The following is a 144,179-nucleotide window of genomic DNA, read 5'->3' as shown; positions in this document are numbered from 1 at the left end:
CCAAGACAAAGTTCAACAAATTGGACTTTAATGGTTGTGCCCTTACAATTAAGTGTTTGTGCCATTTGTGTGTCTGTTTGTGTTTATTTTATTGCTTTTACCTCTCTGACCATGACATTAGTATACAATTTTTCACTGCAAAGACCAATGCACACAATTAAAATTCATTAAATTACACTGATGACTCTCTTTCCTATGTATCATACATGTATATTTAAGAGTAAACTTAAAGGAATAGTACAAGATTTTAGGAAATACAAAGTTCGCTTGCCAAGAGTGAGATGAGAAGATAGATACCACTCTCACATCTGTCCTTTAAATATTAGGCTACAGCCAGCTACATCTTAGCTTAGCAAAAAGACTGGAAAAACTTAGCCAGGCTCAGTCTAAAGGTAACAAATATTTTAGCAGCACCTCTAAAATTCACTTAGACAACAGGAAGTCACAAAATACTCCAACATGTTAATTGGTGAGCTTTAGAGGTGCTAGTAGATGAATTTTGTTACCTTCAGACAGTCAGGCTAGCCGTTTCCGCCCATTTCCAATCTTTATGCTAAGCTATGCTAACCATTTGCTAGTTGTAGCGTCACCTTTACTGTACTTAACATCTGGGCAAGAAAGCTAATAAGCCTATATTGAAAATGCTGAACTACTGCTTTAAAATGCCACTGAAACTCGTGCATTTCAAGAATCCCTACGTAAGCTGAACCAAATAGAATGGGCTAACAATGTCTGGCGGTGTATAATTCCAGCCAGTGCAAGTACAGCTTTCTGTCTAATGTTATCTCAGAGTTTAAAGATGTCTTGCTAGTGGTTTAAAAATGTCCCCCAGCTCTCATCATCAGCTCAGCTCTCTTTAAATAAAATGTTCATCTGCGGATGACCCCCACCCCCCCCCCACCCCCACAGCTTGGTCTTATTCCTAGCTGTGGCACTTTTTGTACTATGATCCCTCTTTGTCTGTAACCCTCTCAGCTTTCCTCTTCCTCAGTCACAAGAAAGTACACAGTGCTCACCCTATCTGTTGCCCATGTCAGGCCAAAAGGATGGAAAGGAGAGCCCTGCTCTAACCTCGCTCTAACACAATGTGGGTCAATTTGATAGGAAAAGTAAAATACTATTGGGTGTCTTGAATTTACTGTTTTTTCAGTTTTTATTGAATAACCTTGGAGTGGTGTTATATTCTGTTTATGTATCTAGCGTATAGAATGGTGCACATTATGTCTTTCTTTTCCCTGTGTTCGTTTGTATTTTACCCTAAAAATAAAGTCTACCGCAAATGCCCTTCCATGGGTGGATCAATGACTGCGGCTAATGTACTTGAGTATTGATCATTCTTTTTAGCCATTAATAGCCTATCAAAACAACCATTTAGTTTAGTTTGATGAGCAACATGAGACTTAGTTCATATTCCAAAATTTCAACCTAACCCATCAAGCCATTGGAGCCAAGCCATCAACAAACCTAATGACATACTAATATGTACTGTATTCAAAGATCTTGGCAACTTGTGATTCAAGCTGACTTTTCAGGTAGAAAGATACATAACCTTCGGTCTTTAAGCTTGACATCCAATCAAAATGACAAATGTCAGCCTGTGACCATGACTATTGTACTTTTTTATTTGGTAGATTTGGGGCATCCTCAAATGCACGACTCAGAGACACCAATAAAAGTTCAAAACAGTTCACCTTTATTTAGTCTTGGCAGACAGAACCAGGCAAGGTTAAACAGGAGGCGAAGTCAGGGAGCGGGCAGTGGTGGGCAAAAGGCAGGCAGGAAAACCTGGCAAAAAACGGCAAAGGAACAGGCAAAAGGCAAAGAACAAAAACAAGCAGGTGTCCCTTGTTTCCAATCTTTATGCTAAGCTATGCTAACCATTTGCTAGTTGTAGCGTCACCTTTACTGTACTTAACATCTGGGCAAGAAAGCTAATAAGCCTATATTGAAAATGCTGAACTACTGCTTTAAAATGCCACTGAAACTCGTGCATTTCAAGAATCCCTACGTAAGCTGAACCAAATAGAATGGGCTAACAATGTCTGGCGGTGTATAATTCCAGCCAGTGCAAGTACAGCTTTCTGTCTAATGTTATCTCAGAGTTTAAAGATGTCTTGCTAGTGGTTTAAAAATGTCCCCCAGCTCTCATCATCAGCTCAGCTCTCTTTAAATAAAATGTTCATCTGCGGATGACCCCCACCCCCCCCCACCCCCACAGCTTGGTCTTATTCCTAGCTGTGGCACTTTTTGTACTATGATCCCTCTTTGTCTGTAACCCTCTCAGCTTTCCCTCTTCCTCAGTCACAAGAAAGTACACAGTGCTCACCCTATCTGTTGCTCATGTCAGGCCAAAAAAGGATGGAAAGGAGAGCCCTGCTCTAACCTCGCTCTAACACAATGTGGGTCAATTTGATAGGAAAAAGTAAAATACTATTGGGTGTCTTGAATTTACTGTTTTTTCAGTTTTTTATTGAATAACCTTGGAGTGGTGTTATATTCTGTTTGCGTATCTAGCGTATAGAATGGTGCACATTATGTCTTTCTTTTCCCTGTGTTCGTTTGTATTTTACCCTAAAAATAAAGTCTACCGCAAATGCCCTTCCATGGGTGGATCAATGACTGCGGCTAATGTACTTGAGTATTGATCATTCTTTTTAGCCATTAATAGCCTATCAAAACAACCATTTAGTTTAGTTTGATGAGCAACATGAGACTTAGTTCATATTCCAAAATTTCAACCTAACCCATCAAGCCATTGAGCCAAGCCATCAACAAACCTAATGACATACTAATATGTACTGTATTCAAAGATCTTGGCAACTTGTGATTCAAGCTGACTTTTCAGGTAGAAAGATACATAACCTTCGGTCTTTAAGCTTGACATCCAATCAAAATGACAAATGTCAGCCTGTGACCATGACTATTGTACTTTTTTATTTGGTAGATTTGGGGCATCCTCAAATGCACGACTCAGAGACACCAATAAAAAGTTCAAAACAGTTCACCTTTATTTAGTCTTGGCAGACAGAACCAGGCAAGGTTAAACAGGAGGCGAAGTCAGGGAGCGGGCAGTGGTGGGCAAAAGGCAGGCAGGAAAACCTGGCAAAAAACGGCAAAGGAACAGGCAAAAGGCAAAGAACAAAAACAAGCAGGTGTCCCTGTTTCCAATCTTTATGCTAAGCAATGCGAACCAATTGCAAGCTGTAGCTTCATTTTTACTGTACTGATGTAACAATGATATCAGTCTTCTCATCTATGCAAGAAAGCTAATAAGCCTATGTTGAAAATACTGAACTGCTGTTTTAAAATGCCACTGAAACTTGTGCATTTTTCAACAGTCCCTACACATGCTGAAACCAGACCAGGTTTCTGACCGGACCAGGTTTGTTTGTCTATCCTGCCTCTGGGCCATCCTCTAAAGAGGCTTTGCCTATCTGTCTGGCCGCTGGGTTGTCTGCCGGAGTGACTTACGTTCCTTAAGGGGAGGTTGTTGTCACGATTTGTCTTTGGGCTGTCTTTTTCTCTCCTCTGGGCCTACTATCCCTACTGTTACTATTCCTGTCCTCTTTATTTTGGCCTCCTGCCGCTCTCCATCCACCCAACGGATGTCCTCAGACTTCCCTCCCTATCCCAGGCACCTGACTGTTAGATCAGCCTGCTCACTTCAGTGATAGCAGGTGAACACACCTGTACAGTGCTGCTGTTAGTCTGGCATTTTGTTAATGCTGAGATTAAAGAGTGTCTGTCCAAATCCTGTCCGGACATTTCTGCTACGAAAGATTCACATTGACATCCTTTCTCTTGGTGCAGGCCCCAAGTGTACCTTGAAAGTTGTGTAATTAAGGAAAAAAATAGAATTAAAATAATTATTATTTTATAAAATGTGGTCAGGAAAGCCATGAGTGAAAGTCTCATCTTAATAACAGCCTCTCCTGACTGTCTGCAACGTAGATGCTACAAAGACACAGATGAACAATAACCTAAAAATGTTAGAATCATTAAGAGATAAAAATAATTAGGTTATGATGAATTCAGGTCTGAAGAGTTGTGAGAGGGAACTGTCCAAAGTGTCTGCAGAACCAACTGGAGCTGTATGGACCACTCATGACTTGAAGTATAAAAAGACACACATCAGTACACTAAGGGTTAATCATAACTCAGACCCAGTGCCAAAAAAATCCATATTTTATTTGGGTTATGCAGTACAGAGAAATTTCTTGTGTTGAAAACATCATTGCATGTTCTGCATCAACCAATTTCCAACAGTTCCCAGTCAAATCTTCCAATATAGATGAACAGATAATTTCCAATTACAATTTTTAAAATTACAAATTTGGACACTGTGTAGTGCTGAATGCTCCCTTTATTTTGCAAATATTGTATCATGAGTCCTGTTAAAATGACTGGGTAACATCATGACTGAAACACCTTTGTTGTTGTAGATACATACCCAGAGGAATGAGTTTGATCGTCATCAAAATATGTTTTACCTGTGGAATTATCACGTTTTAATGGCTGGATAATCAATATTACAAAAATCCACAAGGTAACAAAAAATGTCTAATCTAAAAAGTAACTAGTAACTGTGGCTAGCTATCATATAAAATTAAAAAAGGAATACAATTCATTTAAATTTATTGGAGTGAAAAAAAGACTGGCTTTGTTTGTGCCATTCTTTGCGAGTGGTCTGAGTCACATTTAAAGACCTATGAGGACCTTTAAGAAGTCATACTGTTTTCATTACTTTTTCTTTCAATCATGTGGGGACTGTCGCCGCAACCAGCAGCCAAAGGAGACTTTACACTGGCAGCTAAGCCCCAAAACTACAGTAAATCACCTTGTTTTACTGTGTTTCTTTTATGTCTGTCAACTCATAATAATGTCTTTTAGCCTTTTCTTTTTAGCTATTAGCTTTAAGCCTTTACATCATCCCACAATCATTTTATTATATTATACACTTTTATTTAAACGTTCTACTTTCTGTAAATTAGTATTTGTATTTTGTTTATTTATTGATTGATAAGATTAAAGGCATATACTTCATTCCGGAACCCGGAATCGGTGACATCAAAAAGTTCTACATGCACTGTGACATCACTTGGGTTTACATAGTGCCTGGTTCCGTTTCAGGATTCACTTGCTTACCAAGCACCGACGTGGACACCGCTCCCATCTGTTAGATTCACACAAAGAACAAACATAAAGATCATGACCGGAGAAGTGAAGAAAAGCATGAAGTTAACCTTCATGCCAGTTCCTCTGACAGCAGGAGAGAAAAGACGCATCTATAGGAGGCTCAGCGAAAGGGAGCCAGTTGTTTTTGTGGAACCTTCAGCCTCCTCAACGAAGAAAAGAGAGGAAAGTTCATCTAACCTGAGGGGCAAAAAGAGGGGACTCACTCAAACTGAGCCTGTTGTTTTCCTGGATTCCACCTTCTCCAAAGAGCAACCACCGAAAGTTAACGTTGCTTTTGGATTTTCTTCCAGTCAGAGGAAGAAGACAAACAAAAGAGCACCTGGACGTCCCACCAACAGAAGGAAGATGAAGAAGGAGCTCGAACAGGGGAAGTGCAAAGATAAAGCTCCCCCTGAGGAACTTGAAGAGGACAAGCAGGTCAAGCCCAAAGAGCTCATTAGCTGTGTTAAAAGCATTGTCAACAGGCTAACTCCTGAAACATTTCAGGATTCAATGAAACAGCTGAAGGAGCTGACAGTGGAGACAGAGGAGAGTTTGAAAGCAGTTATCAACCTCATCTTTGAGAGAGCCATGCTGAGACCAAACTCATCTGCGCTCTACGGCAAGATCTGCCACTGTCTCTCAAAGGTAAGCCATGCATCCATGACTGAGTGCTACTTGTATTCTTTTTCTTGTGACATAACTTGCTTTTTCCCCAACTGTTTGCCGCTTTTATTTTTAACTTTCTGACAAGACTCAGGAAAGAAAGCAGCACTCACACGATCACTGTTAGCTGCACTTTGTGTTTGTTCTAAAAAGCATTTCTTTCCATTTAATATCACTATGTTTTCCAAAGAATGTGAGTTGAAGTTGTCTTAATAAGGCTTCCTTATGGTTTTCTCCTCTACAGGTCCAAGTCCCAACCACAGCTGACCCGACAGCCGCTGTCAACTTCCAAACTTTGGTCATCAGACGCTGCCAGGCTGAGTTTGAACAAAACCATGGCAGAGATGATGTTTTTGAGAGGAGGCAGAGATTTCTGGAGACTGCCAATGATGTAAGAAATATGTTCTTTTTGTTGAATTAATACAAATATCAAAGATTTTCTAAATGTTTGCATGTTGTGTGTGTTTGTGTGTGTGTGTGTGTGTGTGTGTGTGTGTGTGTGTGTGTGTGTGTGTGTGTGTGTGTGTGTGTGTGTGTGTGTGTGTGTTGACCTTAACAAAGAGCACAGTTAAACTTGTTTGTTTCCCTGTCATATGTCAACAGGAAGAAAAGCTAGAGCGATTGAAGAAAGAGCTGGATGATGCCAAAGCTTCCCGTCGCTCAGTAAATAACATCAAATTTATCGGGGAGCTCTTCAAATCCAAGCTTCTTGGCGCGCCTGTCATGCACTGCTGTGTTAAGAGACTCTTAAGCAACCGAGATGAGGAGTCTCTGGAGTGCCTGTGTGAGCTCTTCAGGATTATCGGCAGGGATCTGGAGGTGGTCACAGCAAAGCAGGTTGTGGACTTGTACTTCAGCCGAATGGATGGTATCAGAAAGGAAGGGAAGGCATCATCCAGGGTTTCCCTCATGCTGAAGGACACAGTGGACTTGAGACAGAGAAACTGGTTGCCTAAGACCCATCCCACCTGGGTGAATAGTAAGATCACTGAGAGCCAACCCTCAGCCTTGCAGCCAGTTGATCCAGTAAGATCTTCAGGACAAACTGGCTGCAGAGTTCCCCAGACTGAGGATGCAGCCTCAGGCTCTGCCACCCATCCCGAGCTCACTGTGGTGATAAAGGTACAGCCGACTCTGGACAATAGTGAGGAAAGCGACAGCCAGCTACAGCTGAAGAAAGAAGAGACTGGCCCCACTCGCTCTCCTCCTGGTAAACCCTCACTCAAAGAGGAGGACATGGAGACCTTCTCTGAGGCTATAATCGATAAATATTTAAAGACAAACGACTTAAAAGAAGTCCTGCACTGCCTGGCAGAGCAAACTAGCCCCTCTGTCCTCCACGTGTTTGTCAGGTCTTCTGTGGACTTGACGTTTGAGTGCAGCAGCAACGTTCGGAGAAGGATGGGCCTGTTGCTGCTTGAAATGCACAAGTCAGGAATCCTGCCAGCAAAGCAGATCTTTAAAGGCCTGCATGAGATCCTGGAAACTGCAAGCTACATCGCTGCAGATGTGCCACACATCTGGCTCTGCCTCGCTGAGCTTATCAGCCCCATACTGCATAAGGGAGGCGTCTCCATGGCCGAGCTTTTTGGAAAAATCAGGACTCTTGTGTCTCTTCAACAGGCTAGTGTGCTGCTGGAACACATCCTCTCTCTGATGTCTGGGAATAATATATCCCCCACCTCCCCCATTCTCCCAACCTCAACTCCCTTCTAACCCCCAGCTCCCTCAATCATCTCCATCTCCTCACCTTTCCTTACAGCCCCCTCCCTACATGGCCCCTTATTAAACTTACTGTCCACTCTCACCTCACACCTTTCTGTGTGGAGCTTGCATGTTCTCCCCGTGTCTGCGTGGGTTTCCTCCCACAGTCCAAGGATATGCAATCCCCACCAACCCCCAACCCCGAACCCTCCCCCCTCCCCCCTCCCCCATCCTCCACTCCTCACCCCCCACCCCCCACCCCCACCCCCCACCCCCCTCCCCTCTATCTATCTTTCTTTCTTTTTTTCTTGACCTGCTGTATTCGACTACCTGATTTTGAGTTTAAGAAGGGGCCATGTACGGTGTAGGGATGTGCAGGGAGCCCAGTATTTGTATTTGTAACTGTGTTTGTTGAGTGTTTGTATTTGAATAAAAGCATAAATAGGTGTAACAATCCTTTTCTTTATTATACTTTTAATTTCAGGGTATTGAAGTGTTAATATAAGTGTTCTTCAATGCACTATGATAATAATTATGGAGGATTAAACTTGTTTATGGTTTTCATAAACCCAGTAATAAACATAGGGGAGTGATTTGCAGGGATAGGACATGGCCTTGTTGTTGATGTGGTGGATACCAGGGTGGGATGCTTCAAATGCAAGTGGTTGTGCATTGCAGATGTTGCAGATGTTTAACATCTTTGCCTCTGCTGAATTTACTTTTGAACACTCTACAGATCACCTTGGTTCACTGATTGTGAAATGCTGCCAGACAGCACTTGTGGGAAGTTTTTTGGCCTGGGGGAACACTACAAGTTGGCTCAGCATGCAGCTTCTCTTCTATTTCGTTTTCCAAGTTCATACTGGAAAATGGGGTACGGGTTGGGGGACAGCAAATGAGTGGTCAAAAATAAAACGAGTTACGTCCTACTTCGAATCTGGCTGATCTAGCCAATTAACCCAACCAAGCGGAACCCTAAAGTCACCTATCACTGAGATATGCATGTACATAACGAATAAGGCAACACATTCCATTGCCAAGTATGGAGACAAGAAAGTAGCCCAAAGAACATGAGGAGTTGGGTGGTTGATGGAGAAATGAATTAACTTAGCCATGTAACATGCAGTAATGAAGACATAACTTTCAGAGCTCCTAGCATAAAGATTGTCTCATTTTCCTGGCTTTGTTTTGTGACTTGTATGAATTAAAATTTGTTGCTAGCAGTCAGCTGATACTTCACCATTTCAGGGCCAGCACTTGCATATTGCAGTGAATGTGCAGGTGATTATAGCGTACTTAGTGAAGCTAGCTAATTACTGGGTGAGCAACTACTCACTGAGAAATGTGCTTTTTGGTATTGTAACTACGGAAGCGCTGGGTGCAGATAGCATAAAAAAGAAACTAACCAGAGCACCTAATGTCCAAGGATCCACCAGCTAGCTATTTAGTCATGCAGTCAGCCAGTAGACATCAATAGAGGATTATCCCACTGCGTCCCACTGCGTCTTGGGAGGTCCATCTTTTTATTAACTGTCTGTCTCTGTTTCATCCTAATGCAGTGTCAGTCCCCTGCAAAGCCATCCACTGTGTGTACCTGTGTGTTTGTGTGTATGTGTCAACAGGGACAGGTGAAGTAACTCAATCAGCCTGTCCGAAATGAGATCTGTCCTCACTTGTGCCTCAGAAAGAGGGACAAAGTGAAGAGAGATATAGGAAGAGAGTGTGCGTGAAAGAGGAAGGTAGACAGGAGGTCACCCAGAGGTAAACAAAGAAAAGTGGAGGTGCTTTGGATAATATGGGAAAACAATAAGGCAGGAAAGGGGCTGAAGGAAAGAGGAAATAAAAAAGGAGATGCATAAATGTCAGGCATTGATTGATAATGAGTCAATGGGCTACCTGTGCACTGATAGGTAAAAAAAAAAAAAAAAAAGTACCCAGGATCCACATTTGCTCTCTTTGTGGTCATTTTATGTCACGTTGTAGTCACTCTCTATTGTTATTTTCTGTCTCTGTCATTACTCTTTATCATTGTTTTCAATCTCTGAAATCATTTTGTCTCTTTTTAATTGTTTTCTGTCTCTTTGTCTTTGTGTTATGTGTCTTGGTAGTCATTGTGTGCCATTGAATTGTCTGTGCGTGGTTTGTTTACAAACTAGCATGCCTTAAATTGTACCTTAAAGGACCAATTAGGTATTTGATATTGAATTGAATTGAAATTTGCTTGTCTTCGTAGCCATTGTACTTCTCTTCTAAGTCATTTTGTGTGCCTTTATGGTAGTTTTGAGTCTCATTTTGTGTCTCTTTGTGTTCATTTTGCATCTTTGTGTGGTTGTCTGCATGTCTTTGTAGTTGTTTTGAGTCACGTTTTTCTGACTCTTTGTGGTCATTTTATGTCTCTTTGTTGTCATTTTGCGTTTATTTGTGATCGTTTTGTTTCTCTTTGTAGTCAGTTTGTGTTTCTTTGTAGTTGTTTTGCATTTCATTTTGTGTCCTTTTGTCATGTCACTTACTTAACAAGATACGTTATGAGTCACCTCAGACAGCGGCTCTGGCGCAAGGGCCCGCTGACCCATTTGAACCCTTGAATTGCACCTGGTAGGCCCATTCAGTAATCCATCCATGATGTCAGGACATGCTGGAGAGAAGGAAATGGAGAGAATGATAGAAGACAAAAAGAAAAGAAGAGTTGGATAGAGTTGCACTGAGGGGACCATGCAGAGAAACTCTCTAACTTGCTCTCGTCTGCTCCCTCTCTCCTTCTGCTAAAGTTTGGTGACACAAAGCGGATTTGTAAAATCCAGCAGACTTTTATTGCAGCTCAGTGATCTGTGCATGCATACTTATGCATGGAGGTGTAAAGCCCTTAAATTAGGATGTTTGATGAGCTACACAGTGTAACGTCTATAATTCACACATATTAGCGCATGCAGTATTTCATAATCAATGTCTTGTGCATTTTAAGTGATCTGTGCTGTGCACTTGATTTAAAAATGTATCTATGCTTGTGTAAGTGTCTGCACACAGTTTTGAATTTGTGGACTTCAGTGGATTAGCCTAGTTTTGGGCTGATGGTTTAATCACCGAGGCTCCTAAACTTGTGGAAGACTCATATTTGGTCCAGTACCGCTGATGACATCACTATATATCTCACAGTGTTTCTCCCTGGAGCTGTTTATCCAACTCTATATTTATCATCTTTTCACACTTACAGAAACACATTCTAACTTGTGTTGTCGATTACCTACATGCCATGAAGAGCCCAGGAGCACCTTTTAGTTTTCATAATGGGCTGTAAACTACTTCATAGCGTGTAAATAAATTGCATATATTGGAAAGCAAATAGCTTATGGGAGGATATTGTTCCTGATCTAATCTAAAATCTTCATGCTGAGATGGCAGTAACAAAGTCAGGGCTTCCTCTTTAGTTTGATTCTTTATTTGACCCATTCAAAGGAAAAGTCAAGCCAAGGAGGCTTATAGCAATGCCTGAGTTACTGAATCCTCTTTTTTTTTTTTTTTTTTTATGAGGAAGGAAATGTGAGAATATTTAATGGCTTATTTTATAGTTTGAAAACTAAAATATTCAAAATTAACCAAAATAATTCATTGTATCCATTCAAATGTTTATTCAGAGAGGTCCAACATTCGTAATTCAGTTGGGCAGCTCTGATTTAGTCACCAAATGCGCTTAATTAGCGATTTTTGGTCTGCATACTTTACATGCATCTATTGTCAGTGAGCAATGGGAGTTGAAGCATGCGTTGTTGTTGAGAAATGATAAAGACCACTTGTAGCCTCTGTACTGTAAGTGAACAACCAGTCTAACAAATTCAGTTACTTAACCAAGGGAATTCTCTTTTTATACCCTTAAAAGAAGAACTTACCCAGGATACTCCAAAAGATAACAGTCCAGGATGGGGTCACATCGCGTACATCAGAGATTTATTGGAACCAAAAGTGATTTCATGATCCTGATAAATCCCTGAAGTTGACAACACACTGCGCCTGTTTTCCCTTCTTTTCCCATATATAGTAAGCTTTGAAAAAAGGAGTCTTTTCTAAAAAAAACAAAATAAAAAAACACACCTCTGGTCTAACTGAATTAAACTCCTACAATATTATATATTCCAAATTAGTCAGCCTTCAGAGCTCGCTTTGTACAAAACCTAGGAACAGCAACAGAAATGTTTTCCTCACCATCATCAAAGCCTGCTGCAGTGACCTCATTATCCATTTCAAATTTCAAAGCTCTTCTGAAATGAGTTCATCACAAGATCCGTCTCCTTCAATCACAAACAATCTAAATCAAAATGAGAGTATCCCTGTTGCAGCTAGGAGAGGAAAATAGATGTTCACCACGATTAGGTTTAATTTACAGTCAGTTACGGTGCTCATAACAGTATCCATCTGAATAAGAGCTGAGAGATGGGTTTCTTACTTACCATAATAAATGTTGATCAGTCATCTTATTACATCTCAAACATGATTTTTCAGCTTTAAAAAATGTAAGATATAATTCTGATTATTTCTAAGGCTGACTATGAGACTGGATACATTTTTCAGAGCATCACCATGACATTGAACCTTCACTCAGTTGCTGTAAATGACCTGCTCTAAAATACACCTACACCTAGACATTTCAATCTGACCCCCACTGGCTGTTACCTCACACATGGGGTTGTATAAGGTTACAATGCACGAGTCAATTTCTCCGTCACTAGGACAAAAACATATCAGGTTCCATTATTCTAGCACCAGTTACTGTGGCATCAAAGCTCCTCATCAAATAAATTAAATAAATTTATAGTCTTATTGACCACTCAAAGCGCTTTACACTACATGCCACATTCACTCATTCATACACACATACTTACAGCGCTTTTCTATAAATACGCACTAACACCCGCACTTAAACTTAAAATTGGGGGTTCAGTTTCTTGCCCAAGGACACTTCAACATGTGGACTGGAGGAGCCGGTAGGATTGAACCACCAACCTTTCAGTTAGTGGGCGACCCATTCTACCTTCCGAGCCATAGCCATCCACAAATTAGCACCTAAGGCTAACTTATAGGAAGTAAAGCTGGATTCATGATCAATGCAGGGGTTTAACAGGCATCCTGCTGTAGGTAGGTTTTGATAAATAGTTCAGCATCTGATTTCTCCTGTTGATGTCACAACCAAGGGTGATGGTTGGGAAGTCAGCCTTGTTATATCAATGGAGCTGCGCAGTAGTTCAGGCAGGCATGGAACTCATTTGATAGTCGCATGTTTCATACGCCCTCCAATTATTTATGCCCATGACCTGTCACTCACAGTAGGTGTCCATATAAACATTTGCCACTCATTTAGTATGTATACAACAACACCGAACTCTGCGTCCTCAGTGCTACACTGCTGCCTGCTTTCAGAAAATCAACTGTCTCCACCTCCATTTAAGTGTATGTGTAGTGAGTATGTTTCTCTTTGTCAGCTTTGTTTAGATTTGTACCAGAGCATCACACGAGCAGAGTTGCACCACCTCCATTTAAGTGTATGTGTAGTGAGTATCTTTCTCTGAAGTGCAGTAAATGGTTAAAATCTTAATGTGAGTGCCCTGACGGAACTGAATATGGGTCTATTTTTTGCTGTATATATGTTGTTTTAATTAGAACGGGGGTGGAGGTGAACATACTATAAGGTTTGCAGTGGATATGTCTTTGCTAGATGTTCCCATGCTGGACAGGCACAGTTTTGATGGTCCCTATGTTGTACCATGTGTAGTTACACGTAGCTGCTGTAGGTACATCACTATGTCCTACTTAATTGTCTGCACTCTATGTGAGACATAATGAGCTCCCTACATTGTTCTCTATCCTTGGGAACATGTTGAGCCTCCCCCACATGTTTAGTTCATCTTGGCTAGATTGTCATTTTTGGTCTTCCAGATTTTTTATTTTTTTTTTTACATGGAGGGGGGGGGACTACAAAGAATATCTCTGCTTAGGGTAGTTTTTGCAATTAAAGGATTACACTTTGTGAAAATTAAGACAGTGTCATATATATAGCCAAATCCATCTCTCATAGTGGTCCAAAAGCAAAAGCAAATACTGAAATGTAATTTAGATCAGACCGGTCAGTAGAAATTTAAAGCATTCAAGATGACGTGAAAGAAAGACGCATCTGAGTGTTTAAGCAAACGAAGATGATTTGTCTTGGAATCTATGTTTAAAAACCTTAAAAGAAAAGTGCAAAAAAATCTGCTGGTGAAGTGGCAGAATTTCCCTGTTTCACTTCTTCTTCATAAACTGGATTACTCCTCCCGCATCAGGGTGCCACTTGAAAGAAATTACAAAAATGAAACGGAATTTGAAAAACACAATACAACAAATAAAACACTTCACAATAAGACTGTCCCTGACTTGATAAGATGTACTCAACACGTCTTTAAATACCAGCTCATGTTATCTGATCACACATACATTCTGTTAGTATTCACATTCACACACAGACACACACACAGACACACACACACTCACACCATATGAGATTTCTATATACAGGATGTGAAGGTACTTCGATGCTGTGAAAGTTTCTATGTGGTGTGTGTCTGTTTTTACTGACTATCACTTACAGGAAATTCAATGGAAAATGTCTGTGGTTAACTCATTAACGCATAAGTGCATGCAAGATACACACACACACACACACACGCACAAACAAGCAGTCTCTCACACACACTTGGTCTCTTTTTGCATCCAGTTAACCCCTCAAGCTATATCATCATTAATGACCCTGACAAGGTCATTGTAATATCTCTAATGACACTTTACACACAGACACAGTCTGACATACACACGCACACAGACACACTGTCACACACATCTACAGTTCCTCTCTCTCTAACACAGTGTGGCCTTAAATTTTACACCATTGCCGTAAAGGTTTATCTCAGCTGTAATCAATAGTGTATGACTTTCAGTATCTTTGTCATTGGTAATATAATCACATCATAGCCTGAGAGAACTGTAGCACAATCTTTTATCATCATAATCATCATCATAATTGTTATTGATGTAATTGGATGGATATTTAAAGCACGGGGAAGCACCACACTCACCTCTGGAAGATCATTTACCGGGAGGATCTGTAATAGTGTTCAAATTACTTCGGTGAAGAATCTATGGCAATGTTCTGTCTTATGTGATTTCTTTGTTAAACATTGCTGAGCCACATGAAGAGAAGAAACTGCCATGAGAAAATTAGATTAATTACTGCCTTTGCAGCGTTTATTTTAAATGAAGGCTTAACAAATTGTTGGACCTATCCATTTTGCAAGGCCATTCATTTCAGTGTAGAAGACCTACCAAGCTAATCATAGTTACATTGGAACTCAGTTTTTCATTAAATTACAATCATTACAATCACAATAGAAAGTTCTTTGTTTTCACATTAGATAAGTGGATAATGGATTATATGGATTTAAGTCTAACTACATGTTGCGCTAGTTGATTGTGGAGTAATACTGTAGCTCATATGTTCCATTGTAGAAGTAGTGGTAGAATAAGTATGTAGGTGTTTTATTCGGAGGGGAACTCCATCAATTTTAGACATCAAAGTCTGTTCAAAAGTCACGGGGAGTAGTGCTGCATATGTGAATAAAGTTGTATAGTCTGATAAAATTGACTCAAGTGATGTCTCTCAAGCTTGAGTCAGCATCGGTTGGGTCTGAAGATGACAAGTTTGAAAAAGAAAAAAAAAAACTGGGGGTGTGGAGTAAGAAGGAAGTGAGCTTACCAGACCTCTCCCGCTCGAGGATGACAGCTTGAGGCTACGTTAGCTGCCACTACCATAACACAACCGTTGGCATTTCAGTTGCAATACGGGTAATATAGACACCAGGATTTGACAAGGAAGAAGAATGTAGGGAATAAAAAAGACGATATCTGGTTCTGCTGCATTGATTTTGCTCCCTTTTTTGTTAATTGTCCAACCGCCATTCTGACAGTGTTATAAGAGTTCAACGCTAAACTGGTGGAGTACTTTTTTACGTAAAATTAGCAGGAGCAGCAGTTATAGGTAAAAGTCCTACTTTCAAAATATTACTTAAAGCTACCATATGCAAATTCTGGAACTCAAGCTAGAGCTAGCATGTGACTCGAAAGCAAACCACTCTGCTCCTCCAACTCCACTCCTCTCCCTGCTCTGGTATGCTCCGCCCAGCCTTTCACCTACATCTTCATTCTGTATGGAATAATGCAGGAATTAGGAGCTTTAAGTAAAAGTGTTATCAGCAAATGTACTTTTTATGCAGAATGATCTCTGTCAGAAAGCTTGTTGATATGTAGTTTATTTATACTTTTACATACTTTTATATAATTTTTGGTAGTTTAATCAGTATTAGCTCATTATATGTTATGAAGAGATCATAAGTTTTCTATGTAAAACAAGTACCTCAAAACAGAACTCAAATACTCTAGTTAAGTATAGCACTTGAGTAAGTGTACTTTGTTACTGTTGTGTCCAGAAGTCTCACAAGAGTCTGTGCGATCAAATGCCATTATAAGTTGGAATGATAACATTTACCAACATAAAAAAACAACAAACAAACACACACAAAAAACGCTTTGCTGAAAAAAAGTGGAATTTTCCTTTAAAAAGAACGTTTACTGCCCCTTAGCAAAAGATATATTTGATAAGGTTGCTGGCTTATTATTCAAATTGTTCATAACACCTGCAGTTAGCACACATCAGAGCAGGAAAACACTCAAAAACAATGACCTGTCTTCTTTATGAAATAGGTTATAGGATAATTTGCTAAATAAAAAAACACTTGTCCCTGTGAATTGTTTGGCCAGAGATGACAGTTAACCATGGGTTAATGTCTGTGTGTCAAACACCCTCAGCCAGACGTTAACCCAGGGTTAAGATAACCCCAGGCTACAGTATGTGTGTACTGCGTGAAAAGCTCTGTGGCGGCTCATTATATATCAATAACTCATAACTGGTTATAATGAAAACCGTGTCGCTGTGTATTACTTCTTCTAAATTCAATTCTGTGGAAAACTCTCGTTTGAAAAGCTGTTCATTCACTCGTGAGTTCATTTGAGTTCACATGAGATTGAACTGTCATGCACTGTCATGCACATTAGTTCCCGTATGGATGTGTGGGATGCAGGACCTTGGTCAAATTGCCATGTAATATATTTCCATGACAGAGTTATTGTGGAGGGGTCCAAGCGAGGACAGAATCACACAGCATCCCCATACATCTGCCTTCCGACTCCTCAGTCAGCATATGGCACGATCACAAATCAGCAGCCGTGCTTCAAGGTTCTTGTGCAAGGTTCCTTTTCTCAGCGGATATTTCTGTCTTTCTTTCTTTCTTTCTTTCAAACCCCACAGTTCAGCCACAGTGCAGCGCTTCTGATGCATTTCAAGGCAAGATACCCAGTTATGATGCCCGACAAAATAATTACAGGCATGAAAGTAAAGCACATTATGGTTTGTCATGAAAGTCATGAGTCATCGGAGGACAGCTGTGTTTTTTAAGGGTGGAGATTAGCATTACTTTTCATCATTAAGGCAAAATAAAAAAGTATTGCATATATATATAAACATATAATTGTGGGAGCAATTTGCCACAAACATATTGATTGTCTGTGTGGGAGACATGGGGTGAATCTTTTTCACTGATTTGATTTAGAGAGTGATTATATTTGACATCCTGCTAACAATCCCCCTGCTGGTGAAACCATTTAAAGGTACAAATAGCAAGATGTTTCACTTGTAGCTGGGGGCATATAACATAATAATAGCATCAGCTGTCAGCCATGAAGACACTGCAAGCATTCGGCTTGTTGGATGAGCTGTTGAATCAAGGGGGTGAAAAACGCAAAGATGGAGAAAATGTAAAGAGGAGAGGAGCTGAGGGACTAAGAGGACTGGTTGAAAAGAAGATGCCTTTCAGTTTAATTAGCGGTGGCAAATTAATTAGCAGCAGGATGTGAATTAATTAGTGTTCCGAAGGCAATTTAAAGGTACTTCCATAAGGAGCCACTGTAGAGGTCCCATAAGGCTTTACAGTTTGTTGCGGCCCAAACATTAACCTATTAATTAGCAATTAGATGCTTCTTGAATTCCCCATTCTATCAATCTCTCTCTCTCTGTTTTTCTTCTTTTATATCTATTCTTTTTGACTCTGTTTTGTCTCTACCACACCTTCAAGAGACAGAAGTGCAACCCCCCTGCTTATTTATTTATTTATTTTTCGTCTTTGGACTTCTGTATTATGCATTTGTGTGCGACTCACAAATTTTATTCTATGTTGATTGCTCTTTTCTGTTTATCCACGCAGCGTTGAAAGCTGTTACCCTAAGGCTCTTTTTTTCTACCAATAAAAAGCTTGCTACAGTTTTAGGAGATTCAAGGGTTTCTCAGTGTTTCTTTGGATTGGAGTGCAGACGGGGAAGATATTGAGCACTATTTGATATTCTCGTTGATTTTTATAAGCCCTCTCATTTCCCATGCTCTCACTTCCAGTACTTTGTCCTGGCTGCTTTACAGCCAACAGAACCAGGTTGGCGTGAGTGAATGGGTCAGTGCACAGGGCATTGGCTGGTTCAGAAAGTGGTTTTTGCTTTAGTTTTCACACACACACACACACACACACACACACACACACACACACACACACACACACACACACACACACACACACACACACAAACAAAAAGATTAAGCACCCCACTGTGTAAGGTATTGATGTTATAGACTCAGTGCAATTACTTAAATTTATGTGGTTGAAAACAGTGCGCTGAATGAGCATCATGGGACTTCTTCACGCTGATGGTTATGCCCCTTACAGAAACTGTTGTAAAAATTTGTGGCTTCTTTATCACGTTTCCTCTTCTCTCTCCTCCTGGCAGTACATTGTGCAAAATGAAACAATGTGGATTTGACTGGACAAAAAATTCCAATGCAAATTTCATTAAGGAGACTTCAAATGGACATGTATAACCATATTTATTTAATCCTATCAATGTAAAGCCTCTTCATATAAACAGAAGATATGAAAAGATCCTAATTAGCACAAAAAAGATAGTACAGCTGAGGCTGAAGGGAATGCCATTAGTTTTGTGGGTATGTGTGGTGTTACGAGATGGTGTTGGATGTCTAAAATCAAACAAAGATGTGTGAGAGAGAAGAGCTCCTCTCCAACTGACAAAAATTAGTCAAAGATCATTATTTACTGTACTTTCACCAAAACTTCATTTGAAATATCCCATATATCCCAATTTAAAGTTTGGGATATTGTCAGGTACCACCAAATTTTCTTTGTGCTGAACTTGTTTTGAAAAAGATTTCCTCACTGAGCATTAAACTAAAAGGAATTTAATTCATTCTATATAATTTACTGTATTATCTCAAAAAATGTCCATCTGCAGAAAGTGGAGTGATAATACAATATGTGGCTTGTATTTCAAAAATGATTGAATCGGTGCTTTAATTCCTTTGAAGGGAACTGAGAGAAGGTTTTTTCATCAGACGACCTCAGTGGCAAAGATGTCTTACACTTCTGTGTTTATTTCTCCAGAAAGTCCACAATAGAAATATCAAGTTTCATACTCTGTGGGTGGAGATTGATTTTCTGTCATCAGTCAGCAAGTCTTGCTGGAGGAAGTGGATGCAAGAGAAACATACTCTGTATGAAACACTGATTTGCTCTCCAGCACAGTTATGATCAGTTTTAATATTTGTTACAGTATGTACATTATTTTGTGTTCCAGCATTTGTAGGTCATTTCAAGGTCAACTAGCTGTACAGTTCATTTCCCTTCGCCCTTTTGCCTTTAGCTCTTCAAACTGTCTCAGCCATACTAAGTTTTTTTTGTACCTTTCTTAATAATTATTCTCTTTGGCCCCCCTCTGACCTTCATGCTGGTACGGAACTGGTGGCCCTCAAGTGACAGTACAGTCATCTCCTTGGAAACCAAGACAATATGGGGACGAGGATGATGTACCCAGCTTTCAGAGAGTAAACAATTACAACCATGAAACTATTGAATTCTTCTCTTTTTTTTTAAATTTCCCTTGAATGTTTTCTCTTCTTTTATTTTTTTGATTTATGTATGTATAAATCATACTAAATATCTAGATAAAACAGATAGACAGAAATAAGTGAGAAAATGAAAAAACATTAAAGTTAGTTTGCAAGAGAAAAAACAGCTGTTCAAAGTGTTTTTGGCTGGACTGCCACAGCAGGGCCAGTCGAATAAACGCAAATGAATGTCTGTTGCTGACTGACTGACTGACTGATGAAGTATCACCATTGGTCAATGTCCCATTGGCTGTTGCTCTTTCAAATTAATTGGCACAAAAATTTTCACATGCATCATGAGGGGCTGCCATCTTAGTATCTTTGTCTCTACATTTACCAACTGTTTTTTCACAAAAACAGGTAGCGACAAATCTAGCGACTTTTAGGACAAACTTTAGCTACTTACCGGAGAAGAGAGGCACCAGTATTGCTCTGCGAGTGCGAGGTCAGGCTTTCCTTACGCAGGCACACCTCTTCATTCAATTGGCATGGCAGCTGCATAGATGTGAATGAGCTTCTCTTCTTTCTCTCTGAGTGATAATTTTACAAGTAAATATAGCTGAAATCACAGCCCAGCCATTGTCATTAATTTTGTGTATTGTTTTGTCAGACGATGATGGTCTTTAAAATCATGATTGATTGAACAGTGCAGCGCAGCAGCTTGGAAATGGCTTTGAAGTGAGTGCTGGTTAACATGTAGTCTTAATGGGCTGTGTTTCAGTTGTTATTTCATACTTGTTCCGTTTTCTGACAACAGAAACAGAGAAACATATAGCAGAACAGAGAAAAGCTTTATTGGGAATTCAGCTGTATTGAAATGCTCATATATAAATATGAGCACAGAGAGGAGGAGAGAAGCAAACAGATGAAGAGCTGAGACTGGCTGACACTAGGCAGAATGCAAATACGACACGATAACGTCAAGAATATGCAGGCTTTAGCTGCTCTCCAGCAGTTCTACAGCAGTTTTCAAAATACATCCTCAATTTCACACATTGACCATACGTGGTCCAGCCATATACTAGGTTTTGACCTAGTCTTGTTTTATTTTAAATTCACCAACAGCTTCTCTGCATGGAGCTTACCTAAAGCCCGAGGCTGGTGTGTCGGGTCATGAACTAACCGAACTGAGTGTCAGGACTAAGAAAACACTTCCTGCCTCAAGGTATTAAATTGCATTATTGTAGCTTTTAATTCTTAGCCTGGCAACTCTCTGCTGAGGAAAGTGAAATGTAGGCAGTTTTTATGTAGTTTTACTCTCTGGATCGCGGTCAGTTTGTAAAAATTTCCTCCCATACATTCGTCTAGCTTGTCAGCAAAGCAGTTTAATGGCTCACAGTGCTCACTCTCTCTCCTTATATGTGAAATTTCTAAGAGGAAATACAAATATTGCAGCATTAATGGGCTTCGGTTGACATTCCCTCAACAGCCAAATCAGGAGTGCTACTTTAACACAGGATGCAGATAAAGTAAAAAACCTTCTGTGGCACCACTGAGGACTTCCTTCGAGTCATCCCCCTCTCCTGTGATGTGTAACATCATGCTGGGGCTAACCATCAATTTCCCTCCAGCTGACTGTGTGGAGTCATGCATGGTGCTCATCCTCACATGGTTGCCACACAGCCATCGACTACAGCAGCCTCTGATCAATGCTAATGAAATTACATGTGCAACATCGCTACAACTTTCCTACAACTCCTACGTTTTGCTCATTTAGCACTAACACCCGTCAGGGGAAAACTCCAGGGAATCGATCTTAGATGTTTCCTGATCAAGGGATGCTGTTACACTGTGCAAAGTTACAGTACTTTTAATCCTGAGACAGCACACAGACTAATGTTGTTAAATACTAAATGTCAGGATGGACTACATTCAGTAGCAAACTGCTGCACTATTAGTCAATACAGTAAAAGTGCAAGTAGTCCAACAAAAACAACACTTACCTCACTTTTAGAATATGTTTTGAGATAAACATTATATTTTAAACAACAAAAAGAGGAAATGATCATTGACAAAGTATTTCTCTTGTGGCCCTCGCTGCCAAAAGCCCTTGTTTTCTCCTGGCTTTGGCTTTAATACATCACCAGACATAGAGCCAGCAACTGAAATGGGAGCATAACAACCTTAAACTAAAAACTCTCTCACTCTAGTACTGTGTGACAGTTAGTTTAGTGTTAACTTTGCCAAGATTCAACCAAAACCACACATTTTTGCCACATAGTCACACAAAGCTAATCGCATGCAGGATGCAGTACCCAAACCCCGTGCTTCACTTTGTATGCTCGGCATATGCCATGACTACCTATAGATAATGTCCTCCAGAGGAAAAATGACATCAAATACAACATAAATTGATATTCAAGTGACAAAACCTTTCAGTGGGCCTCAGGAGTTATGATGCACGTCTGTCAGGAGCAATGTGCCTTTGTTGACTGATAAAGTCCATAGAGAGAGGAGGTCGGTGTGGTTGGGCTTTGACACAAAAGGTCGCCATTTTTTTTCTGTCTCTACTTCGTATCAGCTCTGGTTTCTATGACCACAAATGTTCCCGAATTTCAACCAAGGAGTTACTTCAACCCAAACCATGATTTTTTCCTAACCCTCGCAAGTAGTTTTTGAACCAAAGCTTTTGTAACGGTTCTGAAGACACTGACGAATGATGTCGTCCTGCCAAGATAGGTGTGTGTGGCATAAGCATGCAATATGTGAATGTTTACGTGCCATAAACACGCACACACTTTCTCCAATATTCTTCTATAATGTTGTTTATATGCAGTCTCAGAATCCTCATTAAATAAGACTGAAGAGATACGGAGGTGCCAGGCCACCAGATCTGCGAGATTGGAGTGGATGATAATAATACTGTACTGGAGTCAGCAATAAATCACAGACTGATAAGGTCAGCTCCTGAATAATGATCACAATAATGTGACGAATCCCAGCCACGAGACAGAGACAGAGACAGAGACAGAGGACATTTCTTGGCCCTAAATTGGTTGGAGGGAAGCTCACACACACATACTTTGGAACACTTATACTGTATATATACTGGTGAGTCTGGTGCATCTGTATGTGGATTTGCATGGCTGAGCATCTGTGCATTTTGGATAGGTTTACTGAGATAGCTCCGTCTGGCAAGCCACCCTGCCCCCCTCTCCACCCCCAGCCAGAAAACAATACCTCCTCTGCTAATTATAGACCATCCGCACCTCAGCCTTGTTTCTCACTCTGCTCCACCTCTCTCTGTAAAATATTACACAATTGTTCCTCACTCTCCCTGTTTTTCCTCGAAGTCTCGCATCTTTTTAGCCACGCTAGAGGCATAGCTCAAGGGACAGTTAGTATGTGAATCAAACACTTTGATCCATAGCCTTTGGGTTGCCACAACAGGATCAATCCTAATAACTTTGACGATTCACTGACATATCTTCTCATGTATCCATCGCTTTAGTTCATGAAAAGATACCTCAAAAACTACTACTTAGCAAACATAAATGTCAGACGTAATGCTGAATATTAATCAATACCAAGTATTTATGATCAATAATCTTTTAAGTCATTTTTGGTTCCAAATTCTCAAATGTGAGGGTGCATTTCCCTTTTTTGTATCAGTTTTAAATTGAATACCTTTGAGTTCTGGATTGTTAGTGAAAGAAACCATACAATTTATTTCTTTTTTATGTCATCTAATAGATAACTGATAAATTATCTCAAACTCATGTACTCATGGACTGTATATTAGCTGGATGAGCTACTTGACTGTCATGCGTGGACCATGACAAGTATGCTGCAGCCATGCTAACATAATGATGTTATTAGCGTGTCAACATGTTTTGTGCTCTGGTTGTAATCACACGCTCCTGTTTCTTCCCGCCCCTCTCCGTGCTGTTGCAGAGCTGTGATCATTGCAAGCTCAGCTTGTCGTCATAGCAGCCAATGGGGTCACACTGATGCTAATAGCTTTGATGAGTGTTTTCTCGTAGCTCTATGCTCAGCCCCACTACCCCAACACCAAGCTTCCCTCCCACCACACACTGTGTCAGCATTTTTGTCAGCCTGTATGCCGCATTGGCATATGTAGGAGAAATGCAGCGGGCGTGTGTCTGTGCAGGCTTGGGTGGGAATGTGTGCTCGGTTTTACTGCTTGTCGATGTGCAGTGATTCAGCCGCATGCCGTTTGCATTTTGCTTTGTGTCTGTTGAATCGCTGTCTGTTGTGTGGAAGTTTTAGACTCAGTGCTGGCTACTGGACACACAAAAATTAAGGGCAACCAATTAAAAATTGTTTTAAATAGGGCAGTGTCTCTTATCAGTGGTAAGAGCTGATGAAGAATGTACTGATGGGATGGATCTCCATTTTCAGTTTTTTTTTTTTTTCCTGACATTTTCTAACAATGTTCTCTTTTTCCAGTTGAAGGTTAGACAATAAGATAATATAACTACAAGCCATTCCAGGGAGCAACCCATTTAGTGTCCCTATCCTTCAGACCCCAGACTATTAGCTCAAATAGATTAGGTTTTTTGTAACTTTTATAGCTTCTCTAAAATCTGTATCACAGAAATAAATATTCATGACGCTTTTCAAAACTGCTCTTTATGCAATGATTAAGTATCTCCTCTAAAAAAGATCAGAGGCGGGTTGAACCTGGGCCACAGATTAAAAGAAGAGGTGCACACTTGTTAAATGAGTAAAAATATGTTAAGAATCAAATTTAAGGCCCTAGTTCTGGCCTTTTATATAGTCAGTGTAATATATGAATAAATAAACAAATTTTAAATATTCTAATAAGAAATAATATAAATATCTGCTATTTGTAACTCCAAACAGCCTACAGCCACGGATGGATTGTGAGACAATGGGCCACTTGACACAGACGTGAAAAGCTCCCCAGCTCCTACATAGGAGCAAGGCACCCAGAGTCAATGCAACAGTACTGTTTTCAGCCGTTTTATGTCTCTTTGTGGTTGATTTGTTTCTCTTTATGGTCATTTATTGTCTCGTTGTAGATGTTTTGTGTCTTTTTGTGGTCGTTCAAATCTATTTGTGGTTTGTTTTGAGTCTCTCTGTGGTTGTTTTGAGTCTCTTTGTGCTTGTTTTGTTTCTTTTTCGGGTCATTTACTGTCTTTTTGTGGCCATTTTTTCTCTCTTTGTGGTTGACCAATTACATACTCATCCCTAATCTGTGTATACTTTGAAAAGGTTTCAGTGAATTTTTTTTTAAAGATTTGGCCTATAATACTGTGATAAAAATGAACGTGGCTATAGAAATTAGTTTTGATCTGCCAGTAACTCATCTGTCTCGCTACTTCTTCTACTACCTGCACGATCATTGCCTCAGTCGGGTTCCTTTGTGCAACTATGGACTGAGTATGAGTAGTTCATGGTTGCTAACAAATAATTGCAAAGGTATCAACCTAACTATTAGACAAGCAGCACTCTTCACTTACTAGTGAAACATTACTGCTGAAGACGGGTGAACTTGTAGTAGTGTCCTTTAAAGTTAAACCCTAAATTATAGCTCTGCATTAAGGAGTCACTGCTAAACTACATTACCCAGAGCTCTTCTAGTGAGCGGAAGAAGATTATAACAGAAGAGAGGATGGTTTGTGAGAATGCTGACAAGACCGCATCACTGATCACAGATTCAAGATCTTGTTTTGTCCTCAACAAAATAACATTAGAGGTTGCCACACAATTCCCTGGTGTTTGAAGCCCACAGCATTGTTATTTATTTGTAGAGTTTTACAATTATGATAGTATTGCTGATAGATGTAATGGTTTGATTTTTTTTCTGCTGTAGGGGGCATAAAGATGCCAGCTGTCTAGCCTAAACTATTTTATAGGTTGCTGCTGACAGAACTGACTTGATGCCCCCATATTGTTAATACTTTTACAGGAGAATGGATGTCATCATCCCATCACCGCTATATCTACTTAGCATAGATTCTTCTAGAGTAACAGCATCCCTATCTGTAATGCCATTACCACACGTCAGTAAACAGCCTTAACAATGTAGTTTTCTATTAACATGAACAAAGAACCATTACGGAGGAGTGTGTAATATGAAATGAGGAAAGATTACATTCTATTTGACAGGCTCCATTAAAATGCGATATTTTGTTAGGAAACAACACAATGGTATGAAAGATGGTCTTTCACTTTTCTGTCAAGAGGGTTTAAATGCGATTGATGCCATCAACAGAGCAGAAAGTGAGGATATGTTTAAATGGCAGCTAACATAAAAAAGGATCAACATAGAGACAGTTTTTTTTATCATGCATTTGTGGCAATCTGTCGTGTATTTTCAGATAGATGAGGAAGGGGTAAAACCATCACTGGGATGCCGATGGATCGTGTTTATTCATCCCGTTTCATCCTTTTCCTTGTAGACATAAACCTCCCTAATTCATAACATGACAGCAGTTTTCAGGTCAGTATTTGCAATATTTGGATGCTGTGGAGGTAATCAGGGTAACAAGCGGGAGGAGAAAGCAGAGGAAAGAAAGAGTGAGGAAGAGAGTGAGGAAAATGCTTTTGAGCCCAACAGCAAGGCACCATGGAAGAGGGAAATAGCTTCCTAGAAAGTATTTGTTTTACTGCAACAATGAGTGCTGTGACAACTGATGCCAATCCAAGGTGGTGATTGGACAATAACCCACAAATAAATATTTGTTATCATTCATAATGATTCCCTAAATTAGTTTAAACCCTCTGAAACATACTGTATGCAGCCACATGAGACACCACATTTCTCCACAGAAATCAAAACACTGTTGTGTGCTAATTTTGCAGCATCATTGCCAGCTCTGTTTGCATGTGCTCTTACTGTATGTATCTGTGGTGGACCTGACACAGTGCTCGCCAGTTAAACAGCATGGTGCCTGGCACAGATCCCCAGCTCCACTGATGCATGTATTGGAAATCAATTCTGGGCAGGCAAACTACACAGACAGCATTGCAGTGGGGCTTTCCAGTGTCCCTATTATGCCTTTTGTGCTGAAGAGGTAAACACTGCTACAATACTGGACAGTCCATTTGTCAGAATTATTACTGCTATTATAATTATCCGTATTAATCAATAGAACAAAACAGTTTATTATATTTCAGGAAATAAAAGGTAAGTGAGCACATTGCCTTGTGGAGGGTGTTACTTTCTCTCCACATCGCAAACTGATGTGCATTAAATCCCACTCGCTATCTGAATGTGGCTTTTCAGTAATGAAGCTATCAAGATGATGCCCAGAATGGTGAAAAAAACTCAGAACTGTTTCTTTAATTTGCTTGAGCCAACATTGGGGCTAAAGCATATGGATACTGCACTAAAGATAAGAATAGAGCTCTGTACAGTTCTGCAGCCACAGTGCATTTTGTCTTAAAGGATAAGGTGATAAGTGGATATTCCACAGATATACAGTATGACCAACAAATCCGACGAAAAGCCCAAACCCAACCATGTGTTAGTCTGTTTGTCAATGTTTTCTGAGTTATCTAGCCAGTCTGTGACACTCAGCGCCAAGCCCATTGCCCACAAATACATTATTATTTTTTACAAAAAAGCAATTTTTCAATTATTTTCCCGCCAGGGTTATGGTACCCTAGTGAGTATATATATAGCAGCAAGATTGTGTGTGTGTGGGATTGACTCAAACTAAACAACAGCGCTCATTTTCATCATAATAAGGAAACATTTCACTGAGTGCAATGCTGTGGCTCACTATTGTTGGACGGTCAATCCACCCCTTTGGGTCAGACTTAAAAACTGAAGCTTTGAAACCATGCAATGTTGTATAGACATCCATGGTCCCCTCAGGATGAATCGTACTGACTTTGATGTTCCTATGACTTTTCTTCTAGCGCCACCGTACTCCACTTTGAACCGCTACAACAGTAAAATGCTGCTTGAAGTTGACATTTGTGGTTTTCGGGGGAAATCTCTCAATTACCGTCAGTATCAGTTCATTATTGGTTTTGGTTTTCATGGGATTAATGGATAGGAAAAAATACAGAACAAAACCCACTTCATTCTTTCATGGCAAAATCTGCTGCCTCCTGTATTAACCTTTGTTATGAGGTTTATGCGACAAAAGCACTTTGGTTAAGGTTTGGGAAAGATCATGGTTTTGGTTAAATGTTAATAAATACTTCGTGCCTCAGGCTTCAAGTCACTGCAGACTTTTTCTATAATAAACCAAACCACAATCTTTCCCTAATCCTAACCAAGTGCAGCCAGTGCCTAAATATAACCATAAAACAGTCGCTACCAGTGGATTTGTACTGCAAGACCGGATATTTTGGTGGAACACAAATGGAATATGTTGTCTGTGAACATTTCACTGATACGTTCAATGTCAAGGAATTTGTGACTTGTCAGATATGGTAATCAGCAACAGAAAACATAATCCAGTCGTCATCACATTTCCTTCAAAATGCATTTCCTGTTCCAAATAAGCTGTAAATAAACATCAATTTCTAGGGCACAGGGTTGGAACAGAAGTGCCATTTTCTGCGAACAAAGCATTGCAGCATCCCATTATGCATTTGGACTTAATCACAAGTTCTGTTCATGTTAGTGAGCCACTGCCACTGAATGTAATAGGTAGGAGAAATTTTAATAAATTGAAACTTGTTGACAATGAGAATAGGGAATCTGTTGTTCAGGCTTGTGACCAAAGCATCAGTACACATTGAGCCTTATCACAGTTTTTTATTCTCCATGTCCCAGAGTGACATGCCAATGATACATGCAGCACACACCACTAACCTGACATGCATCTTACCAAAGAAGAGCTGACAAAGCACAAAAGGTCAATTACTGTCTGTGTGTGTACAAGAGGCCTCTGTATGTAGAGAATAACCTCAAATTCTCCCAGTCTCTAATTAGATGACTCTCAGTCAGTTCACCGTCTCAACAATAAGTGATTTCATCATGTTCCCTCCGACATGAACCAGTGCCATGACGCTGACTCTGTTTTTTTTTTCACTAGTGCTCTCTCCCTCCTCAAACCAACTGTTCTTTCCCAGCGCTTACAGTATTCCATCTTATCTCCAACAAAAGGATTTAAATAAGCTACACTGAAGAGGGCTTTTGATGGTTCCTTATCTGTTAACATCACATGTGACAATATACAATGATGCTTAAAAAAAGGAGCTGCAGAAAAGAGAAGAATAATTTGTAGTGTCAACAAAATATTAAGTATCCTCTCATACAAAAACCACCGGCGGTTTGTGCAAGGGAACACTTTCTTCTGCGTATCCGTGTGCATATTTCTTCACCATTTCCTGCAGCAAATTAACAGATGTAGCCACTGCAATGTCATTTTCTCTCCTTTCCCTCTTTTTCTCATCGCTCTCATTGCTGCAACTTCTACCCCATCTCCTAACATCATACCACCTCCTTATATAATCCCCTCAGTTTGATATGTGGAAGTATTGGAACCTGCAGGTGTTAGGTGTGTGTAAAGAGTGTTTTTACGAAGAAAAAAAGAATTGGATGCTGGGTATTGAGAGAGTGAAAGAGGGGAAATGAGGCAATGGAGGTTGTGATAAGGAACACAGGAGGGAGACGGAGAGAACATACCTGTATAGATAAGGATTTCATATTATGAAACAAGGAAATTATAATTGGCAGATGTGAAGAAAACATTAAAATGATTGAAAAAGAAGAAATTTTAAGTACTGATTGGGTCCATGCTCTATTCACGTAATGGTCCAGTTTGATTTGTGTCTTCTTGTAGCCAGATGATGACAAAGCTGTTTCTGTTGAGACAGAAACATTCAACTGGCTCAGGCAGTGCTCAAACAAATAATCCATCAGTACAAAGAGATGAATTATGACAGAGACATAACAAAGGTGAATGAACCAGACATGCAGGTTAATATGGTCTTCTGCTGTATGCGTACTGCAGTTTCTTCAGATGAACATATTGTACTTTTAACTCCACATTTATTTGACAGCTTTATACACAAAACATGTGGTGATGTTATAAAACGTGACGGATCTTTGTAAATTAAACCACCAAAAAGCGTAGTAAATAGTTCAAATTAGCTCGATTTTGACCTGCTACAACAATAAAATGCTGCTTCCATGTTAATGCGTCAGGAATAATTCTATAATATAACACTCACAGGGGGGCATATTTCTGAATTACGGGTACTGTATTGTGCTTTAGTGTGTTGACTTTATATTAATCGTCGTGTGTGCACAATTAACTAGCTATTAGTGTTTTAACAATACTTATCCATTTCACATCACAGAAGAGGACATACTTTTGTTCTAATGACAGCACTTCTCCCCAGGCTTGGTGCTGTTTTAGAGCGGTACTTACGGTATGTTTCCTGGCAGGAGGCTATATCTTAAGCCTTGATCATACTCCAGGACAGACAGGGACGCGCCTCTATTCTATATATGCTGCAACTGGGAGTATTTGTATGTGGACATATTCTACACATGCTCACTAGAAAACATAACGAAACCTCCTGACAGCAAGAAGAGCTCTTTTGTTTGTTGTATTTGGCTGCACGAAATGGTTGCCGAGCTTCCACTTTTGGGCTGCGTGTGGAAATCTGCATAGAAATGCAGATGATGACAATTTACGTAATGCAGACCCTTGTAGCCAGGCGGAGGAAGACACCATTAATCGCCTATCAAATTACAGCTCAACCGATTATACACATCAAAGTCTGTTTACAGGTTTTAGGGAACACTCCGGCATATCTGAATAAAGTTGTATAAAGTCTTTTGTGGCTTCAGAAGGAGCTGTGCAAAGTCTGATAAATTGCCCTAAGTGATGTCACTTGAGTCAGTGTCGGTTAGGCCTGAGGCTCCAAGTTTGACAAACAAAAAAATCTGTGGGTGTGGAGTTCGAAAGACGTGAGCTGACCAGATCTCTGTAGCTGCTCCTCATCTCGACGGGAGGCTATTGGCTCTTGGCTACACACCAGTATCTCTGGTTGAGGTGCATTGTGGGTAATGTAGTGCAAGGTTTTATCTCTTGTTGTGCTGTATCAGTCTTTTCCCTTTTTTTTCAAAATCTCTCCATCGTAAGTCTGACAATGTTACAGGAGTGCAATGTTAAATCTGTGCTGGAACAAAACTATCAACACAGATTACATGAAAGACTGTAACACTGCAGCCTCCCTCTGCAGGATGGACAGTGGTACAAATCTCTGGTTATTTTTAGGTAGGTGGGCCTATAATCATCCATTTCATTGTTAAGCTGCTTTTGCACACAACTACGAATGCCATTTTCAAGTAGTTTATAGTTGAATGAGAAAGTCTGCAAAACAGATCAGATCAGATCAAATACATCAGACAGACGGTGTCATACTTTGTTTTAACTTCACAACAATGGAAGTAAGAGAAGAGTTAGTATGAAAATTAAAGCAGAGGAGCAAGCAGCGGCACGGAGCGCATTGCGTGGTTGCGATTGTTTCAGTCACAGCCTCCATTCTTTTAGCAGCCCCTCCAGTAAGAGAAGCCACTTTGTCCTTGGTGTGAAAACAGGTTTAAATCTGGAGTGAGGATGAGGCAGAGTGAGAGAGGCAGAGGAAACGTAGGAAGGATAAGAGTAAAGAGGAGAGAATAAGAGGAAGAGTGAGGGACGAGTCGGAGGGATGTAACAGAAGACAGATACAAAGAGTAGGTTTGACCCCAGATGTTGAATTCAGTAACATAGCAAAATGTGTCAGTGTCAGCTAAAAACAATCATAGTAGTTGTTCAGATAGCGTTACTGTCGGTAGGACATAAAACTTGAGCCTGGAGGAGAAATCAGAGAGAATAGTGAGATTTGAACTCTACCTAATATCTGTTGTCATGGGAAATGAGAGGTTGCTGTACAGGAGGAGGATAAGCTCTCTGCCTTCATCTTCACTCTTTGGGAAAATCACAAATGCCTCCTAATGTGCTTGACTGAGAATACAGGGGTAAGTAAATGACTCATTGATCATGCCGGAGGGTTTTCAAACCCTCCGGAATGATCTGTGGGCAGACTGGTCTGGCTTCTGTGATAAATTAAGATGGTGCACTCTGGGGAAACAGTGAAGGTGTGTAGGAGGAAGGAAGGATGTTGTCAGCAGGATATTAAGATACCAACTTAAGGCTTAGGGCAAGGGTTAGGATTTTCCCTAAACAAAATAGGCAGCATTTAACACTTTCGGCTCAAGAAACAAAAACCAACAATAAATGTATAGTGATGACAGATTTGTGTGTGTAGCCACTATGAACTTATGAGGCATGTTATTGCACCTGACATATTTTTAATCTTGGAGAAACAGTAAATTGACTATCACCAATGCTAATACTCAGTTTGTCAAGTCAAGTGACTCTAATATGCCATTGAAAAGTGGCCTGTTTCATTTTAGGTAACACAGTAGTGTGAAAGTATGCACCACACTGCCCAATGTCGTAATTTGATTGTACTTTCCACTATTTTCTTCCTCTGTCCTCCTGCTTCTTGGAATTTTCGGGGCCATGCGTTCCTCTCAACAGTGGGCGGGTCATGTAATACCTGCATCAGGGATTTTTTTTTTAAATGTTAACTTTAAAGCTGCTCTAGGCAGGATGTCTGTATAGAAATGCACTTGTTTATTAAAAAAAACATAAATCACAAAGTGGGGCTCCAATAAAGAAGAACATCCAACCTCACAAATGGTTGCACTGTAGATCTGTTGGTTGTGTGTCCAGTGTTTGACTCAGGCGTGCTCACTGGTCAAGACTAAAAACTAATGAATCTAAATTTGCACATGCTCTTAAACCAGCCACTAACAGGTTCACATCATATGTAACTATAGCTTTACAGTTGTTAAATTCTGACCGTCTGTGGACATCATGGAACAGCTTACCTTGTATGGAGAGAAATTAGTCCCAGTACTGGTCACAACTGATGATCTACAAATAAAAAGAAAGATATACGCATTTGTCACCACTATACACACTAATGTCTCTCCATTAATTTGCATCAGTTGTGCAGTATGCCTTATTGCATTAACTTGATCATCCTGTTGCTCAAATATGCAATTTGTTGTTTACTTACTACAAGACACTATACTTAAAGGATCAAGCATCCCTGGTTTTGCTTACTCTATTGTGTAATGATTTAACATACAGGAGGTGGCTCGTAAGTGACTGTGAAGTAATGATAAAAATTTGGCAGAAAAAATATCAATATGACTATTTTAATGTTCACCACTGACCCCTTTGATATTAACAATAAATTAATAAATCAATAAAAATGTAATTCCTTTTTAGAGATTAAATTGGTGGCTTCCAAACCTTCTGGCTTTTGACCCTTTACAAAAAAGCAGTGTCCATTTGCTCGCTTTTCAGATGTCTGCGAGTTGTTGGCAGTTCCACTGAAGAGTGATTCACCTTCTGAACTTCTCAGATGATTTCTTTTTAAAATTGCTCAAGGCACAAAAACCTGGGTCTCACTGGTTCCCTGGGCTGGGAACCACCGGACTAAAGTAGCTAACTGCATATAAACTAGTTAAAACTACAGTATCTTCAGCACCAGCTACAACAGCTTATGCAATGATGCACTGGCATTCACAATTAAATAATGTGATATACAGTACATTCGTGTATCAGTCATTACTTTAGGGAAATTTTGCTGATAATATTTCTGTACCTAAGGAAGATTTTGAATGCAGGATTTTTACTTGGAGTACACAGATGGGAACTCTGGATGCAGAACTGCCTGTCTCTGAATCCCCCCCCACCCCACCCCAAACCCCCATCTGGCAAGGGTTCAGCAGTTTTGTAGAGCAGAGGGAGAGAAAGTATGGAAACTGTCAGGTGCCATATGATGCTGCCTCTGCAGTTTACATGCAGAGACAGAAAGGGAGGTTGGTGGCAAGGACATGTAGACATAAAGAGTTCTCCCAGAGGACAATGAATGGAACATGGAGGGTTGAAGGTAGAGCACAAACCCAGGTGACACTCACATTGACTTATTTTTAACCTCCATGTGTTTCTTCTTCATACTTGTAGCCTTTGTCAGGTATTGCTTGTTGTGTGTGCAGTAAAGGTCAGTACTGTCTCCAACACTTGGTTGACCTAGACTCAAAAGGCCCTTTTTATTTTTCTGTGATAGTGTGCACATTTGTGTGTGTGTTTGTGTGGGTGGGTCGGTGGGTGGGTTGCCACTGTCTCTATATAATCCTCCTGGTAGCATTTGGTTTCAAGCATAAGTCAGAGAACATGCAGGGACTCAGTTTGCAAGACGCCTGACCTACATTGGCTGCTAAGATGACACATGAAGTCACACTTACTGTATCATCCTGCAAAATATCTGCTTCCAAGGGTGTGTGTGTGGTGTGTGTGTGGTGTGTGTGTGTGTATGTGTGTGTCTGTGTGTTTAGTCTGCTTAAACACACCCACCGAGGCTCAACAGTTTAGTAATGATGGTAGTTTCACGGAAAATGCTGCTGTCACATTAAGGCAAGGATTAGATTCTCCTTAAGCTTCTCTCACCAGGCTGCCTCTCTCCAGGTGGTTAACAGGAGAGGTATAATCCCCACTCATATACACACACACAAACACACAGACAAACACACACACACACACACACACACACACACACACACACACACACACACACACACACACACACACACACACACACACACACACACACACACACACAGAGTGACACTAACACAAAAGAATTACAGGCACCGAAACATAGGGACTTGAAGTGCAGAAACAGTCTTGTAAAGGCACAAAATGGGGGGAAAAACCCTCCTTTACATGAATATATACTATATACAAATGCATCTACACAAGGACAGACACATGCACACACACACTTCTCTCATTGTGTGCTATTTGCAGCGATGTGGCAGCAGTAATTAGAGGTGCGACAGGGGCGCAGCTATTTCTGTTCTCTACTCCCTCACTCTTCACCTCCCTGTCTTCTTCCTCTCTCTCCCTCCTGCTCACATATTTTCTCATTGTCAAACAACCCAGCTCTGGTCCAGGTGGAGCTGAAACACACACATAAACACACTTACACATACACACTCCAACACGTATGCCTCTCTCTCCTCACACACACCCTCGCCTCTCCTCCCTTGTTCCCCTTTCACCTCCTCCTGAATGCTCTCACAACTTATTTCTCACCGTTTCACTGTTCTCAACTGGTTTTTCTTTCTTCCTTTTTTGTGTTGAATTGATGTTGTTACATTTTTCAGCGTGTTCCTCCAAGTTGCAGAGGAGGGAAGGTAGACACTAGTTAAAAACATGAATTGCCTGTTCGGGGTTTGTGGGAGAGGTTATACTCCAGGATTGGAGTATTGGGCAGGTAATATATGTGTAATGGGCTTTTTAGAACTTTTTCACTACACTGAAACTGAAGAGAGTGGTGAGAGTGAACCAGAACCATAAAGTTGCGGACCGTAAAACGAGAGAATTCGTTTTAAAGATGCTAAAATCCTCTATAGAGCTGAGAGAAACAGCGTTGTCGGGATATAACCCTCTGTGGATTTGTCACTATGAGTGACCATTTTCACATTACACATAGTCATTTGATCAATTGTAATATAAAAATATTATTTATTAAATATGTGTCACTTAAGCCTAATGAAGCCTGCAGTTGGATGTGTTTTAGCTAATTGGCTAATTAAGCTAATTAGAAAGAAACAATCAGGCCGAATTGTAATGGATGCACTGGAACTCATACTGATATGAATGAGAGGTGGCAACACATTACTATCCACTCATTACACTTATGATTTAGTTTTTACTTCTTCTTTGTTTACCTCTGCAGGGCACTAAATCCACATGTGGCCATTTGAGTTAGCTGAGTTTTTATTTGGCTAGGGCAGTATAGTCATCACATTCATGTGATTCCCTTACAGTGAATCAGCCATTATTGTTTATGACCCCAGTGAATGGCTTCTGCCCTTGAACATGGTGAGCAGTGCTAAATGGCAATGTCACCTCAAGACACTGACTGTTGCGTTATAAGCCTTACTCTTATTCTATACCAATAGTCTTGTGTGTCTTGTAGTTTGTCTGTATGTGTGTGTGTCTGTGTACTTGCAGGCATGTTTTTCCTCATTCACATGTGCATCTGACAGCCACTGTCAGCATTTTTGTGCATACCTGCAGCTGGAGCTGAAGTCTGCCATTCCAGTGTGTGTGTGTGTATTTTTGTCTGTATGTGTGTGTGTGTGTGTGTGTGTGTGTGTGTGTGTGTGTGTGTGTGTGTGTGTGTGTGTGTGTGTGTGTGTGTGTGTGTGGATATGAACTTTTCATCACAGCAGGTTTCCATTAGAACAGTCCAAATTTAGCATATTATCTGTCATCTGGAGTGAGACTGCTTTGACCTTGAGGATCTTACTAAGAATACATGTTGTACATTATTCTACATTTCGCTGTCAATCACCTTTTCTTCTTCCTTTATGTGTTTCTTCTTTCAGCTTGACAAAATACTGCTTCAGAATGCAAATATTCCCAGCCCCTTGCGTAACACAAATTAATTTCACCCTCCCGTCCACCATGGAGATGTCATGATGTTCAGACTGAAATAACCCGAGCTTTCAAAGGACTGTCACATCTAGTCAAGAGCAAGAGCAGCTCGACACCCGGTCTCACACACCGGGTGCTTTGTGACTGTGGTTGCTTTCACATCAGTGGTTTGGTTGGCTTCGTCAACACCAAAGATGGAAAGTGTAGTTGTAGTGTGTTTTAAGGTGGACTCGGTTGTCGGCACCAGAGTCTGAAGGACAGCTTTCACATCAGCCTAAATGAAACAGACCAGTTAGCTGATTTCGTTTAAATTGCACCAAACAGGTAATGTGCAAAATTCCCGCTAGAGTATGTGTATTTAATGTGAATTATGTTGCTGTAAATGTCAGCTTTAGATATGTGTTTTTCTCTTTTAGGAGTTATAAATACATATATGTGTTTTTTTGCGACCCCATGTTTAAGAAAAAAAATCCCTGTTTACTTTCATGTGTCTTTGTGTTTCTCTGTGTGTGTTTGCAAATGTTGACATGCCTCCGCACCACAGGCAGAACCCCCACTGTGGTGCTCAGATGCATCAAAGTATCTGCCGAATTACTTCAGGCTGCCTGATAACCAAACTCTCTTTAAGCACAGTTGGACATTAGAGCACTGGATTTATTTTATGCTTGTGTGTATGTGTATGTGTGTGTGTGTATGTGTGTGTGTGTGTTTGTGTGTGTGTGTGTGTGTGTGTGTGTGTGTGTGTGTGTGTGTGTGTGTGTGTGTGTGTGTGTGTGTGTGTGTGTGTTTTTGTGTGTGTTTTTGTGTGTGTAGGTTAATGAATACATTGTGTGTGTTTTTGCATGCACCTCTGTGTAGCCCTAATCTTACACTTCTGGTTTGTTTTTCTCACCTGTTAGGAAAACACAAGCTGCTAAATTACACTGACGCCACTCAAAATAGAGGAAACCTTGAACCAAGATTTAAAACCGCTTTGCCTGAAGTGCATTTCAGAACAGTTTATTAAGCCGTAGAAGCTTCTAAGCGTTCAAGTTACAGTAAATGAGATGTCATTGACTTGTGTGAGAAGCAAAACAAGTACATAAGAGCACCTAAAATACCTTGTGATAATCTGAAACATTACTTTAAAGCCAAAGTCCCACCATACTTCAGTGTAGGGCTGAAGATGGATGAAATGAAATGAAGGAAGATGGAATGAAAGATGATGAAATGAAGGTGGGGAAAATCAGGAGCAATGGAGGTGGAGAACAGCCAGCAACATACATGTCTGCTATCCGTGTGAAATCAAGATGTTTAGGGCTTTTCAATTCATACAAAAATATCTTACATCAGTGGTCATGGCTGTGCAAAACTCTCTCTCTCTCTCTCTCCCTCTTTTGTTTTAAGCATCAGTTGGAAGGCCGGGGATGCCCACTGTGTAATGGATGGTAGCCTGTATGTTGTGTGTCTGTGTATGTGTACGTTCCCTCTCCGCAGAGCTTTAACCATGCAGTGATCTAGTTTTCCGCCCTACTGTGACTCACTTTTTGACAACACTATAATTCTGTCATCCTCCTGCTCAAACCACATTTTACCCACTCAAGTGTTTGTGTGTGTTTGTGTGTTTGTGTGTGTGTGTGTGTGTGTGTGTGTGTGTGTGTGTGTGTGTGTGTGTGTGTGTGTGTGTGTGTGTGTGTGTGTTTGTGTATGTGTGTGTACTTAGTTGTTTGGGACATGATTCGGTTTACACAGTCACATTGTGGGGAATGGACTTCCTTTTGGGGACCAGAAAGCAGGTCCCCATAGCGTAAATCATTACATTTTAAGGTGAAGGCTTGGTTTAAGGTTAGCGCAAGGTTGGGTTTAGATTAGGGTTAGGTTTAGGGCAAGTCTCCAGGAAATGAATGTAAGTCAGTGTCCTCTGAATTGATAGAAACAAGACTGTGTGTGGGACAATGTTGCCTTACTTGCCCTCATGGTGGCTTATAGAGGTGTAAGCCGGCTTGTCTCTATGTCTGTGATTTTTATGGATCTTGAGAGATAAGAAGCAGGTTGTGGGTATGAAGATAAACATAACTATGCACTGCATGCAATTATGTTCAACTTTGTAGTTCAGTGTCCTTAGGTTTTCTTTACCACAGAATGCAAACAAAGGCCTCAGGGAGAAATTATTTTGTTCTGGTTTTCTTATATCAAAGCTTCATGCTTAATTGTCAGTTCCAAGATGTTATTGACATGTGATCATTCAACAAGTAGAACTGCATCTGCAAAACAGCCATCTAGAACAGTTAATGTTCACAAAATGTAACCAGTTACATCTAACAGTAAATGTCTGGTCCAAATACGAAAATAGCCAAAAACATGTCTTCTCACATTAGATCAAAAAACATGTATTGTTATTACATGTGATCATTACATGGCAAAAACTCACTATTTAATTGGTACCACTTGCTAAAAGGGCACCATTTATAAAGGCTTTATTAGCTCTAATTATTGGTTAATACATCATTTAGTAATGCTTTACAGATTAGTTATAAGACATTAGAGAGACCCCTCCAAGACATCAAGTCTGCAGTGATGAATGTTAGTAAGTCATTAATAAAGGGTAATGGGTTTCTCAGTTTGTAATAAGCTGTCAGCAAAAGTCAGTAAGTCACCTATAAATGTTAATGAATCAATAATAAAGGGTTCAACAATAATCCATCCAGTCTGTAGCTATAAATGTTAATGAGTAGTTTATATTTGGATTTTGGTCCAGACATCCTGCAGCCCTTTTCCAGGAGGTGAGTGGTGAAACAGTGCATTGGAGGGGTCTCCCTAATGAATTATATAGTTCACTTAAAGCTGGAGAACAGTTGCTTTTATTAATTGCTTATAACTGATCTATAAAGCATTAGTAAATGATTTATTAAACGGTAATAGTCCTTAATTACAGCTCATAAAGACTTTATAAATGGTGCCTTATTAGAAAGTGATACCATTTATCCCTCTGATATCTACTGTTTGTCTGTACAGACATGCTTATTCCTCTGCAGGAAGTTACCTTGCAAGTCTTTTTCTTATGCATCTAAGAAAAGGAAAACCACACATAATTGATGACAAATAGTGTTTCCACTTTGTAGTTAAGGCTAAGGCTGGATGACACTTTGACATTTGGTTTCAATTAAATGTGAAGTTAAAAACGGGCCATAATGACCATTATCCACACTGAAACTGATACTTAGCAGCACATGTACCATCCATATCTATCTCTCTACTGTAATAATCAAAACGTATGACATCACACCACACTCTTGTATTTTCTTTTATTTATAATTCCCCTTTTGTTTTTTTAAGAAAAGAAATACTTAAAGTACAGAAAAGGCTCAAGCAGTTTGCCCAAAACTTCCCATGACTTTACACAGTCTCATACAGCAAAAAATAAAACACTAGCTTCTTATTTGAAAGGCCTTTTCAGTTTGACAGACCTGAAGGGGGTTTGATACATCCTGCCAGCCACATCAATAAAAACCCACGAGAGGTGAGTGAACCCGGCACATGTGATTGTAACTATTCAAAATAACTGAATTTGCAGTATTTAGCCAAGGTTTGTCACACAATACCTTACTATATACTCCCTTAAAACGTTATTTTTACTCTTAAAATCAAATCAGGAAAGCAGTTTCAGTTTGCATTTTTACAGTGTAACTGCCAAGAGTTTTGTTGCACAGTAGTAACAACTCATCCCTTAAAGCAGCCTGAGTGTATGAGCAAAGTCCGAAAATCAAGTATGTTGCACTGTACAAACGATAAAACCTAAAGTAAACACTATTCCGCATAGTAAACCACAGAAACCATTAGAGAGAACAATGTTTGGACTTTCAGTTGCACCATTTTGCATCCCCGTCACATCTCGAGATTACCAGTAAAACCTGCAAATGGCTGGCGAAATATGGCTACCACTTAAACCAATTTCAATCTTAATAGCAAACTCAAATGAAATTTATTTTTGAACAGATTGAAAAAACATGTAAAATGATAAATTCAAAAGATGGTGTGAATCAAAAATTAACTTGTGTGTTTTGGATTCACAATACAGACTTTTGTCAAAAATATATCATTAGTCACAGTACATACAAACCTGTACTACCGCAGTGTTACACAGCCAAAAATGGAAAAGCTATACAAAATGTATGTTATAATACATTTTCAGTGTCTAGACTGATACATTACAGCACTTTAAAATCACAACGATGGAAATAAAATGTCTTTTCCCCACTGGCGAAAGTACTGATACAGTACAGGACAGCCTATTATCACCATTAAAATGAACAAGAACATTATTACAAAAATCCTTATTCTGAAGGCATTTCATCCAACTAAGTCATGTTTCAAGACTCTATAAAGCTGCAGCAGTTTCCCTTCCCTTTTATATTATGTGTGCATTTATCCATTAAGCGCAAACAGAAAGGTAGTGAAACTACAGTATGGTAGTCTTCAAGAGTAAAGCGCCCGAAATGACCACAAAAACCTGTTATATGTAAACATTAAGTACAGATGTAGAGTTTACATGGCGCTGTGTAATGCAAATAAGGTGCAGTAATGCATAAATGTTACTCCCACATGTTTACATTCAGAGGGCTTCATACCAAAGACATTCACACATTCAATTTAAATACAAATTGTTTATACATTCTTATAATGTACAAACTATAAAGAAGCAATGTGTCTAAAAAAATTGTGTCTAAAAAATTTAGACACTGGGCTTCACTGGGCAATTCCGTGCAGTTCTTCCACTGTTACTATAGCACGTATGCTTCCTTTCTGAAGAAAGACTGCGAGATGTTTCTTTGGGAATTTCTTAAATATGGGAAAACTATAACCTTCCTCTAAGCTAAAGCCTGAATACTGAGGAGGGTTTGTGCAACGGACCCTGAGGTTTTTATACATCACTTACATTTTACATCTATTTTATGTCACTGCACTGCAAAACTGGAATTGTACACATAACACAGCAAGTCAAGATTGTGAATGAGTCTCACATAATTTTCAGTAACAGTCTTAATTTTCAATTAGCAGGTAAAAATGTTGATTTTTCCTAAAGCAATTTCACACATTTTTGTATTTTGTTGGCAAGTTCCAAAGCAGTAGTTGGGGCATGCTGTATGTATTTGATGTCAGTTTCTTCATTACTAAATACAGTGGGATACCATATGTGGTAACACTCACAATGCCTGCACAAGTAGCAAAATTGCATATACAACATGGGGACTTACATTGTAACTGTCACAATGTTCCAAAAGCTGATACGAAAAACACAAAATTAGTAAAGCGTCACTTCAAATTACAATATATTTCAAAATTATGGCCATGTAGCATTGGAAGGCAGCTTGTCCACAAACAACATCTCTAATCCACCCTATTCTGTTGCTAGAAAATCACAGTTTTTCACATAAACTTTGGTTATTGATTACCTATATCTTTTCCTGTAGTGGTAAAATAGAGATTAGCTTTACTACAAAAGGCAGCTAAGAAGGAGTTCACATTCTAATTAGACGAAGGTCAAATAAACTGATATGCTTTTCCACGGTAACATGGTGTCTGTGACGAAGGAAAGATCAATTTATATGTAAGCAATAGGTACATTGGCCAGTTAAAATAGCCTCAGAACCTATTGAATCCAAATTCACAAAAGTCCCTCTCATGTGTCAACAAAACTGTTATTAAAGAAGCAAGAACAGATATAGGACCTGCCTAATAAGTGTCTGCACAAAAATCAGTACTTCAGTGTGTACATAAAGGTCAAAGTGCTTCAAGATTCAATATAACAGAGTGTGAGAAGATACAGAGAGAGTGCTCTAATCAAATACTGAAGCCTCAGCAATCAATTACATGTTTTCGTGTATGTGTGTAAACATTGCAGGCTATAGGCAGGAGTCCCACTGTATCTGAAGGTCACAACTGTCCAGGAAGTCTGTGGAAAAGACACTAGGAGGTGTTTGGGGGCCCAGTGGGACAATTGTGGGAGTTTCCTCTCCCCTCTCTCCTCCCATGGTGAGGTCCAACCAATCCATACTGTCCAGCCCTTGCTCCCCCCCAGTTGCCATGTTGAAGGTGTCCATGGGAGAGGTGGGATGGTCCAGAATGCTGGGGGTGCACAGCATTTGGTTGTGGAGGTCATCAATCAAAGTCAACAGGCCTCCAGGCTCCACCCCCAGGAGAGGCTTTCCAGTGGTGCTTTCGAGAAAGTCCTCCAGGCGTCCATTTCCAGTGTTACTGAGGTGCTGTTTCTCTTCTGTGGTCTCGACCAAAGTCTGAAGCTCAGACTGCACTGAGGGAGCAGGCTGTCGGGTGTCACAGCTGGCTGGGATGGGGGGAGTTAGCAGCAGCTGGAGTGGGGAGGGAGGAGGGGAAGAGGCAGAGGAGTTTGGATTGAGACTATCCAATGACGGGTCCGGTGCTGGTGTGAAGTTGGTCGACATTTCTGTAAGGAAAAACACACATCATCGTAAAAGCACTGAATCTTGAGGGCTCGCTTCCATTGTAATAAATCATTATGAGCACAAACAGACCAGACAGTCTTATTGCATCTTACCTCCTGTCTGCAAAATTATGTCAATAAAATCATCTTCATGCTCTGTATCCTGAGGACACACATGCACGCGCACACACACACACACACACACACACACACACACACACACATACACGCACACACACACACACGCACACACACAGAACAGTAACACATTACCCTTCGTCTGTACGTAAATTCAGATAACATATACTGTAACTACATGGCACGTGACATCATATGATGCAATGCTTAATACAAAGGGTACTAAAGCCAAAAAAATCATACATTTTGGATAATGAACAGTCGATTATTTTCACAGCCTGGTGTGTAAAGGTCTAAATGAAATAGCTTGTTTGAGCAGTGACACAATCAGACATGCAGTGCATCGTACTTTGTAATCAGGCGGTGAGGCAGCCGTCTCAATAGAAGCTGGAGACAGAGGGCTAAACAGGACATCCAGACTAGAGCAGAGCTCCTAGAGGAAATGAAGTGAGAGAAACAAAACAACAAATAAAAAGTTTTCATTCACTTTCCAGAACCAGATACGAGTCACCTTGAATGGTCATCCATGTCATCTGCAGATTACTTACAGTTGGAGAGGAAGGTGATAAGGTGTTTTTCCCTGAGGGAGCAATCTCCTGGTCCTTGAAGAAAGGCTGCAGACTGGGTGGTGCAGAAAAACACTGAGCAGCTCCCTGCTGTAGCTGGTCTACAGATACCTGAAGTCCCCGATTCTGTGCCTATTTTGAGTGATTAAAAAGAGTGGAGCAATAAGTACCCCTTACAGGGGAACCGCATTCAAAGGCAGAATTACTAGTTTTAAAAAAATCTCTTATTACTAATAAAACTAAATTTCCACCATGGACGCTCTTTGCGGAATGCACATTTTTGTTTTTATTAATGTCCCACAACAGTGGATGAAATCAAGTACCCCTGCATTAAACGCCACTATTACCTATTTTTTGTAGCTAACGTTTTCAATGATTTGTTTATCCATTCAATTTTGCTATCTATTAACCATTTATAAATTGGAATTTCTATTTTTGTATTTTCAAATTTATTTGAGCTACTCCACAATCTCTCCATGTAACCTAAAGCGACTGGAGTTGTACCCCCTGAGATACGAGTACCCTGATTGGGAGTCAGGCCCTACAACACACATCTACATTTTCTCTCCCACCAAGAATTTGTAAAACTTGTTCTAAACTTTAGCGTACAGCCAGCCCAGTATTTAAAATGCCATAGGAGGGGTAAAGAGATGAGGAAAGACTGCTGACAACAGCCATATGTGCAATCAGCACACACTGTTCTGCCAAATCTGGATATTTTTCGAGGCGGGCTTTGCCCTCAAGACCGAGAGCACCGGCGCACCTCCACTCCATGAGAGATACTGTACATCTCAATTAGCTAAGATGCGATGGAGTCTTTGTTCCTCCTCTGTTAACAACATAAATCATATTGATGGAGGATGTCGTTAGAGTAATTAGCAAAGCAATAACAATCAGCATCAGGCTAGCGTGAGACACACTTAGCCTGATGCTCAAGGACTGCTGTCATTATCAAGGACTGCTGTCATTATTTCAAACAGCATACATCATTAATTTCCACTGACTCACTGGAGCAGTTCTCTTTCACTCTCATGTTTCTGTCTCTCTCTTTATGAAGCATTAACAGACTGCTCTGTTATTGCACTTGTAATGGAAAAAGAGGCTCTGGGGTTTGGTTGAGAATTAAGTGTATGATGGGCATCCATGCAATGTCCCTATTTAAAATTTTTTTTCCTCCCAGTACTTTTCTGTTGTATAATGCTACTCAGGCTAGTTTTAATCTGGTTGCAAAGTCGGACCAGCAATATCTTGATGTAAACCTCGCCTTTGTGTTTTGTGGTTTTTGAAATCCGCTGTGCACGCTCTGTTTGGACTGATCGTCAGCTTCGAGCAACTGGACATGGTTATGGCCTGGGAGCTTGGCTGGAGCAGACTGTAGTCGCTATAATATAATAAAAACAATAATAATAAAAGATAAAATAATAAAGACAGCTCATCAGAAAACTGCTTTTTATGAATCAGCCTTGGCATTCACACACTACTGTACATGAGGTCCAGGTTGAAATTATTGGCACCCCTGAATTTTAAGTAAATAATTCAGAATTTCTTCAGAAATAAATACAAACTAACAAATTTTACATAATCAAAATACTTTAATGAAATGTCCACGGTTACTGAACAAAAGAAAATAAAAAAATGAAAAGTGAATAGCATAATAGTGAAATAATACAGGCACAAAATGTACCCCAGACACAATTATTGTCACGATTCACTAATATTTGATTGCAGAACCTTTGGAAACAATGGCAGCCTCTAATCGTTTATTGTAGCCATCTAGAAGCTTCTTGCACCTGTCTGTTGGTAGTTTCTGTCACTCTTCAACTGCTGTGTGTTCATGCTCTTTTAAGTTTACAGGAGTCCTTCTTGCAATGGCATTTTTTTTTTTTTTTTTTTTTTAAATGGGATTTGGGTCAGGACTCATTGCAGGCCAGTTTTAAACAGTCCATCTTTTCCTTTCAACCATTCTTTTGTGCTCTGCTGTGTGTTTTCTTGCTGAAAGACCCAAAACCTTCGCCTCAAACCTGAGGTTTCTGACACTGGGTAACGCATTTCTATTCAAAATGCCTCACTAATCTTATGATTTCATCATTCCTTTGATACATTCAAAGCCTTCAGTACCAGAGGCAGCAAAGCAGCCCCACAGCATGATAGAACCTCCACTATGTTTGACTGTAGGTAGGGTCTTCTTTTCCTTATAGGCTTCATTTTGTCGCCTATAAAGAAAAATGATGCACTGCATTCCCAAAGAGCTCTACTTTGGTTTCATCTTTCCATAGAACATTATCCCGGAAAGACTGTGGCTTATTTATGAAAGTTTTTGTAAACACTAGTCTTTCCTATTTGTGCCTTTCTGTCAATGGTGGTGTCCTCCTTGGCCTTCGCCCATGGAGACCTACTGGGTTTAGTGTGCGGTGTATGGTACAGGCTGAAACCACCACACCAGATTGCTCTAAGTCAGTCTGGAGCTCTTTAGATGTCTTGTGTGGTGTTTTTTCCGTTATCTGCATCAACCTTTGCGGACTTCTCACATTGAGTTTCTTCTTAGCACCATGTCCTGGAAGCGACTTAACAGTTTAATGACTGTGAAACTTCTTGATAACAATTACGAACTGTTGAAACAGGGATTTCAAGATCTTTGGCGATCGCCTTGCAGCCTCTGGAATTGTTATTTTTTTGATAATAGCATTTCTGATGCTCTCAGACAGCTCTCTTGTCTTCGCTACTGTGAAAAAGAAACTGAAAACAATCAGTCCATTTTTATGCAGTAAAACCCTCATTCATTGGTTAATTCAAGTCATGTGAACACTGAAACTAAAGCACGTTAGTTTGATTTGTTTTTTATTTAGTTTGAGGAACTATTTTAAAAATTTATCAAAAGGGTACCAATAATTGTGTCAAGCATACATTTTATGTTTGTATTTTTTATTTCACTGTATGAAAGCATTTTGTTGTTGTTGTTGTTCGGTAACTTTGGATATTTATTAAATATTTTGATTATACAAAATTGGTTAATTGCATTTATTTCTAAAGATATTCTAAATTCTGTGTTTAAAATTCTGGGGTGCCAATAATTACAACCAGTCCTTCAACCAGGACTGTACTTATACAATAAACTGTAAAATTAAACTTCCTATCCATAATTCTAGCATGGTTGATATTAATGCTGGCGATTGTGTACCTCTAATGTGATTATTCTTACTCTACTATCAAGCATAGAAAGAAGTGCATAAGCACTGACATACAAGAAAATATTCTAAAATCTGACTTAATACAAGAAAAAACAAACAATTCGACTGCTGAAAGAGACTTTATGTACCTGAAGAGTGATGTGATTGGTTGCTTTTCCTTCAGATGCGTCAGTTCTTTGGTTCTTAGTGATGTGATTGGTCAGTGCAATCAGGAAGTGTTTACCGTTGCTGTCTGTGACCAGGGCTGGTGTGGAGTCACTCTTAAGGAGATCAAGTGGGAAAGAAGGCACTGAGCCTGACTGCTGGTTGATGTAATCTTGAGAGACCTGCACAAAACTGACCTTAGAGGAAGAATCTTGATTTGTGCACATTTTACTTATTTATATGTCCTTACCAGCATGCCAAAATGGTACATGCAAATTCAATACAATGAATGTCAACTGTCATTAAAACAACATGCAACATTATCTTTTTCACTTTTATAACATATTTCATACAAGAGATCTTTGCATTGTTGAAAAGAATATTCTCTCTGACAAGTTCAGGAGGTTCTGAAAGTCGACTAATGAGGAAATCTGACGCCCAAGTCTAGGTGCTGTGGATACTGTAGAACTTCTTACCTGTGGTGACTGCTGCTGCACCTGTTGTTTCTGTTGTATTAACACCTGTTGTTGCTTCAAATGTATCTTGGTCTGTATCTGGATTTGTTGTGGTTTTTTAGTCTGCTGCTGCCGCTTAATTTGCTGCTGTAACAGTGACTTTTGTTGTTTCGTTAGAATCTGTTGCTTCAGCTGCACCTGCTGTTGATGTTGTTTTGACTGCTGATGCTGTTGTTGTGACGGTAACAGTTGCTCCTGCTGCTGCTGTTTGAGCTGCTGTTTGTGAGATTTCTTCTTTCTCTGCTGAGAAAGCTTCTGCAGGTTCTGCTGACTCTCCAGCTTCTGATTGCGGTTTTGACTGGTCTGCTGCTGGTTCTGAATTTTTTGCTGTTTCTGAAGAAAGAGTTTCTGTATGGCCTGCTGCTGGGTAAGCTGCAGAGTGGTCTGCTGGAGGCAAACATGTTGTTCTTGTTTTGTCTGTGGCTTGACGTGCAGCTGTGTCTGCTCCTGTGCCTCCTGAGTTTGGGAGTAAGACTGTGGTAATCCATGAGAGTCCAGTGATCGTATAGTTGTCTTACTCACAACTTCCTCTGTCTCAATGGCCTCCTGTTTGATGGTTACTTTGGTGACATCCATGTCACATGAAACAGTTGATGTTTGAACGGGGAATGGAGAATGGCCAGTTGAGAGAGGAACACTGGGCTTATCAGGAGGTTCTTGTTTTACTCTTACAAGAACCACTGGCTCTGAAACTTGTTCTCCTTTCTTCCCATGCTCCAGCTGCATCCTCAGCACCTCCACAAGCCTCTGTTTCTGTCTCAGCATCCTGGTCAACTCCTCTATCTGCTTATCTTTCTCCTGCAGCATCTTGTCTTTATCAATAGTCAGTGCTGGAGCTGTGGTAGTAGTGGTGGTGGCGGCTGATGAGACCAGGCAGTGTGTCTGCAAAACCGGTGGCTTTAAAGAGAACTGGCAAGGAGCTGGGGTGGAGCATGGGGGTTCTTCCTTAATATCTGTTGGAAGCAGAGCAGTTGAACATGACTGAAGACTCAGCTGGGTGATAGGTGAGCTCATCTAGACAGAGAGAGAGAAAATATAAATAGGTAATGATAAGAAACCCTGAAAAAAAAACAACATACAGTAAGTACAAGAGCTTGATTGAGCTTGGTAATGCATCCAATAGTTGTTGAGATATTTCAGTCTGGACAAACGTGGTGAACTGACCTAAAGGCTGACATTGCCAACCCTAGCCATGGCACTACTATGGCTAAAATTGGGATGTTTTTTTTGTACTCTAAAGTGTGATATGATTTCTGTACTTAAATGTCAACATAATAGTTTTGTACTTAGTGTACAGTGGCATGAAAAAGATTGGGCGCCCCTGGTAAAAATTTCTGTTACTGTAAATAGCTAAGCGAGTAAAAGATTAACTGATTTCCAAAAGGCAAAAACGTAAACATGACAAATTTTTTAAATATTTTAAGCAAAATTAATTACTTTTTTAAAATTTCCATCTTTTATAGTTTCAAAATAAAAAATAAAAAGGAAAAGGGCCTGAAACAAAGTTTTGGGCATCCTGCATGGTCAGTACTTTGTAAGACCCCCTTTGGCAACTATCATAGCTTGCAAATGCCTTTTGTAGCAGCTAAAGAGTCTTTCACTTTTTGTTCCAGGGTTTTTTTTTAAAAATGCATCAGGTTTGTTTAGATGTTCCTTTGCAAACTTCTGACGCTGCATGTTGTGGTGAGGACACAGAGGAGATTTTCTTCTGATGACTCTTCCACAAATTCATATTTGTGCAGGTTTCACTGCACAGTAGGACAGTGCACCACCACTCCAGAGTCAGCTAAATCTTCCTGAAGGTCTTTTGCAGTCAGACGGGAGTTTTTGAACATTACAAACTGTGGAAATGGCTACCTGAAAACACTTTGCTATCTACTTATAGCCTCCTCCTGCTTTGTGGGCATCAATTGTTCTAATTCCTCTAGGCAGCTGCTTAGATAGCTTCATCTTTAACTTTATGCCTTTTGGAGATCAGTTCATCTTCTACTCGCTTAGCTAGTCACAGTAACAGAAATTTTGCCGAAACTTTTTCATGCCACTGTATTATTGCACTACAATTCAGGACAATTACATATACCCTTTATTTGGGCTTTAGGTTATGGTTTTGGTGGATCTTGATAGAACATGCAAGTTCTTTGTGTCGTAACCTGGTGTTTCAATAGCCATACTCAAATATGTAAGATACGTGAGGAATTTCTATATGCTTCCGGTTATATAAGATTAATTCAACATATCACAATGAAAAAAAAAAAATTCCCACCATTTCCTCCAAAGTGTCGCTGTTAAACCTGGTATCTTCTGGACTCATGGCGGCCAACGGATGGTCAGAGAGGGTGAATGAGACGGGTGGTGATGAGACGGTGCCACTACATGTCATGAGCAGCTGAGGAGTGGCTATAGATTGAGTGGCACTGCTACCTATATCAGTAATACAGAGATCAAGAATGGATGATATGACATTAGGGAGACAACACAAATGTCATACATTGTCTGTTATGTTTCCTACATTTAATTATTTTTTAAGAATTGATTTATCGGTGGAAAATCAAATGAACAAGCACGTTTTTCATTAGAAATTCACACTAAAGTGGGGCTCTTGTATCAGCAATAACTGCTGCAGAGGGACTCTCCTTGACTAAAACATAATTCTGTGATTGCATTTAATTCCAAACAAAAAACCTGCATGTACTATCTATAAGAGGGGCTCAGTGGAAATCATCAATAATCGGCAATCACCTGACTGTCTTGTCAGAGAGGATGTCTGGTGGCCCTGAAACTGAAACTGTTGCTGCTGTTGTGATGTGTTGTTGTTGGTGGTAGCTGCAGAAGTTCCGGAGGATCTTCCTGCTCCTTCAGCCCCTGGCCCTGTGGTACCCCCTGCTGTTGGACAGGAGGTAGTGTCACTGCCTCCACTCAGTTCCTGGTAGGTCCTCAGCCTCTCAATGAGGTCGTTTTTGGTGCCGGAGACTGGCAAGCTACGCAGCTTCAACTGGGTTTTCAGTTCTACGACCTGACAGAAGACGGAGTAAAAGAGTAATTGAGATTGAAGGACAAGAGCGAGGAGAAGCAAAGAGATGAGGATAAATATGAGAGCAAAATTTGGAAGGATCAAAGGAAAAACACAGAGTAATCCATCACTGTCTCTCTCTTTGTCAGCTCTGAGTTGACAAGCCAATTCACAATGAAAAAATGTCTCTAACTGAGGATCTTTAACATACATCAAGTTCTATCCACCAGTTACTCAACAGCTTGTAGACAGCAGAGAGAGCTGTTGACTCAAATTGTACTGATTCTAGACTGAAAATGCAACATCGTATGGTTGATGTACAGTGTCCAACGATCACCAATGCTGCTCACATCATGAGAATGAGACATAAGGGGTAATGAGGGATGATCTAACCTTCATCTCATCCAGGTTTGGAGGTAGAGATACTGGTTTGGTCCCACCTAAAGGAGCAGAACTTTGATGGCTTTTACTGCTGTGGATAGTGGGGGCAGTTGAGGGGGCAGCAAGAACTCTAGGTGGGGAGGAGGTGGTCATGGAATTCGAGGAGGAAGAGGAAGATGGCTGCTGATTTTTCTCAAGTCTGTCGGGATATAAGACAGGGGGAGGAAGAGGATATAGTGATGTCTAAAGTCTTTAAACAGTTACAGCAAATGCAATTAAAACCTTTACACAAGATATCAGCTCCTTGGTCTTGAGCACCAACTTGAATTTTGAGCTGTCAAATAAACTGCTCCTACAACTCCTACAACCTCAAAGGACAGTAAGGAGTGGCTATTTATTTGGTAGCCTCACATGCAGGGTACATGCTTCCAAACAAACTCCCCACTCACTTGGGTGGCGCAGGCAGGATGGCATGGTAGTTATAGTGCTGTTGCTGCTGACTGAGGATTTGGAGCTGCAGGAAAAGCTGCTGCTGCTGGAGGATTCTGGCATAAGATGAGTCCAGATGGGGAAGAGGCTCTTTATCTCCCTTCTGGTCAGGAGGGATGTACTGATGGTACTTTAACTTCTTTATCTAGCATGCAACACATTAACAATATAACAAATCATTATTTTAGAACTACATTGCTGCTTCTATGGTTAATTTTTGTTTCCTCTTAGTTTTAGATGTCCTGGTTCATCAAATTACTGTTAGTATTTACTACCACTTCTAGTATTGGCAACAGTATTGTTTACAAGTCTAAACATAGAAAGTAAAATCTACCTTTGGCTTGTTGTCCTTAGGTTTCTTGTGTCTCTGTGCAGAGCGGTCAGAGTTTGGTTTAGGCTGGGACTAAAAAAAGAGGAGAAAAGTTGATAATTGTATACCGTAAACAGTTATTCAACTGTACCTTGAATTTTTAATATGATGTCAGAATAACAAAGAACTTTTAAGCTGCATGAATTATTGTTATGACACCTACATATTATAACCTATAAAAATTGATACGGTGAATGTGTTGGAAAACAGTTGCCTTTTTACACTTCCAGCAGACACAGAGCAACATTTGGAGTCATATTTGTGACCACCTGACGAATGTCCATACTCCATATTTGCTCTACTATTAGTTGTTTTTTTTCTTGCCGTCACTAACGCCTGAGAAAAAATTCTGTTTCTTTAGCTGATAAATGTTACACTATGTTGACCAGCTAATCACTAACTATGTCTGTCTGTTGTTTGATGCTATGTAAGTAGTTTAAAATGGGTTTATCAACGCTGACTGCTGCAGCTGAAAAGAGGGTTGACAATAAAACCAAAACAATGGGCTGAAGAATGTAAAATGGTGTATAGAGCTCAAGTGAGCGGCAGCTGTTCATGTTCTGTAGTCAGTGCAAATGTTTCACGTGTTTTTACATGTTTCAGGTTCTGTTCATCTAATTTGTTCGATCATTAATATAAAAACACTGAGTAGAGCAGCTTTAAATCTGAGCACCGACAGAGCACCAACTGTTAAAAAAGTGGTGAACCCAAGCACAGTTCAAACAGAATTTATTCCCCAGATTATACAGTAAGACAATTTTAAACCTTTATTGTTTGATTGCCCTTGAGAGACATCACTTACCTTGATCTGACAGGAAACACCCATCCTCTGGGCATGTGGTGTTGCCGTCCCATTGGTCAGCATCAATGAGGGGGAGGATCCAGAGAGCGGTGGGAGAGGTGGCGCTGGAGGAGGGACCTGATTGATAAGATTAAAACATACTCTGACTGAGGGTTACTGACCAATTACAGCTGTGGCACAGTACCGTTCTACAATTATAAGATGAGAATTAAACTTAATAGACCCTAGCAGAATGATGACAGACTGAATTCCCTTTGGACTCTCTTCTCTCCAGAATTCACCTACCTGTGTAGGAGACGGGATGCTGCTCCCAGCCAGTGTCTCTGCTGGAGAGGGCAGGGGTCCCAGGCCCAGAGGTGACTGCTGGCCTACTGGCTGTTCTGAAGACAGACTGTCATTACTGTCCTCATCGCATGATGAGTTACCACCTGAACCCTTTGGAAACTGTGTCTCTGAGAGGGGGGAGGGATTGTGAAGAGAGGGAGAAAGGAAAGAACTGATAATAGGCAAAGTACTGACTGTGTGAAATACTACAAAAAGCACAAACAACAAACTTCTTCTCCAGTGTCTGCTCCAGAACTGTCAACCAGTGCGTTTATCCCTACAGAGAGTGTGATTGCAGCTGCAGAACAACCTAAAAACTTGTCTGCATGCACATCATGCCCATGAAGGCCACTTTTATAGGATAAGATGATATCTTCTCAGTTTGTTCATGGTGTGGCCAGGATGAGCCAAGCTTTATCCAACTGATAGCTTGCATTCATCTAAATTCACTCTGAGTACAGCCAAATAAATCCAGGCACCTCATTCATACCAGTTCTTATGGGAGAGATGGCATCTCTCTAAGGAATGACGTTATGCTGAGAATTCTGGAAAATCAGTTATGTAATTCATGTTATGAAAGCATTAACTGTTTATTATGTTATGGTTCTTTGTGCTTATGCCGGTCTCCTGCGCTACTAATGATATTCTCCTAACAAAATGTTTTCAGTGACAGAAAAATGTATATCAGGAAAAGCATGTAAATAACAATTCAAATAACTAAATACGCATAGCAAAGAATCAACGCTGTGGTCTTCCTGCAAATTTTTCCCTCTGGGACATCATATAATCATTTAATTATCATGCAGACTTATAAGTCTTTATAGGGATTTAAGGAAGAGGTACCTGCTCTGATCCCCTGGACTATATTCGAGACTTGTCTTTTGCTGATAGATGTGTGTTATTTAATCACAGGAGCTGATATCGGCTGCAGCAGACAGCTATTTAAAACACACTGCTGGCCATTAATTTACCATCAGCAGGTGATGATGAAAAAACTAGGGGGTGATTTAACACCTTCTGATCCAATAATTTGATGTCTTCCCTACTGCTGTGCTGTGCCAGTGTGTGTCTGTGTGTCATGCTTTGTATGTTTGTATCTTTGCATGTCAAGTCTGTGTAACTCATGTGATCCCAGAGCTCCTACAGTAAGTGGCAGTAATACAGCTTTGTTTATTGTGAGCCGGTGACAGAGATGGATAATTCACTGACACTGTTATACTCTTATTTAATCTCAGCAATCTCCCCTCCACACATCAATCAAGCAGCTGGACCCAGTGTCTCTTATCTCATCCTCTAATGTCTGACAATACTGGCACTGGACTATGGATACACCATTAAAGTTGGATAGCACTGCTCCTTTGTTTCTTTTATTATTGATGTTATAATGGAAAAGGATGAAATTGGGGTCATTATATCTGTCACAATACCCAAATTACAACAGAATTAAATCACATTAATTCATTTAGAAGTCCCAACTCTTCAATTAGTATGTAATTTTCCTAATATAAGATAATGGGTTTTATTAACAGACTCAGTGGTTATTTAAAGCAGACAGCAGAGAAGGAAGAGATATCTTTACTTCACCTCTGTCAAGCAGGGATGAGAAGGCATGCATGATTTACTTTATCCTAGTTTAACCTTTCTAAACCCACAGCAGACGCTGTTTGAAGCATGAATACTCAGGTGTTTGACGTGCTTCTGTGTACATATTGGATGTTAATGTGTGACTTTGTTTTAACTCTGTGTAGCAAGGCATCCGTGTGGGTGTCTGTAAGTATATCTGGCCAGCACAGCTGAGGCATCTGGGAGGGAAAATTAGTATGTTGATAATAGCTTGAGGAGGGGGCCAGGAGGGTCATCCTGTCAGAAGCTAAAAAGTGTCGGTGTGTTGTGATATATTACACGTTTGAATTTATATTACGTCTCCCTCCTCTATATACTGTATATACAGGGGATATTTTATTTAAAGGTGCATTGAGAATTTCTTAGCCACCAAGGGGCAGAAAAACAACAACAACAAAAAAGCTGACATTATTGGCCACAATAAAAGGTTCAGAAAGTTGATCTAGCCAACATATTAGGAAACTATTGTCTGTGTATATACCCTGGCAATATGGAACGACATTAGCCTTTATTTGTTTTTCAGTGACCTAATGAAAGTGAGTCCAACATTCACTCTTCTTCCAGCTCAGCTTCACCTCATTTAATTCAACTTCAAAACTATAGATTAATGATGGCTTCAAGGTCTAATTTTTTAATATGACAAGTTAGCATTAATAAGGAAAACTATATCAACATAACAGATGGAGCCTTAAGTTAGCTATCATATTATCTGTACACTTACAGCTTTTATGCTGTGGCTTTTTTCTGCCACCTTGCTGGTATTGTTGGTTTTCACGATGAAGAGGCCTGTGGTTAGTGTATTGTAATGAGTCTAATAATTCAACACTTATGTTAAGCTTATAATTGCCTCTACCAGTCAGAAGTCATTGTGAGAGGAGTTAAGCGCAGTCCAGCTGAAGGTCGCAACAGTCAAAGAAACAGTTCATTTGGTTAAAAAAAAAATGTAGAAACATTGGATTAACTTCAAACAGGGTTTTAACACAGGTGTGTGCAGCAAAAAACATGCATATGAGTAAAGCAAAAGGCTGAGAGAAAATTATTTAAAAAAAAAATAGGACTGTTGCTACAATTAAGGTATAGCTAATCTCAAGATTGGACCTTCTGTAGATTAGGGGACAAGGTGAATCCCATGACTCAAGACCTGAGAAGCCAGGATACTCAACAGAAGCTTCAAATACCAGCTCAGGTGTTTTTTCCCTGGGACCTCATTCATAAGCCTGGCAAACTGCCATAAGCCTGGCAGCACTTACCTATGATGGCCTGTTTAATACTGGACTGAAAAGGTAGGATGTTTTTGTGGATCAGCTCCATGGGCCCAGGTCGGTGGGAGATCTTATCGTTCAAATCATCAGCAAGGCGAGATCTCTTCAGCTGCAGCTGCTTGGCCTGCAGAGACGGCTCTGCTGACGTCTCTGGAAGCACGAAAAGCCAAATGATGGAAAATGTTATCACTCTGGATCCTTATGTTAGTTGTCAAACTGGCTTTAGCTTTACACAAGCAGGAGGCGCTATGTAGCATTTACCCTCCAGGATGTGCATCCTGATGAGTTCGGATCGCTCCGGTCGACTCCTGATCTTCCTCTTGAGATAGTCCTCAGTCTGGAAAAAGAAACAGGAAGAAAGATTATACCACAATTTTCTGTCATTTTTCCATGATTTGTTTTCTCAGTAACATTTCATTTGCCTATGACCTCTTTTAAATTCATACCTTGATTCCCTCTTTTGCAGTCATCATCATCCGTGCTATACCATATACAATTTAGTACAGTGGTTCCCAGCCTTTTTTTGGCAGGTGTATCTCAAGATGAACTCAAGTATTTCTACATCGAAAATGCTATTTATTTCAATTTTTCCATTACTTTTAGCTACCTATTTTGACTATTTATCCAGTACCTGCTAGTCATTTCAACTTTCCATTTTTTACTTAACCATTACTTTCAGCTATCTATTTTAACCATTTAGCAATTACTTATAGTTAACTACTCATCCATTAAATTTACATATTTTGTATTGTATTCATTTATCCATTTTAGCTACCTACCTCAACTTTTCATCCATTACTTTAAGCTAATATTTATCTATTATGTTTAGCTATCCCATTTATTCATCCTTTCTTATTGGATAACTATTTCAACTATTTGTCTATCAATGCAGTTATATCTCCTGAAGTACAAGTAACCCTGGTTGGGAATCTCTGATTTAGTGGATACTTTTATACATTGCACATTACAGTCCAATAAGGCTAATCATTTTCTGTGCACATGGCCTTATCTCAGCTCTTATTTTTCTTCTCCAGACTTTTTCTATTACATGATTAGTCAATGTAATGGTGAGACATGTTACAAAGCGTAGACAGAGAATTATAGGCTGTTTCACTTGTTATCGTCCAGTGGTTGATTTGGGGGTGAAATACCAACCCGTGCTCGTTCCAAATTCCGTCTCTGTTCATGGAAGGCAGCTGAACTTTTCAGTGCTTGAGGAAGAAAGAGACAGAGAGCAGAGCAAGTGGAGAAAAAGAGAGAGAGACAGAGAGAGAGGAGAGAGACAGAGAGAGAGAGACAGAGACAGAGACAGAGAGAGACAGAGAGAGAGAGAGAGAGAGAGAGAAAGACAGAGAGAGAGGGCATTAATATGGCAGTGTGTACATTCATGGAGAGGGAAATGGAGAGCAAAATGGCTTTGAATGGCTCTTTGCTTCTTCATTTCAGTTTCAGGTCAGTTTGAATAGGTTTACCGATGGTCAGGATTATTGCTCTTATATTGCCAAAGCCTTTCCTTTCTCACATTTGAGTGCCATGTCAGTGTAGTAAATATCAGTGTATGGGCTCAAATACTTATAAGCCACTGAATAAAATGCATAATAGCCTGGGCAGTGGCCCCATTAATAGGCACTGTGAAAAGCCAAAAATCACAACGTCAAGGAAGAAATATAGTGAGATGGACTCAACTACAATGAGCCTCTCTAAAGCAGTGGAATTTATGGAATCTGTTCAGCATTCACAAATGACTCAAGCAAGACTTCCTGTAGGCCTATGATTATGCAAAAACCTAGGGATTAGTGGTACTGGAAACCTAAAAGCTAAACCTAAAGGGTTGTGATGACACCAACATACTGAGTTAAATTCAGCATATCAGTACAGGCATTATGGTTTTGCTTCAAAGACATTATGGCAGAAAACAAAAGAAAAATCTCAAACTATTAAATAATGTTATATAACATGTAAGAATACATATTAAGCTGTAAGCAGCTGTGAGAAGCAGAAATCTTCATTGTTCAGTTTCAGAGTCTCACACGTAGAAGTAAAATTTTAAATATAATTTTAATGAAGGAATTACACCCCTAAAACCTGCATTTCGTAAACACTATTTAATATTTAATCTGATCAGTGACACTTTACAGATACAGTGAACTAGATAGGCAAATGGCTGCAAATGTTTACTGCCTTTTGGGCATAGATCAAGCCTCCAATACATAATCTAGACATTTCAAGGTGGTAACAAATGCCTCAAGTTGCCTTGTTTTTGTTGCTACTGCTTTAAATGCCATCCATGCCTGTGACATTTCTGCCCATTCTTCATTGCAAAGGGAAAACACTAGTGCAAAAATATACCAAATAATCAAAGTAAGAAGCACTTTTATGGAGACTGCTACACCATGGATGTAGCTAAAATAATAGAATGTTGAAAGCATTCTTGTTGGTTAGGATGTATATTAAAAAGTCATAAAGTGTGGGTCCAGCCCTTTTTGCATGTTATATTGGTGGATGCTTATGCATACAGATAAAATGATGTGTTAGACAACTAAAGCAAGCTTACTATTTCAAGTTCACTATTTTTGGATCTTTACCAGCACAATGGAATTGAAATGAACCATTGACTAGCAGGCTGATGTGGTTGTCCTCTAGGCTTGGGTGTATCACGGTATTAAGGTATACCATGGTATTTAGAAATCCTGAAAGTATGGTTTCTGGCTCCTTTTTCTGTTAAAACTGACTCAGAGATGCTCTGTTAAAATGATGTATTGTAGTGTGCACTGTTCGCTACATGTGGAATATTAATGTCCAGGGTGGCCCACACACAATACCCCAGCATGTCTGCTTCAAGTGCATCTGAACAAATATTCAACACATCAGCGGTCTGGTTAGTTGGCACTCCTAACTTTATTCACAGTGCCACAACATATTGTTGTAACTGGTATACGACTGCACTGTAGGCTACTACAGATTTTTGGTTCTTAAATATATATATTGCATTGCATTGTCATATATTGCATACCCCAGTGAAATGTTGGGAAGGGTATTAAGGTATGAAAACATCCACATCCATATTGGGTGAGCAGTGTTTGATTCATAGCCGTTTGTACCACAACCTTAGACTTTATAAACATCTTAAACATACAGATAAGGCAGCCAAGAAGTTTTTTGATATTTGTGACTGCCCAAGTCATTCATCGAATGTCGACCAAACTGAGCGCATGTTTTGACTGCTGAAGACCAGATTACTTACAAACAAACAAGATAAGACGGTTGCAGTGAAAGCCTGACCAGTGAAGATACCGCTTGTATGGAAGTAAACACCCTCAAATTAAAGTTGGGATTCAGCACTTTAATTCCATAGTCACGGTTTCATTTTAGATCCAATATGCCGGAGCTCAAGCAACTGAAAATGTGACGCTGTCTAATTACTTTCTGACTGCACTTTAAATACACACAGAGACAAACACATAGGTTGCACATACACACTAGTGTTGTGACTGGATTAGCAACCATGAGGCAAGATTGCTAGTACCTACTCAAGCTTCAGTTCACGTTGCTGAGCACTGTTACACTGCTGGTACACACTCACTCTTGCACACCCTGGGGACATCAACCCTCTTAGACCTCCCACTCATCCACAAAGGGGTATGTGGCCTCTTTGAGGGTTTATGAACCTGCCTGTCAGTCAGTTACATGGGGAAATGAGCAGTGGGATGCAGGGAAGGATGGATGGATGACCATAGAGTAAGGTTTGGGAAAAAGGGAAAACATAAAAAGGGATAGAAATAGATAGGAAGAAGATGGAGAATCAGAAAACGACTGACGGAAAATGGGGACAGTAGATAAATGGAGAGAGGCAGCTGGAAGAAAAATGGAAAAACAGACTGAAGGGCAAATGAAGAGGAGGAAATAGAGAGTGGTGGGATGAGGTCAGAGAGAAAAAAACAAATTATGTGGATGAGTGGCGCCATCATGGCTTCTTGCTACGCTGCTAAAGCTAACTAGCATTCCTGGTCTTTAAACTTTGAGAACAGCATCACCTCCTCTAGCGATGGTTCTCTTTTTAGGTTTAGTCCTGTGCTGACTAGTGCTTTTTCATTGTATGTTAACTGACTTGCTTGTGTATCAGACACCCTCCTCTGTACTTTACTTTCATCTCCTACAGGTCAGCTCTTTAAACTGGCTGACTTATTTGTCTACCTCACAAAATCCGCCCCTTAAGCCACTCAGTAACTAAAATATCATTACTATCTAAAACAAACATGTTAAGTGTTTGTTGTCATCAATACATAAAGACAACACATGTAGCCATTTCAAACTTTGCGAGAGCTCTTCAACTTCTACCAGTAGGTGTAAAGTTGGCATTTACAAATATGCAGAGCCTTTGTACATTAGAATATAATTTGCAAAGCCAAAAACCGTCGGTCCACTTGTCAGAGTAACTGGAGAAGGTTTACCAATCATCATCCAAGTACAGCACTGTTTCTCATAAACACACTCTACCATACACCACTGTTTCAAGAAACTAAACATGCAGCTACTGACACACATCCACAAATGTTGGGTGACAGGCGACAGTGAGTGGAAACAGCCAATTTTTGTTATGAATGATTATCATGAAAAGAAACAACATCTACAAAGCAGGTGAAGGAAATGAACAAATGCCAATAAAACAGTGTTGTCTGACAAAAAGTATCATTGGGCTCATAGTGCCCTGAAATGCCTGTGTTTGCAAGCATGCTACAAGCTAATAAAAGTACAATGAAGAAGAAATTTGAAAGATAGTGGGACAGAGAATAGAGAAAGGATATAAAAAAGTCAATCAGTGATTAAGAGACACACAGCACAGTCAGATGAACAGAGGTTGAAGGCAGACAGAGAGGGAGCCAGCACCATTGCAAGGCAAGGTCATGTGGCTGTTTGTGAAATTATTGCTGCAGAACTAGTGAAGGGAGCTTCCTTCGAGGTCTAGTCTGCTGTTTTATGAAAGAGACAAAGAGGATGTGGTGTTATGAGAAGTAATCTGATGACTAAATGGGAGATGTAAATGCACAATGAAGTGGAGATGGACGAAAGTTTAAAAGACAGCCAGAGGAACGAACTGAAGGAATGAGTAAATCGTTGAGGTAGTATTTTGTCAACAAAAGTCAGCAGAAAATGGGGCAAATGGGAGGAAAATGAGGGAGTAAAGAGAGTCTCATATAGAAAGAGAGGGTAAGATGTTATCATGTGGACTGTCAATTAGAGAAAGAATATGAAAAGGGGTGGAAAGGAGACTGAAATGGGAGGATGAGATGAGTCAGTGGGGAAGAGCAGTGATAAAGAGATGAAAGTTGTAGAGATGTTGTGCTCCAGTGGTGATCACTGCCTTTCTACGGTTTGTTGTCACTCCTCCAACTGCCTCCTTTCTCCACGAGAGACTGAATGGACAACTATCATAAGGGTCAGGTGAAGCTAGCTGTAATGTCAGTGGCTAATTGTTCTGCCATGTCCTTACTCTGACCTTAACCAAATTACAGTAATATTTCAAATTTACGGGGAACTTACACATCAAAGTCTGTTTACAGGTCTTGGCGAGTACTACTGCGTATGTGTAAAAAGTTGAATAAAGCCTGAAAGAAACTCAACAGTACAGTTTGTCCCCTCATTGTTAACAATGCTAAATTTTATTTAGCAACTTTTTGCCTTAAAGTAGCTTTCCAACCAGATGAGGTCTGAGCCATGCTCATTACCAATGCTGTCTGTGTAGATAATAACTGGTTATTGTATTGTAACAGCTATATATAGGCAAGGGGAAAGAGTGTGTGTATGTATGAGTGATGTAGAACAGTATATACCCCTGCAACAGCAAGGTGAACATGTAAAATGGTCCACATAAATAGTTTTCAGGCAGCTTATTAAAGAATTTAGCACAGGAAAAAGATATTAGGAAATACTTGCTGATAAGATGCACAGCACAGCACAGCGCACTTCCTGTGTGACAACGTATGAAAAAATGAAAATCAATACAATGTGATACTCTTGCGAGATCAACTATGAACCTCAGTATTTGTGAAAATAAACTGTACTGGGGTACTTTTGTGAGCTGCCCCAAGCTTAAGACAACATGGGATTACTATCACTGATTTTGTAGGTCCTTTATTCTCAGCTACAATCTTATACAGAAAATTATGTTCCTTGTGTTCCTAGTTTGCTCCATATTTCAATGAATGAATGAATAAATAATTTTAACAGTACCCAAGTGCAGTACGATGTTCTATTGAATGGATCAAACAGAAGTTAAGTCATGTTGGGCCAAAGGAATATAAACAGAACAAACAAGCTGTAATTGAAAGCATCTAAACAGTTTGAGTTTGATGGTACAAGGGGAAAACCTTTTCATCAGATAAAAAGCAGTTAACGGATGTTCATGATGGCAGTTGAAGTATGACCTTGCTTCACCTTACTTTGAGGACTGAAACTGCTGTCTGTCAGGAGACGATGGCATCATCTTAACCACAATCCAAATCACTTCAGAAACTGTTTATGTTGCACATAATGAGGCTAAATACTAAAGAAAACAGACAGATCTTCACAGGTAGTGATTGTGCTGACTGAACAAAAAACCTCACCATGAAACAAAATCATAAGAAGGACAGACTACACTCAGCTGCTCACTCAGTTTAGGTACACCTGGCTAAAACTGATGCAGTTTACTACCACAGCCCTGAATAACTCCTCCCTTCATGAAGGTCAAATGTTCAGTTTTTGCTGAAACTGTTTATGGAGGTGTTGATTTATCTTAATTGTCAATTTGGGGAATGTTGAATTGTCTTGCATTATACTGAAAGGTGCTTCTAATATTTAGTCTGCCCTCTTTTGCCACCTAGCTAATGTTGCTAAAAGTGGAAACAGTTCATCTCAAAAAACAAATCTTGCTCTGCAATATAATTGTGCAATGTTTTAATATTTTATCTGTATTTTTTTTTTCTTGTGAACTGTATTGTACTCTGTATTTATGTGTTTTATATGTTTTACATTGAATGTCCTTTTGCTGCTTTTATGTTTTGGTGAGGTAATGTCAATTTTCCAATCAGGTGCACGATAAAGTTGTATTGTAGAAAATCTGCAACTACTTCCATAATCAATGTTTAAGTCATTTTGGCAGAAAGGCAAAATGGCAGACATTCTCGCTTTCAGAATTCTCAGATGTGAAGATTTGATGGTTTGCTTTGTCATAGTAAACTGCATATACTTGGGAATTGGACCATTGGTTGAGTAAAACAAGCTATTTCAATAAATCACCTTGGGCTGTGTGAAATTAAAGGCATATTTTACTATTTAGGGACATTTTATAGACAAAACCGTTCATCAATTAATCCAAAAAAATAAAAATTGGCAGATTAGTTGACAATGAACATACTTGCTACAACTGAGACTTTATCTAGTGAGAGCAAAATTTACCTTTTTTAAAATATAATTTACAATTAATGTGCTGAACAAGTGAAATGTACACACAACGTTGAACCTAGACCCTGCATTACCTAATTAATATATATTTTTTTAAATGGAGTAAACAAGTTCAACCATAAACTACATATCCTGTCTGAGTTACATTTAAAGAGTAATATAGAGTAATATTTACTGACAGGCTTATACCATATGTTCTATTATTTATCTATTTTCACTTCATTATCAAACTGTCTTTAAATTTAGAACATTTTACATGACCCATGAATGAATGGTTAGGGTACACTAAAAAGTGATTTTAAATGTTAGCATCAGCCATGTTTTACATAGCAACATTTTTCTCTAAAATATCTTACTGTCTACTTACGTGGCATGATTCCCTGGTTGACCAGCTCTTCTCTGGTCCTTCTCTGTTGTAGCTTCAGCTGGAGAACTGAACACCGAGACAGACAAAAAGAAAAAGAAGAAACAAAAGTTGGTCAACGTAGAATGAAGGGAGAGCATCATCAAGTCGATAACAGATCATCTCTCCATGAGTTTCCAGCCACAGAAAGCCACAAAAGTAGTGAAAAAGCTCATAACTTTGGTGCAAGTTAAAAAAAACGTAGGTGCTCTAAAGAGAGGTTTTTTTTCTACCCTGTTAGCTGGTGGCGATCAAATCTGTGGTCCTCTGTGAGAAGACTAATGAAAGTTTTGTGACACACTACAAAGGGAAGGGAAAATACACACGCAGAAACAGAGGCACCAACAGTTTCCTGTCAAGTATTTGATTAAGTAGCAGCATACACACTTTACTGCTACATTCATCACATCTCATCACTACTGAGATATAAAAAGTGTGACAAAGAGATATAAAGGAAAGAGATATAAATGTATATTTGAATATAAATTTAATTAACCTGCTTTTTATTAATTTTAATTATTCATGCCACAAGTATGATTCCATCTTTCTATTTCCAAGAAAGCTACCACCAAGGTACCACCAAGGTTCAGGACAAAACCATCATTAAACTCCTTAAGGTAAACGGTATTTGCATTTTGAGGTTGTGAGTCTGGTCAGAAAAGCTATCAAACTTGTTCTGATTCACCATATTCTCAGCTTACCTCACATTTTGTCAGAAAAAAACATCACTGCAAAAAGTCTGAGGACTGAACTTCCAGGATGAAAATATGAATTGGCCGGAAATTATCTATCTGGGTCAAGCATCAGCATTAAAGTGTGACAAAATACAGCATCTGGAAACATTTTGGGTAGACGGCTCTTTTTCACACACCCGGACCATGTGCAGTTACTGCAGTATATTAGCTCACATCGTAGCACTGCAGAGCTGTGGCTGAGTTGTTGCAGAGTGTAAACTATATGCTTCATACACAGGGTTAGTGTTTTTACATGGTAAAATTCAATTACATAACAGTTCCTAATTTTCTGTAAATGCACAGTTGAGTGCATTTCCTCTGATGTAAGAAACATACTGTTCTTAATTCTTAGATAGTGTGAACAAAATCAAACAATAGGAGAGAAGCAAACAAATAAGAGGCAGTCCAACAACCAATGGGGAAACTCCAATAGTCAGCTGGCTGACAAGTGGTATAACTTCATCACTCACTCAGTCGGTCATTTGCGGTCATTCCAGGGTTTGCCCTGCTTTTGCAGCTCACCCTCCCCTCATTGGCGGGTCATTATGTCTGATCAGAGCTGATGTGAAGGGACAAATCCATTAAGTAAGAATTTACTGCTGTACTTTCTGGGCTGAAGTCTATAACCCCAATGACATTCAAACTGCAGCTCATCTTTCTTTAAAACAGCATTCCTACACCATGGGCTGAGACACTGCATGTCACTTGATCAGCACTCAGGTTAAGTTCATAAAGCCAACAAACTCTTATTTCATATGATTTGTACAGGAACTGCACCCAAAAGGAACGTCAGATAAGTGACTCATTACCTATGGCAAATAATTTATATTATAATAAAAAGAACATGACACACACACAACTTTCAGGAAATATATATTTTTTTCAGTTTGTAAATAAATTTAGATAATGATACACTATAACATTAATTAGTAAGTGAAAAATTGATCTAAAACTACATTTTTATAAGAAAACAACACAAAACACATACACAGCACCCATGAAAGTCTTTTTAAGGCATGCTTCTATGAAGTCTAACATGCTTTACTAACCCTTTTTGGCTACTTGGGAGAAACAAGCTACACACCATAACACTGACATATTATCACCTTATTGAGTTGATATAGCTAGCATAATAGCAAAGAGTTGCTTACTTATGCTTCCAGCAGATAGAGCAACGTTAGCATTCATTTGGACGCATGCTTCTGGCCACCTGATGGATGTTAGTCTAATATTCACTCTCTTTTAAGCTCTGTTTTGATCTCCAATAACACCTGGCAGAAATATCTGGCTCTTTTGCTGCTAAATGCTCCACTATGTTGACCAGCGAGTCACTAACTTTATCTGTCTGCTGTTTGTTCCTGGGCAGGTAATGTAGTGTGGCTTTGTCCAGAGTTTTTTTCAGCTGAAAACAGGCGCCTTCTGTGGCCAAAAATGATACTAATACTAATGAGAGCCGTGAGAGTGAACTAAAACAGTAAAGTTGAGGGCTTAAAAACCAAAATAATGAGTTGAAGGATGCTAAAACTCTGTAGAGTTGAGGCAGAGTGCAGAGTTGGGTGACCATTTTCGTGTGTGTTTGTCACTCTGAGTCACTCCTTTCACCTTACAAAAAACATATTCATTTGATTGATAAATATCAATTGTAGCTGCTTTTAAGTCATGTTGGCAAACACTTTAGGTACTAACAGCTCAGTAATGATTCTCCCTCATCAACCAAATCATGACCGTCTTATTTTCTGTTGGCTTCAGTCTAGTGCTGTCATTAATTTCTTCCTTTGTCCTGCCCCATCAGTCTCTCTTTTTCAGACAAGAGCAGGAAGAGCTCTTATCTATCTCTTACACCTGTCCCTCTAATTCCTCTGTTTCATGAATCTCAAGTCCACATATGCTTTAAACTCTACATTCTTGATTTTTTGTTCATGTTTTTCTACACAATAGAAAATATTTGTGTTTGAGCACTGCCTATATTTTCTGTATGCTAAGTTGGTAATAATGACAGTAGGCTCTTTCGCTGTGGCCTAGTACAAGCAGAATCTGCAGACAGTCCCTCTGTGTGTCCTACAGTAGCCTGAAATTAAAACATTCATATTCCTTTGATTTCTCTGATGAAGACGTGGCTGATGCAGGATGGTACAGTTTCTTGCCTTGGCAGCAGGAAAGATTTAACTGGCTCCTGCAGGCAAACATGGGCACACTAACAAAACAAACACTAACACAGATACTCATTACAAGCATGCATAATATTTGCAAACACACACAAACATACAAAGGAGTGCACATTGAATGTGCGCAAATAAACATACACATTTTAATCACTCCACTTCCGGCTGCATAGTGTGATTATACATACACAATCATGAAACATGCCCATGCTCACTAGCAATCAAACACGTACAGGCACACAAACAAGAAACACTAGCCAAGAGATGACAAGAGATGACAGGCAAGTGATGCAATGTGCTGATATAGAATCTATTCTGGGAAAGTGTGCTCTTTGCTCAAATGCAACTACAAATCAGCAAGTGTACCTTCACTCAACAGCAGTTTAATGCAAACTACGAATGATTCTAATGGTCATACAGGAGTCTACAACATACAAGCTACATTTAAGAGGAATTTTGGATTACTAGTACAGAGGGTACACAAAACAATGCAAACCCCTTATGTAAAAGTATGTAAACTCTGAAGACCCAATTACAATCACTACCACAAAGGAGGGGGCAAATTAGGCTATGCAAGAGCAAAAGTGTAAAGAATGGATAAAACTGTGTGTATATTTGCTCTAATGTAGGCTGCAAATGTTAGCATGTCCAGCCACCACCTAGCGGACTAGCTACAGCAGTAACCCAGTGTGACTTCCAAGGCCAAGGAAAATTTCATACTACATTAGCATAGTTTTTGGGGTTAAGTTACAGGTTATGTTTAAACAAAGCCCCTTTCATGACTAGCATCCACTGTGTAGTATTTCTCCACCGTGTCGAAGTCGGGGCTGGATACTACAAGTTACAATGTAGTCTGACATAATTGGCTCTGTCTTGCTCTGTTGGATTTGAGAAAGTTTATACTTATAACCCCAGCCAAACTTGTTGCTTGAGACAGTTTTATGTTCACCAAACATAAAGCTAAAAGTGAAATATGCTGTGTGAAAATACAAACAATAAAGCATAAATCTAAATCTTAGGAAGTACAGCCATTTATTTTTACATAGTTCCTCATTTTCAGAGGCTCAAAAGCAATTGGACAATTGACTGATAATCATTTTCATGGCCAGGTGTGGCCTGTTCCTTCGTTATTTCATGACAAATTAAGAAGATAAAAGGTCTGGAGTTGATTCCAAGTGTTAAATTTGTCCAAAATTTTTTAAATGTGGTCCAAAGATGTGTTGATGCAAATGGAGGAGGCCATCATTAGGTTAAAAAAACAAAACAAATATTTCAGACAGATGGCAGAAACTTTAGGAGTGGCCAAATCAACAATTTGGTTCATTCTTAAAAAGAAGGAACACACTGGGTCACTGATGTTTCTTGATGATGTGACTGCTGCAGCCAAATGCTGCAAAACTGATAGGATGGTGCTTCATAGTACAGATGGATAATGACCCAAAAAATAATGAGAAAGCAACTCAAGAGCTTCTCAAGGCAGAGAAATGGAATATTCTGCAATGGCCAAGTCAGTCACCTAACCTCAAGCCAATTGAGCATGCTTTCACTTACTGAAGACAAAACTGAGGGCAGAAAGACCCACAAACAAGCAGCAACTGAAGGCGGCTGCACTAAAGGCCTGGCAAAGCATCTCAGGGGAGGAAACTCAGCATTTGGTGACGTCCATTGGTTCCAGACTTCAAGTCATTGACTGCAAAGGATTTTCATCCAAGTATTAAAAATAATCCTTATATTTACAATTATGCTGGTTTGTCCAATTACTTTTGAGCCTCTGAAAATTAGGGACTATGTATAAAAATGGCTGAAATCCCTTAACGGTTAATGCAATATGGTTGTTGAACCCCCTTGATTTAAAGCTGAAAGTTTACACTTCAGTCACATCTTGATGACTTTGTTTGAGATCCAATGTGGTGGTATATAGAGGCAAAATTACAAAAATTGCACCACTGTCCAAATACTGTGTAACTGTATATGTCTGGTACATGGATCATCAGCTGAGGATGCTTACTGCTTGGGAATTGTTAGCTGTAGCCCCAGTCTTTTAACACAATATCATGTATGTAGCCATCAAGTGCCTATAGTCCCCATTATGAAGTTCTTTTAAAATGAGTCAGCTGGAAACATTAAAAAGTCAGACGGAGAATTTTTCACCCAACCTATTAGGCCAACATTACCTATATCCAGTTGATAACATCTGTCAGTGATGATATTTTGGGCGCAGGCAAGTCACAAGACATGAGAAGCTGCTTTTTTCTACCTCATCTGAAATCAAGGTACCTTGTTTGAAAGCTACTAAGAATTTTAAGTGGCAAATTTGGCCATGTTATAACTGTACATAGCCTGTGTGCCATGCGAGAAAACAAAGGCTGACAGGCCTGCAGCAGCAGTAACTAAGGGGGCTGGTCTTAGTGAACAGTCAACTGTGGACTTGGTTGTAGACATTGTTTAATGTTCTTATTTTTTGTATACATGTATGTTTTAGAATTTTAACAGTAAGTATAAGTATGTGTTTTTATGAATTTTGTAATAGTGTGTTAAGCATTTTTGGTGTGACAAGTCTGTCTTTTATTGTCTTTTGCTATTGCTTCCATCCATGACAAGGAAAGTAACCTGGACAAGATGCATAAACAGGGGTCAGACAGTGTCAGTTGAAAACTAACAAACTGGGATATGACAAACATATACAGTACAGAACATATTGGGTTGACAACTTAGACAAACTGCTATGCAATGTAACATGACACACATGCTACATCAGGGATTACACTGGTAATAATATTCTGTCTACCCTCTGCATCTGTAAAGCGAAATTTCAGTTGTGGTCCATCCATTATCACAATCACTTTCTTTTCAATCTTCAAGTCGGTCCTTCTCCATTTTTCATTACTGATTTCTTCCTCTTGTATACATCTCTCAGTGGCCTATGATCTTTTTGTTTATTTACCACCACCTTCTCTTCTGGGAGAGAAATGAGGGGCTAAGACGTGATGTCAGTGTCATCTTTCAAAACACTGCTTCAAAATAGATTTTAAACACATTTCTATTGACAGGAACCTGTTAAAATTCTTCAGACCCATGTACTTTTATTGTATCTATTAGTTTTATTTTCCCAAAATGCCCTTTTAAACATCATTGTTAAGTGCTATACAAGTAAACTACTACATTATTATCATCATCATTCCTTAGTCGCCTTTTTTTGTATTGCAATATCTGCCAGTGTTTCTGTTGTAAACTCTTTTTCATACTGTAGTATAGCACTTATTGTACTTTGTGCACTCTGTTTCTGCTTCCAACCTGTGGTCCTCCTTTCTCTTCCCCTTTCTCTCCTACTCAGTTTTCTATTTGTGTCCGTGTTGTAACTGCTTGGAACCTAATCCCTCCTGACAGCCGGATGAATTAAAAGGACTATTACTGTAAATTTCTGACACACAAAGAAAAGACAGTTCACAAAGGCATGCTCACTTGGTGCACTCGGGAAGAAGAGAGAAACAATGAGACTCATTGTAGATATATAGCTTAGGGATTGATCTAACAAAACCCAGCTCATCGCATTCAAAATTTTGTCACTATGCCAAATTATCCAGTTTAGTTTCCCATTAAAGGTGGGGGACACACATTAGGATTGCTGAATATGATTTGTCCGTGACGACTGAAAAGACCAAGGTGGACCGGGTCTGTTCTGGGCAGGGTCAGTTGGTGTTGTGAATCAGCAGATAAAATCATATGCTGACAGACTGTTGCTGACAGTCCTTCTCATAAAGACTTGACTTTAAAACGTGTTTCATGACCAATGACGTCACTTGTGTATCGCCTGAGCGAAACAGCTTTACCTGAAGTCTGCTTCATTTTACAGTTAACTCACCTCCATTTCCCTCTGTATGCTCTACAGTCATACATGCCTCTTCATCCTGGACCTCAGCCTAACTCTAAGCCTTTTTTAATCACCTTTTTTGGCCTTGTCAGCACGAATGCCACTAAATATAAACAGTGCAAGCTGCTTGTTTCTGTCCATGTTTGTTTTGTTACAAGAACACGCAACAGTTGGCATTTTCACAGGATCATCTACCGGTAGAACTCCAGTCATTACTTAACTGTAGTTCAGTGTGTTCTCTAGTGCATTTAGTAAGTCAAAAGGCTTATGCTCCTTCCTGACTATCAAAGACTAAAAAAATCTGTGCAAGTTGGTGGAAATAATCCTTACATGTACTCTTTGTTGGTTTCAGCTAGTCTTCAGGTTTGTCCAAAACTTAACTGTAGTAACTTCTCTATGAAAGCATGCTTTAAAAATAAAGGCGTAATGAAAGGGCACAGAAAGTCACACTATATATACAAGTAAAAATCTAAATTATTTTTAAAATGCACCTGTTTCAATATACTGTTACCTACACATATCCAAAAAAAAAAAGAAAAAAAAAAGAAAAACCAGGGCTATAGAACAGTTTAAGATATAATTTCAGTTTTTAAGACATTATAATAAAAAATGACTCTTAATCTTAGTTTTAGGGGTTGGCTCAATCCATGTCATTACACTTTAGACTTTTCTCGAAGGCTATTGGAGTTCTGACCTGTCCTAATTCAGTCCAAACTGCTCTATGTCCAGCTACTTTGGTGCATGGCCCATGGCGCTACAGTCAACAGGTTGCTGAGTTCATCCGATCAAGAAAAAGTATGCTGTGCCAAGGCTGGCCATGCCCCAACTGTAACCCAGCCACTTGCAGAGAATTTGATCCACTTAAAACCTCAGCCCAGAAAATAAACCTGGACGACACTCTGAGAACGACCTTTATACTTAAAACAGTCACTTCAGTTAGTAATATGCGTATGGTTTTTCTGATGGACAGAAACCTACAAATATCATTTGAGTATACATTTTGGAAATTACTCCACTTTTGTTTCAAGAACAATTACCAATGTAGTCAACATCAATAAGCCACATACATTTTAAAAGCACTACATGTGTTGCAAGTGTGACTTTATAGATGTTCATATACATGTACAGGTATCCCACCTTGTCGGAGACTTTGACAGGCCTGGCGCTCTAACTCAAACCGTATGGCCCTCTCATCCATGTTGCTGCTGATTGGCTGAGGCCTGAAAGGGGCAGGGTCAATGCGGACACAAGGCACATGTTCCAGCATGGCGACTGCGATCAAACTATTATACTGAATGAGATATCCACGAAATAATTACAAGAATAAGAAGCCGGTGGTCAGCCCCAGCTGTCACAAGTCCATAAATCCACAAAACAGAGCAAGGTAATCCTCTTTGACAACAGCAAAGTTGCTGGATACAGATGTTATAAGTGTAATGAAGGAATATTCTTCAAAGCAAAGGTTCTGCAAAGTTTCTGAAATCAAAGACCCTCAAACGAGATTTCTCCTTTTCATAAAAACAGGCACTTCCACCCATTTCTTCTGAAAAACTCCTTGATTAGACTTGTTAAACATTTTTAATGTCCTCTAGAAATGTATCACAGCAGTAAAATAAAAAAGACTATGGATACCAAGCTATCAGAGCTACTGCATAGCTTTAAAAGAGCTTCTGCTGTATTTGCTGCAGCTACAGGACTGACGTGTGTGTGCGTGTTCATGTGTGTGTCAAATGTCGGTGAATCCGTGATCAAGCAGTCCGTCACAGCTGTTGCTGTACTCAGTCATTCAGTCGCTGACAGAAACAAACAGGCGCACACGAGCACACGCACATACATACACACATACTTACACACATACAGACACACACGTTCTGAGCCGAGGCCCTTCCCTCTTCACCAAATTCCTCTCACTTAGCACTACTGATCGGAGCTCAGTGTGGTGCCGATCTGCAATAGATAGTGGGCATGCTAATCTGCATGCCCTCTATAATTAAAAAAGTCATCTTTCCCCCTTTTTTTGGCTGTCTTTCTGCCCACCTGTCTAACTGTAGTGTTTTTATTTTCCTCCTAACCAGGTCTGAAGGTGTCTATTTAAACTCATGATTATAACTTGTTTAGTGTGACAGGGGAGAAAAGTACTGATACAACTTGGGCAGCACCAAAGATCCCCAAAACAGCAATAAGAAATTACTCCAAAAGGCAGAGTTTTATGGATGTACAGAGACACTATAGATGTTGACATTTAATTAGTAGTAGCTGCTCATACATGAATAGCTTAGCATAAGAATGAACTGAGTGCAGGTTGCAGTCTGAGCTGCTGCTCCTATTCACAAGTCAGTTGTGTCCTCAAAGGGTAAATGATGACTGTGACCATAGATATGGCTGAGCATAAAGGACTTAACTATTGGAATCTGATTTGTTAAGTTTGAGCTGCTAGCATGGCTGTAGATCCTTGAGTCTTGTTTCATTTTGGAAAATGAAGAACAGTTTATAGATTCTTCCAGAAGTAAACCATCGGGATGTATTCACAGCTTTAAATGTAATGTTTGTTTGTTTTTTGTGTCATATTAATCAGACTACACCTTTCAGGCGTGTTTTTAAAGCATCAAGCATTGTCTTTTAAATTCTGAAATCCCTAATAGCACCAGACTGGATTTCAACAGTAATCCTCTAATCTCGTATGCATGCTCAGCAACAAAGGAAGAGAATGTGTTATTACCTCCGCCTAGGAGGTTATGCTTTCACCCGTGTCTGTTGTTGTTTGGCTGTTTGTCAGCAGGATTACGCAAAAAGTACTGAGCCGATTCACACCAATGGATGCGGCATGGGGCAGGGAAGAACCCATTAAATTTGGGTGTAGATCCGGTTAAAGGGCAGATCCAGGAATTCGTATTATCACTTCCCTTAACATTGCAAGATAGGGCACTTTGACATTTTTTTCAATATTTGGCCTTGGTGGAGGTATGCACTCTACTGAGTTAAGTACATTCTAGTTAAGTAAGTTTTCAGCTTATTTTTTGGTTATTTCTAACCTAAAATACTGACAAAAACTACTTGATTATTTATGAATGATACTGAATTAAACCTTTTAATTTATAAATTAACCAAATTTTTTGTGCCCAATCCCATAGGTTGTCAATTAAGCAAACACGTCTCCAATATAAAGAACCCCTCTTTAAGCCTTTATATCATTTTAATAGAACAAAGATTTTCAATATCGCTACTAAACACAAAAAAAAGGAAAAATGAAATTGGATATTAAGAGCATAATTTCTTATGAAAAACTTTTTTATTGCAAATATTAGTAAACTCCAATTCCCCTTTGCACTGGCTTCACCATTTAGCCACGAGGGATACTTGGGAAAAAATAAATAATTGTAACTGCATCCACCAGCTGATCTGTTCTCTTTCTGCAGGTCAATGATGTGTACCTGCCTGCCTGCCATTAAACTGCCTTATCTCTCTCTTTCAGCTGGACTGTCTTTTCTCCCTGCCTGCATGTCAGTATAAAACACCTGTTCCCGTCCATTGTTAGTTTCATTCATCTCCATTATTAAGGCTTTGTCCCATCTGACATCAGAAAATATGACATGACATTAAAAGGTGAGACAAGGCCTTTTCAATGTGAAAAAAACCAAGCGCTCTCTTCTCATCTGTCGGTTAGCGTCACAATGATTCAGAGCCCCTTGCCATGCTCAAATAATGTCGAAAGAAATTATGTAGCGATGGCAGTGCTTCAAAAACAAAGAGTGTGCTTTTTTAAAAGTAAAGGTAAATTTCGGTTATCAGTGACTGCTTTAAAATAAGACTCTGCATATTTGTGTTAAATATGCAGGATGACGTGTCTGTGTGTGAATCCTTGTTACTGAGTGTGTTAATATGCAAGATATGGTGTCTGCAGGCAAAGAGCTCCTCAGTCTGACAAGAGAGGGGAAAACGAATCAGGACTCTGATCCGCCATTACTTCAGATAAGGCCCCAACCAAAATGCTGGCAGGGATAATCCTGTTTTGCTGCGTGCGTCCTTGCGTGTGTGCGTGTGTGTGTAGGTGTGTGCAATTGTTTCTTCTCAGAGGGAGTGTATCAGTGTGCGATAACTCTTGGCACACTCAAGTGTCTTTAAAATTTATGTAACAGTCAGCGTAAAACTGTATCTAAATGTGTGTCTGCACATTTTTGTTTGTATAAATCTGAGTCAGTCACAGTCTCTGTAGAATGGGTGCTCATATCAGTCAGAAACGTTGAGATAAAAACCAAAGAATTGCTAAGGGATCTCTCTCTTTTTCTCTCCCACCTACAGAGCCTCGCTGTATCGGTGGAGGCAGATGTTAACTGCTTTTTATTAATAAACTGAAACAGATCCCAGACCTGTGGTTTGGAGCGGTGACGTTTTCTCAACCATTAAAAGCTATGGATCAATACTGTAGTCGGAATGCTTGACTTTCACATCTCTTGTTTTCAGGTAGGGACCTCCAGACCTTTCAACCAAAACTGTCCACAGCAGCGAGCTGTGTCCGCTCAGCCATCATACAGTTGACCCCGCTGTCGCCACGTGACCCAAGTATGGATTATTTGTACACAGTGGATGGCTGTACCCCGGCAAAGGTGGGCTGCACACACTTGTGAGGACCATGGGATGTGGTTGAAAGCTTCAGAAAAAGCCAATAAGTGGACACTGATTTAAGATTTTTAAGATTTTTAAGATTAATATTGAGATTGTTTTTCAAGACTATTGTTCCCAACATCAAAATTTTAATTCCAAGCTCTCCATCATTTCTTTCATTTCATGCAAATCTGAGGTCTTGCCACCTAACTCATAACCCTTTATTTTACAGGTTTGTAATTCCCTGTTAATTTCCTAAGATGTTTCCTGATAAGAACTATGTAATTTAGTACTAATTATAGCAACATTTTGAATTTCCTTTTAAGAAAAGCTGTAATTATAATCAAGTAAATATTCATTAATTAATTACTGGAATCGTCTGAAATTCCACATTTTTTCATGTTCATCTGAACTGCTGCGTACTAACTAAAAGAATGTCAATGATATGCTAGGAATTAACTGGAAAGATATAACTAGAATTCTGCCAAATTATGTGTAAGATGACCACAAGACCCTTGATATCAAGAAAACTGCAATGACCAGACTCCTTTTGGTAAATGAACCCTGTACAAAGCAGATCCTACGAAAAAAGTATAAAATCAATAGTGTTTTCTGCTGGGATACTTTTTGACCCTTGTGTTTAAGCTCATCAACCTACAACATGTCTGGCTATGAGTTCATCAATGTTCACTGCCATCTGTGCGGAGGTAGTCCATGGATCTATTAAAGGGATTTGCTGTTATGTCACTGAGAGGAAATGACAAGACTAGAGGTCAAATTGCCAAATGAAGCTGCTGTAAACTAATGTGTTACTGTTTGTGTTTATTAAAAACCTGACTCAATACTTCAGAGAGAACCCAAACGACCCTGCTCAATAATACACGAAATTACAGCATGACTCTGAAGCTACAGTACACAGAGGATTATTTATCCTTCATTACATGGGGCTGAAGCTACTGGTGGCTGGATACAGTTATTTGTTATAATAAGGCCATGGATTTAATGTTTGGTTGTGGAAGGAAAGCTTTTTTTTTTTTTAAATTCATTAAAGTTTTTTGAAGGTTTTCATAGAAACCTGGTTCATGAAAAGTTGCATCATGGGTTATAAACTGTCACCTATGACTTTTTAAAGTGATAAAGAATTAAAATTAGCCAGAGTATATTTTAATTTTTAATGACTAAACTATGGCTATAAATTTTATTTTCATATTTCCCACTGTTATTTATTGCTAGATATCTGCCTCATCTCTAATTTCATCACCTATGCTCTTCCTAAAACAAGAGATAGCTGTAAACAAGTGTCAAATTATCTCCAACCCTAACTCCTCCACCCCCTGGTGGAGTTGTCATGCATGTACTGTTCAATAATCATATTTCTGTTCTACTTATTTTTGCATTCCACACGTACACTCTGTTCTCTGTCTAATGAAGTTCTTTGTAATCTTGTTATCTACAAGCACATAACCATTTTTATAGCCATCGGAACCATAGTATCTGTAAAGTATTTTCAATCAATTGTTTCTAAATTAGCTTTTGGCTCCAATATATCCACTTTATCTGTCTCATATCTGTATTTCTTTCCTTTCTATTTTTAAACTGGCTACTAAAAAGTAATTAACTCCAAACTGAATATGTTGTTATTAACTATTGATCCAAATGTAAGTCAAACCAAAGGCTGTATAAAAACGAAAGCCAAAATAAGTTAGATCCATCTCACTTTTGTTGACAACTATTAAAAATAATGGGACCATGATTTGGCAGCTCCAACACATGAATTGAATGTCTGTCAAATTTATGTGTGAGACGTTTTGTGGCCTTAAAATTGCACTGTGGGTCCAAAAACGTAAAGTTTACAGGAGTTTTTCCCATATTTTCTTCAAACTTGAACAGTTCGTTAGCACATTTGTAATTGTGCGCTTGGTCCACTGGCACCACCTAAGTTACTAGCATCAAAAATATCCCAAGCCTCAGCTATACCCTGCAATTTGTTCAGAGGAGTTTTTGAACTCTACCTTCGACCTTATATACTATTTTGTTCCTCTTAAATACTCCTGCCGCCAGTTTCCCCAATTTTCCTCAGCCAATATTTTATTCACTTCACTCCCCCCAAACAACCCCTCCTCTGATATTACATCTCTCTTTCCTCTTAAACTCTGTGCTCGCTCCCACTGGTTTAAATAGCAGGACCAGCTGGCCACATCGCTATATCCAGAACCTCTTCATCTGTGCGCAGTAGGTCTAGGGTTGCACAGACACACACAAATACACACAAATACACACACACAAATACACACACACACACACACACACACACACACACACACACACACACACACACACACACACACACACACACACACACACAGCCACTTACAGAAGGGTTATTCAAGGCTGATTATTGGGATGTGAAGGAGACTATAAGTGAACTTCAAGTCTATCAGATAGTATTCTGCTCAAGAACTGTTAAACTACACACCATGAATTCACATTGTATTCTGTCTTACAAAAAGTTCTGGATGTAGTACTTGTATCTGGTCAGAAGGTGGGGACATGCACCTTTAGAAAACCACTCCACAGTGTATTCCTGTCTAACTAGTACAGTAATTTCCCCACGTTATAAATTACTGTGTCACCTGTGTACTTACTGTAGCAGATATACTGATACTGCACATCTGAACTACCAAAACAAAACATAAAATTTCTATGCTGTGTCTTTCTGCGGAATGCATCTTGCATCAAAATGTCCACTGAAAGTTAGAAACGCAATGGAGTTACAGGCAGCGCTATAAAGATTTACTTTCACTAAAGAATGCAAATAAAAAAGTAAAACCGGACTATGCAGGCTTTAGGGTAGACAGAGCAGTTTGAATAATCTCCATGTGAAGCGCGCATTGATGTTATGCAAACAGAAACATACTTCTACACAAAAACAAACACACACAGACCAGCTGTGTCAGGCAAAACTTCAAACAATGGAACAGTGTGCCATTACAAATACAATTTTTAGGGGTCAATCTTAAGCTCTACTTGTGTATTTAAATATTGACAAAAGTTCCTGACAGACACATTTTGGTTTTTTTTGCTTGCACTCACATTCTATTTGTATCTCAGCTGCACATAAAATACCCAGTATTCTTTGCAATTACTAGAGTACTAGATCTATTCAAAAGGCAAAGTGCAAGGAGATCAGGTACAGAAGTGCACAGAAAGTGCACAGTAAGAGATTATGTACACTAGGTAAAAACAAGTCTTCAAGATTTTCTTGAAGATAGAGAGGGATGCCCCCTGCACTGATAACATTTGGTAGCATGTTCTACCATTGACGAACCACAAATGCAGACAGCCTGGGCTGTGACTGCCTTGTGTGCAGGGATTTCAGACGGTGTTCCTTTGAGGAATGCAGTGGCCGAGAAGGAGTATAAGCCTGTATGACTGAGTTCAAGTAGATGGGTGCAGATCCAAATGTCACACTGTAGACAAGCCTTAGTGACTTGAATTTGATATGAGTGGCCATGGGTAGTCAGTGGAGGTCAATGAGCAGCGGAGTGACATGCCCTTTTAGGCTGATAAAAAACCAGACGCTCCATTCTGGACCATCTGTAAGGGTTTCACTATGTGTGAAGAGAAGCTCGCTAGAGGGGCATTGCAGTAGTCAAGGTGAGTGATTACCATGGCCTGTACCAAGAGTTGGGTGTTGTACTGAGTCAGGTAAGTCCTTATTTTTTCTTATGTTGTACTATCGATCCTACTCAAGTTGAGAACTATCAACCGGTTTTGTTACTTCCATTCTTATCTGAGGTTGTCGAAAGGGCTTTAAGAGCGGCCGCTCCACTGCGCCACAGGTGATCATCAAAACAGTTGCCAATTAACTGCCTGTCAATCAGCTTATAGATTAATCAACCAATTGTTCCAGCTCTACTTGTATAAACAGTTGGGTAGTGTAATTTATAGCACAGCATCATATTTTATAAACTCTTCATATGTTTTGTATGCAAAAATTTTAACCCGCACAGTGACTAGTAACTTAAGGTGTCAAATAAATGTAGTTGAGTTAGACGTGCAATAATTCATCATGAATTGTAATAGAGTAGAAGTGGCATGTAGAGAAAATACTTAAGTATATTACGAGTACCTCAAATTTATAGTCAAGTTTAAGGTCAATTTTGTTATTTAACCATCATTTTAAGAAGTGCAATTTACGGAAATATGGTGCGTACAATATTTTTCTCTAAATAGAGTGGGTGCATATAGAAGACAGCACTTTTACTGTTTACGATGAGGTAATGTGAAGGGAGACCTAGTATATCCGAAATGTAAACTCTTTCAACCAGCAGCTTTAAAGCTACTTGAAAAACCTTTACACCCAAACATCTTGTCTCCCTCTAGGAACACTTGCTTGAAGCTTACTTTCCTACAGTTTCTTGAAATACAGAGAAAGAAGCCACCACTCATGCTTAACAGAAGAATTTAATCAAATAGGACAGTGTTTCATCTTAGTATCTTTATAAATGACAACCAAACATGTTCTTTCTGCTTAAGTGAAAGCATTTTTATTTGGTTCTTGTGGGGGGGAAAAAAAATGCAACTTACCACTCCTCCTCTCTCTGATTGGCAGCAGATTGAGGGCAGGCTGCAGTGACAACTCTTGCAGCTCATTGGCCACAGCTTCACTCTGAGGGCTGGGGATGGAGGCATCTGCATTTGGTCTCTCTCCAGACTTGGTCTCCATGGTTACCAGAGTGTCTCAGAGTGAGGCTCGTAGACAGACCTACACAGCGAAGAAACACGTAAACACACAAGGCTCAAGGCTAAATGTTCCATGAACACAAAAAAAAAACTGTGCTAGTTTTATCTCATAGCATATAGTATATTATCCCCCATTTAGTTCTGCCTCTGTTAATCTAAATGCTCTCTCTCTCTGTCAACTCTATCCCTCCCTACATACTCTTCTCCTCTACCCATCGCTTCTATCTTTCCGTCCAACTCACTCTCTCTCTGTCTTAATGAATCATTCCTAGTTATATATGAGCCTGGAGTTAACAGTGAAGACATAACAGAGGTAAAGGACGCCCTGGTGTTCCTACGTCAACAAAGGGTCCACCACCACTGTTGTTATTGGCAACTCATCATAAACAGGGAGAGTTGCTGGAATGGCAATGAGCTGCTCAGTAAAAAAACAACACTACTCTCTCTGTGGAAACACATTACATAATCAACCACTGGCTACACAGAGAAGAAAGGTAATCCCTGAAGGCTACACTCACACACGTAAACACACACACACACACACTAAACCTTAGACTTTTTAAGGCCTTTTTAATACCACAAAGAATGCAATTGAAAACATGCTTCACAGTCGTACCGACCAAATTATGAAAAAATATCAGTAAAAACCAGTAGGGATGATAGGGCCTAGAAATTATTTACCAAATACATGAATTTATTTACATTTATATCACATTTTTGTCAGTACTTCCATGCTGTATATAATAATTATTCCTATTAATATCATAAAATAATCATTAAAAATTACATGGAGCTGGATAAGCAGCAGAAAATGGATGGAAGGAATAATCAATTAAATAAATGGTTTATTTAAGGACCACATGTAAATTTTACATAATATCAGAGGTCTGGAACCATGGTATTGGAGATTTTCCACCCAGTAGATACCCTGTTAACATGTATTTGACAATACTACACTGAATTGAACAATAATCAAATTAAATAACAGACCTTGCTCCCTTCCACCTCACCAGATATCCAATAATTCTAGGCCAAGCTAGTTCACTTTTAATATTTTATATTAAATGTATTAATTTCACATGTTTTGTCGGAAGTGCTATACAAATGAGGTACGATCCGAGCCACAGCTGATAGAACCAACAGGTAGTGTTAGAATTAGCTAGGGCTAAACAGAAAAATTGGCCAGGACGACGTATTGGCTGATGTTATCTTATTACAGATATATAGTATCAGCATATATGTAGGCCAAACAGAAATGCCAGATATGTTTGAGATTATTTAGAATCCGTGTCTCCATTTCTCTACCCGAGAGAGCTGATGAAAAATGAAATATCAATATACTGATATTTGCCTTAAAGATCTAGTACTGGTGAGGCTCTAGACCTGGCATTGTCCCAGTATCTGAGTTCATGCATGCTTGCATCCCACTATGACTTGAGAACTGACAATGTATGAGTTGGACATCACCTAGATTATAAGACTGACCCAATTCTTTTATTAGTACCATACAAAAATGCTATATAATTAGTATACTTGCTGTCCATCATATCAAAAATCATAATTACATTCATTTTAACACCTTAACATAATATTGGTATAAATACCATTATAACATCTATGTAAAGAAAACACTATCAATGACTGGCGGGAGGGCAATAAGCTAAAAAGATGTAAGATAACAATCTCAAACCATAGTTTTATATGTTTACGTTAACGTATTGGTATTATTCTGACAGTGGTAAACTAATAATATATCATAATGGTGGTTAAAAATGCCATACAATGCACGTGTTCACCATCACTATTTATCCAGCTTGTACAATTGTTCACTCACAACTTTCCTAAACTCTGTTTATCTAGGGAAAGTAAAAGAATCTAATGTCTTTTGTCAAATTAAGTACTGCCTAACATTTACACAGTCTGTTGTACACATAGGAACTGTCCTGTCTATTATTTATGGGAACAAATGTTATGATATCCACTGTGTTTTTGTGAAAAAAGAGAAAATTCTTCTCATTTCACATTCTCAAACAGGGTGTTTGACTGTTTGTGTTACACACCTCATACGTATAACTTATACCTTGTTCATATAAGGTCAAAAAGCAAACCTGAAACTACAGATTCATCCCACACCACATCCATTGATGGTTGGATAAGCATTACACCGGTTTACTAAAGCAGTTAAAGGATCAGAGACAAGTAGCAATAGGAGTAATAAGAGTAACGGTACTGGCACTGACAACTGTAATACCAACCCTTGACAAAACATTTCCATCACAAGAACAGTTTTGACCTTTTTTGGTGTTTCAGGGAAACACTGACCTTCAGTTAATGGCTGAGAGCACTGTTACAGACTATTCAAAATAAATCTAATTCTGCCTTACTGAAGCAGCCCCAAACAAGTTTACGGTAATGTCTGTTGACATGGCAACCTATCTGAGGCCCTGACTTTTCCCCGGGGTACACTAAAGTCTGCTGGCCCTCCTTTTGCACTGCGGCTCTTTGCCCTTCTTGCTTCACAACTACATTGCTACCTGCCTGGCTTATAAATAGTGGTTCTGTTTCCGAAAAACCTTTATGGCTCACGTCAGGCTGATTGAAAAACTCTCATATAAGTGTGTTGTGCATTTCAGTGTGGCTACAGACTATCACATCTCTTCCTGATACACACTGAAAACAGAGATTTGTGGAGGTTAAAACCAATCCTTTCTGTGCTTAACAGGAGCAGTTTAGGGTTAAATGTCTAAGGACACGTGAGCCAGGGAGGAGCCAGGAGTTCGCTAAAACCGGAACCTTAGTTTCTATTGCTATTCCTGTAAAACTTCCTGTTTTCTTACAAACAAGGGTTCTCTTTTCTAGTTGACCACCGTGGATTTTGTCAGCTAAAATAATAATTGTCATTAGCAGGGTTAAGGACAATAGCCTATTAGCTAGCTAGCTAGTGTATATCTAACGTAATGATTGTAATAATAAAAGGGAGGTCTCAGTGACCAAATGACCCCAAACCACCATGCCACCACAGCAGTAAACCCTGCAGAAACCTAGGGAAAACCCTGTACATGTCCCAGTTGGCACCATCACTAGTTAATGATCCATCTAGAAGACATGGAAGTAAAGGAGCAGCATTGCCTATTGTAGGACAGAGCCATTTATGAGAGTTTTATAGGGTTATGAATAAAAATATATAAATGTTTTCATTATAACATAACCCTTGGATGGTTTGAATGCAAGGAAAAAACACACTTAGCAACATAGATTTATGCTTTAATATTCATATTTTCCAACAGTATCCCCCAATATTATACGAGAAAAGGATCTGAGGATAAGGAATAGCCAGTATGTTTGGCAAACATAACACTAACTACTACTTTGAAAGTAACACTTAGATGCTACAGTAGGTAGTAAACTAGTTAGCCGGGCATGCTAACATTTCCAGGTTAAGTTAACACAGATAAGCACAGTTTAATTCATTCCCTACACTTTTGCTCTTCTTAATACAACACCATGCATACCACACCAACTGTGGAGAAGTCCAAAGCTTAACAGCCTAGGTCCACTGTACCTACTTTCTGGTGCTAAACTATAGGTACGTTTACATGGAGCCTAATATTCCAATTAGGATCTATCTAAAAGCCCAAAAAAATCAAAAATGCTTTATATAAACCCCTCAATCAGAATAAACAGGCCCTAACTGACAGAAAGTTCAATCGGTTGCAGAGGTTTGAACCTTTTCATAAACCGATCAAAAGGAAAACTGTACCAATGTAAACGATTTAACCTGATTACTGTCTGGCTGTGTTCTTTCTGCACATGCTCTCCTTCTTGATATTAATGCGTGGGGACATAGGTTTCTCCGCCTCCCATGAGCAGACAATACATATCCATCTTCACGGAGATGATGAAACCTGTGTTGACGCTGTGTCATTGGTGACCACTTCGTTCAAAAGAATGTATCTTTAGGGTCAACGAACTTAACTAAATCACCTCCGTACACTATCCATTCTAAGTCAGTTCAGTTGATCTCTCAGTCAGTTGAAGTCAGATGGAGTCTCTAACAACCATTTCAAAATCCCGTGTTATAGACCTATCCAGGTCATGCTCTGTTTTGCATACACATACTCAATATGATTATAAATCACAATAGGTCATGTCAGTATTTTTTAAAAATGTCTTTAAAAATTAGACTGTGACAGCTATATTCCTCCCTGTACCTTAAAACAAAACCGGAGAGGAACCCCCCCCATGAATGAGTGATTAGAGAAAAGTAAAGTCAAACATCAATTGAAGAAATCACTGCAAGGCAGTAAATCACGAGATCAAATAATGGGTGAACAAATAAATTCACCTCTTCACCTATCAAATTCCACCTACATTAATCAAAGTATTGGTCAGACTGTCTGCAGAACTGAAATACTGTATGGAGTATATGGCTGTCAACTGAAATGATGATAATAATAATAATAATGTTTCTTATGCTGGTTATGAATGCTCCTTTTGCTCCTTTGTTCACCTTTGCCACGTTTAGCTTCACCTATCCTACCTGGTGCTTCTTCACATTTTTTTTTTGGGCCAGAAATTAGGCCATTGTCTCTCTGTTCCTTTCATTTTCTCTCTTTACTCTGGCTTTCCTTTTTTGAGCCCCTGATTGCTGGTGACTTAGCATCTTGACTTAGCTAGTCAGTTCACGGCACGTGTGTGTTCCGCACATCTGACCGGCCAAGTGTTTCAACCGCATCATTTTCACAATAACAGCGAGGTGTGAGGTATCAGATGACAAGCTGAAATGTATTTTCAACACATATTTATATGTAAATACATAGATTGCATTGTCAGTGAATCAAGTCAGTAAGTAAGTAAGGAAGTGTTTCAGTTCAGTGAGTGTGACTACACAGTCAGAGCTCCGGTCAAGCACTGAACAATTTGGTGAACTAATCTTTTGAACGAATCTTTTTAGTGAACTGATTCTAATGATTCCTTACACTGAAAAAAACTGCGTCGCCCATTGCTAATCTGCACTCTCTTCCTCCTCACGTGGGGACGAAAGCTCCAACATCTTTCAAAATGGCGGCACCAAATTTCTACATGACAGCTGGGAGGATTGTAGCAAAGTTAGAGATCCCCCCTCCAAAATCATGCTCATACAAATATGTGGCCCACACGGGCTTAAATGATTTACACTATCAAAAGCCTTCCAAAAATCTATAAAGCAACAAAAATTCTAGCATGAATGACTAAGCAACAAAACATTGAGAAATGACTCAATAAACATTCAAATAAACCTTATAATATATGAACCTTAAACTCAGATTTGAAGTGAGCACAGACAAGTTTTACCCCTACAGCATATGAATGTGAAAACAGTCCTTTAGTGTCAGAATCTTTATATTTATCATTCTGCATCCATTTGGTAAATCTCCCAAACTACTCAGAAAAAATAATATTGTTCACTTGGTTAGAGCCAGGCTCATAAAAACAAGGGTTGCAAAGAGTCATCACTAGGGTACAGTTGAAGTTTAGGTGAGGACTTGAAATGGGATAGCGTGCCTCAGCCCTTAGCCCAGTATTCCCTCAGGGAATACTTTGTTTGCCTACAACGTGGTGTGGCTAATGATCCAAAATTAGGAAGTCTCTCACACTTTGAGCAGCAGTAACATTAATAAAAGCTGCTGCTGTTATTTTTGGTCCACCAAAGCATTTCTGTGACACATTTCAGGTCCTTACCCATAGTAATATAAAGGTGGCCACAGCACAGCCTTGAGTCTGACTTCATAGCAGATGACCACACTAACATAGACAGGGACTCTTCACAAAGACTTGCCAATCATGCTTTAGACTACATCTACTGTACAGGATGTTAGGCAGGTGGACTGGAGGGGCAACATTGGCTTAATCTATCTCCAGAATATCCCAGCATGTTTGTGCCGGACTGTAAATAATGTATTGAGTGCTGGCTCTTCAAACAGTTGTCACTGTGTCAACTCGGAAAGGAAAGGTTGCAGCTCAGTCAAGAGCAAAGCAAATACTGATGAGCTAGAAAGCAACAACCTCGCACATTTACTGCAGCTGCTATGAAATCAGTGGAGTAAACTTGAAATCCATCATGATTTAGGCTAGTTAAGAGTCATAATTACATACCTGGTCTTTATCTGCTGTTAAACAAGCTCTCTGGAACATCCATATCACTGGATCCACTTGAACTAAAAACCAAGATTAAATAATGGGAAAGATGGCATTAGAAACAGGAATGCGTATACACACAGGTCGTATACAATGGTCAGTTGAGATTCATCCTCCTGTCGTGTTTTTGCATGAGAACAAGTCCCTGTGGAAACAGGTGGAGTATTTAACAAATGAGCTCCAGAAAAAAGAAAAAAAGTCAACAAAAAGATGTCAAAACAAAACTTCTCTCTGTATAATTGTGCTTTGCATTAACAGTTCTTAAGTGTTACTACAACCAACACTGTGTGCACAGTATTTAAGGGCAGCTGTGGAAGATAAAACAGTCCAACCGGTCTTTCCTGCGTTCGACAAGATGTGATGTTAAAGAACCATGACCAGGTAAAAAGGGAAGACAGTGAGGGACTAGCTAAGGCTACAGCCAGAGTTTGGGGCCGACAACCAAATTTAAAAAAAAAAATAGATACCCATCCTTCTTTGGTTTTTGTTAACCGACTGAATTCATGTGTGTGATACCAGTGTTTGGGAACCCCTGGGTTTGGCAGCGACGTGCAAGCGGTCCCACAGGCAGCTGTCAGGATGGGTTCGATTCTCTACACATAAGCAAACGGTCCGCACACATGAACAGCACGCCACAGCGCGCTGGTATCCCGCAGCATGCGGTGCAGTCGGCTGGAAGCGCTCTTGTAAGTACGTACCGTGGTCCTATCTTTGCTCCGGTACGGTGCCCATCGCATTGCCCATCTCAAACGAAATATGCCAAACAAAAAACAAACAAAAAAAACAACAACAAAAAAAGAAAAAAAAAAAAAACGAGCAAGACAAGTCTGTGCGACACAGTTTGTGAAGTAAACCAGGATGAGAAATATCCTGTTAATATCCTGTGAAAACTTTCAAAATACAACTCTTACTGTCGACCGTGTCAGGGGGAAACTTTTAGAAAAAGACGCACAATTGTTTTGAAAGGATATTCCGCTTCATCTCCGGTATCCCCGTGTGTGTCTCCGTGTATAACGAAGCATCTTAAAAATACTCCCTCTGTTGACACTAGTAGCCCCAGGCGGACGCTGGAGCGGCCAGACAGACGAGAAGTATCAGTCAGTTTCATTTCTGTGGGGGTGTCGCCCCCGCCCTGCTGCCCCGCTGCTCTTGGCCTGACAGTGGAAAGTTCAAGGGACTCTCAACTGTCCTGATGCGAGGATGCGCCTGCGGGCTGAATGAAATGGTTGACTACGATTGTTATTTTATACAGTTTTACTATGCAGTACTTGACTTCTTCACAGCTCATTTTATCTATAGAGCACTTCTCTCAAAAGTGCTTTACAATATAAGACAACAAAGACACACAACACAATAAAAGTAATAAATACAAATATAAAATAAGATTCTTTTTTTTTTTCTAAAAAAAGGAGCCAGAAGGACAGGTTGTGAAATGCTCGGCAAAGAATAGCAGGATGAAAAATCCCCTCTACCCAACATCCAGACATTTCACGGATGTTGCATATAACCTAACCTACACCTTCCATTCCTCCCACTATCTGTATAATGTGTGCAGTTTTTGTGCTGGAATAGTACCCCCCCCTTGCTGTGTGGTAAGTTAATTAAGTACAATATAATTTTGGAATATGAAACAAGTAAGAACACAAAACGGACATAACAGAAGGTTCAATTTCTTAAAGATACACTTTGACATTGGGAGACCCTCTTCAAGACAGGGCCTCGAGATCGGGTAATAAAGCAGGACCAACTTTCAGGTCCTTATCATGTCCGTTGAGATTGTGCTTTAGTCATGCATGTTCCCAAATAGATTTGTAATTAAACCTAATACAGATAAAATAGTTCACACACAGTCAGCCAAGAGCTTTTGGGGGCCGTGCTTTGCCTGATTGGTAAGTTGGCCTTACATATACACACACATGAATGTAGGCAGCTCAAAAACCTCATTCATAATATGCGGCTTCAAGTGCTTTACATACACAAAATATTATATTCTCACAATGTGCCATCATTAATTAATTGTTATCTAGTCTGTTAATATCTGTATTTAGTAATACTACCTGATAATGCCATAGCTTTGTTTCCATCAGTAATGTCTTAAATCTCATAAGTACCTGTAATTTCTGTGCTTTAAATTTATTTTGAGCCTTGGCTCTCATCTTTAACACCTCTATAACATGTCACTCTGCTGCTTGAGAAAGTGAGACTTTCGAACGTGCTACGTTTGAGAAAACAGCTTTGACAACACATATGGGCCACAGAGTCCATCAGACCAGCATGTTTCCTCATATTTCACATACTTAAAATAGAGGCAGTGTAGAGTTGGCTCATGTGTGATTAAGAATGGCTAGCGGTATCATAGATTACTGACACAAAATAACTAAAGGTAAGGACATCTTGTGTATTTGGAATTACAGATGTATTGGGATGTATGCTGTGTAATTACCAAATTATAAACCGCACTCTGAGTTTTTTTCTCTCTGTCTGAAAGAACAATTGATGTATTCTGTAACACACACATACGCGAGCCTATACATGTTTTTTAATAATAATTTTCCATCACTGTCTACAGTAATAAATATACCACCAGGGGGCAACAAAATCAAGCGCTTCGGCGACCAGGCGGAACTACCCTTTCGGTCACGAAGAAGGGGGTCAATAATAATAACGGACCAATATGGCGGCAAAACATTTCCCTTAAAAAGTGAAATGTTACTTTAAAATTACGTATGTACTTAAGTTGTAATTCATTACATTTTCATGCGAGAATGTCCATATTAAACCGAGAAAGTTCTTCAGTGTCTATGACAGTATATTCGGTGAAGTAACGTTAAAGATAAGATAAGCTGACAACGGAAATAAACGTTAGCTAGCTTATTGTTAGTTAACCACAGTTATTTATTTAGAGCCACTGGAAACACGTTAGCTAGCTGGTTAACACTTCTGAATATGTGGGGTGAAATTGTACCTGCCGTTAAAACACAACCGAGTCCGTGTGAGAGTGAAGGCAGGAGCAAATTACCAGAAGAACCGGTGACACGGTCCCAGAGATGTGACTTTAACAGCCCCACAGACACCGAGCAGCCGCTGCAAGACACCCCGGTGAGATCAGCAACATCAGCTCCGTTTTTACGAACGTATAATGCAAAAACCGGCCCTATACGCTCTGTTGTTGTTGTTATGACAGTCATTGTTCCGTTTTAGTGATTGTTTTTCTGCTCATCATTCAGCACGTGGGCCAGGCAGAGTCCAGTTATGTTACCGCCATGATAAACGCCATAGCCTCGAGTGGAAGCCTAGTGAAGAGCCAGCAGATAGGGGAGGCTGAACTGACCCCAGAGCAGCGCAGAGAGGAGCTACTGCATCAGTACAGGAGCAGACCACTGGTTTTCCTGGAGAGGTACCATGTACGTGTACACAATTCAGTGTGTTTATTTTGCCTATATATTTGGTTGTGTATGTTCAGATCAAACATTACATCTTGAAATACTGGGAAACACGTTATAGCCATTTTGGAGAGGTTTGGGGCTACAAAAGGACGCCATGGTACACTGCTTACTAATTGCCGTGTAAAACCTTAGTACTCTGACATATCAACCTGAAATCTGGTAGATTAGCCATGGTTTTATGATGTTTACATGAGAAGTTGGGGTCAGGCAGAAAAGGCCCAAAGCAGCTACTGTGGAAAGGGTTTAAAAGGCCTGTAGGTGCATCAAAAATATACATTTAGAGTAGATTGGTTAAATGAAAAGTCTGAAAAATCCACCTTTGGATACTTGTGTACTATTAAGTATCATCAGTCAGTGAAGTACAGTGCATCAGAGGTGTTATTTATCCTGAAGGGTATGTTTAGTTGTCCTTATCTTTTATACCACGTGCTGTCCTATCAGCTTCTATATCAGATACAGGCAGTTTCCAGACAAAAATGAAGACTAGTTGTGGACTAAAACAAAGCACAGTTGAAAAGCTTTCATATTTTAGGACAAGGCTTAACGTATCTTCTTGATGCATTCAGCTGTGGCTTAGTGTGCCAGTGGAGAGAGCTGTAGTGACATTTTCTAGGTTCACTATAACAAATTTATCCAAAGATGTTATCACATTTCAACAAGTCTTTTTGACCATTTTGTGTTTTTAAAATTTAATGATATAACTGTAACAGTCATCCTGAAATGTATCGTTTACCACATAATCTGACAAAGAAATTCAGCATACTACCAACATAACCTGAACAAAATATAGATTGTTATGTTAAACACTATCTACTCTCCGTCATCCAGGCCTGTATGAAGCCCCAGCACTTGTCAGTGTTTGCCCACGTCAGCTCAGACCCACGAGCCCAACACTACAGCAAGGTGATACAGAGACGAGCTGCGGGATGTACCAACAGGACCAGGGTCCGAAACCAGCGCTATGCTGCCCTCAGAGCTCTGCAGAAGGGTGGGAACTATACTTGCCTCTAGTGGTATCATGCAGATAGTTTAGTTTTTACTTGACAAGATTTTAGATATCCACTGCTGAAATATCTGCTGCGACCCCAACAATCTCTACAGTAAGAACTGGTTGTCTTGTAGTATATACTGTGTATCTGATAGGATACAATAACTGTGTGGTAAACTGAAACTGTGTGTTGTTTTTTCTTCCCAACTTGTCATTCCTCCATGTTCTTCTGCTCTGCCCCCTCTTCTAGAGGGTCAGTATTTCAGTGAAGAACAGATGCGAATCAGGGAGCCGCTGCTGTATGAACAGTATATTGGCCAATACCTGACTGATGAGGAGGTGAGTGTAATTTCATAACTTACAGTTCAGTTTAGGTCTAGAGAGGTTTTTCTTTAAATTTTTTGTGGTATCTTCTGGCTAATTTCATCAATGCTTTTAGGTGCTGGAGCGCTCCCAGGAGGCCATGTTGGATGATGAACAGGGGGGACCAGAGACCCCAGCGGGAGGTAAAGGAGGGCTCGCCCATCTCCTCCTCAACTCCTACCAGGAGCGTCTCATCCAGAATCGTCTGCAGGAGGAGCAGGAAAGAGAGGAGGGCGCACAGGAGGAGGACGAGGATGAGGAAGACGATGGTGGGGGGGGGTTAAGGGTGGCGCTAAAGTTACTCTCACTGCGCTAAAGTTACTCTCACTGCGCTAAAGTTACTCTCACTGCGCTAAAGTTACTCTCACTGCTCTCATCTCTGAGCTTTCTGATAGCATGTGTCTCTCTCTGTGTTCAAACTGTAGATAATATAGTCCAGGGGAAGGACAGGGAGCCTACCCCTGAAGAGAAGGCTCTGCTCAGGGAGGAGTTCATCAGTCAGATGCACCAGCGCTTCCTAGATGGAAAAGACAAAGATTTCAACTACAGGTCAGCCACATTACCACTGCATGGGCATTTATGCTTGGAAATAAAAGTATAGCTGCTGGTTAAAGGCGGCATCTACACTAAGCAGACACTGGATGGTGTACTAGCAAGCTCAGAGCTAAATTAGGTGGGTGAAACAATTGTGAATCAAGGGCCCCAGAGTACCAGTATGAATAAAACATCTACTAAATCCTGACCAGCAACGGAATGACACTTGATGAACTAAGTGAATATCCTCTCAGTGAGCAGGCTTTTTGAAAATGTCTTTGCTTTGACAATAAACATGGTTTTGTTGTTGAATTAAAAAGTTTTAAGATGTTTTAAATATATATAAATGCATGCTGTTTCATTAAGGTGCTAATAATGTTGAAATCCAGTTTTTAATGATACAAATGGAAGTTCAGTCAGGAATGGCAATTTCCAAATGTTAACACATTACAGATGCTGGCGTCAACACCAGACGCCTGCGTGATAAAAAAAATCTTATTAGATTAAATGTTAAATTGGTCCGAATATACAGTGTAGTAAAGATACAACATAAAAACTAATATGGAATTGATGATAAGATTTAGGTCGCAGTAACTCCAGAAAAGAAAGTACTTACTCGGAGACCTCGATGTGTTAAATAGAAATTATGAGAAATATCATATGCATGGCTATTAAAGTGTGCATTGTAAGTGTCTGTATTTGTGTCTATTGTAGTGAGGTGGATGAGAACCCAGACTATGACAACTTGGACATTGTCAGCAGAGACGCTGAGGATAAGTACTTTGATGAAGATGATGAGGAAGAGGATGATGAGGTGGAAAAGGAGGACGAGGAAGATGATATGACAGAATAGCAGCTGTAGTATTGTTTAAATTCTCTGATTGAACTGTAAATAAAACAAAAAACCGTACAAAATACGGAGATGTATTCTATTTTTCAATGTAACACCTGAATGCAAATGCAGCTGGTAATAAATATTGCTTGTGGACCTTTTGCAATTCGAGAAATTCATTGGCAGTAATTGGCAAAGGGGTTAAGAGTACGACTCTCCCACAACCCACCCAGTTTTCTTCTCAGCCTGGAGACAGAATGGGACATGTGGTGTCTTGCTTTGGGAATCAGGCAGTACCTGATTGTAAATACTGTGGTAAGCTGCTTTACTGTTAATTACTGCGTTGGCCAAGTACATCAGCTCCATTATTTGGAAACAAAGCATACTTAATCTTATCTGCAACTGTGCAGGGCACTTCTGTTGTAATTTACAATTATCAACGTAAACCAAACAATGAATAAGGATAGTATCACATTACAATAGGAAATAAAGTAGTATTTTTATTTTATTTCAAATATTTGTCAGTTGAAAATGTTCTCAGGTTACAATATCAGATTTTCCAAAGATAAATTTCCTTTCCAAAAACTGAAAACATTTTTACTAAGATGTGTTATACTAACATATAAAATCAACCAAGTAAAAGAGCCAGTAAATTACAAAGATACCCCAAAATATTTCATTATTGCTGCATTTCCAGACTGTTTCGTTACATCAGTGACTGTTGATACCTGTCCTTGTCATATGTGTCGCGTAACACTGTACCTCTGATCATTGTTACAGGAGCATGAGCCTGGTCTTCTCATAAATGCATGATTCAGTTAATACAATATACTTCTTTTCTCGAATTCAATGCCTACCCATTTGTCTTTTTCAAATGTTCAACTTCCTCCACTTATTTTTAGTGTTCTGCAGAATGTGAAACAAATCTGCTCAAATTTTACAGACAAATATTTATTAACTACTTATAATTAACTATTACTACTACTATATTTTTTTTCTCCCTGAGCAACCACAATATGGGCAAAGGCCATGAGTAATTCATTTTTCATAACTTGCACTATATGAAAATAAAAGGGATAAACAATAATTATTAATATTTACAGTGAGTTATGCAGCTGTGGTAAGACAAGCATTAACATTCCTCAAAACATGCTGAATATGAAGTTTAAATGCTGTAATTTATCATATGGTCCTGTTCCACTTATTTGTTTTCTTTACTCAGCTACAATTGGTTGTAGGCCTAATAGTTATATTAACACACTGACGCAAGGTGTGTGGCATAAATCGGAGATTGTGTTCAGACAAAGACGTGTACACATTTCAGAGAAGGGTGTGTTGGGGTTAACACACCTTTTGCTTTTGAGTTAACAGCAAGTTAATGCCTCTGCTTTACACTGAGGGAAAGCAGACACAGATGGAAATACTTCAGGAACGGCTTGAGGGAATTTCTTCAAATTTGGCACAGACGTTCACTTGGACTCAAAGAGGAACTGATTAGATTTTAGTGGTCAAAGGTCAAGGTCCCTATGACTTCACAAAGCCTCTTTTTGTCAAAGAATTTATACGCTTTATGAATTATGACAAATTTTCAGACAAATGTCCAATAGGATAAAATGATGAACTGATGTCATTTTATATCCAAAAGGTCAAAGGTCAACTTCACTGTGAGATGATAATGTTATGCAAAAACACTTTTCTGGCCTTTTGTTCAACGCCATAACTCAGGAACAGAAAGGGAGATTGTGACCATATTTCTAGCAACTGGGTTGGCTGAGGCATACAACTGTTGGGCTGTAATTGTAGTTGACCATAATCTTATCAACGTTTGTAGTTTAGTTTTGTTTATCTGACACAAAGAGAGGGAGGAACCCAGGTGAAGAATAATACAAAAAAGTCCAAAAGTCATTTCCATCCTGGGCCTTAATGTAAACAAAACAGCACTGATGCAGGAGTCCAGGTACCTCAGCGACAGCATACTACAATCAGACTCTTCTAAGAAATACAAGGTATATAATCAGCAATAAAATCAACAGTAAAAATCAACCAAAATATTACTCATATATAAGAATTACATACAAAGTAGCCGAAATGATGAGCTTACACTTCAAATTTCCCATAACCCACAATCTAACTTTGTTTCTAAAACTGTGTTGGTTACTTATGTTTTTATTGTGCAGAGGTGACATGTTCTAATTTCTAAAGGACCAACTACCCATGTTGGTACTGAACCTCTGCAAGCACAAGTCAGCAACACTGGCTGTAGTTTCATGGGCGTGAGTTTTCCCAACTTTACGACAGTGGTCTTCGGGATACTAAGGGGCTCTGCTGTTACAGGTATCATTAATCAGTTCAGTTGTAATTGTATGGCTCTATCCTTCAAAGGTAACCGCCCAAGTTGTTGTAAATGCTGTTTGTCAATTTGTGCCCAACACAACTCTGACTAACATGTTCTGGGAGAGCTCAAGTTTTCCTTTAAAGGTTTTTCCCAGACCTTTAAACAACTTAAAATTTTGAATTTATGCTCACCATGCAGGTTTTTACCAGTTTTTCCATACACTAATTTCAACTTTACAACTAGTCTCCACTGAAAAAAGGTCACTTTTTTAACTCCTTTATTTTCAGAGCGTAATATTCCTCTTGTAATTTTAAAACTTTCAGTTGCAATTTTATTTTCTCTCTCTTTAATTGATCAAGGTCCATTGTAACATGATTAATGCTAGTGGAAGGTCTAGAGGACAGACCCTCCTCCATGTCTGAGGAATAAGTGCTGTCTGAGGCTTGGGTTGTTTGTGGATGCCTGCAGAAGAAAAATATTTTATGGCTGTGGATATCAATTAAGCATCTTCATTAATCCAAATAATGTGATAATTAGACCTTACCTTGTCTCTTGCTTCATTTCTTTAATTTGTAATTGTGCTGCATCATGGCTGTAGGTTGAGGTGTCTGTGTGCCCCAGGTTATCATGTTTACACTGAACCAGCACACTCTGAAGTTTATTGGAAGGGCCTGCAAGGTTAGTAGAAAACATATATTGTATATGTATTTTCAATCTTGCACAAATAATAACACAAAAAAGACAACAAAACACATACCATATAACTTATAGTTTCTGAACAACTCACTCATTGCCTCTATGCTTTCATCCTTAATATTCTGCTGTGTGGTTACTGTGTTTGAGGTGACATCTCTGATATTTCCAGTTGCAAAGGGTTGAATGCTGGCTTCAGAGCTTGACATATCAAGATGCTCTTTTCTCTTCCATTTTTTCTCCTTGTTTCTAGAATGCCCTGTTTCCAACGCTCCATCTTCTTTCTCCTCCCAGTCAGCTTTGCAGGACACAAAATTTCAAATAAATGATTATTAGAACACATCCTTGAAATCGTAAATCATCTTACCACTAAAAGAACTGTTAAATCTTAATGTTATGCTAACCTTTTATGTCGCCTAACGGCACAGAGGAGGTATTGAGGTTGGCAGTGTGGTCGGTGATTGATCCGGTGTCTTCAGTTTTATTAACAATGTTAGGTTTGATGTCTGAGGTAGCTGGCACAGATAGAGGTCTTGGCGGATTTCCTGTGTCAGTTTTGATTTCTGTCTGTCCATGTTTTCTTTCATCACATTGTGTGATCCCCTCTCCGTTTTCTTCCTTAACATCTGGAACAATGGATGGGACATTAGACATCTGCGAGGGACCAGAGTGTGTGGCTGCTGGAAAGGAGGGGACATTTATTATCGAACAGTTGTGTTGTCTCTCCACTCCACTCTTTGAGTCCTCATCCAATGGCTTACCCCAACTGTCTGTTCACAAACAAAACTGAGGTTACACAACACAATTGCTCAAGTCACAAAGTAAAATAATACTGTTGAGTTAGCTTTCTGGACTTTGAGCCTCACCCTACAAATCAGACTGATTTAATCACACACATAACTCCTGTTTGCTTAAGTTGGACAATAACATTTACAAACCTTCTTCTGCATTCTCCGTGCATTTGGACTGATGATCACTCTTGGCCTGAATCAGAGCACATACAGAATCATGAGACCACTATTCTATCATCACCAACAGAGCACAGTATGAAGAGTATCTTCAGTTCCTCTGTGTAGCTGATTCTCTGTTTATCTGGAGTCAATAAAAAGCCTCCATAAGATGAGTAAATGACATGCATACCATGTTACGTCAGGTGTCACAAATGTAGGACTCTTTATTGTATTTTGTTGTGGTTATTTTTTAAAAGTCCAAAAGTCCACAGTATTTATTTTGAATGGCAGGTAAATTGCAGAAAAAAAGCAATAATTTGACAATTCCAGTAAAAAGAAACAAAGTGTGCTGGGTAAACAATGTGCAGTATAGTTTTTTTTATTACCATATGATTATTATTAAACAACTTCTGGATCAATTTGAAATGGTAGTTATTAAATGAATGTCTGTCCATGGTTGTACTTTTTTAAAATAATAATACAAGACTACAGTCATGCTAGCGACTTTATGTGTGTTGAGACCAGACTGTATGAACACAATGGAAAGACACGAGCAGACACACAGTCGCACGAATTGCTGTGACTGCCACATTCTGACTTTTCATAGCAGATGTAAGGCTGTAATTTTTTCTTCGCTTTCTGTCTGAATGCAACTTCAGACTATACTTAGACACGGCGTTGCTTTGAGTTAAAATCTAACATTAGCATGCTATCATGCCCATAATGGCAATGTTATAACAGGCATATTTACAGATAGTGTTTACCATGTTCACCATTTTAGTTTAGTGTATTAGCATGCTAACATTTGCTAAGTAGCACTTAACACAAAGTACAGCTGAGGCTCATGGGAATTTCAAAGTAGTCGCCTATTAAAGTTTTGACCTGATGGTGGTGTTAGATGAAAAGTTAAGGGAGTGCCATAGTTATTACAGGTCATCCTGAGGGGAACATTTGTGTACTGTTGTTAGCATGATGAAATGCTTTTGAGGTGTTTTGAGACAAAGAAAGCATCAACTCCACAATTTCTCTACATCTTACCTGTTGGAGCCTCTCGATGACAATTTTTACTGTCTGCAATGCATTTTTCACAGATGTTGAAATGATCAGATTTGTCTCGTTTTCTGAAAGGACAAGAGTGATATAGGCTGCATCCACATAGAAGCAGCCTAACATGCCTACATTCATTTCAATAATAGTGTTTCTACAGATGATGATTCCTGTGGGAAAAATCACCTTCAAAAACCCTGTTGTCATCTTTGTTATCGATAACAGCAGGCAAATTCTCATCTTCCATTTCTCCTTTTTCCAACTTATCTTCCTCTTCTTTACTCTTGTCATCTCCCGAGTCTACACCCTCTTCTCCATTTTCAGTCCCTACCCTTTCTTCCTCTGCCTCCTCTGTCTCCAGTGCCAGATTGTCACTGCCTGGAAGCCGATTATCTTTAACATCATCTTCCTCAGTTTCATATGCGGATTGTATTTCTGATGCTTTGACAGGGATACAACAATGTGTACACTTTAAGAAACTGTTAAGTACTACTTAGTATCAAATAAATAATAGTAACTTGGCATGCAATCTGCTTAATGTTTAAATCAATTTCTGGTTTGAGGTGCAGTTACAAGAAAGTGCAGACAAACCTTCAGAGGGGCTCTCTGATTTTAGATTTGATGACAGAATTTTCTTTGGCTGGGGGAATAAAGAAAAAAATCTTATGACATACAGTGTCAAAGTTGCATAAATTTCTTGAACAAAATCAATACCATATTCTTAAGTTAAGTTACCTTTGTAGTTTCAGTTCGTGTCCTTTTAAATCCCTTAGTGGTTAATATCCCTTTCTGTGATAATTGTGAAAGGTTAGTTTATTTAGTGTTGGTTGTCAGTTTCTTAAATAAAGAAAAGAACACTAGACAAAAAAAAAAAAAAGTCTGACTTCAAACAAAATCTGCAGAGGTTGGTCTTCATGGAAAATAGTCGCTTTCCATTTTCTACTGGAGCCTTTCCCCCCAAAGTCCTCGAAGGCAGGGGGAGCGAACCAGGAGCCCTCACACCAAATACATTCCTCACCTAAATATACGGCAAAACAAATTAGAAACAACAAGGGAAAATGATATAGGAACAGAGGGAGAAGAATAGATGTTTTTACTTCTTTATAAATTATGAGGTAAATTAAACAAATATTAGTTTCAGCTTACCCCCGTCCAGCTTTACTGCATCCAGGAAGCCCTTTTTGTCTCCACAGGTTACAGGAAGTCCTAGATTTTGCATGAATTGACATAAATGCCTATACAGGTGTTGCACACACAGTTTTGTTCATTAGCAATACTGTAGAAAATTTACAAGAATTTACTGCACCTTTCAACAGATTCTGGTGAGGGACTCTTGTTTTTTTAGTCTTCATCTTGGAATCTTTTGTCAAAAACACATTTATATTTAAAAAAAAAAAAGCAAAATGGATTCTCAGTCTCAGGCTCTAAATACTCACTATTTTCTTGTTCCCTCTGATTATGGGTTTTCAGAGTAGCTGGGCTTAGCTGCTCGTTGTCTTGCTGATCTTCCTCCTCGTCTTCTTCCTCCGTGTCTTCCTCCTCATCATCGTCCTCTGCAATATATGTGATTCTCTTTCTTTTCCTTAGGCTATTTCTTCTGTCCTTATCTTCTTTTTCTTCATCACTAATGAGTCTAATCCAACTTCTCGTCCTCTTCATTTGGTTCTCTTTATGAATAAATAAAAAAAAAACACAGCTTTTAGTGAAGTTGTTTCTTTCATAACTTTATTCTTTGCATATCTGTTGAAAGGCCTTTTTCCTAACTAGTAAGTAGTATTTGGCCACCACTGCACAGTCCTGGTTTGAGTTGCTGACAGTGGTGCTTTTTGTTTAGTCAATATTACCAGTTGGGAAGCCAGTGAGGGATCATGTTCCTGTGCTCTGTTTACACTGTGCCCTTCTAGCTACATGGCTCCAAGACCAATTTTTATTTTTTTTATTTTTATTTTTTAATCTAATTTACCTGATAATTCAGTTTTTTTGCTTTTTGTTTTATTTCAATCTTCCCCTGCAAAGTTGTTTGTGATTTCCCAATCTATCCTCCCAGTGTCACACTAGGTTGTATCCAGGGAGTTTATATGTTCTAAAACGAAGTCATTTCTTACATAATTTAGTATTATTGTTATGGTTATTATGATTATTATGAGTATAATTATTATTATTATTATTATTGATATTATTATTATTTTTATTGTTACCATTTCGGTACACAGATGTGTTTATGGCCTATTCATAAATCATCATTAGGGACACAATCTCTCTCATGGGCCATCTGTGAAACTGATTAACAGGTCACACACGCATACACACATCCTCACTCACCAATATGTTCACTGTAAATGTATGATACACTGTTCATATCTAACTTACTTAAGGTGCATATTCATACATTTTGTATGCAATATATAACTCTCCACCTCTTTTCCAAATTAATACATTTCGGTCAGGACTGTAAGTGTTCCAGACACTGGTCTCACACTCTGGGGGACAGGTTACTTCTTGTCATTTCTTTGTTTTTAAGAATTTGCGTGTAAATAAATATGCCAAATTGCACCTATCAATTTTAGGACCAATGCCAACCGCTAAAATACTGTGGTTTCTCATGGAAGTCTCGCAAATTTCTAAAATCAGCAGCAAGAAAGCGCTATTTTTAATAAGCTGCACTTCATCAGTCACTTTCTTATTACTGTAGATGGCTTACGCTTTAGTATTAAGTAACTCTCTGCTCTGCTCTGCACGCAAAAAAAAAAGCCAAAAAAGGAAGCTGAAATATCCTGCTGCCACTCTGCTTCCTGAAAGATGTCTGTGAAGCAGTGGCCTCTAAACTGGTTTTGAGGTGGTTTTCACCAATGGAGCTTGAATTTACGTCACTCATCATTTGACAATGATACACAATACAATCTGATCATAGTCTGGTCATAGTCATATTTTATTATGTTAGGTCATAATATTAAATATTTCTCCCCCCGAGTGTTATTTCTAGACCTGTGGAGAGGGCTAAAACATTTAGACCATCAGGATTATTCAACATACATGTCTATGATGCCACATACAGCATACAGCGAGATATGGTACTGTGGACATACTTTCAAATGAAATAAACTTGTCCAAGATGCCACATCTGACTGGGAAAAATAGAATAAAATCGCCTATGTGTCTTCACTGATGCACGGTTTCAACTATGACTTTATACAATAACACCTTAACCCATCACTGGCTGCTGCTGACTTGTGCAGGCATAGTTCAGCAAACACGCAGGGTGTGTTTATGTTTTGATCATCTCCATGTAGAATTGTTTCACAAAACTACAGTACATGAAACCAGAAAACAGATTTAAATTTGGTCAAAGATTACCACAGTAACAACAGATAAAATCGCAAAGAAGTGACTTACCTCTGCTGCCCCTTAAACTAGGAAATGAAACTCAAACTTTTTGTGGCAGACACACCCACAAAATTACTGAATCACCACTAGGGGGATAAGCTGAATGTTATTGAAGTTATTCTCATCAAACTGCCACCAGAGTGCTCTGTAATATGAAAATTAGCTTCTGATGGAGAAAAGAACTGGGAATTGGGATTTTATTTCATACTTGACATCAAAAATATGAACACGAAAGTGAATATGTGCAAATCATACGTCAAAACAGATTTTAAATGCATCCATTATACATCATCTGTGAGCTGAATAACTACTAAGAAAGTTAAAATCACTAATAAATCAACAACTAGTTAATCAATTATTGTTTAGAGGAATTAGCAGTCATCAATCATAAGTAGATTAAATTAGTCACAAGACAGAATTAACTATAAGAACAGTAAAAATTCCTCATATGTAACAAAAGAACAGATGTCTTCAAAACAATTTAAACTGTAATAAAAGAAACATCACAATGGCGCAATTTCAAATCAATTAGAATATAATAAGAGGAAAAGGTAAAACATCACATTGAATGTCTAGTGCTAGCATTACATTGTTCAAATCATAGTAAACAAATAAAAAGCATTCATAGATCATGAGCAAACAGAATAAGAGTGTTCATCGGCAGATTTATCAATCGTGAATAATAACTCATCTAAATAGGAAAACACCTAAATTTTAGATTATCATAAGTCAAGCGAAAGAAAAGATCTTGAACCAATATGACCTATATACAGTATTTGACCCTTAACCCCCCCATCTCATCCCCCTCTTGATTTGTCCAGCCTCTCCCCCATCCTGAAATGCAGCAGGCTTATTTCCTCTCTTTGCTGAAACTTGGGGACAAGGGATCGACTGTTAACCCGACCACAGTCACCCAGACTACACTTGTGACCTAGGGCAGTGGTTCAAAGGCGGGGTCTGAAGGTCAAGGTGGTGTTCAGAACTTGGTGGGCTCAAGTCAGACCACGACAGCGTTCACTGTGAGATCCTCTGAATATTACTACATATTACTACAAGATAATAAAAAATAAATACATTTCCACATAATTTCTGTATGTGTTGATGATAAAACATTATTATTATTATTATTATTATTATTACTATTGTTATTGTTAGTGTTATCACTATCATTAAACATTATTAAATCCACTTCAGACCCAATATATTAGCATTTTTTACAGGTTGTGGATTAAGTCTTAATCATGAAGGAGCAAGAAAGCTATAAAAATTAAAAAAAAATGTTATTTTTCTTTTAATATTTACAGACTGATGCATGTCTGTGCCATGTCTGTTTTCAAGACAATTTCTTTGGAATAAAACCTTACATTCAGCGAACATCCATCATAGACTTGAATAATAGATGGCTAATAACTACATATCTCAAAGTCGACCTATTTAGTTTTCTTAGAGAGCCATGGTATTTTTCTGGAAAATTGTGGAAACTCCTTAAAGAAAATAATTGTTACTGCCAGCAGCCCCACACATATTCTACCGGATGAGAAGCGCAACCTATCAGTAGACCCACTGCTACCGGGAACAGGGGGATTAATATCCAATCATGATAATCTGCTTCTCTGCAGTCAGTCTTGCTTCGTGCTCCTCTTTTCTCCCCAGGTTCTTCTTCATCACTCTCAGTGATGATGTCATTTAATTTTTCCCTGGCTGACGATCGCCATGGGTGAACAGCACAATGGCGTCGTCCCACACTCTTGGGCCAAACATTGTTTCGATCACCGTGTAGGTATCTCGATCTTCCTGAGTCATCCTTCCTAAAGGAACTACTAATACAAAGGCATGAGGTCCGGGTTCAAGGAATTTGACACACTTCAGAATCTCTCATAACATTTCCTCCTTGTTGCGGTCTGTCTCGAAAAGCCCTGCTGTGTCGATCACAGCAACAGGCACATTCCCAACTGCCCCAACCTCCATTTCACAGGATCGGCTGACTGTTGTCACACTCATGTCTGATTTAAACACCTGTCTCCCGAGGAGTGTGTTCCCACTTGAGCTCTTGCCTGCTCCACTCTTCCCAAGAGGCATGATCCTCTAGGGCTTGTCTGTCAATCCAAGAAATTAGAAAAAAACATTTTATTACAAAATACAATCACCTCTATGACTTTCTATCTTTCTGGTATAAGCCCAGATATCTTTATTCAAGTGTGCAAATAGTGTCACATTTATGTTGTGTCATCACAATGTTGCAAATACAAAACATTTCAGATATTCAACATTTGTTGCTGATGGAAGTGTACAGCACAGGTTGATACACTGAATGTGGTGCATGGTGCAGTATGTGGTGGTGTATATGCCATAATGGGGTGTTTAACTGTCACATTTTAACCCTTAGACAGCAGCATACAGTAGGTTTTGCAAGAATGACCTGGCTGGTCCTTTATTTTTTTTGCGTTTTTGTGACAAAAAAATTCAGCGGGTCATATTCCAGGTATTCCAGGAAAAATCTTGGATTTTTTTTACATCCCATCATTGAAAATTTATAGTTTTTGTATCATTGGCAAAAATTTCCATAGCGGGTATAAAATGACCCATATGCATTTCATATGGAGGTGCATCTTTATCAGTTATTTCTGTCAGGTGTATACAGTATTTACTGTAAACCACATCGCTACTGCCATTACCATTATCACTCAAGTGTATTACACAGCATATGATGATTTTATATTTGAAACATGTAATTGTTGTCGATATTTATTTCAGTAAATAATGTTATCACTAAAGTCTAAACTCTAAGAGAGTAAGACTAAACTTTTACTGTAATATTTGTTAGTTCAATAATTTGATGATAAGTGTACCTTTAATTAACCTATATTTGATGACACACTGTTTATAATTTTACTCCTCCTTGATGTACCATTTGAAACATTCTCTTGGTTTTGTATTTTTTTTAGTGTTGACATGTCTGATAGATACACATCTGAAATAGTGATGAGGTATCAGTGCTGGGGTTAGAATCTGACGTCTCAGATGAAGACGGTCCAGACATTCACTCCAATATTGCAGTGTTTTCTCAGCTTACTAAGGAGCATGTTGGACCACATGAGGCTGGCCCTGACTGTCAACCCAAAGCAGTGGGGAGGTGGTTGGGTTGCACCAAAACACGGTCAAGAAAAATTATGTCAGATCTGCCCAAGAAAAAGTGACTGTAAAGTAAACAACTGTGTAAAATGTAATATATCAGTGTGTAATGATCACAGACAGGAAGAGGTAGTTTGTCATAAATGCATATATTTCCTGCTTTTATCTTTAAAAATGAGTTAAAATTGACTCATGAACCTTGCAAATCTTTTTCTTGTGTGGAATTCAAATACTTATTTTGCACAAAAATATCAAGATAGCATATTAATTATTAACAAAATCTATTAACTCTAATAAAGGTCATTGTTGACCTACCTAAAGAGGAGTGTAGATCCTAATGACTTGTATCTATGGGACTGTAAAATATGTGCTTTTAAAGGTTCATCATGTAGAATTAACACTATTTACTTTGCCATATTAGGATGTTTACACTCCAAATCTCTTTGAAATTGCATATGCAAAGGAAAGCAGAGGAGTGATGACACCAAGTGTCACTATAACTGAGACCAAAGCAAGACATGAGGTGATTAGATATAAAGTACCCTGACCTTTTTTCTAACCTGCCTGCAGCTGCTGTTAGCTTCCTTCCTGATTCAAAAATAACTCCTTTCATGAGATGAACAATATGGTGAGTGGCTACAGTTGTCCCATCTGATTTTAAACCACCATATTAGCTTTAGCTTTAGCTAATGTGGTCTTTGGTAAAGGTTTCTATTTTAATAGAAACATTAACTAAAACAGTGCTTTATTTTAATGGACGAAAATAAATATAAGAAGGATTATGGGTTCATTTTCATACCTACGTTCACCCATGTCCTTTTGTTCTGGATCAGGCATGCTGTCAGTGGTCATGGCAGAAGCAGATCATGCTACTGTGTTACCACCAAAGCTGCCACAGACTGTATCATGTCAGTGTGAACAATAGTTTCAGGCTACCAGCTAACTGGTCCTCGGGGCATGTATTCTCAAATTCTGACTGGTCTTTGTGAAGTTTCTTTGTTCAAATCAGTTCTCTCCACAGCTTGCTCCTTGCCGCTGTGCCCTAGAAAACACATTATACAATGAGTAGAATTGTAGTGAAAGTAGGAGGAAATGTCATTAGGGCAGGTCACCGGCTCAGTGGTTCCACAGGTTTACAGGTTCAAGGGGCTAAAAATGTTCTCCCAGAAGATGATTACTGGCATAAGAGTATTGTGCAATAAAACTTTTACTTTTGAAATAGTAATGATTTTAAGTAGAAATACAGTGCTATGAAACCATTCTTTTGCAGTGGCTGTCAAGTGATTTAAACCAAATTAAAGCTACATACTGTAAACTCTAATTAAGTGTTCAATGATAGTCAGGGTTCAGACTATTGCTTCACTCATTGCAGTGAATTAATTCTTGCAGTGAATAAAACTTTGATTATGGATCATGGAACACGGAATCACTCTATATCACTCTGATGAAGACCCCAAAGGCGTATGAACACTTTTTGATTTTGAAGATGTCCTAATAGAGAGATCTACAGTGTTTTCAGTGTCTAGTATATAGGACCACAGACTTTGACTTAAAAATGGTATAGAAGGTATAGTATGTCAAAGTTAATTTGTACTCTACTGTAAATAAGTACAGTTGCTCAATTACTGGACTTAATTACAACTTTCAGGTATGAGTACTTTAGTATTTCAGTTTTTCCATTTCAAGCTACTTCATAGGTCTACTTCACGAGGATGTTGTACTTTTTACTCCACGACATTTACCAGTTACTTTTCAAATTAAGATTTTAAATTTAAAAAACGTAATAAGCATATAACATAGTTTTTGATATATCTGAGTTGTAAGCAATTCCACCATGAATGAATGCATCAGAATTATCTATCAAGTCCTTTGTTTTTATATGCAGATGACAGAGCTATCTTGGTCTCTCATAGAGATGAAGTGAAGATTCAGCAGGTTTTAGTCAATGAGTTTAATAGAATAAGGAACCGGCTGTTAGTTTTCAGGCTTCTTTTACACTTAGGTAAGAGACAATCTTATTTGGATCAAAGTCTTGGCTGAGTAAGGAATCTGGGTTGGATAGATAGTGATATAGCGAGAATCAGTATTCTCAAAATACTGGGTTAACTACTTGGGCTGCATCCTTGATAAAAACCTAGGTGGTGCTTCAATGGCTTTTAAATTACTAGGCAAAGTAAATGCCAGAACTAGATGTCTAGCCAGGAAGGCAAACTTGCTGGACAGAAACAGCCTAAAGGTCTTAGCATCCTGTCTAGTCCAGTGTTATTTTGACTATAGTGTGAGTTCTTGATATAGGGCCCTTACAAAAAGGCTGAAACAGAAACTCCAAGTAGAACAAACCAAACTGGTGAAAGTCTTCCTCAGACCTGAGCCAAGGAGCCATGGCTTTTAAGATAATGGACAGAAGTGCACCCCTCTCCTTTTAAATCATTTGAAGAAGGTGGGAAAAACTCATAGTCGCAATACCAGAGCTAGTGTATCAAACTGAAATCTTCATAGATTCACGACCAGGACTTAACGTTCTATCCCTGACAAAATCTGATATGCTCTATGCTGTATATTAAAATATATTGGAGTGTTGCCAATTAACGTAAACCTAAATATATCAGTCACAGGGGCCATTTTTATATAGAAAAAGTACTTTTACTTCTTCACTTGATGTACATTTAGCTTGATAAATTTTTTCTTGTAATGGAGTATTTTTACATTGTGGTATTGATACTTTTACTAAAGGATCTGAGTATTCATCTACCACTGCTCATTTTATTATGAAATGTTAGCTCTAACTTTCTCTATAGAAATACTTGGTATACATGGTAATAATTCCTAGTTAATTTTCTTAAAGGATTGCCCCAAACAAAAATCTTTACAGTGTAGCTCACCCAGTAAAAATATTATTGACTGTGCATTTGAGGAGAATGATTTTATTGGATGTCGGTGCATTGACTCTCATTGACACTAAAATGTAAAGCATGTAACAATAACACACCATTTCATTTATCCTTAATTTAGGAAAGTCAGCAATTCATATGATTTTATTAAATGTTTCCATTATGTTTGAGTGTTTTCATAAGCATGATCTCAGGGTGGAAAAATAAGGTTCAAGAGCCCCTTTCCAGCCTTTCATCTGACATCACTTCCGATCAGCCAGTCTCTGCAGTAGGGCAATGACTGTGTCCTGTTTGGAGGAGAGCAGCTCCAGGGCTGTGGCTATCCTGCCCAGGGAATCTGCCATCCTCACCTCCCTCCTCTCACGCCTCTTCTCTCTGGCCTCAACCCTCCGGCAAGCAACTCGATCAAGGTAGGCCTGCTCCTCCTGTCGCTTCAGAATCTCCTGGCGCAAGGCGGTGCTGCTTTGCTCCTCGTTTCCTTTCTGGTTCTGTCCTTCAGTTCCTGACATGGTGGCAGCAGAAGAAGTTAGACAGGAGGACATAGCGGGTAATGAGGAGGAGAGGCCATGGAGATTCTGATTGTTGCTGACTGGCGCCGCACTAAGACAAAAAGGTATGACACCTGATGAGAAGGATGGAGCTTTACGGCTTAGGTAGCGAGATGTGTTGAGGTCCGTGTTACTGGTAGAGCCAAGGGAAGGAGAAGTTGAGGCTGTTTCTGTAAAACAAGGCGAGGAGATAAAAGATGGAGATGGCACAATGGTGCCTGGGTGAATACTGGTTGTAACAATGTCACCATTGAGGACGATCAGGGGCTTGACCTCTGGAGCATTTGGTTGGCTGATGGTTGCTGTAGTCACTGATGTCATGGCGGCAGTGCTACTGATGATTTGACTGGTGGTGGCTCCCTGACCTGACTCCACACCGCCAGTCGTAGCAAAGTCACCATGAGGGCGGATAATGGTGCTGGGCTGTGGTTTTGCAGCGATTTTTGCCAAAGGACAGGGCAGTGTAGAAACAGTGCTGCCACCTTTGTTTCTTTTGTTGTTGATGATCTGACTGCCAACAGTGTCACAGAGCGTGGCATCCATCAACTAGAGTGAGAGAAGGCCGACACAAAGAGATGCAAAGAGGACATAAATAAACAATTCAAGTTATTTGTTCCACACAGATCAGCTGACCATCAGTTGATCTCTCTCAGCACCAAGAACATACCTGTTCACATCACAGAGCAGATCATTCAAACACTAGGCTTCATATATCTAATGCTACTGCTGCGTACTGCTATTATCCAGCCAGGGGCTTTGCTCTCTGTATCATCCTTAATTTGGTATTTTTCTAACTTGACCTGAAACTTATCAAAATTGTTAGTTAAGGGTCAGTTCATGCTTTTGTAAATAATGCTCAAGTACTGTAGGAAGGTTGTTAGCCCGGCCTGCTAAGATAGCTAGTCAGCCAAACAACACTTTTGCTCGACCCTTTATGGAGTTTTATTTCTATAAAGTAAGTCAGACACGACCCTCAAAACTCTTTAGATGCAGACTATGGCATACTGCTTTGGGATGTGGAGAAACCCAAAGACAGTCCTGCAGTACCAAGTAATGGTTGTTAAACCTCGACTAGACAATACCCGTTAGGGGGCCAGGTTGGCAGTCTCTAAGTTCAAATATACCAGGCGATACTAAAAGAAGTATTCACATTTCCAGAGCTGTAAACAGACTCTACATGAACATCCAAGGGGACAGGGACTCATAACGTCCAGAACAAGAAGCAGAGAGTAATAGTCTGCCAGTGAGAGGTTTGATCAAACTAATTCCACTTTCCATACAAAACGGATGAGAAAACATCTGCATACACAGCTCTCAGAACAAACATGGTTTGCTGGTGGAAGTTGGTGTCTCCGTTAGAACTCAGACCTGATCCAGTTCCATTTCTTGACCCAGCTGCAAGTCCAAATCATCCCCAAAATTATTTATAAATTGTAAGAAATGTCTGATTAAAAAATTAAAAAAAAGGAGTTTTCATATTCGATCCAGCCGTGGGGGAAATTTTCCCTGTCTGGCATCAAAACATGTTAATGAGTGCAGTAAGGCACTCAAGCTAGCACCTATCCTCAGGTTTATTTTCTTACTATTGGACTTACATCAAAGAACTCCCAGGATGTTTTCGCGTGTCCTGTCTCCCGGCTGCGGTCTTTTACCCTTTTGTATGTGACAATAAGGTTATTCCACTTTCGGCGGATCTTTTCAACAGGAAGCACATGCCCCTTAGAAGCCATCTCCTCTTGGACGCTCTGGAAGAGCTGTGAGCGTTCCCGAGTCTCATAAAGGCCCCAGCGCCGCCCAACAGCCTCGATCAGACACAAAACGGCTTTGGAGGAGAAATCTGAGCCGGAGGGAAGCATCTTCTCTGAAGGAGCAGGTGGCATCACCGAAGCTGGGGGAGGACACAATTGAATCTGATTAAAAACATTTTTTAAATCAGAGTTTCTGTTGGGTCACTTTTTGAAGGAGATATATTGAAGAACGATACATTGATTTATAATTGAAGGCCCTTAAACCTTATCCTCTCAACCAGATTCTTATTATAAGTAATGGATCTAAAAGCAGAGTCTGAAAGGGCTGAGAAACCATCTTTTAAGTGCTTGACTTTTACAAAGGACTTCAATTTCCTAAGTATTACAAGTATTTTTTGTTATAATGACATGAAATTCTCTCATTTGAGATGCTGAAATCAGAGAACATTTTGCATTGTTTCACAATTTTTGCATGAAAACTGACAAAAATGACAAATTATCAAAATAGAGTGGCAGGAAAAAGTAAGTGAAGCCATTGGAATGACCTGTTTTTTTTTTGCATTAATCAGTCACAAAATGTGACCTGATCTTCATCTAAGTTACAAGTATAGACAAACTCCTTCAGCCAATAACACACAAACAATTATTATCTTTCATGTTTTTTATTGAACGTACCCATCAAAAATTCACAGTGCTGGTGGAAACAGTAAGCGAACCCCTCGATTTAATAACTGATCGAACCTCATTTGTCAGCAAACTAGCACTTTCAGTAGCTGCGGTTCAGACCTGCAAAACGTTCAGGAGGAATTTTGGACCAATCTTCCCACAGAACTGCTTCAGCTCAGCCATATTCTTTGGATGTTTAGTGTGAACGTCTCTCTTGAGATCATTCCAGAGCATCTCTATTGGGTCTGGGCTCTGACTGGGCCACTCCAAAAGTCAGATTTTCTTTGTATGAAGTCATTTTTTAGTAGATTTAGTAGATTGGGTGGTGCAAGCTGGCGGACAGCCACCCTGACATTATTCTGAAAGGTAGCTTAATTAACCTGGGAATTCATTTTCCCCTCAATGATGGCAAACTGTCCAGGCCCAGAAGCAGCAAGGTAGACCCAAGTCATGAAGCTCCCTCAACAGTACTTTACCGCTGGGATGATGTTTACATGTTGGTATATATTGCCCTTTTTGCACCATACATAGTGCTGCCTGTTTTTCCCAAACAACCCGACCTTAGTTTCATCACTCCACAAAACATTTTCCCAGTTGCGCTGTAGAGAGTGAAGGTCTTCTCTGGCAAGCTTCAGGTGGGCAGTGGGGTTTTTATGGAGAGCAGTGACTTCCTCTGCGGTGTCCTGCCATGGACACCAGGCACCATGATTTGCCTATGGTAGACTCATGAACAGAGATGCCTTTAAACCTTCAGTTGTTACTCCGGACTTCTTTTATACCTCACTGAGCGTTCTGCGTTGTGCCAGGTCATCTTAGCTGGATGCCACCTTCTAGGAAAAGCAACCACAGTACTAAATCCTTGGCATTCATAGACAGTTTGTGTGACTGTGTACTGGTGAGTACCTAAATTCTTTGAGATGACTTTTTAATGCTTGAGCTTTATGCAAATCAACAATTGTTGATGCTAAGTCTTCTGGGATCTAGTTTTTGTGACATCAGCAGATGCTTCTTGTGAATAGCAAACTCAAAATGTTTGGGTGCTTATTATTAAATCAAAGCAGCTGTAACCCACACCTCCAATCTGGTTTAATTGACTGGAATCCAGGCTTGCTAACCCCTGACTCCAGTTAGTCTTCTGTTAATGTCATTAGCTGAGGGGTTCACATTCTTTTCCCGATATACACTGTGATTATTTAAGCGATGCATTCAATATGGAAAAGGAAAAAAAAGATGATTTTGTTTTTATTCGTTAAAATAGATTGTGTTTGTGTCTATGGTAACCTACATGAAGAGCTGACCATATTTTAAGAAAAACTTATACATAAATGCAGGCAATTCCAAAAGTTTCACTTACTTTTTCTTGTTAAAAATGGTTGCTGACTATCCACTAATTGAGTAGTCGACTAATTGTTTCAGCTCTAGCTCACACTGACAACAATCTCGATGGTAAAAATTACCTGGAGCTATCTTCAGGTATGTTTGTCCATCCCCTGATGTGGTGAAGAAACGGTCGGTACTCACGGGATCTAATGATTAGACAATATTGTTAAGTTAAAACATGTTAAATTATAACATTACTTGTATGGAAATGAACCTTCAGATATTAAATTCCGCAGTTTCTTCAGTCTCATTTTGCACTGTAGCGAAAAACCGATTAAAGCCACGTTAAACATGATAATATATCTGCTCATCTGAGCACTCACACAGCAGTACAGAAGTAGTCGTCGTGGCTGCTTGCAGCTCTGTGTCAGCCAGCTCCTCTGCAGTCTGATCCACTCCTCCTCCCCCTCCGCCTCCCCTGCATGCAGCCGGCTCCTGACTGCCCAGAACCGGCGCAGATGTGTTTTCATCCACCGCTTCAGTTTTCACATGCGTCGCTGCGAGGTCGCTGCCGCCTCCGTGCAGATTCCCCTCCATGGCTGAAACGGGAACAAAAACATAAGCCGAACGGAGGAGAGCGGGGGGGGGGGTTTGGGCAGAGAGAGAGATCGAGCGAGAGAGAGAGCTGTGTGTTTGCGCAGGCGTTGAATTGGGAGAAAAGTTTGGAGGTCGCGGATCTCAGTCGGTGATACAGAGTTCAGCCCCGGTACTTGCCGCGAAAGTCATGGCTCCCGCGCGGCAGGTAAGTTACGCGCGCGATGGACGAACGCCACCCCCCTGTACGGTTTTCACGAGGGGCAGGGAAATGGCTGCGCTGTCCACCTCCGCCGACGGATGCGCAGAGCGGCTGCGCAGCTCCCAGCACAGATTTGCTGCTGGCGACTGTGACAGTGACGTCAGCTGACCGCACATACAGCACATATTTACCAAAAGATAAAGCTTCAAAATGACATTGGTATCAGGATTTAACCGTCATCATGCTATCAGTTTCAGAAAAGAGGACCCAAGCTTTCATTTTTGGGACTGCGATCATTTGGAATATATTCACATCATTTTGGGTCTTTCTCATCCTATTACAATTCAAAGTATAGGTCTGCTGTCCTGCTGAAAACATTAGATTTTTAATTTCATAATAATTTTCTACATAGTTTCCTGGAGAAAAAAAAACGATGTAATTTGGCACTCGTTATAGGAAATTTTCACTGAAAGAAAAGCTCTATTTAAACCCAAATTATCATTCATTCTTTATTCTATGCGCTTAATTGTTTCTTGCCTATAGACAAATCTTACATTTTTGCATGTTCAGCTGAAATGCTGTACACTGACTAAAAGAAAGCTACACCAGCAGTTGATTAGAATTAATTAAATGGAAGAATACTAACTGAGCACTGTCTCTGTTATGCCTTTAATTGGTACAAACTGAAGCGTTTTCTATTGCACACCAGGTAGACAAGTGGAGTATTTTTGGTCATGGACTTCTTTGAAACCTTACATTTATAATACTTAGTTATGACTGTGTGAGAGAATTCAACACTTTCTTTCCCTGTAGTTAGTACCAAATTACATGGAACTGATTAAGAAATGATCTGGAAGGACCTGTAAAATACCAGATTTAACTGTGGATTAGTGCTAGTCCCTCTCTTAAAAATCCAATTAGTCTCAGTGGAAGTGAAAACAAGTCAATCGATGTTTGACAATCTTTGTTTTTTTGCATCGAATATAGATTTTGTCAAGGCTATGTCATTAAGGATGTGCACAAATAAATATTTATATAAAAACAGACATCCACAAGCAACACATCAGAGAGAGCACAAGTGAATACTTTAATTATTGTGTAATAACATGGGAATCCTGATATCTTGCATGATTGAAATGCTTTAGGGAACCACATTTAGGCTTTTTGAATACATATATTCATATCAGAAAAACATGACAATAAAGAACAAGGTTGAGAGCAACTCACAAACTCTTCCAAAGTATGAAAAACCACTGAAATATGAAACCTTTGGTTATTTGTTTTTCATATCACTGAAAGAGAAATAGGTTAATATGTAGTTTTGTGAGTAAATAACTTTTGTGAGTAAATGAAACAAACAATGGGAAAAATCTATTTTTACTACATTGTAGTATCATTATGTTATATTGAAATATTAATTTGTTGAGGATGATCCAAAAATTTATATGTGTACTGTTTCCCAGCAGTGACAGTATCTGAACAGTGGGTATACTGAGACTGACTTCAATCAAACAAAATGTGGCACTTTTGTAGGGTGTGTCCTCTATATATGTATGTTAACACTTTAATTTAAAAGTTAACTTTTGCAGTGCAAAAAGTTTGCAAATGAAGTTGGATGATTTTAGAATACAGACAAGTAAAATTCCTGTAAAAGGTTATTTTTAACTAAATACAAGGGACAAGGAACAAAAATCTACCAAAACAGGCATTACTGTTGCTGTCAGTAATTACATATTTCTAACCCTTTCCCCAAGGTTACTGAGTTTGAAAACTTAACACTATTTATCTGTCTGTTCACAGATGTTGAAGACTTTCTTTAATTCTCCGTTAAATAACTCCTTCAGTCGGTCGCCAGTTGCAAGGACTTCAGGATTAGCCTGCAAAAGAACATAACAGTACTTGTAAACTATAGTATTTCCATAAAAAAATTATTCTTAACATTTGATATTAGAGATTTAGAAGTTAGCAGTTTTCCATGACATTTTCTTACTTGGTTGTATGAGGCACAGTTGGTAAAAATGAGCTGGATGTCGGACACAAACTCTCCAACCATTTGGTATTCTTTCTTCTGGAGTTTTTCTGCCACATTGCCAAACCACATCGGAGTCTGGATAACAGTGGAGTAATTTTCCAACTGTGCAAAGCAGAAATGAATGAAATGCTCAACACTCTGCAACACCTTTTTTTTTTTTTTTTTTGTTTACATCATTTTCAGACCACCACACAGTAAACAAAGAGCTGCTGTCAGTGTGATTCCTAGCCAGATTATTAAGTGCACTTTATTTGATATAAATTAAGGACTTGGTTCTGTTTTTTCATTAATAGGAATGCAATGAACAGGTGCATGGAACAGTGGAGAAAGAGACTTACATGGAGGCTTGGGTTTGAAGCAAAAGTTTGTTCCTCATCAGCACTGCACAAACACAGGAGGAGATAATGACATTCCTGTTGATGTTAAAAACAAGAAGGGCTGAGTGATGGCTGTATTACAGAGAGACAGGCATGAAGATGGACAGACATAAAGACAGGGAGACACAGAACGAGAGTCGCAGAGTGTGCTCACCAGCATGTGTTGTGATATTTGGTGGGACATGGCTGCTTTCATTTCCAGCTCATCACTGTAACGCCACTCTTGATTGGTTCGTAATACACAGAATGTACACATCCAAGGGCGTTTGTCCCTGCTCACACACACATACACACACACACACACACACACACACGCACAACACATCAATATACAGTTTATATATATCAATCTAAGTAATCTAAGTATTTTTGTTTCCATTAACCCGCTTATGTTAATAAACTCTTTTTAAAGGGCTAGTTTAACGTGAATTTAGGTACAAATTGTAAAACTCCCAATATTTACATTTCCATAGTGTGATGAAGTTTTTTTTTTTTTTTTTTAAACTGTTAAAGAAAGTAAATAAAAAATTACTTATACAAGCTCAGGATTTTATAATGCGTCATTTATTACATTCATGTGTAAACCTTGCAGAAATTGAAACTGCACTGAAAAAGGCATCTTCCGATTCTTCCGCTGCCTCCATTTTTGATGAGTACAGGAAAACAAAAATCATGTAGCTAGAATAAATTAGACTTTGAACCTGGATAAACTGATTTTTTTTTTGGCCACTGGGAGGCAACACAATAAGCTGTAAACACAACATTCACATATTATTACCATATAAAATTGATATAGCTAACGTGTTAGCAAAAAGATGTCTATTTTACTCATCAAGCAGACACTGAGCAACATTTGGAGTCGTGTTTCTGGCCACCTAATGAATGTAAGTTTAATATTCACTCTCCTTTAGCTCTATTTTTGGTCTGCAATAACTCCGGAGGGAAATATCTGGCGCTTTAGCTGCTAAGTGCTCCTCTATGGTCACAAGCTAGTCAATAACTTTGTCTGTCTGTTGTTGGCAGGTGATGTACAGTGGGTTTAGGCAGTTGAAAACAGCTGCCTGATATGGCTGGAAAAAAGGCCGATGAGAGCAGTGACAGTGAACCGAAAAAGCATCGTTGTGGGCACTTAAAACCAAAACAGTGAGCTAAAAAATGCTAAATTGATCAGTAAAGCTCAAGAAAATTGCTGAGTTGGGTGATAATTTTCTGTTGGTTAGTCACTCTGAACACCACCTTTCACATTACGCAAAGTCATGTGATCCATTGTTCATATAAAAATATTGATTATTGCAGCTTTAAATGACCGAATTAAGTAATTTAAACCTGTAAGTAGGGAGCCCTGTTTTCACCAAATAAAGTAGATCAGCATGCATTACAATGTGTACAGTATTAAAGGCAGGTACTGAAGACACACACAGGTTGAAATAATAGAAAATCTCATTCACCTTTGCTAAAACAATTAACACTAAAAAACACCAAAATAATAGCACGTTAGAAAGAAACAAAGTAGCAAAACAAATGTTGTTTATGTCCTGGTTGGCTCCTATTTTGAATCAAGCTCACCCCAAAATGCATTTATCTACATGAGGCAGGTGACATTTCTGGTGGAAAGAGCGAGGGCAGTGATCACACAGCACCAGCTCTGCTTCTTCTTCACTTTTACAGATCCAACACTCATCATCGTTTTTCTGATTCTCCTGCCAAGACACACAGTACATGACAGCAATTCTGTTTACAGACAGTACAATTGTATGTTGCATCTTTCTTCACTAGTGCTGGATCACTGAAAAAAAAAAAAGTTCCTTGTTTATAAAAATCTAAGCTTGATTCTCTTTTCACACCCCAGAAGGTGCAGCATTGTACTGTAGCTCATTGTGAGAGACACAGGTTTTGTGCATTGTTCACGCAGAGCAAAAGTCAATGTAGGGTGAGGAAATTCTGATTGTCTGAAACTGACTGATCAACGAACTTACCAGGTCTTCATGATCTGGTCCGCATAGGCTGCAAGTACACAGCAGTGAGTGGATCCTCAAGATTTCTGCCTGAAATAGATAAATCAACATTGTCTTCCTCTTTGTTTCATAGTTGAGATCTTTTTAAGCCGAAATACAATCCCGAGGCTCTCCCATTACCTCCCTGCATACAGTTGCCTTATTTTTAGAGCTGAAACACAATTTCAAGAACTGGTATCATTAATGCCATAGTTGACCTATTCTGTGTCTACACATTTCTTTGCCCTCTACTCTTTCCAAATTTCTTTATGTTTGTTTCAGAATCAGATGCCAGTCCTTCCCCACTCTCTGAATCTAATAACCTCACATTTTGTTTATTTGTCACTACTTGTGCCAACCAGTTTAGACTGATTGGAGTCTAAGATGGGGTAGATTTCCTTCTGCTGTTTAGTATCATACTGTCATGTCTTTTTTTTAGATTATTTCTGCATGTATATGGCTTCTGGAGGTGATTCTGGAATGCATCTTATGGTACATTTGGTGAAAGTGTTTATGAAACTTTAGTGTGGTTTTGTAGCAACAGTAACTTCTTTAGAACAAAATCCAATTAAAGCACATTTAGTCCTAAGACTTAATGAGTTCTGCATTGACAAAAGTCACATTAAAATTATAATCCTTAAAATTTTCATGAAATCAACCCCCATTTTTTCTGCAATAGCCATTCAATGTATTTACAATCTGTAATTATTTCTCTACATAGTTTTTATTTGTAGTGGTGGAGTCCACCATTACCTTGCTGGATTCAAGATGCATGTAAACATTCTCACTACACCCCACCATATTAATTTACTGCTAATGCAAACTGAACATTTCCCACTGCTGCTGTTTGACATTAAAAGTGTTCAAACGTATGAAACGCGCAGTGGCTTTTATTATGAAGCCGCCACGGGAAATGCAATATGTTTGTTCATGTGCTTGGTGCAAACTGTTATCATTCACCAAAAATGTGTCTACACACAACGGTCATTCTCAGCATTGGGATAATTTTTAATTTTGAAAGCAGGTAATGGAACAAGAAGGAGCAGCCACAGTCAGCTGTTAGATGAAGAGCTGCAGGCTGTTGCCTGCACATCTCCCTCTCCTCAGCAAAGTAACCAACATTACTATTCCACATGCCTCCATCGTGTGCAGCGTGAAATTTGTCATGTTTATCACCTTCTTTATTAAATCGTGAATTTGTTTGGCTACGCTGTAAACGGATACACCAGTTGCCCTTCTCTTGTATTTCTGACCAAGCAGCTACTCAAGGAGTGTTTGCTTCAGTCTGAAACCATGCATGCTGTTGCCAAAGTAACCACAGGTGACACCGAATCAACCAGCACTGGAATCCTAAGGACTATAACTTTTAAGTTTAATTATCACCTCTTTCTCTCTCAGATTACATCACACAAACAGACAAAGATGCACAATTAACAATTCAATATGCTCTCAGTGGTCTGTGATGACGCCACCCTGACCATGGTTACCTTTATGAGGACATTCAGTGGTTTTCCTTCCCACTTGATGTCTTTCTTCCAGGTGGCGTCTCTCTGACTTGATACTTCCTTCACAAACTCCATGGGGCTCAACCAGCTCGTCTCAGTACGAATACTCTTCCCATTAGTCCCTGGCGGGGGAAGAAAGATTGGAGGGGACAGCTTTTGCTGAGTTTGGTTGGTTTAGTTCACAGCATTACACTTGTCACAGCTTTTTTTAGCCATGCTAGCAGCACGACTGTAGGGATGGCAATGTTCAGTAACTGTTATATGGATTACCATTAGAATTTGTACAGACACTGATGGTTCCCAAAGGATGAATTCTAATTACTTTAGGGATCACCTGGCTTTTCCGCCATCATGAGGTCGACATTTATGGTAAACATTACCTGATCCAAAACGTTTTTTGTGTAAGGTCCCAGCTACATCTCCACATGTAACTTTGAACACTGTCATGCTACTCTCACTGTCGGCTTCTGGCTGCTGCTCAGTCTGTTCCTCAGACTCTCCGAATCCTTCTGCAGTGGACATATGTTGAGCGTATGATTAACATAACCATGATTCTGGGAGAGGATACACATCTAGAGTTACTTTTTTTAATGCTGGCATAAATGTCCTTTGTGTAATCCAGGACCTGTGATATCTTCTGAATTTTTTTGGTCGCCAGAGGAAACCTGGTCCTCCTGGTTTTCCAGCTCATCCTTCTCATCCCCATTTTCATCTTCTACTTCTTCTTCGTCAGACACTAAGCAAAGGAGAGGTTAATTTTATTTCATTTTACCTTTTCATGCACACACCAATCGATTCTTCTACATTAGCAAATAAGAAGCTCCCACTGCCTGTTTTTTTCGCTCAAATATGTAAATCTGAAGCTCAAAATTTCATATATCCCAAATTGGGAAGATTTTTAGAAATTGAAGATTTTTAAAAATTGGCTGCTATGGCTGCCTGTTTGTCTCTAATGATAACTTTACATTTTAATCTTTTAATATTTTATGTGAGGTAACAGATGCTCTTATAATAGCTTGTGGGGATGCAGTGTTCACTCAGCTATCAAAAATACTCCATGTATACTCCTACAGTTTCCTAAAATCAGTGTATTGCACTAATACAACAAACCTGTGATGACTTGATCAGATGGGAACAGGGACCTCTTGGCCTAAGAGGAAGAAAAAGGAGGGGAATGGCCCAGATCAGAATGACTAAAAACAAGATGATACATTACTGAGTCAGAATTTAGTTATTTATTTATGTATTTTCACCAGCTTTGGTTCCTTTCTAGGCCCTCCCCTGTAACTTGCTGATTTCAGGTGCCCTTCCTGAAGCGAAATTTAAAAAAATGAATAAATAAATAAAATGATTCTCACAACAAACTGTGTGTGAAGTGATCCGTGTATATCCTAAAATTTAAGCTACTTTTCAACAAACCATTATAAGTTTTCCCAGGGGGATGCCCATACATTGAATGCTCAACTTCCGGTTCTTTGAGCTCCTCTTCCTTGCAAACTTCTCAAATTTATTGGGAGTAGACCACTTTTGCTGGAACAAAATGCACTTCTTCCCTGAAACAGGCAGGGGATCGGGGATGTGTTAATGTCAACCACAAATCATCTGCTGCGACGACCAATATAGGTCACCATCTTTTAACGGCCCGAAGTTTAATCTTTGCATGTATTTATATTTAAAATTCCATCCAGTAAAATACAATCAATGATCTTCAAGCCAAATAACTGATCTCAATTAACATTTTTCCTGTGTGTTTTTTTTTTTTTTTGGTCCTTTTTAGATCAGGCAATGACAACAGTATTCCTTTTTCAATCACTTTAGTGAATGAGCTTTATTTTGTCTCTCTGACCTTTAGCCAGTCTGTCTCTGCTCAGTATCCCCTCTTCATGTCCACATTTCACGGGCAGCAGGGTCTTATAAATGGGCCAGGTCCAAAAGTCACTCTTCTCTCCCTTCTTTAAGGGAGAAGCTGGGAAATTTTGAAAATATATTTAGATAAACAAACATAACAAACTAGCATGGCACTCAGTAGAGCACAGACCTCCCCAAGTCCAATGTCAAACAACATAAACCAGATTTCAGAGAAAAAAAAAAAAAAAAATCAAATTCATAGTAATTACCCTGACATTTGGACTGAATAACAAAATGCAACAGAGAAACATAATTTGCAAAGTTATAGTGCACTTTGCGGCAGTCAAACTTTCAGGTAATGTTCAGTCATGTTTACAGAAGTAAAGCATAAGCGAAAAGAGACTTACAGAAACATATTTTCTTGGACTTTTTCCTCCGACCTGCAGTCAGCTCAGATGATGGACCGGGCTGCTGCTCCTCATCGTCGTACACGCTTCTACTTTTTTGTTTCCTCTTCTTTTTCACTGAGTTAACTTGCTTCACCTCTTCCGTTTCATCTTCTGAAAGCTCTTTCCTTTTCCTTATTTGTGTCTCTTCCCTTGCCACCTTCTCGGGCAGTTGTGTGTCAAAATGCAAGGACGCTGCAATTAATTAAAGGCCAAGTATATAGTGAATATCAGGTCGTGGTCAAACAACTTTCTTTAGGTCTTGTGGTCAGTGAAAGAATGATGAAAGAACAAGGCTTATTCTAAGGGGGGTCACAACAAATTTTTATTTGATTTAGGTTTTTTACTGTTTACTGCACTTTGAAGTTAGTTGATAAATAAAAACTATTCATGGTATTATTTTTGGGAGAATTCTCACTTTACTTTTAGTGCCTAAAACTTTGGCACAGTACTGTACATACATATATGTTCTAATCCATAGTGATGGTGAGGAGAGCGTCAACATTAATTTACAGCTAATGTGCAAGTGAAGATCAGGGTTCTGCGCAGCTCCACAGTTTTGTATTGATTCAGATTTTAAAGTGGAGTTTTATTAATCTGAAGCATGTTTCAATTGGGAATACTTTAAAACTTTTGCATACTCTTCTTTCTATTAATTTGTCAGAGACCGTAAGCAGAATCGCATTCATTTACACGCTGATGGCCATAAAATAGTTAGTCTCACCGTCCACGAGGCTTTGGCGCAGCTGTCGCAGGATTGGGTAGAGGGTCATCATGGTCTCCTTGAAGACACATCTCCAGAACACATGGATGTGCTGGGATTGCTCTCTCTCAAACCAGTCCAAAATATCATAAAGGGCTATCTTCATGCTTTCCTTACTCTTCACGCGACTCACCTTCTGCACACAATCGAAAGTAAAGGGAAAATTAGGGTTGGATGATAGGACCCAAACTGTACGTCACTGATCAATTGTCACGATTAATTCAATAATGATACAGGTAATAATAAACTTTTTCAATACATCGGTGCATATTTTGTGATTTCTTCTGATTTTTGTGTAGATTAATGTAACCAGTATAACAGTGAGATCAGACTTGTGGACTGACTGGTTGAACTCTTAGTTTCATGTCAGTCATATTTGTAACTAAGAAATGTAGAGAAATTTAATGAAAACTGTGATACGAGTAAACTTGGATTGCTGAAACATTCATAATGTCAGTAATCTGATCAATTCTGCTGATTTTCCAGCGCCACTGAAAAAAGTCAGAGAGAAGTAAATCAATATTAAGTACAACAGGAAGTTGATATTCAATTTAGAGAGAATAGAATGATTAGAAAATGTATCACATTTTGCAAAAGATCCAATATTTCCTCATGATTCTCTGGGCTACATTTTCCTCTTTAAAAATAATTCTTTGCCTCTCTATAGAAGCAAGGCTGAGACTGTGTGTGATTACAAAGTTCATGTTCGCCATCTAATATGGTGAGATCATGAATTTATGTTGGTGTGAGCTATTCCTTTACACAACAGACCTGTGGTTTTTGAGGCCTGTTGGTTTTTTCTATGATTGCGATTTCAAGTTAATAAAACAAATGTATGTGAACACTTTTCTTAAGTTAAATGGTACAAACTGTATACAGTTCAATAAAAATAGATTATATGAAATTCGTAGGATATTGGCAAGGCTGGATTACCAACAGGGCACAGTAGACTCGGGCCTGAAGGCTTCAGGTTCACTGTGGTAGTTTGTGGTATTTTAATTCATTTAAAATGTTTCTCAATACTGCTTTAAACAGTAAAGCATATTATAAACTAGAATAATAAGGACCTTAAGGTTGCTCTAATCAGTATTTTAATATTAACAATGGATCAAAAGAGCAAAGTCTAATGTGGACACATTTGACATTTTAGTTCCTCTCAGCTCTACAGAGCATTTAAGCGTCTTTCAGCTCATTGTTTTGGTTTTCTGGCCCGCACTGTTACTGTTTTGGGCCTCACTATGTTGTTTTCAGCCACAGCAGGCACCTGTTTTCAGCTAAAAACATTTTTTGGGCGTACATCTAGGTGGCCAGAAACACACATCCAAATGAATGGTATTGTGGCTGTGTACCTGCTGGATGTGGCACGAAGGATTGCTAACAAGTCCGCCATATCAATTTAGGCGACAGTGAAGTATGTCAATACTGTGTTTACAGCTTGTTTTCACTGCGCCAAAGTGGCCCAAAAATCTGTTATCACAGATTTAATCTGTCCCGTATAAATCTGGCCCTTTGCAAACCTCCTCCCCCTATACCTTTTTTTTGGGGGGGGGGGCTTTGGGAAACCGAAAAATCCAACATTCACACCCTCACTGACTGGCTAGTTGTGCCGAGGTGAGAGAGAGGAGCGGGGGTTTGAGCGTCTCTCTAGCTCTCTCTTTGCATCACTTCTGTTTTAGTATCCGGCCCTTAGACAGCACCTACACCTTGACACCCCATCTTCCCGAGTTAAAATCCAATTTTGGGCCTTTATTGTTTTAGCATGGCGAATTTTGGCACTAATTACTGCTACCAAATAACTTGTGAATTGATACGCTATTTCTTATCTTTTACGACTACTACATACAAGACGCACAGAGGTGATCTTTTTGTGTCCCAGGGCCCCTTTGCGGGTCAGTCCGGCCCTGGCTATTGCTGAGTTTCACTGTTAAACTGAGGCGAAATCCCGTGACCCTCGGGACACAACTCACCCACGCTCCCTGTGTGCGAGGAGGGCAGTAACAAACGCGGAACGCTTCCACTCCTGCACCTAACCTTGTATCTGTCGTCCGGGATGAGGTCGTAATCCTTGAGCTGGCTGAGAAATGTGCGCGGCTTTTTGATGCAGGACATTTCTGTTTTGTGACAGTGGAAAAACCGCAGCAGCGCCTCAGACTCCAGACAATCAATCGGGTCCATCGGTGGCCTGTGCTACAAAACACACACACACACACACACACACACACACACACACACACACACACACACACACACACACACACACACACACACACACACACACACACACACACACAAAGAAAAAGACTGCGAATGAGCGACAAGATGTTGACGGTCTATCAGAAATCATAACATGCATAAGGTATCAGATTTACATAGAGGCGGAAGTTCCAACAAGTTTGATCAAAGCTTCTCTTGTGGCTCTGCCCACAAATGTGTTCTCGGTTCCTGCTTCCACTGACGTTTGGAAAGCGAAAGCAGTTTTTTCCCTTTCTTTTCTGTTGTTGTTGTGTTGGTAAATCGCAGTTCTGGCGGTAGGGGGCACTGCTGTACAGCTTCTTGGTGCCCTCCCTCACTTTAACTTGCCCCGAGTGTGATGTGGAGACTCGGAGACTCGAAGCCTCCGGAGAACATGCACTGAGGAGACATCTTGTGTAAAATATTCATACATCCATAGATTACTATTGAAGGAGCAGATTTAATTTAAAGAACTTCTAAACAATTAATTAAAAAAAAAAAAAGTGGGGGAGAACCCACGATCATTCACAAATTATTAACATGTCTGGAGGGGATCTTTAGGTTTAAATGGTGTCATTATCATCCTCATCCTTTCATTTCATCTAGAAAGTTAATCATCTCCACCAGTTCATTCTTTTTATGATAACAGCAGGTAATCCACATGTTTTATGGACCCATATACAGTTAGGTGCATAAGTATTTGGACAGTGACGCAATTTTCGTAGTTTTGCCGCTCTACACCACCACAATGGATTTGAAGCAAAGCCATCAAGATGTGATTGAAGTTTAGACTTTCAGCTTCAATTCAAGGGGTTTCACAAAAATATCACATGAATAGTTTAGGATTTAAAGCCATTTTTACACATAGTTCCTCATTTTCAGAGGCTCAAAAGTAATTGGAGAGTTGACTAACAATCAGTTTCATGGCCAGGTGTGGCCTGTTCCCCTATTAATTCATGACAAATTGAGCAGATAAAAGGTCTGGAGTTGATTCCAAGTGTTGAATTTACATTTGGTAGCTGTTCATGGAAACTCTCATCATGTGGTCCAAAGAAATGTAAATGCAAATGGAGGAGGCCATCATTAGGCTGAAAAAACAAAACAAACCTATTAGACAGATAGCAGAACCTTTAGGAGTGGCCAAATCAACAATTTCGTTCCTTCTTAAAAGAAGGAACACACTGGTGAGCTTATCAACAGCAAGAGGCTGAATTCTTTCCTTGGTGAAGAAAAACCCCTTCACAACATCTATCCATGTCAAGAACAGTCTTGAGGAGGTGGGCGTATCATTTTCAAAGCCCACAATCAAGAGACATCTTCATGAATGTAAATACAGAGGGTTTACCACAAGGTGCGAACCACTGGTAACACCCAAGAACAGAAAGGCCAGATTAGACTTTGCCAGAAAAAATCTAAAAAAGCCTGTCCAGTTCTGGAACAAGATTTTGTGGACAGATGAAACCAAGATTAACTTGTACCAGAATGATGAGAAGAGAAGAGTATGGAGAAGGAAAGGTATGGTGTGTACGGGGCTATGGTATCAGCTCAGATTCAGCCAAATGCTGCAAAACTGATAGGATGGTTCTTCACAGCACAGATGGATAATGACCCAAAACATACTGCGAAAGCAACCCAAGAGCTTCTCAATGCAAAGAAATGGAATATTCTTCAATGTCCAAGTCAGTCGCATGACCTCAACTCAACTGAGCATGCTTTCACTTATTGAAGACAAAACTGAGGGTAGAAAGACCAACAAACAAGCAGCAACTGAGGGCAGCTTCACTAAAGGCCTGGCAAAGCATCTCAGGGGAGGAAACTCAGCATTTTGTGACACCCATGGGTTCCAGACTTCAGGCAGTCGTTGAATGCAAAGGGTTTTCATCCAAGTATTACAAATAATCCTTATGTTTACAATTATGTTGATTTATCCAATTACGTTTGAGCTTTTGAAAATGAGGGACTGTAAAAATGGCTGTTATTCCTAAATGGTTCATGCGATATTTTTGAAACCTCTTGCATTAAAGCTGAAAGTCTACACTTCAACCACATCTTGATGGCTTTGTTTCAAATCTGTTGTGGTGGTGCACGGAGGCAAAATTACAAAAATTGTGTCATTGTCCAAATACTTACAAACCTAACTATACAACCTTGACATAGAATTGAACCACTTTATTTATGATTGTTCATAAGAAACTTAGAAGTTCCCTGACCTCATCGAAACTGCATGTAGAGGAGAAAGCAAAACACTTAAATAGACTAACAATCTTTTTAGCTGTAAAATTAAAATGCACCATTCACCATTCACCTCTTATTGTACATCAAACAAGTAATTTGACACATATGAAACATATAAATGATTTATTGTTTTTCTTTCTCCTCAGTCAAGCTGTTGATCATCTTCTTCTTCATATCCTTCCAAGTCGTTGTAGATGACATCCCTATGCTGATCCTGACAGGTCTGCACCACCCGCAGGACGCTTGCAAGGCGTCGGTCCAAAGCAGAGAGGTGTAGTTCAGACAGGAGAGGGGCCACGCCTGCCAGAGGATCCTGAGCCAGTGACTCCCGCATGAGGTCACTCAGGCGGAAGCCAGGGAGGCACAAGAGGCGCAAGCGGAGGAGGGTGGAGCGACGAATCCTACAAAGGGGGGGGTGGGCGGGCAGATCACAAAGAGATACCGAAGAGGTGATCAACGGGAAAAGTAAAGTACTTGAATGAAACGATACTTGAATTGACACCCGCAATCTCTCTGGGTCCTTTAACTGTATGTATTTTCTACTGAGTTATACAGTAATGTTTATCGACTAGTTCTCCCATCCTTCCTTTTTTTCTTTTCTTTTTTTTTTTTTTACCTGCAACACTGTTGCAAGGGAGCTAGAATAGACGGCTCATCCCGAGAGTGACGCCCAAACCTGGGAAAACATTATCAACAAGAATTTAGTCACGAGAAAGTAACTTAAATAAAATGTGGCCACAATGACTGACATGAAACAGATGTTGCTGTTGGCTGCCGCATGGAATAATCTCTTTGGTGTTTGGCTGACAGACATGACTTGTTACAATGTACTTGATAAAATGACTTTTGCTGTTGTTTCTATTGTAACCATATCTTCAACTGACTGAGCTGACATGAGTTGAAAGATTACTCACGCCCGTCCGTTATCCAGATGCAGCAGAAAAGTCTCATTGCCGAATTTCTCAAACGTCTCATAGTGATGTCTGTCCATGTTGCCTTTGAATGAAAGACATTTATGTTTCATTAGACTATGGGAAAAGCTTTTTTGTATAAATAAAAAAAAGACACACAGTTAATAATGCCATGTATTATCTCCCCTGTAAATGTCATCCCCCGTTACCATCCCCAACCCCAACTGACTACTGGGTTCAGTAGTCTCTAACGTTTAAAATGAAGACTGACCCATGAGGAAATCCAGTACAGCCATGTCTATGAGATCCACCAGTCTGGTGCCGTGGTCGTAAGGAGGTGTCTGTTTGACTGTGTCACAGTAGGCCGGGTCCTTCTCCCACCTTGGAACAACAGTGCAGTCAATGATGTTAAGTTAGAAAATGGATAAGTATATCTATTTAGGAGTTAAATGTAGTAAAGTAAGTGAGTAAACATTCATTTATAATAAATATTTTTGGTTTATCTTTGACTTTTTTGTCTATTTTGTTATTAAATTGGATTTTTTTTTTGATGCTCAGTTTTGTAGGTAGGGTTGTGTTTAACCAGTTGGCATGTTTTTTATATCTAGTGTTTGCTTATGCTAAATATCTTCCTCTCCATGGATTTTTAAAAATCTTTCTGAAGCTGGACTCAAGTTAATTTGGGAAAAAAGACTCTATTTCCCTTTGTAGACTCACTTTCTGATTTAAGTTGATTGTTGATAATGTGGCTGAGGTTTAAGTTTACAGTTAAATAAGGTGCAGATACTGGTTATATACAGCATTTAGGCAATATACACTATGTGTCAGTATCTTTTGATCCAACTGACCATCAGTTGCAAATTTTGGCAGAAATCAGGTAAAGTTGGAGACAGAGCTAAAGCCTGATTTAAGCAAACTGATGTTCAAAATAAAACTAAATGCCAGAATGATGGCCAAGCAGACAGCGTAATATAATTCCAAGTTTCTTAAACAACAGCAGTGTTTGGAACTATAAACCCATCAACTGCAATCCTGCATGTCACCTTGGACAGCTCCCTAACTCCCCCGCAACCTGAGCTGAACAGGAAAGCAGGAACACACTATAAACTATAGGCTGATTGTTTGGTAGTTTTCAGTCTTTATCACAGCTGGCAGTTCAGGAATTAGTATTGCACTTTTGCAAATTCGGGGGGGGGTTGTGAAAAACTGATTTCCAAAAGAATAGTTATAATTAAAGCAGCTAAGTCTAAGATATCCTGATTGTTAGTCATTAACCTGGGATTCTACACTTCCCATAAAACAACTCAACAACATCTTTGTTTAAACCAACCCTGCTGAATCTGAGGTAACGGGATATCACTATGACATCCTCAGAGTTCTTTTACTTCCTCCTGTAAAACTGGTGGTATGCCCCTTTAATATAACATTATTTTAACGGCCAAGTTTTCATTTCACTATTGTTCTGTTGTGATCCAGAGGCCTCCTCACAGAGAATCTAACAGGCGGAAACTGGCTCACTAACACTACAAGCTCTATGTATTGACATTAATACTGATTATACTGAGACCTGAAAATGTGTTCTTTTGTGTATTTTCTTTAATCAGTCAATTATTGTATAGAATTTACCCTTTTAATTGTAATGAACTACCTCATTTGTTTTTTGTTTTTTGTTTTTTTTTTGACTATTTGAAGCAGCTGCTGTAACACGAGCCTCAAATTTAGTGTTGTGTTGCAGCCCTTCCTTTAGACCACTGGAGGACAGTGAACACCCATGATTCTGCAAACACCCATGTCAAATGTAAGCTCCACTGCCATCAAGTAAGACGCAATACACCACATAATAATTAAGAAATAAAACAAAGCAGAACCAAGTGGTTCAAATATTCTCTCCGCTGCCAAGTGCATAAAGTTAATAGTATTTATAGTATAAAGTCCTACTTATATAAAGTTTATGGTAGTATTAATTGCTACCATAAGAAACAAAGGAGAGTATTAATTGAAACTGACAGTGTACGCACTGTGCAAGCTTTGTGCGGCTGTAGGATCGTCTCCATGGTGACCTCCAGGACCTGCGGGGAGCAAGGGTGAGGTCAGGTAGCATGGCAGCCAGGGAAACCTCCAGTACGTGTGGTTGACCGCACACTGGGTGTTCTGCTGAACAGTAATACTCACACTGGCCATAGAAACAAATGTTCCCCACTAGAGGGAGTCAGAGAGAGAGAGAGAGAGACAGCTTGATTTTTAGTTACATGTTGTTTGGTATAACTAACGCGTACTGCTTTGTGAAATGCGTGCAAGCCGGGATATATATGCTCGCACACACATACCAGGGGAAGTGAAGAAGGTCCTGGACAGCCTGTGGTCGGTGGTGATCTCTTTGATCTCTGCGGTGACATTGATGAGTCGACCAGTCACTGGAGGGATCCTGTTGAAGCCCAGCAATCTGAGACACAAAAAGACACAGAACAAGACAGAGGCATGGGAACCAAGACCAATATTAACAAAAGAAAGATGCACAAACAAATGAGATTAAAGACAGAGGGTGTGAGCAAGAATTATGGAATGATCTGAAAGAATTAATGAGAATTAATTAAAGTGCAAAAGTTGTCTGGGCTTTATGGCTGAATGTCTGTACTTCCTATTGATTTTCTTAGTATAACTGTAGAGCTATATAAATCTTTTTACTCTTTACTTGTATCCCTTGAGACAAGCAGTATAGTATCTTCATGAATGAGTGATTCCAGTGTCGGAGCAGTGACCTGTTGATTACAAATTGTCTGTCTACCCAGTGGTAGACACCTGCTGCCTGCTGACAGAGTTTATAACCATCTGTACCTGTCAAGGTGAAAGGCAGCGATCTCTGCGTTGTGTCTTTCAAAGTCTGAGAAGTAGAAGAGGTTTACGTCCGTCTCTGCATCTCTGGTTTGTCTGTACAAAAAACACACATATAAACCCAAATGCATGAGGCTATATGCTGACATATGTAAAGTGTTAGGGTAAAATTTTGCCCTGCTGTACTGGCTTGCATTATGAAACAGAAACACAAACACTGTTAGTCTGTTGGCCTGAGTGTCAGTCAGTCAGTATTATGACGGTGTGGTCTTACTTCATGGGTTTGAGCAGAGCTTTTCCGTAATTTGGGAACGATATGAGCAGTTTGAGCTGGGTGCCTCCTGTCTTCTGAACTGAATGACATGCAGAAAATGGATATAGAGAGTGTATCAATAAAACATAGAGATAAACAAGATCATTCCTTACACATTCACTTTACAATATTTATAAGCAATCATAAGAAATACCTACCACACACTTACACACACACACACACACACACACACACACACACACACACACACACACACACACACACACACACACACACACACATACCAGGGGAAGTGAAGAAGGTCCTGGACAGCCTGTGGTCGGTGGTGATCTCTTTGATCTCTGCGGTGACATTGATGAGTCGACCAGTCACTGGAGGGATCCTGTTGAAGCCCAGCAATCTGAGACACAAAAAGACACAGAACAAGACAGAGGCATGGGAACCAAGACCAATATTAACAAAAGAAAGATGCACAAACAAATGAGATTAAAGACAGAGGGTGTGAGCAAGAATTATGGAATGATCTGAAAGAATTAATGAGAATTAATTAAAGTGCAAAAGTTGTCTGGGCTTTATGGCTGAATGTCTGTACTTCCTATTGATTTTCTTAGTATAACTGTAGAGCTATATAAATCTTTTTACTCTTTACTTGTATCCCTTGAGACAAGCAGTATAGTATCTTCATGAATGAGTGATTCCAGTGTCGGAGCAGTGACCTGTTGATTACAAATGGTCTGTCTACCCAGTGGTAGACACCTGCTGCCTGCTGACAGAGTTTATAACCATCTGTACCTGTCAAGGTGAAAGGCAGCGATCTCTGCGTTGTGTCTTTCAAAGTCTGAGAAGTAGAAGAGGTTTACGTCCGTCTCTGCATCTCTGGTTTGTCTGTACAAAAAAAACACACATATAAACCCAAATGCATGAGGCTATATGCTGACGTATGTAAAGTGTTAGGGTAAAATTTTGCCCTGCTGTACTGGCTTGCATTATGAAACAGAAACACAAACACTGTTAGTCTGTTGGCCTGAGTGTCAGTCAGTCAGTATTATGACGGTGTGGTCTTACTTCATGGGTTTGAGCAGAGCTTTTCCGTAATTTGGGAACGATATGAGCAGTTTGAGCTGGGTGCCTCCTGTCTTCTGAACTGAATGACATGCAGAAAATGGATATAGAGAGTGTATCAATAAAACATAGAGATAAACAAGATCATTCCTTACACATTCACTTTACAATATTTATAAGCAATCATAAGAAATACATACCACACACTTACACACACACACACACACACACACACACACACACACACACACACACACACACACACACACACACACACACACACACACACACACACACACACAAACACACACACACACACACACACACACACATATATATATATGTATATATATGTTGAAGGAGAAGGCTGGTCATATGAAAACACCAAAACCAACAATGCATTAGTCCACCTCTCTAAACTTTCTGACTTCCCGGTATGTGGCACTTAGCCCCAAACCCATGGGTTGCCAATGAAGATTTGTAAATCTTTAAAAACAGGCTCATATATATATATATATATCCAATCTTGTCCTGCGGATTAATACACAATTAGTGAGCTAGGGGGTATTTATGACAACAGAACCATGGTTGTGGAGCTTACTAAAAATAAACTGCAATGCCCATGTTTATTGTAATCATGTAACATGTTAACCAGAGCAACGCTATGGCTCCCTTTAAATTTTTTGGGACAATAATGGAGCTCCATGGCACAAACAAAAAGCTATATCAAGCTTTGGCTGTATAGAAAATACTTGTTAGTAAGATTAGTTTATTTCTTTGGTCTTTTCTTGGGATTTTTTGACAACAAGAAGAACACATAATATCATCAAACTAATCCTTTAATATGGCTACTACACTGTGTTTGTTCAGTGCAATGCATTACACCTGTTTCTCCACATGGTGGCCTATTACATAGTAAAACAACCAACTACCACTGGACCCTCCATTTTTTACATTACCACAATAAAACCTGTATAAAATACTTTTGTGAAATTGATTTTTATTAGTTTAGTGGCAGCATTTAACTATCTGACTTTATGAAGGTTATTGCATAGCACCTATTATACATTATTTATGTAAAACCTATGATTTTTTTGTTATCTCAAAGCAAAATTGCCCCCTGCAGCTCAAAAAAGAAGGAAATCAGCACATAATTAGCTGGTCTGCAATTCTTATTCTAATTTTACTTCCACTGGGATCAGTAAATTGGACACAATTGGATTTTTTTGTGTTCTTTCATCCCAACACACTTGATGCACTTCATCCACACTTCAAACAACTGGACAATGTGAATGAATAAAATCAAAGCATATGTTCATTCTCTTTCAAGACTTTCAGAAAAAAGAAACTGCTTTGGTTGTTGCATGCCATGCTTAAAGGAGCAAGTCCTTGAAATAAATCAAAACATAATGCCTGAGATATAAATTAAATCATTCTTATATTTTTTTTATAATATGTGTTAATAACTCTGATTAAAAGGTAAATTCACCTGAATTTACACATTCCAAGATATATACACTGTGGTGAGTGTTAAACATGAAAAAACAGATGACACAGTGACAAAAAACCAGCCTGTAGCTGAGATTAGTGCTTAATCTGCAACACATAACACAAATCTCAATGCATTATTCATTCTGCAATGTGCTGAGGATGGTGACAGGGCGCCTGAGAAGAGCAAACACAAAATGAGCATGTGCATGCGCTGATGCAAGTGAAGTTGTGTGTGTGTGTGTGTGTGTGTGTGTTCATGTATGTGTGCATCCAGTATGCATATGAGTGTGTGTACTCATGCACTTGGGTCAGTGTGTCTATGTGTGTGTGGGTGTTGAGACAATACAAGTTTGTGGGAGGATTATATTTATGACCCTACTACAAAATGATCATATGGGCTACAGATTTGCCTGCTGTTTAGAATTATAAATTCTGTTTCACTTTGTATTTTGTGTCTTGAGTGTGTATATAATCCTTCACAAATGTAGTATTTACTCCAGTGATTGAATTGCAATATACTGTGCAATTGTTCATGTTATCGTGTCTATCCAACAGATGTACTGTAAGACAGACTGCACACACATGAAAAATCAATTTATGGTCCACATGTCTCTTCTCTGTTTGCCTTTCCACCTTCTTCAAACTCTCATTTTGCAACCAAGAGGGTTTGTGGGTCATTCACTGAGTGAAAACTTCAGTGAATGCTCCGTGTTGCCTCTGGCTTTCTCACAAGCTAGTTTGTTTTTATGAAAGGATTAGAGTTGAAATGAGAGAGCAGAATGGTTTGTCATGTTGTAACTGTGTTTGATCAAGAGGAAGCTGAATAATTATACTCAAACTAAACCCTACTACTACTGAGACAATTCAGGGTCAATACTAGATCAATTTCTAGATCTAGAGACAAGCTCACAGGGCGTGTGGAAGCTGGAGTTGTAACGTAATTTCTACTTTTTATTAATCTCATTCCTGTGTACTGTGTCTCTCCATCACTTACTATACACTTTCGGTGCTCTTCTTTACCTGATCTCCTTGAACTTTGTCGTATTGAACAGATCTAGTACATTTTTCAAGGTCTCCTACTGTACTGAAGCCTTAGTGTTGTCCCTCACTTCTAAGTTCCTTTAAATAAAAGCGTCTGCCAAATGAGTGAATTTAAATGTAAATGTGAATTTAGACTTAACCTTGTTGTATTGAGCAATGCAGCACTCTGAAGTGCCTTATTTTAGTGAAAGCCTGCATCCTATACATGGTAGACAATACAGATCCGGATCTTTCATATGTTAATAACTATACTTGTTCCTTTCATATGACTGGGCTGTGCAGGTTTTGGCAGAACATGTACATATATATATATATATATATATATATATATATATATATATATATATATATATATATATATATATATATATAAAGAATCATGTCTGCAGTATGTCTCTCCTATGTTTCTTGTACCCTATCTTCTCTTCTGTCTTTCCTCTCAGCTGTTAGCCCTTCCCCCCTCATTTGCTCACCAGCACAGAGGATACGTTGCGTTGCCAAATAATGAGTCAGCGGGGCCAGGTTGGGATCCTTCCTGTTGTACAGCTCCCAGCGAGAGATGCCCAGGTGAAACCGTAGCCAGGGAGGGTGGGTCTCCACGTCGCTCGTCCAAGTGATTTTGTCATAGCCTTCCTCCTGACTGGCACTCTGCCTTGAGGAGAGGAAGTGGAGGTGATAAATAGGCAGAATTTGCCAATGAAGTTCTAACAGTCAAACTAAAGTTCAGACAATTTGTAAAAAGAGATGATATAAATACTATAAATATCCCTAAGAATTATTTCCAGTTATTTTGGAGCAGCAATTTATTGTACCGTAAAGTCTGTTTTGAAACCAGGCTTAGAGTCTGCAGCCATGCTAGCGGCTTTGCGAGGCTTTACTGTAGCACAGCAGTGCTTTGAGCTAAATGCTAACATCAGCATGCTAACAAGCTCACAATAACATTGCTAACATGCTGATGTTAAGCAATTGCCATGTTCACCATCTTAATTTAATGTGTTAGCATACTAACATTTTCTAATCAGCACATAACACTGCTCGCTATCTTACTTTATTATGTCACCTTAGTAATATTTTCTAATACACACATAACACATACTGTTCACTATCTTAGTATAGTGTGTTATGAACCAAAGTACAAATTTAAAAGTTTTGACCTGATGATGCAAGATGAAAAGTCAGGGGTTCTCCAAAGATATATTTTTGTAACAAGTTGCATGACAATCCAATAGTTGTTAAGATGTTGCATTAAAAACCGAACCCTCATGGTAGCTCTAGAGAAAAAGTCAGGGGATCACAAAAGTCAGTTGGCTTCATTTTTTTGGGCACCATGAATTTTTGTACATAATTTCAGTAGTTGTTGAGATGTTTCAATCATGATCAAAGTAGTGAACCGACAGACTGACATTGCCATCCATAGAGCCAGGCTGCTGGCATGGCTAACAAGAGGCTTGCCATAATTTCATTTGTAAAGCAAGGTTAAACCTTTAATGTTCAGATTATGCTAGAAAGTTGTAGTGTAAAAAACAGTAAATCAGGCCTCTGGAACTCAGTGTCTCTCAGACTCCCCAGCATTGTGAAGAACTATTCATTCAGAAGCCAATGTTAATAAATAATCCAGAGGATATTTAACAAAAATGCAGAACAGTGGACGTGTTTTTTTTTTCCAGAACAACAGTTTTTTTTTATAGTTTTTTTTTAACTTCTTTTTTACTTTACATAATGATTGATTAGTTTTCTCAATCTGTTTTACTCACCACTGACTGTCATGAATGGCATCTTCGCTCTCTTCTTCTTCACTTCCTGTATCCCTTGCATCTTCACTTGCCTTTACCCTCAGCAGCCAGTCATCTTCTTTCAGCTCTGGGTGTGGCAGGTTGTACAAGGGGTGATTGAACAGTGCCTCCAGCTTAGAACGACCCTTGACCTTTTGAATCACTTTCCCGGCTCCAATCACTTTCTTTTGCTTTTCAGTGGCCCCACTGACTGAGTCTTTCCCTTTTTGGTGTAATGTGTTAGCATTCAGTTTGTGATGCTCATCATTCTGGGGATTCATTGGCAGTTTACGTGAGGAGGAGACATCTGAAGAAGAGGAGGAGTAGGAGACAGACTGATGGTCCTGGGTATCAGTTCTTGGAAGGGATGAAGAGGAAGAGAAAGAAGAAGAAGAGGTGGGAATGACACAAGCTGTCTGGAGGACAGAGAGACAAAATAATGCCAGAAGGAGATGGAGCGTGAGGGACAAACACACCAGACCCAGATAGATGGAGCGAGTGGGTCGTCCCAGGTTCTGTCTCATTGTCCTGCAGGAAAGAAGCGCAACAACAGAAAGAGCCATTTGAAACCCAAACAGACCTTTGAGCCCCAGCAACACTTCAAACCTGATCGTGATGAAACAGTTTCTTCTAATTGCATTCCATTTATACACACATACAGGAGTTGACAAAATAAGAAAAACACTAAATGAAAAAGAACTTTTACTTTGAAATCACTGAAATACTCACATGGGCAGCTGTATTAACCTAAATGCCAATTAGCGACATCTCACCTTTAAAAGAGGCCTGCCATACACTTTTAAGAGATTTAAAACAGCCTGATACAACTAGTGGTGTACTGGTCACAGTAACTGCAAAAGGATTTAAAGGTGTGGAGTCACAACAAACGAGGTTTCTGTTTACATTCAACATTACTCACCAAGATGCATTGTGTGTATCCTTGAGGTCTAACAAACATGTTTCTTCCTCATAAAGCCTTTGCAAAGAATATTTTTCTTAAAAGTTTGACACTTGCATTATTGCATTATAAGTGTTTACTGGCTTACAGTCTTCTAAGCCACTGCCTGTGATGCATTAGTGTGTTTCTTGGCATGTTACTATCACCTGTTGATCAGTTGAATAGTGTGATACCATTGGCTGGTGGTGTCCTCGCACCTCGGACAGGCTAGTAAACTGGGGACCCACACATATAAACATTGCCCCATTGCATTAATAGTGGTCCCTCTTTGGTAAAAGTTTGGGGTTCGCAAAGTCATTAGGATACACCTTCTGGAAACCAAGAATGTCTGTATAAGATTTTGTGTCAATCCATCAAGTAGATGTTGAGATATTTCACTGCAGAGGTTAAACTTTTGATCTGCTGGAGCTAAATGAAAAGTCAGAGGATAACTAACACCATTAGGATTCATCATTGAGATCAGGACCAAACTGGTGGACAGTTGACATTGCCGTCTATAGAGCCATTCAACTAACATGGTTAAAAAATCAACAGAGTTAGAACTTAAAAAAACACAACAGGGTACATTCATAACCTCTATGAGTCTTGACAAAACTGCATTTTATAAACCAACTTTTGTTGAACAGAAACGCATTAATATGGGCCAGAGTAAACTGCTTATATAATGTACAAAATTGATACTCAGTGTGATCTTACAATTACATTATATCTTACAATTTGGTGAAAGCCAAATAGTGCCTCTATCCATCACCAACTTTTGTCAGTGCTTAAAGATATTTAGAATTGGAGCCACATTAGTTTTGTTATGTAGTTCACTAAATGTGTAAATTGTCATATAACAGTCCAACAAGCCTACACCATTCACAAAACCTGCTGGAGAGAATGTTGTTACCTCACCCATACTAACGCAACAACATCCCACTTTTAAAGAAATTCATCAGCATTCTCATGATGATCAGGAAGCAGTTTAACACCTGCTTTGGTTTCCTCTGTTTAAACATAACTGAGACTTTATCGGATGTTTAGGAACACAAGTGTGAAGGACATTTCTGTATCCCTCCTCACTCATTAAATTACAGAGTGTAACAGCCAGCCCCAACTGCAACTTTTCTGAGGACAAAGAGTTACCCTGCACCTTATCATCTACAGTGCTTAGTACCTACAATGTATTGCGATACTATGCTAAATACTCCATTGATTGATTTAGGCTGTTAGACAGGTGGATAGACAGAGGATGGACATACAGTATATATACATTATACTCAATTCAACGTTGTGGCTTATCAGTTTACATTCACAGCACTGCACTAGTTGAGCAACAAACTGTCAGATAATCATTTACATCACATCCTGAAAGAAAGAAAAGCTCAACACGAAAATCAATACATTATTGAACAACTTACTGCTCCCAAATTCCCTGTGTGGACCAGCAGGCTGGAGGGATTACTTACATCTCTTTCTCTTCAAGGGCTTTTTTTCTTCTACCTCTCTCTCTTTCTCTATTCCGCTCCGCTTCCTCTGTTCATGAGACAGACGTTCAGAGTTTTGTGGCCTTTCTACTGCTTTTTTAAAATTTTGTCCCTTCCCAGGAAGATTGCATTTGTATGTTTGTTTGTTATCATGCTGACACTGCAATCCAAACAGAAGTGAGAGGAATGGCATGTTGAGGTTGTGGTGACCTGTGTCTGCGTGACCCACAGTTAAGAAGAAGGGAATCACCATATAGTGTACTGCCAAATGATCCTTTAGTCTGCCTGGATCAATGCAGGGTGGGTTACATAGCAGTCCTGTACAGAGGGTTGAAGCAGTATCACTGACTCATAATGATAATCTTAACACAGCCACGGTAGGTTAATTGAGTAGCACTGAAAAAATAAAAGGTAACATCAAATAACTTTTAGAAACTAAATTTTAACTTTAACTTATCTTTCATTTTCCTATCCCTAAGCCAATTTTTGAGAAATTCCACACATGGAGCATTTAAAAATAAATAATAAAAATTTTGCTTTACTACTTTACTTTACTAAAATTTTTGAGAAGGTGGGAATACTGAAGCAGTCACCCTCCTTGGATACTACGTAATGCCAATGCATTACCAGCTTTGGGAATCTGCAGCTGTTTAAGTCGCATTGCCGATTCCAAGCCTACTTGGATGCTCCATGTGGAAATGGGACGCGATGTAGTGACGATGTTCCTCTGTAATGCCGATGTCAGTGTGACGTCGGGTGCTGTCTGGGACACTTACTGGTTTTCTTGCTGAGAATTAGATGAGAAGGTTGATACCACTCTCATGTCTGTACGCTAAATATGAAGCTACCTCCAGCTGGTTAGCTTACCTTAGCATAAACACTGGAAACAGAGGTAAATTGCTAGCTTGGCTCTTTTCAAAGCTAACACAATCTGCTTCCAGCAAAAGTAAAGCTGGTTTATTAACAAGTTATACCTTGTTTGTTGAAATCATACAAAAGATTAAGTGTAAAGAATATGTGCTGTTATACAAGGGGGTTCATGGTACATGCCGGGAAGTTAGCCTACTACATAACCCCTAGTAAAACCACAGTGTGTCATTTATAAAAACTTAGTTAGTTTTTAGTTACGGATTAAAATGAACAAGATATAATGTGTTCAGCAAATGAACATGCTGGTAGGAGATTTTTCCTTCAGACAGAGCCAAGCTATGTGTTTTACCCTGTTTCCAGTCTTTATGCTATGCTAACCATTTGAGAGGATGGAGTTTTCATTCATTTTTTGAATTCAATTTTTTTTTTAATTACACACAATGGTCTTTTTTAACACTCAATGAAATTGAAAGAAATGTCAAAAAGGAGTGAGCTCAATCTTCTGTTATAAACAGTTTGATGGTGGTAGTGTATTAATGCGCACAGAGAAAAACATGCAGAGTAGTGAACTGATATTCTAAAGGGGCCCAGATTAAATCAAATATTCATCTCTTTAACACGGTCTCTCTTTTTGTCTTTCTTTGAACCTGTCCTCTCCTCGTTTCTCCCTCCCTCCTTTTTACCTTAAACCATCCATTATATTTACTGCGATGACTTTAAATCCTTCTCGCTGACTTTCAGTGTTTTCTGTCCTCTGAGGGTTGAAAAATCGTTCCATCATATACCGCTAATTAGCCAATTATATGTTTCTGTTAATTAGCTACGTTTGCTCAGAGAGAGAATGTATTATGTATGTTGCAGCAGGTCCCAGTAGAATAGGCTAATGTATTTCAAACCTGCAGCAAGATGCTGTAGTATTATATGCAAGGTCTGTGAGTGTGTCATTACATATAAACAACCGTTAAATGTCAAAATGAGATCACAGTGTGTAAGCATACACACAGACACACACATGCACAGAAAGAGCGGGCAAACAGATGACTTGTCAGATTACTCAGACATATTATTATTTGTCATGTTTGAGTAAATTGAGTAAAACCTCAAAATGAATAACAGTACTAATTTATTTTAATTATTCATCTTGATGATAATGTGAAAATGTAATTGCAGTTGTAAACTGGAATGATTTGACTACAACTTTCTAGACTTTGGATGTAACTGGAACTATGGTTTGGGGTTTAATGATTCATTTAATTCATGGTCTGATGTGCCATATTAGTGTGACAATTTAATATATTTTCAATACAGCAAATTTAAGGGGTTCCTGAGAATGCGTTTGGATGCATTTCACTGTTTGGAACAGAGTTTTGGCATACTGTGCACTACATATTGTGCAATATGAGGGAGTTGGTATTAAATTTTAAATTTAAACAGATGATGGGGCTAGATAAAAAAAATGAAGGAAGACCGACATTGAGTTCCATAGCACCATACCTCCAATGTGACGTAAAACATAGTGGTAAAAACAGAAGATATGATCTCAGCTCAACGGCTCTGAATGAAAGACATAGTGTGTTGTTCACTTCACCACATTGTTTGGATGTAGATGTAATGAATGGTTGGATAGAATACAACATTAAACTGAGCTTTGCCAAGAAAAGAATAGCCTGACCCTAATAACGATACAGTAACTTTAAATGACAATTCCTGGTGATATTATATATTTCTTTTATTGTCAACAAATCTCATGATAAGATCAAACTAACGATGTGTTAGTCTGTCTTTTAATACTTTCTGACTTCCCTACTCTGTTTGTGGCAATCAACCCCAAGCCCCGAGGGTCCTACCGAAGATATAAATCTTTAAAAACAGCTCACAGTTATATTGTTTAATTTTTAATAAAGGCTAAATAGTCCCTTACAAAAACTGGGTACAGCAGTTTTTATCAAACATGACCCAAAAAGATGTAAATAGTTCATTTGACGGGATATATTTTCAGCTGTGGATTAATATGCACAAGTGAGCATTTAAGGCCACAGGATGGTGTATGTGGTATCTTCTCAAAACAAACTACAGAGCCAGTGTTCATGGTAATTCAAGGAACATATGATTTAAGCCCCATTGTTACGGGATTTATTTCTCTGGGCAGGTGGGGTGATTTTAATATTACCTACCCTGGTCAGTGGTTTTAATCCAGTCCAGAGCACATATGTGGGTAATTTCTCACCCCCTCCTCAGTAATAATTACAGCCGAATTTACTCACTGTTTTCCAGTTATCTCACTGGTCCTCCTGTAACTTAGATCTCTTCCAGAGTCATGTTATTGTATTTTAAAGTGGATCTCTGAGGTTTTTTTTCCTGTTTTTCTTTCCTTCTTCTACATTTTATCAGCTCGGTCTGAAATTCGGATTTTTATGTGAGGGAGTCGAAAATGTTTTTGTCAATCTGACAGACACATGTTAACACCGACATATAGGCCTATTTACGAATTAGGACACCAACAGAAAAAACTGAAGCTGACAGGAAAGATAACCCTTTTAATTACTTGATCCTACCTGTTAGTAGGATCAGTTCATTTTTGGTGTTGGTCTTTTTTGAGGGATTTGTTGACTATAAAAAAAAAACAAAGAATATCACCAGACTTTTTCTTAAAAAAATCTAAGTATTGCAGTGCGTACAAAAAAAGATTATATATAAGATTTTTGAAAATTAAAAAAACAAAAACCATGTTTTAAGATAAGACTAATCTAAGATAGAGGCTATTACATAAAGTGTAGACCCTGACAGTAAAAGCACCTCTGGATTTTATAATACACCGTGGAATGGCAAATAGTGATAGCAAAGATCATTTAGCTGGGTGTTGGGCTTGGGCAATGACAACTGATGTGTGAGTGGAGGACGTACTTTCACATGTAGTACAGGCATAATGAGAACTCATTGTGCCAGACATACAGTATGGCTAACAGTAGTGTAGTGTTATGTAATGCAATATGTTATGAATCCCTCTTTTTCTCTCATTAGAGGTCACTTCGGGATCAGCTGCTTAATGACAGGCACCAAAACTGTGATTTGTTCAAAGCTGCTTTAATCAATGAAGGCACAATCCTCCAATCCACTGTATCTGCTCCATCGGTACTCTGATCCTATTACAGGATGTCAGGAGATCCAATATAATAACATATTTCAAACTTGTGCTGCTTTCAGTTTCTTTATAGTCTTTCTCCCATTTTTATTTCCTTTCTACCATTCACACGCACATAAAACACACTCAAACAGTCCCATTCAAACAGTCAAAACATCCTTCAAAGCTTTGAAGCCCCGTTTCCCTAACAGCAGTTGCAGCTTAATGTAGGTTGCTTGGAAACAACCCAGAGTTTGGCACCTAATTGGAGCTTGCACGCGCTTTATCCGGCAGCCAGACGGATGGCGACTCTGTTGTGCAAACTTGGGATAATAAGACAAAGTGAATTCAAGATCACATCTGGCACATTAGAGGGTGAACGAGAAGCAAAGGGCCTTTTGGATCATGTGGAGGGTTGAAAGCCTGGGAGATCTAATCTGTGTGTTTGTGTACTTGTGCTTATGCTCGCGTGTGTTTATGTTCTAGAAATGTGTATGTGTATAGCAGAGTGCGCTATCTTGTATGTGTGCAAAATTTGTGTCCACATCTACTAGTTGTGTACGTGTGTGTGCCTGGGTGTAAAAACTGCTTAAGTAGCCTTATGAGCACCCAAGGGTGCAAGAGTATTTTTTAGGTGTGTGCGGGTGAGGAATACAAAGAGAGTGAAGTGTTTCATCATGTGTCGGCCAATGTTTGAAGTGCTGGAGGCGCTGTATCTCTCTGTTGTTTTCTTGCTCTTTGTGTTTAACCTACAGTATCTATTTGCAGGTGTGAGACACACGAAATGAGCATTTCATCATGTGTGGTGTTTGATGTAATGAAGGGATTCCTACTCCTTCTCTTTCTCACTTGTCACAGCCTATCTCTCTATTCTTCTCTTTCACCTGCTCTTTTCTGTTTTCACCTCTACTCTCTTCTCCGCCTACTCCCTCTCTTCCTCCCCAACTACCTCTCTCTCTTTCTCTCTCTTTCCTTCTATGTAAGCGCAGAGGCCTTGAAGTCTTTGAAAGTACTGAGTCCTGTGGCTTCAGCTGCTGCTGCTACACTCCCAGTATGTATGGGCATGAATATTTCATCTGGGGAGAGAGAGGGACGAGAGAGGGGGGAGGGACCGAGGCTGGGATTGAGATACATGGGAGAAGAAAGAGGGAGAAACAGGGGTGAAGGAGCAGAGCAAGTGAGAGCAATAGGTACACATAAAGACAAAGACAAATAAATGCAAATGGAGAACAGAAGGAAAGACGACAAAAACATAAGGAAGAGAAAGACAGAGAGATGGAGGGGAGAAGAGGTAAAATAGATGTTGGTGGAGTTACTCATGTGGAATACCAAGTAGAGTTAGAGCAACAATGTGTTTTATATGCACAGTTTATTTGGAGAGACACGTTTACTCCTTTGTACACAAACACACAGTATAACGCACAAAAACAACACGTATACAAATGGAAAATCATATAAAACCCTCTGCAATCCAGCTAGCTTGTATTCCTAGTAGAATAATTCTAATCTTTCTCACCATCTATATTTCTTCACTCCATCCATCTTTCATAACCTCTCATGCATCTCTCTTTGTCCCTCTGTCCCTCTCGCTCTCTCTCCTCTCATTCTCTCCTGTCGTCCATTTTCAATTCGACAGCTTGTGGGATAATCTAATCCTGCATCTCTCCACATGGGACAATCTGATATCAGCTGTAGCTAGTTGTGCGGATCTCTGTTGTATATGAATGTGCATATGGGAAAATTAGGAAGGAAGACAAGACAGAAGGGAGGAAGGAGGGAAGGAAGGAAGGAAGGAAGGAAGTGCAAAAAATTAAGATAGATAGGAAGAATGAAACAGAGCACAGCCTCAGCATGAATTATGTCAAGACTATTGATTTACTACTTATTTAATTCTGAAAATTTGAACATGATACTCCATGTGTTTGTGTGTAAATGTAAAAGGGTCTGTAACCGTGTGCAATTTTCACTTGCCATACAGTAGGTTTGTTAGCCCACATGCTCGAAAACCCAGCTCCCTCAGTATGTGAATGCCCCTGGTGGCTGCTTAACTTTGCGGTACAAATAACTCTGAGCTAGAAATACATGTATGGCAAATTGCTATGTCCCTGGTATAAACATTATGTAACAAGTGGAGGTAAAGCTTTTAAAGAGATAATTTGAGCTAAATTGGTCATCTAACATGACAAACAAGCTAGCTTGTTGATCTTTTATACTGCATGAAGTCTTAGTAAGCAGCTGTAAGACTGAGCAGTACATATATTCTGTTCCTATCCAGGTACATATTTTAACATTACTGTATTTGTTCTACCATATTCACAGTGTAACTTGGCCAGTTTATCTGAGATAAGCCAGAGGTAGGTTGTTAGATATTCATATCAATATGTCCTCTGTATGAACAGCTTAGCATTGTGACTCACTGAAATGCTACTGTCAAGTGTAACAAGTGGATGTTAAGCATTTTAAAGAGATAAATTTCCCATATGGCAAACTAGCTAGCTAGCTATTGTGCTATAATAACTTGTTAATCTTTTCTATTGGGGTGTTTTTGGTCAACTGTGGCAAGCCAACAGTACGACTGATAAATACATGTATTCTGTTCATATCCAGGTATATATTTTCAGGTTCTTTTTTTTCAAAGTTCTTTAGCTCAGCGCTCCACGCAAATGTAGCAAATTAATGTTGAAAACTGTATGTCCACTGTATGAAAATGTTATTGTTGTATCTTGTTGCTACTATAACAAGTGGACTAATTTTATAAAGTTAAATTGGTCACATGGCAAACAAGCTAGCCAGCTAGTTTGACTGGTGTCTGGTTGAGGTCAGTTACATCAAGTTAAATGGCGATCAAATTCTTGTAACCTGGCTAAGGGCTAAGTTTCAGTCCAAACAGTCCTTGGATAAAGTAAGTTCCGGTGGTACACACAATTATCCTGTTGCTCCAGAAATGTTTGCAAGATTGGCATGTTAGCAGGGTCATAATGTGGCCTCGTTGCTGCCCAGTAATTCAAAAGTGTTACTTGTGAGGGGCTCAGTAAGCTGTTTTATCACTGGTATTGGTACTGAATACATTTTCATGTATGCTAAAAGGGTTAGCGATTTAGTATTGCACTTCCTTAAAAGCTTGGGAGCAGATTAAAAAGTTGATCTGAAGCAGCAGTGGCGAGATATCCTGACTATTTGGCCCAAGTATGACTCCAAAAAAAAAATTTCCTACACTTGCAATCTTTCTTTTTCTCATCTGTCTTTTTCTCCAAATAAAACTTAACTCAAAGAGGAGAAACTTGCTTGCTAGCTAAAAACACAGTGAAATATTAAACTGTTTCTGAAAACTTATATATATTTCCTTTTATTATGTTGTAGTGGTCCATATGTTATTGATTCTGCACCTTAGGTTTTGCACTTTTAAATATGATTGGTTTCATGTTGTGCTTTATGTATTCAATGTTTTTGTACTCCTGCTGTTGTCTCACAACGTCATTTTAATCATTTTAGTTTCTGGCATTTAACTGTTTCTGTCTGCTAATTTTATTGTTGGTGTCTCATCTTAAATGAATCCTTTGTGCTTTTTTTTACTCTTTCATTATTTTATGTTTTTTTTACTGCACCGCAACAGTGGGGCCATCCCTATAAAGGCAAATGTCTGTTGCTGACTGACTGACTGATTTACTGACTGACTGGTTGACTGACTGGCGGAGTGATGAAGTTACACCATTGGTCAGCTGAATGCCGCGCGACTGAGTGATGAAGTTACATCATTGGTCGGCCGGCCAAGAGTTGGAATTTCCCCATTGGCT

General features: G+C 39.2%; 7 protein-coding genes across 16 annotated transcripts; 2 read left to right on the top strand and 5 right to left on the bottom strand.

The window, feature by feature from the left end:
- The first annotated feature begins 5,208 nt into the window (after positions 1-5,208).
- On the top strand, positions 5,209-7,557 carry LOC120783760 (eukaryotic translation initiation factor 4 gamma 1-like). The gene is made up of 3 exons (XM_040116970.1): positions 5,209-5,823; positions 6,086-6,232; positions 6,445-7,557. The coding sequence occupies exons 1-3, from the start codon at positions 5,209-5,211 to the stop codon at positions 7,555-7,557; spliced, it is 1,875 nt and encodes a 624-aa protein (XP_039972904.1).
- Positions 7,558-39,218: 31,661 nt separating this feature from the next.
- LOC120788220 (myocardin-related transcription factor A-like) lies at positions 39,219-86,618 on the bottom strand. Of its 6 annotated transcripts, none has more exons than XM_040123805.1 (21): positions 86,178-86,618; positions 85,438-85,499; positions 79,147-79,324; positions 63,152-63,217; positions 56,497-56,552; positions 55,603-55,678; positions 55,330-55,491; positions 52,418-52,584; positions 52,133-52,249; positions 51,295-51,363; positions 50,921-51,105; positions 50,484-50,670; positions 49,820-50,093; positions 49,344-49,501; positions 47,042-48,094; positions 46,550-46,762; positions 44,498-44,614; positions 43,216-43,365; positions 43,017-43,100; positions 42,644-42,692; positions 39,219-42,532 (listed from the first exon to the last, which is right to left on the bottom strand). In XM_040123805.1, the coding sequence occupies exons 3-21, from the start codon at positions 79,283-79,285 to the stop codon at positions 41,973-41,975; spliced, it is 3,882 nt and encodes a 1,293-aa protein (XP_039979739.1). In that variant the 5' UTR covers positions 79,286-79,324; positions 85,438-85,499; positions 86,178-86,618; the 3' UTR covers positions 39,219-41,972. The 6 variants fall into 6 exon arrangements, with proteins under 6 accessions (XP_039979739.1, XP_039979741.1, XP_039979742.1 ...); XM_040123807.1 differs by having other exon boundaries at positions 46,550-46,747; XM_040123808.1 differs by having other exon boundaries at positions 46,550-46,681.
- A 1,494-nt stretch (positions 86,619-88,112) lies between these two features.
- Positions 88,113-91,828, top strand: ccdc97 (coiled-coil domain containing 97). The gene is made up of 7 exons (XM_040120362.1): positions 88,113-88,578; positions 88,707-88,883; positions 89,754-89,913; positions 90,164-90,252; positions 90,353-90,545; positions 90,702-90,825; positions 91,525-91,828. Exons 1-7 carry the CDS (start codon positions 88,426-88,428, stop codon positions 91,661-91,663), a joined length of 1,035 nt encoding a protein of 344 aa, XP_039976296.1. The 5' UTR covers positions 88,113-88,425; the 3' UTR covers positions 91,664-91,828.
- A 321-nt stretch (positions 91,829-92,149) lies between these two features.
- LOC120785547 lies at positions 92,150-100,091 on the bottom strand. Its single transcript, XM_040120348.1, has 15 exons — positions 100,061-100,091; positions 98,104-98,334; positions 97,974-98,027; positions 97,814-97,873; positions 97,552-97,685; positions 97,403-97,456; positions 97,259-97,307; positions 96,854-97,108; positions 96,659-96,741; positions 95,609-95,654; positions 95,432-95,440; positions 95,075-95,350; positions 94,765-94,968; positions 94,522-94,648; positions 92,150-94,439 (listed from the first exon to the last, which is right to left on the bottom strand). The coding sequence occupies exons 2-15, from the start codon at positions 98,324-98,326 to the stop codon at positions 94,238-94,240; spliced, it is 1,776 nt and encodes a 591-aa protein (XP_039976282.1). The 5' UTR covers positions 98,327-98,334; positions 100,061-100,091; the 3' UTR covers positions 92,150-94,237.
- A 6,000-nt stretch (positions 100,092-106,091) lies between these two features.
- On the bottom strand, positions 106,092-111,252 carry LOC120804916. Of its 2 annotated transcripts, XM_040154655.1 has the most exons (5): positions 110,740-111,252; positions 110,494-110,562; positions 108,218-108,510; positions 106,871-107,168; positions 106,092-106,792 (listed from the first exon to the last, which is right to left on the bottom strand). In XM_040154655.1, exons 1-5 carry the CDS (start codon positions 110,951-110,953, stop codon positions 106,317-106,319), a joined length of 1,350 nt encoding a protein of 449 aa, XP_040010589.1. In that variant the 5' UTR covers positions 110,954-111,252; the 3' UTR covers positions 106,092-106,316. The 2 variants fall into 2 exon arrangements, with proteins under 2 accessions (XP_040010589.1, XP_040010580.1); XM_040154646.1 differs by having other exon boundaries at positions 106,175-107,168.
- A 955-nt stretch (positions 111,253-112,207) lies between these two features.
- LOC120788349 (nuclear body protein SP140-like protein) lies at positions 112,208-123,058 on the bottom strand. 4 transcript variants are annotated; one of them, XM_040124099.1, is made up of 17 exons: positions 122,487-123,058; positions 122,149-122,304; positions 120,079-120,253; positions 119,316-119,549; positions 118,907-119,026; positions 118,480-118,613; positions 118,314-118,370; positions 118,171-118,210; positions 117,686-117,796; positions 117,441-117,569; positions 117,043-117,182; positions 115,538-115,606; positions 115,128-115,261; positions 113,716-113,833; positions 113,523-113,597; positions 113,143-113,286; positions 112,208-113,029 (listed from the first exon to the last, which is right to left on the bottom strand). In XM_040124099.1, exons 2-17 carry the CDS (start codon positions 122,290-122,292, stop codon positions 112,931-112,933), a joined length of 1,923 nt encoding a protein of 640 aa, XP_039980033.1. In that variant the 5' UTR covers positions 122,293-122,304; positions 122,487-123,058; the 3' UTR covers positions 112,208-112,930. The 4 variants fall into 4 exon arrangements, with proteins under 4 accessions (XP_039980033.1, XP_039980034.1, XP_039980032.1 ...); XM_040124100.1 differs by having other exon boundaries at positions 122,085-122,299; XM_040124098.1 differs by having other exon boundaries at positions 122,149-122,299.
- A 1,397-nt stretch (positions 123,059-124,455) lies between these two features.
- Positions 124,456-136,563, bottom strand: LOC120788252 (extracellular serine/threonine protein kinase FAM20C-like). Its single transcript, XM_040123875.1, has 10 exons — positions 133,950-136,563; positions 132,669-132,847; positions 129,667-129,745; positions 129,394-129,486; positions 128,886-129,001; positions 127,514-127,694; positions 125,767-125,876; positions 125,499-125,580; positions 125,201-125,260; positions 124,456-124,985 (listed from the first exon to the last, which is right to left on the bottom strand). Exons 1-10 carry the CDS (start codon positions 134,528-134,530, stop codon positions 124,727-124,729), a joined length of 1,740 nt encoding a protein of 579 aa, XP_039979809.1. The 5' UTR covers positions 134,531-136,563; the 3' UTR covers positions 124,456-124,726.
- Positions 136,564-144,179: the final 7,616 nt, after the last annotated feature.

Source organism: Xiphias gladius, chromosome 3 (genome assembly GCF_016859285.1).
Source record: "Xiphias gladius isolate SHS-SW01 ecotype Sanya breed wild chromosome 3, ASM1685928v1, whole genome shotgun sequence".
Lineage (NCBI taxonomy): Eukaryota > Metazoa > Chordata > Actinopteri > Istiophoriformes > Xiphiidae > Xiphias > Xiphias gladius.
Note: the sequence above shows the minus strand (reverse complement) of the source record. Positions and strands in the feature narration are given on the sequence as shown.

Coding starts and splice junctions, on each gene's coding strand:
- LOC120804916 (XM_040154646.1), bottom strand. CDS start 110,953: ATGGAGGGGAATCTGCACGGAGGCGGCAGCGACCTCGCAGCGACGCAT. Junction 108,511..110,493: donor ATACCTGAAGATAGCTCCAG/GTAATTTTTACC, acceptor GTCCTCCCCCAG/CTTCGGTGATGCCACCTGCT. Junction 107,169..108,217: donor CATCCTGGGAGTTCTTTGAT/GTAAGTCCAATA, acceptor CTCTCACTCTAG/TTGATGGATGCCACGCTCTG.
- LOC120785547 (XM_040120348.1), bottom strand. CDS start 98,326: ATGAAGAGGACGAGAAGTTGGATTAGACTCATTAGTGATGAAGAAAAA. Junction 97,874..97,973: donor TCACCAGAATCTGTTGAAAG/GTGCAGTAAATT, acceptor TGCAAAATCTAG/GACTTCCTGTAACCTGTGGA. Junction 94,649..94,764: donor TGAAAGCATAGAGGCAATGA/GTGAGTTGTTCA, acceptor CTAACCTTGCAG/GCCCTTCCAATAAACTTCAG.
- LOC120788349 (XM_040124098.1), bottom strand. Junction 113,834..115,127: donor GTAGATAAATGCATTTTGGG/GTGAGCTTGATT, acceptor GTGTGTGAGCAG/GGACAAACGCCCTTGGATGT. Junction 113,030..113,142: donor ACTGTGCCTCATACAACCAA/GTAAGAAAATGT, acceptor GTTCTTTTGCAG/GCTAATCCTGAAGTCCTTGC.
- LOC120788252 (XM_040123875.1), bottom strand. CDS start 134,530: ATGGCTCTTTCTGTTGTTGCGCTTCTTTCCTGCAGGACAATGAGACAG. Junction 129,002..129,393: donor GCTGCCTTTCACCTTGACAG/GTACAGATGGTT, acceptor TTTGTGTCTCAG/ATTGCTGGGCTTCAACAGGA. Junction 125,877..127,513: donor AGCCGCACAAAGCTTGCACA/GTGCGTACACTG, acceptor TGTTGTTCCAAG/GTGGGAGAAGGACCCGGCCT.
- LOC120788220 (XM_040123805.1), bottom strand. CDS start 79,285: ATGGAGACCAAGTCTGGAGAGAGACCAAATGCAGATGCCTCCATCCCC. Junction 50,094..50,483: donor CAAACCTGGATGAGATGAAG/GTTAGATCATCC, acceptor GTCTTCTGTCAG/GTCGTAGAACTGAAAACCCA. Junction 43,101..43,215: donor TATCACCTTCCTCTCCAACT/GTAAGTAATCTG, acceptor CATTTCCTCTAG/GAGCTCTGCTCTAGTCTGGA.
- ccdc97 (XM_040120362.1), top strand. CDS start 88,426: ATGTGGGGTGAAATTGTACCTGCCGTTAAAACACAACCGAGTCCGTGT. Junction 88,884..89,753: donor TTTTCCTGGAGAGGTACCAT/GTACGTGTACAC, acceptor TCCGTCATCCAG/GCCTGTATGAAGCCCCAGCA. Junction 90,826..91,524: donor GACAAAGATTTCAACTACAG/GTCAGCCACATT, acceptor TGTCTATTGTAG/TGAGGTGGATGAGAACCCAG.
- LOC120783760 (XM_040116970.1), top strand. CDS start 5,209: ATGACCGGAGAAGTGAAGAAAAGCATGAAGTTAACCTTCATGCCAGTT. Junction 5,824..6,085: donor TCTGCCACTGTCTCTCAAAG/GTAAGCCATGCA, acceptor TCTCCTCTACAG/GTCCAAGTCCCAACCACAGC. Junction 6,233..6,444: donor TTCTGGAGACTGCCAATGAT/GTAAGAAATATG, acceptor ATATGTCAACAG/GAAGAAAAGCTAGAGCGATT.